This window comes from Mya arenaria, chromosome 6 (genome assembly GCF_026914265.1).
Source record: "Mya arenaria isolate MELC-2E11 chromosome 6, ASM2691426v1".
Lineage (NCBI taxonomy): Eukaryota > Metazoa > Mollusca > Bivalvia > Myida > Myidae > Mya > Mya arenaria.
This window is the reverse complement of record NC_069127.1, coordinates 36929180-37073358: the sequence shown is the minus strand read 5'-3', so window position 1 is coordinate 37073358 and position 144179 is coordinate 36929180. Positions and strand designations below refer to the sequence as shown.

Genomic DNA, 144179 nt, shown 5'->3' with positions numbered 1-144179 from the left:
ATCTTAAGGGCTTTAATGTTTAGCTTAAAGGCACTGCAGTTTCGCTCAGCTTTGTGCAATGCCCTACTGGCATACGCGATTACCTTCTTCCTGTCGTCCTCAAGCTGTAATAAGACTGCTATTTATACCTTTGTCGACTCGTCGGTATAAAATTCAAAATGATGGGTAAATTCTGATTATGCAGGTATTGGTGGTGACATACTTTTGACCTCATTTAATACCTTTTGATCGTCTTCATTCCACTTATATTCGACAATGCTCTTTTTGATTCTCTTCTTCGTTGATTTAGGTTGTAGCGATTCCGAAAGTAGTCTTAAAATTTAATTATAATCTTTAATAACTCGCAAAAGCTAAAAGAAATCTCAGTTCGCCTGAATTGGATGGTTCTAGCCAGTTCTTCACCATTGCAGTCTTGTCAGTTTCTAGCTTAATGCTACAACATGTCCAAGAAACTGAATGTTTTGTCTAAAGAAGTGGCATTATCAGGAACTAGTACCATATTGAAGGCATTAAATTTTTCCAAATACAAGATCTAATCGTTCAAGATGCAATCTAAATGGCGTACAGTTATATTCAAAGGAGCCAATTGATCCTGCGGTTAATGCTGTGCGTTGTTTAGGAATTTATTATTGTTCTAGTTGATGATACCTAGACTTCATATCTAGACTTGTTAAATAGTTTGCTTCATAAAAGCCCTCTAGTATTTCCTCGATGCGTGGCAGTGCAAAAAAATAGGGATGCAAACGAATGGCAAAATTGATATTTGAATATTCGGTAATTCTTTCGATCGAATATTCGAATATTCGAATACCAAAATGAATGTAAAAGAATTGTAGTAAACTATTATTCACTAACGTTATAGCAGAGGCCCTGTTACCCTTCTTTGTCGTATCCGATATACGCGACGGACACTTATTGTTCCACAAATTAGCCTCTGAATTTCCCCATTTTCAGAATATATCCCAAGAAAAAGCGATATATTTTAGACAAAAAAAGCGAATTGTATCAATTCCTCTGCGTTCATAGTTGTAAACAATGCAAAATAAGTTCGGGAAATTTCGTATTTTCCCGGTTAAATGACGATATGCGCCAGCGTGGGACTTGCAGCCTCGTTCTGGGATAGATGTTTACGAAATATATTTATAGAAAACGACACCATGGCCAACCGTCGATTTGGACTTATATATGTATTGTACAACAATACAGGACAAATATCCTTAAACGCTAAACCATACAGTTACTTTTCAAGGCAAAAGCGTTATATCGAAACATGGAAAACAGTTTAAAGCACAAAACTAGCACATGTCCTTCATATCATCAAGGCGAATTGAGCAATATCGCTAAGCTTGATTAGCAGTGAACACAACATATTGGTATAAAGGTCTATCTCTTAAACCCTTAATTGGCATAGTCGTTTAAATGTACCCAAAATAATTGGAATGTCTTTAAGTCACTTGTTTAACAGCCAGTTAATGCAAAATTACGGGGACTGTTTATAGTACCGAAGATATATCCGACATGACGCGTGTATAGTGTAATCAAGTTCACACCTCTGACATTAGGGGCAAATCGTTGTAAAACAAGACAGACGAAGAACACAGTTGTAGGCAAAAAGTTTATAAATTTATTAATTCAACAAAAACATCGAATATTCGAATACCGATTTTGACATTCGAATGCCAAACGTTCGATCGAATATTCGAATATTCGTTTGCATCCCTAAGTTACAATTCATTGACTGTGCGCTCGTTCAGCAATCGATAGGCTCCGTAGAGACGTTATTTGCCAATTTTGCTCTCTAACAAGAACAACGTCTGCTGTCCATGGTGATTTTGAAGGTCCGATCACTCCACATGACAGTAAATTTTCAAGTTGTTGTCTGACGTGGTATGTGCATATGCATCTGTTTGAATGGGATGTCATTTACCAAGTCTATCCCATGCTTGGCTATAATGCAAATACCAACGTCAGTATTATCTACAGAACTAAATCCTTATGCTTCAACAAAAGCTCTTTTTAAATGTCTCTTCTATTCTGTATGCTGAGTGTCAAATTCCACCCATGATATTTTTTTTCTCTTCATCTACTAGCTTATCATATACTTTTGCGGCAATAGATACAGTCAATTTTTCACAAAGAATTGATTTAGGGGATACATGTATATTGACAGTATTGGTTGTGACATTAATGAGGCTGACTAAAATTTCAGCATTGTTCCTGTATTTGTAATGTACTACAGCTGGAGTAACATCAACATATGGATAAAAACTACTTTCTTCTATATCCTTAAGCAGTCGTGGTTTGGTAATCCATCCCCTTCTCAGTAACTTAAGCTAAGATACTTCAACTGTTTGTCTATTAAATGGTAATCTTATATAGTGATGCACTCTTCATTTCAGCTTTACCTCCTTTTTCATGCTTTACCTTATTGCAACTTATGTCAATGTTTCTAAAGCTCAAGGACCATGGGCTATATAAGCCAGCATTCTGACTATATTGTTTGCCAAAGTTCTCTTTGCATTCTTTCAATAGCTCATTTGAAATATTTGTACCATTAATGACTCAGTTGGTGGCAGACAACTGAGTATCTCGTGAAACTAAAAACAGCAATGAGTAAAGTAGATTAAGGTTACCCTTGCTCTGTACTCGTATTTACTTCGATGTAACCGAGATACGGCAAAATATTTCCATCTCACACTCAATATTTACGATATTATGAAGAGGTTGAATACCAATTGCAATTAATTGATCTTTATGATAATTTTTATGCATTAGAGAGACACAAATAGTGACCATATTAGATTCACCGACTAACTTTGGACCTGAATAATTCGATATCACAGTCTGGGCACTTATTCTTTTGGACAATGTGTCCCTTCTCCTTGCATTGTGTGCAAACCACCTGTGCCAGAATGGTTGGGCAGTTGCGTTTAACATGGCACTTCTCATTGCATTTGAAGCACGTTGGCAAAAAAGGTTTGGCCTTCTATACGTCCTTGTGGCTTGTACATCCCTCTTCCTACTCCTCTGTATCCTCTTGGGTAATAACCTTTACCCCTGTTGCCTCTTTTCATACCTATTCCTCCATGCCGTGTCCTTCCACCTTCATATAGCTGTTTTATCATGTTCTTCATTTCACTCATCTCTAGTGTCTCCCTTTCTTTCTTTGCTGTATGAATAATTGGCTTGCTGTGCTGTTTGTGGAGATTTGTGCTGTTGTTCCATGTTTCTAGTTTATGATTTTTTGTTTTTGTGTTATATGTATTTGGCGTTTACCCTGTGCCGTTAAACAGGGTTTATGTATAAACTTTTGGCTACTGTTTTTCGGTATTTCATGTTTTTTTTTCTGCTCTTGGCTGCAATTGGAGTTCATGTCTGCCTCTATTTGACTTATCACTCTTTTAAAAACTACATGAGGCTGCTAACATTATATCAAAGCTCTTGGACATGCAGAGAATGAACCTTTCAAAGATTGTACTTATTATACAACTAGTGACGCCTGGGATGTGGCCACTTTTGTCCCCAGTGTCTATGTGAACAATCTCGTTATCGGACCACTACCTGAGTCTTCATACCAAATTTCATCGTTCTCGTACATATAAGGTTTCAAATAGAAGATGTTTAAAGTTGTTAAATGTTGACCCTAGAGAACGGACGCCGGAAAAGGCCACATTGCAAAAATCTGATTAAAGTTCAAGTATACTCTAGATGAAAGGGCAGAAATTCTATACATGTATCAGCATTCCAGAACAAGATGGGGCCAGTTTAACCCCCCATAAGTGACTAGTTTTTCACACTGAGCTGATAATTTGTATATGCTTGACCAATATCTGGGAGAACATTCTGAAAATCAGAGTAACTCTACATTGTGCAGTTTAAATTAGTTTTTTGTGAACACACTAAATAAAAAATTCCGTTTAATGAGTAAATGTATGGGGAAAACATCATGCATAAATGTAAGACTCCGTTATAAATTGCATTATACAATCACACTGTCTATCACAATTTATCGTGCATTGTGGAAATTATCAACATTTTTTTTCTGCAATTTATGAACTTGCCCTTAGGTTTAACTTTATCTTTGACAATCAAATATTGTCGGACGCCGTCTTATGACCTACTATGTACATGCAAATTGGGTGTAATACCCAACAAATGTTGAGCAGTATTTTTCCTCACATATTTAGATTAGTGTTTCAGGGCCATCTCGTTTATGAACCTAAGAATTATTTTGAAATCTGGCCAGTAGTTTATTATTTTTTCCATAAAGTCTTATTGTGAAAACTAGCGCCGCCCCTGTCAGCCAAGTGTTTAACGTACCAACATGGCTTTTTAATTTGATAAAAAGACCCACTTTATGAAAAATTCTGAGATTATTTTTAGATAGAGTTAACGGTGACTGAGGAGAGATATTCAAAGTTTTCCATATAGTCAATTAGCCACGCCCCCTGTCGGCCAAATTGTTTATGATTCAACCTGGCTTGAAATAATTTGATAACGGGTATCATAAGGAGCATAACTGTGAAAGTATTTTGAAATCTGGCCAACACATTCTGAGGAGGGGATTTGCATTTTGTCCACATAGTCATTTAGTAAAAATAAGCCCCACCCCTTGTTGGCAAAGACCAACATGGCTTGAAGAAATTTGATAAAGAACGACGTGAAATTATTTTTGAAATATAACCAACGTTTTCTGATGAGAGATATTCAGGGTTTTCCATACAGACATACTGGGAAAACTAGTCCAACTGTGGGCCAGGTTTTTTACAATCCAATATGGCTTGAAGGAATTTGATAAAGCATTACCTTAGGAACAATTCTGTGAAATTGAGCCAGTAGTTACTGCGGAGAAGATTTTCATTTTCTTCATATTGACCCCTGAAACACTGTACATATCCGTATTGCTGTGTTTACATGTATATTGATATGCCTCGTCATTGCTATTAAGTTATGCAGTGCTTTCCCAAGGCGCAACCGGGACGTCTGTTTTTCAAACTTCGAATCGCCGGATTGGTTGAAAATGGTACTGCGTTAATATCAAGCCCCCAATGGCGCTTGTATTTATTTACGTTTAAAACTCAACTAGCGTGAAAAGGGTCCTCTATGATCATACTCTCGGAGCACATGCATTTTTGTGCCAAACATGGGTATTACCTTATTTTGAATGGCCGGATGTTGTTTTAGCAGCTTATTGTTATCAGATTAATGATTCTCTTAACGACGTTTGCCGATCAGTAATTGGTGAAGGAATTCTAATATCTGTATCCGAAAATTGATAATCGAATTTAGGACAGTGGAGGAAAACAAACCTGGAACCTATCTGGGAATATTTTTTACAAATTGTGATTAGGATGTTACCTTTTATTTTATTGGCGGCGTCAGTTTTCAGTTGCATGCTCTGTAATTTGTTTTATTTGGCCAAAAGAGTTAACTTTTGATATCCCGATAGTTATCATGAAGTCACAATCATTTATAGTAACTCTTGTTCTGAGTTTATAACATCATCACGATCATTTGTTCAAAACTTCATGGTTTATTTTTGCAAAACATTTAATTGAATTCTTTCAGTCTTTTTGTGCTAAAAACCCGGTAATGTTTTTGACATTTTTTCACAGAACGATTATCAACTTGCACTGGTTCCAAAGCTTATTGCACTTACACAGAAAACGAATGGAAATTTTGCAAGGGTCACATATTTTCATTATAGTTCCGTGTTTAAGTCGCAATTTTATATATGAAACGTGGGTAAATAGGCTACAGTACAGTTTTACCTTTCACCAGATACGTTTCTCGATCAATCAAATTAATCATTGATAGTGCGTAGAATTTAGCATGTCTTAAGTTTTATTTATAATTCACCTTGGTTTACAAATAAAACATTGTTTCAATCCAGCTTAATGCCTTAAAACCCACTTCGGAAATTTGACGGTCATTTATCGATTCGTCCACCATCTTGAATATTGTTCAAATCTTTGTGACCTTAGGTCGGCTCATTAACTCATCGTGTGTTAATGTTTCTACATAAAGCGTCTTTTATATAAGATCGTTTTCACAAACATCAATATTATTTAGTATCGGAAACACGTACTTCAGTACTCAGATTGAAATATTTTTTTATTAAGAACACCTGCTATGGTGCATGGACCATTTTCCAGAGAGGTATTTCGCCTCAAATTAGTGAACTCGAGTGCAATCTTTGCGCAATAATAATACTATTAATATGCAATTGGAGTAGCAAATTGTCCATAAATTATTAGTTGGCTACCTTCTTTACTTCTGTTTAAAAGCATTTGAAATTCTGCAGCAGAAACTATTTCATGCGGGCTGAATTGGTGTAATTTGTTCTGTGCTTTGGACGGCTGATATGCCCTGAGGGGCACCGTCCAAAAACTGAGTGGAGTTAACACGTCTGGTCTTCGGGAAGGCGTACTTTGAATATAATTACATGTACCCCAACCAACCCCAGACCCACAATTAGCGTTACATACCACCACCATTTGGAAACAACCTTCAAAAGAGTAAGATACCTCCTTTAAAAAGGACCCTGCGGCCCCAAGTACACGAAATCAAGCAAGAAAATTGCAAACACACTCAAATCTAATTGATATCTTTAAAATTAATAATTGTCAAAAAGACAATACCTGATGTAAAACACGTGGGTGCGTTATCTTAAGTGTAAAACCAAGCTCCACAATCAAACTTTTACTTAAACAAATGTGCTTTAGTTTTAATACAGAATAAATGCAATCTAAGAGTGCCTTCTGAATATAAATGTAAACCAAGATCTCAAATAGCACACAATTCACGCACTGGCTTACCATTTTTGAAAAAAATAGGTATAAATGAACCTCACACCATGTTCAGCACATAAATCCTTCAAACAAGAATTTCACTTTCATAATCCAAAGGAAGGGGCAAGATCATAGAGGATATTTGTTGATTTCAGTATAATATCGGATTTTGTTCTACGAGTTTCAAAGATAAAAAATAGTTGCATTAGTATTCTTCTAAACACGCCATCTTTCGAAAAGAGTGTTTTGTTCGACGCCTTTCGTGGAACGCCCCTCATGCAAAATTTTAACTAATGACGTAGCTGTCAATTTTCTATTTCCGGCTTGTTGAGAGAAAGTTCTCCGATATTTTTCAGTTAGTTTAGTTTATTAATTACTCGTTTTTTTTAATGCAAACATTTTATGAACATTAATCAATGAAATAATGCATCTATGATCCAAATAATACCAGTTAATGCAGAAAAGCACACTGTGACACTCTTATTCAAAATCAATACATATACACTTGTATCACAAACATTAACTTGACTGATAGACCTTTAACTACTTACTAAATAATGCATATATGGAAACTATTAACTATTGATAACAAGATTGTAACCGTGTATTTAATAGCAGAAAGCGCAAAATATTAAATGATTGGTGAATAATAAAAGATTTACTGTGGTCTACTACAGTCTCATAAGGTAGAAATACCGTGTTTTACGCTCATTTCTTTCAAATTAAACTCGGTATCCTTCATAAGGACCTTTGTTTTTGACATTTATTCATTCTTTTTGGAACATTAAAACAATGTTATTAATTGTGGTTAATCTTATTTGGGAGTAAGAGTGCATCTTTAAAATTAAACAAGTCATGAAAACATGACCAAATTACTACACCGCCATTTATTGAATGAACTTTTGAAAGGTCGAACGGGTTAGCAAAACAGATAACAAAGTGAAAGAAATCAATTATATCTTCAAAATAAGAGGGCCATGATTGCTCTTAATCGCTAACCTAAGTGAAAGTCAAACCTTGATTTTGTGCGGGTAATCACTGGAAAAAACATTTTTCTTAGTTTTAGAGTTTGTTTCATGATGCATGGTTATTCATTCATCCCTCACTGTCAGAGATCAGCCTGATTTGCTTAAAGAAAGGTCATTTTCCAGGTAAAGATGAAAATCACGCTAGGTTGTTGACAAATTAGGAGACTTGGATGGGGTTAACAAATCATAAGTTAACCTGTTTATTGTTGTGTGATTTTTCCGGGATGTTCGTATTGCGTTTTACAATGACAAACAGTTCAACAATATATTTTAGCGATAATATAACATCGTATTTATTTTAGCAGTTGTTTTCGTCTGTATTTGTTTTGTATGAAAGCAAATGTTCGAACATTCGGCTTCAAAGTTCAATTGGCAAAATTCTGATTCAAAGTGACGTGTTTAGTTATGATCAAGGGGAAGTATTTAAATGGATTTTAAAAGAAGTTCTTATAAATGATATTTTCACTCCTTAGTTTGCAGTGAAAATATAAAATTGATATGTTCACTCTTCACTTGTAATGTCACTTATAAAACTCGATTTACCATCGAAAAGCATGACAGAAACTATAAAAAAACACAAAGAGGTAGGAGAAATTCGACGATTCACTGTCATTACAGTGTTATATACACTGATAATCTCCAACACTGGCCAGTTGTTGATGACATTAGTACCTTCAGGATTGTTGGGGTAAGAATGAGGTTGTGCCACGCAAACTGGTCCCCCCCCCCAGTAAATTTACATTTTACTGGCCGATCCAAGGCGGTACCTAACAGTCCTTGATAAACACCTAGTTTTTTGTATAATTTATATGCACTGTTTTGTTTGTGGAGTTTTGTGCTGTTGTTCCATGTTTCTTGTTTGTGATGTTTGTTTTTGTGTTCTATGTCTTTGGCGTTTACTCGCTGCCATCAAACGGGGTTTATGTTTTAACTTATGCCTACTGAGCTTGTTTACCGTGTCAGAATTGCACAATATGTATTGCATACCTTGTATTAAGTTGTATTTTTATTATTAAATCCCTGTGATCATTTCATTTGTTTTCCAGATCTACAGAAACCGAGGTCAACTGTAAAATTGGTCTAGCACTGTGAAAAGTAAATAGCCCAGCCATGAGTGAAAAAAACATAACTATATTGTTTGTGTTTGGATTAATTATTCTGATATATCCTATTTGGATAGCTATAAGTAATACATCACGAAAAGTAGAGCAAGACATAGTGAAAAATGCCACTCGAGTAACAGCTTCCATCGACGTACACGCATATATTACGGAGTTGAAGCTAGAATATCCGACATACGAATGTAATGAAGGAATTGAAATTGATGACTTAACCTTGGAAACAACTTCTTCAAAAGAGCCGTCCTCGTTACACGTTTTTCATTCAAATGTGGAGTGCAAATACAGCAGTTTCCAAGGCAATGGCCTTAGTTATAGGAAATTTGGCTTCCAAGATTTGATAGAGGATGAGAACAAATCACTAGGAGATCTGTTTGGTTTGCGAATTCCTAACACCGCCATTTATGATTCCTCTAGTTCCTTTGTTTACCCGGTTTCTCAGGATTTATCTTTCTCCGAAAGTGTGGATATTCAAGAATCTTACACTGAAATGGATGAAGATATTATAAATCCAGACAATGCTGCATCTGGAGCCGGACTACCTGTGCAAGCCACTGATGCAACTGAAAATGATGTATACATCCATCCAGTACTGGCAGACAGAGAAGGCCAAAATCGTCTACACGTTGAGCTAGACGCAGAAGGTGCTGTCGGTGGTGATGTTGAGTCAGCAAACTCGGGTATTTATGTTATATGTACTGAACCTAAGTTTTAAATGGTAATATCTGCAGTTATCGCATAAAGTACTTTTTAGGTCGAACTAATTGTTTATTTGACTAATTGATAGTTCAAACGGTCATTGTTTTATACGATGTCGTTACTATATATTGATAAAAACATGTTGATATGCATGCTATATTTTTGGCATCCACTTGCGCTTGTTTCAGATTCATCGTTCGAGAATATCTCATTAAACTGGGGTGATTTTCCTGGCAACGCTGTAGATCCAGCAAACATCTATCAACAAAATCCGCAGTTTCCAAGGTATGGGTCTTATCAAGACCGCCAACTGACATTCGCCAACCAGCTTGCCACTAATGACTTTAGAGATACACAAGCCCTTGCAGACGCTGGAATCTTCTTCACTGGTAAGGAGTCCAGTTTATTTAATAAGAAAACAATAGTTAAACACTTTCATTATTGACAATGGGAAAGAAGTGCTATCCAAATGCATTACTGTACAAGTAACTTTTGGGAGAAAATATGCCTGCATTGTGTATTCATGGAGTGCTTTTATGCCCATGAAAGTGGGCTCGTTAAAATCCCACCGTCTGTCTGTCATTCAGGGAGGGATTTTAAAACTTGGCACATGTGTTCCGTACAAAAAGAAGAGGTTTCACGTGTTAGACCATTGTCCCTACCCCAAAGGTCAAGGTTGCACTTACAGATTTACCATTATGGAATGTTGCATATATTAGTATATACATATACAGAATAGTTGGTCATGTCTCGGATTCACGAAGGGTTTTAAAATTAATTGGCGGCTGTGTCGGGTACAAGACCTTCGTCCCTAGCGTTTACTGCATCACTTTACTCCACACTTGGCGGCAACCATAATGGGACCAGGCATATGCTTATAGTTTATGGTAGCTCTTCCCGAATGTAGGCATACTGGTAATTGCATAATCTATTGAATTGTGTGGTACTTCGGGAGCAGTTGCCACTTCTTGTGACAACTCTTGTAACTTCCTATTGTGCAAGATATTTGGGCCATTCAGGGCCTGATGATATGACGAAGCCCCATTTTAAAAAGTAAACATATTCTCCTCAAGTCCCTTCCTCCCAAATTGAACTTAAGTGTAGAAACGTTTTAATAAAATAATGATAGCGTTAAAGACGTTGAAAGTTTGTAAGCGCAACAAGCGTGATTTTACGGTAGTACATCCCTGTTCAAAGGCAATAAAAATCAAATCCAATTCTTCAAGCGGCTACAAACTGTAACCCTGTCATTTCTAGGTTATATCAGGTGGTTATATTTTTATACAATTATCTAGTTTCATAACAGTAACTGATCAACCTATATGTACTATGATATGAACATTGCATCATCTCGCAAGTGTATTGCTACTGCTAAGTTCATAAAATGAAAGTCGATATTGGCTGAGGATGTTTTGTCTATTTGTAATAGGTAAAGTAGCATTTTAGTGAACACATTTTCATTTTCAGCGTTATTATTTATAATTATCTATTCCCCCTTGGCTCCTCACCAAGAGCTATCTAAGAATCTTCAACTTGCTTTTAGATTCACATTAACGTTGGTATCTTATGAATGTATTTGTATTACATGGTCTTTTAATTCGGACAATTTTAAAACCGCATACCTCCATACGTTCCATTTTGTAGTCCAAGCGCATAAATTCTTATATTGTGACATGGAAAAAAAAGATCTGACAATACCTGATTTCAATTTGTTGTACTAAAGTCTGTAGGTCTGCTGGCTTCAACCTTAGGCCACACCAAATTATGTTTCATTCCTCGGATTTTTGCCCCAAAAATGGAGTGAGCGAGCGAAAAAAATCAGTGCTCTTAAAACCCTAAGCGAGCAGTGAGCGAAAAATATTTTTATCCTTCAAACCAATATAAATAAGAAAGATTGTTCAATATAATTGCCCTTAAACCCATTTAAATGCAATATTGAACTGAACCTCTAATGGACATTGGGAAAATGTCCGAATGCATACTATTTATTCATCCCTTTTAGTACACACATTATATGGATAAATCATATTTATAATATAATTAGAACATATTTTAAGTATGATAAACATAATAAACAATAACCCTGCTGTTAGGAAATGTTTGAAACGACTTGTATAAATCTACCTGAAGCACTTTTTAAATAACATCATTTGCAAAGTCTGTATTTAGACATTCATTAGGATTGATGTCGGATGTTTTAAAAAAAATAAGACTCCATATACATTTAAATTTCTTGACTTAGTTTCGTTTTTATTATCACAGTAAATAGAATGATATGCGCTTATTGAAATGAAAAGCACAAGGGTATGTTCAGAGTACTTTTATGACCAGTGAGATGTTTTTATAATCCCGGAGTATGCTGCAAAAGAAAACAGAATTTAAGGGGATAAACTTAGGGTTGGCTTACCTATTTTTTGGTCTATCCGGACCAGTGTTTATACGCTAATTGTGAAAAGATATTTGTTTGAAACTGTTGTTTTGTCAGAATTTGGTAAATAATTACATTGATACATCAATTTGGACGAAACAATCAACCTTGTTCCTGTGTTAAATTAAGCTGTCATCTTCAGAATCGACGTCATTTAAGGTAAAATTCTGGTCACTTCTTTTTGACTTAAATAAAATAATGCTTAGTTGAGTAATTGTTCATCATTCCGATTTCCATCCAAAAAGAATCACTAACAAGTACCAGTATCAGATACGCATGTTTCATTGCATAATTATTGATTCAGTTAATGATCCTTTAATGCATGAGACGATGATCATGACTTTAAGCATGGCCAAAACAAATTTATTGTAAAAAATACGATTTAATTTTCAAAATTCGAGCCAGTGTTGATACAGGAGGCCGCCATTTTGATTGAATTTATTGAAGCAAATGCTAAAACGATATACAGTATGAAACACCACGCATCGGTAATTTCGCTTTACAAAAACACTTAAACTAGCGTAGAAAAAAATGTTACCAGAAAAAATCTGGTTGGCGATCAAAATATAGGTGCTTTTACATTTTTTTACATTTTCAAAAAGATAGGAGCGGTAAATCCGCGGAACGAAACATCAATTTGGTGTGGCCGAAAAACTAGATAATTTATTCAATATCAACTGAATGTGTTCTATATCCCACTAGGCCATAACTATTGTGGAATACGCTTGCATAACTGGCAAGGTCAGGATAACCCAGATGATATTCACCGGCAGTTTTCACCACACTGCGACTTTTTACTTGAAGGACACGGTGCTGCTTATGCGACACAGGTTGAGATTTGAAATCAATTTAAGTAATATTTAATGCACAAATGTATAAGTTCAGTCTAGAGGGTGTTTGTGACGTGACTGTTTCGTACTATGATGTCAATGACGAGCAATATAAGTGAATATCATTGTAATTTACCCGGATGCTAAATACTAAATGGGTAAGCTCCATCGACTTGTTACCGTTCGGTATATGATAGGTCATCTTTATAATACAACCTACATTTACAGCCAATGGAACTGCAGATAGGCAATCATTTAGTATTAGGTTTAACCATTAAGATTTTCAACTTTCGTAATTCATGTCATCTAGTTATTACGTAGACGGAAACGTGATACAATATCTCAAAACTTGATTTAGTGTTCATTGAATTATTGATTTTTTTTAGGAATATGGAATCAAACTTTTCAGTAACAACAATTTAACGATTGCCTCAGACTGTTAGTGAATTTATGAAAATGTTTACATCTTTTTATTGTTTTGCAGGGAATACCATGTTTGGAAATGCCTTTTGTAGATTTGCACAGTCCCAGGATCACTAGAAGTACGTACATAAGCATTTAACATCTTTCATTTGAATACAGATTAACATTTTATAGGAACACCCTTTTGAAAGGAGCGCTTCAGAGAATTGCATCCGGTCCGCCAAAGTTAAACATTTGCCATTCACCACATAGTTAAAAGTCATTAGCTTCGCAGGATTTTGGTATATATATAACCCTCCATATAGTGAGTGTTACATTTATGCTTTTGAAAACAGTATATTATTATATACCGTGTATCTTGTGCTACCTGTGAAAGGAAATAAATCTATATAATGTTTTGTATAAACATTAATAACTAATCAATTTCAGCATGACCTTTCCTTCGTTTCTTTTATTTATTCGCTTTAGCCCTTTACCAACATGTTCTGTTGGAGGTTCGTCGTCTTGGATATGAATGGGACGATGTCCATAAAGCGTTGCTGGAACATGTGCGCAGAGGTATATATATGTTTTGTGTTGTCGATATACATAATGAAGTATTGTGTTCGGATCCAATCTATTTCCGCTATTGATTATTGTATCTAAGTGATGTTACTGGTACGTTTTAATGATAATAATGTTTTCCACATTACGTCAATGATTGTGCACAGCAATACCATGCTAGATCGGCTAATTTTTAAAAATATACTTTATTGTGCAGAAATGTTTTTTACTAAAGGAAGAAACACAGAGAACATTTGGTTGTTTCCCTTATCTATTTGGGCCTTGTTTATTTGCATTTTGACGGCTTATATGATATGTAGAGAGATATTAGGACTGGTTTGAGAGAGAGAGAAGGAGTTACATTTGGCTACCTTTGATTTTTTGGTACAATTCACTGTATTCTAATGGATGTTGCCCTTTGCGAAAACGTATCCATATTCCCCTAAAAATCATAGTACTAACCAATTCGGTGAACACAGTCTACGTGAATGAATATAAAAAGCAATGTTTTTCGTGAAAAAGTAAACAAGATCAAGGTCAACTCTTATACAGTAAAGTGTATGCATAAAAAGCCAAAGCATGCATATTTGCTATCAAAAATAGTAGCAATGATGAAGGTCACTGCCTGCTTTAGACTATCGAAACTATGTATGTCAAAGTTTCTTATTGAACTAATTACATACGGTCGCATTACAGTGTTTTAATTTTCAACATGAGCCCAAGGCTGCTTAAAATCACAATGTCATTTTGATTTGTCTCTTCAGGTCTGTCCCTTGATGATTTGGGCACGGATCACCTACAAAGTATCCTGGTGGAATGGGGCACACCTCTGAGCCCAGAAGGTATATAGGAGTCAAATATGCGGTTTTAGTTTTAGCAATATTAATTTAATCATAATAGTACACATATGCAAATAACTACAATACGATCTTAACCAATCATTATATTTAAATGTATTATAAGATAAGGTAGTTACATGCACTACGTTTTTTTCGATTATACAAATTTGAGAGTTAAACGAGCTTTGGAAAACAATAATTGTTGTTAATTGGTTTTCAAAGAAAAAAAAGGAATTATTATAAACTCAAATGTTTTCGTTGTTTGCTGCATATGGTTGTTTTCATAACTCGATTGCTATATTAACTTAAAGAAACACAATAAAAATTTTATTCGAAAATACGAAATCTTCGATACGACAATACTCTGTTACAAATGTAACAGCACATGCCATATCTAGCCTCTCGCTTACATGCTTGTCATGCATTTGAAGAACTAAATACGAAAAAGAAAAATGTTGGCCACCACTGTCCTGTGTTCTTACTCGTTACTGGCTGAGTACCTAAATCGGAACACTTTCGGCACTTTTTTGAAATATTTTGAGTTAGATTTGCACCACAGCTACAAAATTTTCCATCAGCATACTAGGATTCAAGACCCATTGGTTGAAATAAATGGTGTTTTTCAAGATACTTCCAATCTGCATGAAAAGTACTTTATTAACCGCACAGTCAAGGACTGCCATTTTTGTCCCTTGAGTACCTAAATATGGAACAGTTTTAATTCGTTATTTATTTTTGTGTTTCCTTTTGAAATTATTGCTACATGTTTGTTTAAGTAAACTAATAATTTATTGTATTCCCAGCTTGTCTTTTTGCCATTTTTGTCAGTAAAATTTGATGATTTAAGTAAAAAAATACAGACTGTGCCAGTATGCTGTAATTTTGGCAAGCTAAAGTCATCCCCCCAAGTGCCCACAGGCATCTGAATCATTGTTTGTCACTAAAATATTGTTTAAAACCATTTTGGGTACATACAAGGAGATAAACAACACATCTGAAGATATTTAGTGTCTTTCATATCGCACACCATTTTAAAGGTAATTGACTCTTCTTTCCATGTCACTTATTTAAAAATGGATTGTTTATATGTTGGTTGAGAAATTTACATAAAACTGGACTCTACCGTGAAATCGGGTAAGTTTGAGTTACATACCTTGTTTCTTTTTTGTATATCAAAGACACTAAATATCTTCAGATGTGTTGTTTATCTCATTGTATGTACCCAAAATGGCGGCGCATGATTAAGTCAAAAATATTGCTCCGCATTTCATGTGTGTTTGTGCAATACTTTTGGAGCTACATGCAACACATTATTTTTGTCCTGTTTTCAGCTCTTCTTGAGGAAAACAACAGATTACGTCGAAGAAGAGCCGCTTAAGATCTTATTCCTGCCTAGTGGCGTGTGAAGCATGCGCTCCAAATTGTACCCACTGTCCTCTTTGTAAAGGACATATTACACACATGGTCCAAGTGTTCAAATGAAGATAATAATTTTGATTTTATCAGACGGTTGCGTTTAAATAAGCAGCAATAAAAAACCCAGCAGTATTCATTCAACAAATGACTAGTCCCTATCTGTGGTGCATCATTATAGTGAAATTAAGGATCCGAAGGTCTCAAGATCTCATTTGTAATGCTTTAGTACATACATAATATAGTAAATATTTGTCTGATTCGGATTTGTTAGAGAAATGTATTTATGAAGGATGAATTAATTATTATTGGCAGAGAACAAACGTGTGATGGTAAAGTGTTTGGATTTGATTCAATTAAAAATGGTTGGTTAATTTTCATTGCTTTGTGCAAATGTTTTTTGCTTGTATTTAATAGTGCAGGTCTGTTTAAAGGCAGCCAAGAACTGATGCTTCAACAAAGCTAATAAAATACTCATTTGAAACACACTTCTACTGTACATTTGATAACATAATTGGTGATGTCGTAAAAATAGTGCAACAAAATTTGAAAACTGTTTCTGCGGAATGCCCAGTTCTATTTTTAGAATGAAAATACTACATAAACTGTATAAACTAGTACCAGATACATATAAAAATAGATCATTTCGATACATTTCTTACCGTAAACTTGAACATCCCATTTATCCACTTGTTTTATTGGTGTTATTTTGGACGATTTCAAATTTAAGTTTTGTTATACATGTACTTCTTATCGCATAATTGTATTTTTTATCTCCTTTTTTTTTAAATCATCTTGGCTGCCTTTAATAACATGTGTAAACATCGAATTTCTTAGATAACTGAAATTTGGTTATGACGAAATTAACCATTTTAACGAATTCTACGTTTTGTGCCATATCATCGAATAATACTCATATTCTGTGATGCAGTAAGTTGAAAACTAGTTGTTTTAATTGTATGTGTGTTATTATTATTATTAGTAGTAGTAGTAGTATTATTATTAGTAGTAGTAGTATAAGTATTATTATTATATGAGAACCTGTGATAAAATAAACATGTATTTTACAATGAAGGCCTGAATAATGACATTCTGCATTCCGATGCCGTGTTTTTTTAATCTTTGTATTACATGTATATTTTTCAGAGTTAATTGTTAATTGGGTATTGAATTGTTAATTTGGTATGAGGTTTAGTCAGATTTATTGTTCTTCCATCATTTGCCAAAAATATTTTTTGTGATACTTTTAAAGAATCTGATTTTCTAAAAACATTAAAGAGTAATATGACCATCATTATCTGTGATATTTTCTGTGTGATCTTAATATTTATGCAAACTACCAAATGCAGATTCAAATGCAAATTTAAGTTTTGTGATACTTCATACATTTTCATCGCATAAGTGTATTTTTGATTTCTTTTTTAAATCATCTTGGCTGCCTTTAATAACATGTATAAACATCGAATTTCTCATATAACTGAAAAATGGTTATGACGAAATGAACCGTTTTAACGAATTCTACGTTTTGTGCCATATCATCTAATAATACTCATATTCTGTGATGCAGTAAGTTGAAAACTCGTTCTTTCAATTGTTTGTGTGTTATTATTATTATTATTATTATTATTATTATTATTATTATTATTATATGAGGTTTAGTCAGATTTATTGTTCTTCCATCATTTGCCAAAAATAATTTTTGTGATACTTTTAAAGAATCTGATTTTCTAAAAGCATTAAGGAGTAATATGACCATCATTAACTGTGATATTTCCTGTATGATCTTAATCATTATGTAAACTACCAAATGCAGATTCAAATGCAAATTTAAGTTTTGTGATACTTTATACGTTTTCATCGCATAAGTGTTCTTTTGATCTCTTTTTTTAAAAATAATCTTGCCAGCCTTTAATTACAAGTGTAAACATTTAATTTCTTATATAACTGAAATTTGGTAATTACGAAATCAACCATTTCAACGAATTCTACGTTTTGTGCCACATCATCTTATAATACTCATATTCTGTGATGCAGTATGTTGAAAACTAGTTGTTTTAATTGTCTGTGTGTTATTATTATTATATGAGAACCTGTGATAAAACAAACATGTATTTTACAATGAAGGCCTGAATAATGACATTCTGCATTCCGATGCCATGATTTTTAATGTTTGCATTACATGTATATTTTTCAGAGGCCTGAATTGTTAATTGGGTATTGAATTCTTAATTTGGTATGAGGTTTAGTCAGATTTATTGTTCTTCCATCATTTGCCAAAAATGTTTTTGTGATACTTTTAAAGAATCTGATTATCTAAAAACATTAAAGAGTAATATGACCATCATTAACTGTGATATTTCCTGTATGATCTTAATATTTATGCAAACTACCAAAGGCAGATTCAAGTGCAGTAGTTTTCAATCACTGACATCAATGGAATACTTATATTAGTAAATGTGCATTACTTTCTTTACTTTAACAGTGTTGTATCTAACCTTTCGTCGACGTGAAAATGAGTTTACATAATAACAACACTAATTTTATCTTGAAAATATAGATTTCTTTCATTAATAAGTTAGAATTGTTTTTAAACATACCTAATTTTCTATATAGTATATATTGATCGGTTGTTTTGGAGTTTTGTGCTGTTGTTACATGTTTCTTGTTTGTGATTTTTGTTTATGTGCTCTATGTCTTTGGCGTTTACCCTGTGCCATTCAACGGGCTTTATGTGTTTTTTTTAACTTTTTGGCTACTGAGCTTGTTTCTGTATTTTTTTGATATAAATATCTATAAACACAAGCATTTGTAGAAAAATGTGTTTTTAAACAGTTCAATCAAATTAACAACTTTGATGTCAATAATCACTCAAAATTATATAATATTACTAATGGTTGTTGTACACATGCAGTTAGACTGCATGGATTCAGTGAAATGTGTCGTAAGGATAAGAATAAAATTGAATGTGGCCCCTGTTTAAACTGTGTAGAATATTTGTGTGTGATTTTTTTATATATATAATAATTTATTATTCCTTCAAAGGTTGTAAAATATGTTTATACAAAATATATAATGAGGAATTATTTATTCCTTAAAAGGTTGTCAAATATGTTTATACAAAATATGTGCAATATATAATAGGGTAATATTTTAAATGCGGACATGAAATTGAATTTGATTCAGGTTTGTTTTTGTTTGCATGTATAAATGTCTAGATCTTGCTCATCTCAGGAATATATTGAATAAATTTCTCGGTATCATCATTGTTATAAGGCTGTTTCTACCATTTCGTGGTATCATTATTGTTAGAGGCCGTATCAAAATAGTATGTGCATTACTCAGACGTAAACAAAATATCGGTCTGAAGCAGCATTCTCAATCTTAATATAGAGAGTTCATCCTGGACCACATCATGACACTTGACATCCTATATGTAAACCGGTCCTTGCATTTTGTTTTATCAAAAACACCTTCGATTAGTCCTAGTGCCATTAAACCGGGTTTATGTTTAAACTTTTTGCTACCGAGCTTGTTTCTGTAGTTTTTCGCATAAGTATCTACATACATAAATACACCCAAAAATATTTCAAACTGATAGTCTGTGTCAGGTTTTCCGATTTCACTGTATGTCATCCATGCGTCTGTGCGTCTGTAACTTTAAGGCATTTTGGCCAAAAATGCTAATGTAAACAAAATGGCGACCCGGGACGAAAGCAAACAACTTCGAAATAAAAATCTTAAATGGGTCAATTATAGCCATTCTTAAGTCCTGAATTTACCCGGGCGACTGACTGGAATCACCCCAGTAAAATCTTTGACATCTGTTGTGAAGTCCTGTGCTCGTCCGGGCTCACAACTGCAAAGGTGCCTGAAGTCTCGGCTTAAGCCTTGTAACCAGATAACAAGTTTGGAGATGCTTTGGCAGGAATATTGAAAATAGATTGTTGTCTTAAATAAACGATTATACACAAATATGGGATCCGGACAAAACCGCCCATATCTTAATTATTGACAATGTGGCCAAAACATCCCAGATCTTACCAATTATTTCAACTACTTTATTATTATTTTGACTACATAAAATACACAAGCACACGCCTACGCACGCACGCACACACACACAATGTATATCGTCATTACAGTGCAGCTAAAAATGTGAACCACTATTATAATATATATAAACAGTTTTTGCGCCGTGGTCCTTTTAGTAGCACCCTCCTGTCCTCATGGAGACCATCATTGGCAACCTTCTACCTTCATTATCAAGGCATTTCAGCAGCAGCATTTCGCGTAAATGCTTCAAGCTAATTTATTATAATTTATAAAAGACAGACATACAATTTGAAACAATCATGTCTTAGAATGACAGCACAATGCCTCCATTATTCTAGTAGAAGACGACATTTTTATTTATAGTTTTTTTCGAAACCAGTGTCTTTAAGGTTTTAAAGGATTTTTTTTCATTAAGGAAGCTTCTCTTTAAAAAGATAAATAAGCCCAGTAAGCATGTCAACAATTGCTACAGTCTTGATTAAAAAGTAATATGATTATTTATATAAACAAAATTTACATGTATGGCAGTTGAAAGTTTGAAACCTAGTATTACTTCAATAAAACACATATCCTAATAATTCTTTATCAAACTCATAATGTTCAAATCATTCACATCCCTATACAACGTGACCTTTTTACCTAAGCAACCTGTCCTTTATCGCAGCATCCTGACTGTTTTTAAAACTTGATTTAACACAACACGACATAACACAACAGAAAGTTTTGACCCCAAGGGCACGATTTAAACCAACTTGATAGTGGACAACTATTTGATAGTACCTACAAAATATGAAGAAGATTTTTCTATATCAAGGAAGTCAAGTCAGGGAAACTTGTGACACCCGGGGTTGGGCCTGTTTTGACACCAGCGGCAAATTTTAACGAACTTGGTAGAGGACCACAAAACAATGTAACACACTTAATGGTATTTGTCAAGAATGTTATTACTTTCGGTTGCCATGGCAACCAAAGTTCTGCATGGAATTCATTTCTTTAAACAAATTTGAAAAGGGCACCATCCAAGGAAAATCCTTATGAAGTTTCATCTTTTAATTGGTCAGCTGGTTAAAGGGAAGATATCGTTCGAAGCAATTGTAAACAGACAACAGGCGATGGGTGACAGGAAAGCTCTGTGCACGTGGTCAGGTAAGCTAAAATGGATAATATGTAAGATGACTATCCTGAAGTTAATGTTATAAAACTAATTTGAATTAAAATAATCAGCGAAATCCACTTGCAACTTCATGGATTTCTGGCTTTATTGTTTATAATATTTCTAGGCATATTTATTGTGATTGATTTCAAGATATATCTACGCATTGCGCTGCAATAAACGCACTGCGGCCACTATAGCATGAATGCAGTAAAGAACAACCTGACACTGCTAAAATTGGTATAGGTCAATATTATAAAATCAAATTAAAACATTTTTAACCGATAATGGTTTTGAAAAAACACTTAGAAGAAGGTTTGGGCCTGACAGTGACTATGCCAGTCCAAGTAGTCAGCATGATGGTATCTCGGACGTCTATGGTGGTTGCAAAGGTGGAAAAAGATCCTTTACAGTGATCAGTGTAAAGTACATGAAATATGCAAATGCGAACAACTGGTCAGTGAGCAGTGCAAGGATAATTTGTGTTTGTGTCTCCAAGGACGCGCCAGTAAATTGTATGCTGCACTTCATGAGCAAGAGCACCAATTGGATTTTTTATGATCTTATGGCCAGGTTTGAAAAGAAGATCGATTGAAAGAGTTTCATGAGACGGCTGCGCTCAGATTTTAGACTACAAAGCAGAATTCAGACGCACCCCTTGATAATTGGGCTGATCGTATTATGAACCTGGCGGGCAGAGGTCTTACCGAGGATTATACATGTATGTATGTATGTACCATCAGGCGGTCAATGCTTGTCTTGCAACTATGTATGGAGCTGTGGACAGAGTGCGACTATTCATAATGCCATGTTCGGGAGAGTAAGTAGAGAAGTGAAGGAAGCGGGCTAAATGATGAACCAGTATGGTTAATGCTGATTGGTAGAAATCTCAAATTCTTTGAACAGAGAGTAATTGCTCTGGAAAAAAACGTGAATGGAATGAAGGCCTTAATGCACTATGATTTTGAGAAGTCACGGCAATATATGCGACCGCTCAATAATGCAAGACAGATGTTGTCTCCGTTGGGCCTAACCTCGACCCTAGAATGTTTTGAGGCCAAGCCAATAAAACATATTGAGAGTGGGGAAGCTTCAGAACAGGAGAGGAATCGGTTGGCATGTGGCCCTCAAGCCCTGAACGAAGATGGTTCCATTATAAACCTGATTGAGAGAGAGGAGGAAGCATTTACAGCGTGTACAAAAGATGTTGAGCGTTTCATGGGACTGGTGAACTATCATCGAATGTTTATAGCAGACGCTTTAACTGGGATACATCATTTCTGTTGAGGAGACAACCAGGAGGAAGCTGTAATAACTTAAAGCAAAAACACTGATAAACCCACCCATCGTGGGTCTACCAAACTGTCGAGACCCGTTTGTCCTGCATACGGATACATCATATGTGTGTTGGGGAGGGGAGGGGGGGGGGGGGCTGTGCTGAGTCCGATACAGGAAGGAGAAGGGAGGGTGATATCATATGCATCCTTCAGCTTGACGCCAGAACAGCAAAACTATTGCACAACACGCAAGGCATTTTCTCTTATTGGAAGATCTTTCACATTAAGGACCGATCATAGCAGTTTAACTTGGTTGTTGAAGTTAAAAGGGCCCAAGGTCAACTCGCTCGTTGGCTGGATGAGCAATTTTAAATAAAAGTGGTTCAGCGTCCAGGCTTCTTGCCAATGCCGATGCAATGTCTACCGTTCCATCTGACCACACCCTTGAGTTTCTGGTAGAAAGTGATGATGAAGGGACAGGAGGGAGTTCAGTGGTCAAGATTTCAAACCTTTACTTTCAGAAGTCCCAATGATGAAATCTCAGAAAGCGATTAGAGCTTCGACCAATAATCTTTCTTCGGCTGGAGACCCCAAACCCAACCATAATGACTCGAATCAGATTTATAGCAAGCCAACTCTATGTACAAGACGAAGCGGGTATCCTGTTCCATTACTAGGTTTTAGGCCGAGTGGGTATCCTGCCTTCGATAGTTATTTTAATGTAGAGCGAGGGTGATCTTACTTCCACTTACAAGAGGTGTATCTGGGGACATTGTCGGCGGATTAATCAAACAATTTTCAAACTTGAATAGCTAGCTGTAAAATAATGATTCTTGACTTGGGTTACTTGCATAGCTAACTGTAAACTAATGGCTTCATGACTTATGATGTGTCCATCTACCATATGACATTTGATGGACTTTTAATAAATCTCTTCTCTGCTCTTGTTTAAATGGCATTCAACTCTAATATTGCAACATTCATTGTTATCTTATTATCCGCTAGGTGGCTGGCGGTATGGACATAGGTCCAGACATTGTGAATGTCTTAGTGTAGGTGTACGTTATCATGCAAAATTTAAAACACGTCCTTTAGATCTTTATTTCGATTATTCTACAGCATGGAATTATATTCGAGTTTGTGGACATGCTTTGTACCTTTACACATTTATTTAGTTATGAAGGCTGATCCAACTTTTCAGAGACTCTTTTTACGGATCATTTAAGAAACCGATTGTGTATAAGTAATCTATGAAGCTGGATTGTCATGCATTGTGTGTTAAACCATTAATAATATAAAACAAAAACATATCTGAAGAATAAAAAGTTTAATAGAAATTGCAATAGACTTAGAAACATAACAAAAGAATAACAAATGTATAAAACAGTATTTCGAAAAAGAATTCTGCTATTTCTAAATAGACAATGGCTCAACGAACAAAATACATGTTAACAATATTGTTCAATAGGAATAGCAATAGTGCCGCAGAGCAACTACCAACGCTTGACTGTTGTGTTTCATTTGAAAAAAGGGGAATAAATCACCACTTATCGAAGCTAGAGTTTTGAGCTTGCTGTGCATGCATGTACTTTCCCTGGAAACATATGTACATGTACCATGTTTCATTCGAATATCTCGAATGCATCTTTAGTTATGACTTAGGCTTACATTTCAGCAATCAGACGATGATACCAATGCCATGACAATACCTAGACTTTTCTTTGGAAAACAGACAAGCTAACAATGGAAGACTTAAACTACTTAAGCCGACAGCAGCCAATTGTATAAAACTTTGATATATGTCCACAGGTTATAGCTTTGCTGGTTGACTCAATAAAACAATTTCATTGGTTAGTAGTTATCATTGGATAAATATTGACCAATCAATAAACATTTTGGATAACTATGAGCACATCAAAAACTTAACTGATGTTATGCAATTGGCGGCAGTGGAATAAATTGTTAAGGTGAATTATGCTAACAGTAATTATGCTTACAGTTAACAGGTAAAAAAGAAAAGTATTCTGATGACAAGGCAGCGTCTGTGTTTTTATACTTACAATAAACATAATACATTTGAAAGAATATACCAATGAAATAAGATTGTTAATGTATTTCTTCCAACAGGAAATATATAATGGATGTCAAAAGGAAAACAAATGACATAGAAAATGTAACAGTACAGTTAGCCAACAGTAAACAAGTTAATGAATTACAAAAATCATACCAAAGATGTTAAGGTACATTTTGCCAACAGTAAACCAAAAAATACACTTCAAAAGTATACCATTAATGTTATGGTACATTTTGCAAACAGTAAACAAATAAATGGATTCCAAAAAGTAAACCATTCATGTAAAGGTACAATTAGCAAACAGTAAACAAATAAATGGATATCAAAAAGTATACCAACTATGTTTAGGTATATTTAGCCAACAACCGTAAACTGGCAATTATTTTTAGGCCTAAGAGTAAGCACATAAATGGATTTCAAAACCAGCATCAGGCAGTTATGGTAAGTTATCCTAACAAAACACATAAATGGATTTCAAAACCAGAATCAGGCAATTACAGTTAGTTATGCTAACAATGCACACATAAAGATGGATTTCAAAACCAGAATCAGGCAATTACAGTTAGTTATGCTAACAATGCACACATAAAGATGGATTTCAAAACCAGAATCAGGCAATTACAGTTAGTTATGCTAACAATGCACACATAAAGATGGATTTCAAAACCAGCATAAGATAGTTTCAGTGAGTTATACTAACAATACACACATCAGTGGAATTCAAAACCAGCATAAGGCAGCTACAGTAAGTTCTGCTAACAATACACATATAAAAGGATGTCAAAACCAGCATAAAGTAGTTACAGTAAGTTATGCTAACAATGCACATATAAATGGATCTCAAAATTAAGTGATTTTCACAAAGAAGTAAAACATATTTCTGTCAACTTTTAAGGAAATAATTAACACTAGTTCTATTTTGAATTTTTGATGTTCTTATATCATTTAAACAAAAATTGTGTTCACTTTTCACACACCATAAATATTTCGATGTTGAACCTTATAAAACGTGAGCAAGTTCCTTTAAGTATAGCCATGCAGTTTGAAACATACGGTAAGAAAAAATGCTCAAAATGTATAAAAGTATAAAAGCAAGTCATAATATCAGTTATCGTGAGAATTAATAACGTTAAGCTGGTGAACAAAACAAATAAACTATACAGAATACAAAAACCCATCACCTTTTAAATATACAAAAACAGTTTTTTTTTATCAAAAAATATTTATCTATTGGTGTTGTCGGGGGGGGGGGGGGGGGGGCTATCAAATTTGAGATATCTTTATGTCAATAAATTCTCTTCTCCTATAATCAAGGCAATAAAGTTGTCATCAAATTGAAATGAATTGAAGTAAAATGAATTGAACTTAAAGTATTTAAGCAGGGAATTATTAAGAAGATTGTAGATGCTTGACATAAGTGGGAAGCACAAATGATTATTTGAGCATGGTTTATACATATTTTCATCAAACCATGACTGAGATTCTGTTTGAGACCTGGCCATTGTATTTATCTTAAATAAACACATTGGTAACTTATTTCTTTTTTAAATATTTCTCTATTTCCTCAATTAGGTCAACCATTTTAGCTTCTTTTTCAATCTCTGTAGCCTCCTCTTCTAATTCCCTATTGGTCATATCACCCAGCTTATTCTTCAATAAAACTTCTAATATTTCTCTTTTTATATTATCCTCCATACGTCCATTCATATCACGGTAGTCATTATCATTACCCTTAAGATCAATAGCCCTGTTATCAAAGTTATTCAGTTTTTGTTTCTCTTCAATATATTTACCCTGTAGAAACTCTGTAATTACACTGAGTATTGAATCACTATCACCATTGAAAACTCGTTTTATTTTCTCCTCATCGATTTTTGAATGAACTTGACCTTCGACCTTGCTATCGCGACCTTGACCTTGATCGACACTTCTCAAGCTGACAGACCTGGATTCCCTGAATTCTCGATTCATAATTTTCTGCAGTTCTTCTTTACTAGGCTTCCTGGCTTTTTGGGAGACAGACTTACGTTTGTCGTTGTCATGGTAACCATAGGCTGTCATCTGCCATCTACAATATATCAAGAATGAAATGAGACTAACAAATTTGTCAATAAATAGGAAATATAATCACAATCGGCTGGTCTTTGGGTTTCTTTCAGATCTGAAAGAAGTCCAACCTCTGAACCTCAAAAACTGCAATCATGTGACAGATCACATGATCGAAATGGCAGGAAAACTATAATCCTATGCCAACATGGTCATGGTCAGAGGACAGGTAATTGAAAATACAATGGTCACAGTGAATGAACTAAAATAACATGAAAAGATTACACACAACCATATTTATGCTAAAAAGCTACATATCGCACGAGACTCAAGGTCGAGTGCAATCTTTTTTCTCAAACAATCAGTAGTGACACTATTACTAGCTTATCCATGGGGGCAGAGGCGGTGGCGTACCCGGCAAGCGCCAAAACCTCCTTCCTAATATCGTGCAAGATTTTGTGTCAATATCGGAGGAAAAAGTAATAAAATACGCTCAAAATGCACCATGTTGGACTAGAAAGTGTTAAAATTATCTTGCTAAAACCGAAATAACCAAGATTCAGCCATTACGAAATGAAAATGTTACGAAATGACCAGATCCCGCCCCTGACCATCCCCGGACCAAACGACGTACATAGTGTTTCTTTCATTGCATACCAAAATATTTTTAAAATTAAGATTTTATTAAGATTCCTAAACAAAAGCATCGGTATGTGACAAACAACATGTATTTTGTTCTGTAGAATAACGGGGGTGCTTTGGGTACGCACACCAGGTTACTGTGTGAAAATGGAAAGCTTCCAAAGTGTCTGTTTTCGTTTCATTACAATATCATCAAAGTTTGAATGCAAACGTTGTCCCTAAAATATAGTTCATGCACAATGTTGACAACGACTCTTTTAATAACAAAGACACCAAGTCCATGGCTATAAAATTTACTTTGACTCTACAGGAATAACAGACAAGCAAAAACAATCAACCAGAACCATATCCAAGTTACCTCTTAAACTTGATATTCCTTGGTTCTTTTTCCTTATCATCATCGGGTTTGTAGCAGACCTCGACGCTCCAATTGCCGTCAGGGTCTTCCATCCAGCTGTGAACAGTCATGAACGTGAAATCGATCGACTCGTCGCTGCCATCGTTTGGACGGCGGGTGAGAAGAGCAGACCTATGAGGAGAAAACATATAACAGACATCGTGTTTATCATTGTTTTCAATTGTGTTCAGACGTCTGAGTTGTTTTTAAACATATAAATAAATTCTTGCGTTATCATTTTAAAGGGATATGCATATTTCTGTAAATTAAATAACACTTCCAAGGTTGACCTGGACAACGTTCTCATGACTTAACATTCATTTAGCTCTCAGTTTAAACATTTCATATTTTACAACGATTATGAATGAAATTATGATAACTTATACTAAGTCACTCTCGTTGGCACGATGTTGCGCGAGAGTTTGGTCTCGTATTGTACGAGGAAACCGGAGTGCCCGGAGGAAACCCACTTATTCGGCTTAGTGACCACTAACCAATCTCACATGCGCCAAGGCCGGGAATCGAACCAGACCCGCCTTAGTGAAAAGCGAGTGCGCTAACCACGGTGCTAACCAACACCAGTTTAGCCCTTACAGTTTTTTATATTCATAATACAAATGAAATGGAACGCCCAATGGTCAAAGAATTGAAATAAATACAAAGTTTAGAGGTAGATTCATGTCCGTTAAATTTAATTACCTAGTTCCTGCAGGAGACGTGATGTAGATTTGTACATCACCACGCCTGACGACATCAACAAGCACGGTGAGTTGCACGTGCTCCAAGTTGGTGATGCTGCGCTCGCTGTCACCACGACAACCGTCAAACTGGAACTCGACCGTGCCACAGTCACCTGCTGAAATTTCGCTGTAATACAATATATAATTCAGATTAGCCAAACGTACCCGGTACATTGTTTATGTAATACGTATGGTAGTCGTTATAGTGCATTTTTTGGCATAAATTATCATGTTAATCTTTTAGACATAATCCTACATTAAGAACTCCATCGAGAACAACTTCCGAATGCACAATCCTACTCACATGCTGACATCTTTTTTATCCGTTACACACGTATGCTGCTCCGGCATGTTGACCCAGTTCTGTGCGAGGTCAACCATGCGTGTCGCGTCCATCATACCGAAGCCAAATTGTGGATTCAAGTGATGGTTGGCACCGTTAATCCACCATTCGTCGTCGTCTGTGGTGACGCGGGCCGCCTTCACCGTGATGTGCTGCACGTCCCGCCATGTGAGGCGCGGGCTGGAGAAAAAGGGTTGGAGAGGGGGTCATTAATTAGGTTTCCAATATGCAAAATAGCTTGTCATTTCATTCTGCCATATTTATCAATGGCGATTATGTTTAATTGTGTTTCCTCGTGTACTTATATAACTATTTAGTAACAAAACCACCACAGATGAGGGTTGTTAATAAAATTAAAAGCTCTGCAACTATTTTAGATAAGTTTGTCTGTATTTCATTTGTTTGGAAGAAATGGCCGGCAATATCTGTATCATATGTTCCTTCAGTTTTGCAAAGAGGCAAAATTTGCACAACAAGCAAAATAGCTTACTTGGCCTGAAGAACAAGGGCGTACACACCGGAAGCCAGTGGCGCGGCGCTCGATGTGCCCTCAAAGTTCTCCACACATCCGCCATCTATATCCGTCGTCACCTTGTTAATACATACACACATTTTGTTTTAAAACTATAATTTAGCGAACCGGATGTCTTGCTTTTTAGAAGCGTTCGTTATATTTCTAGCAAAGGTAACCATGACCTTGACCTTTAATCCGAAAATCTAGATGAGTCATCTTTTGACCATGAACAATGTGCACACCAAGTTTGAATGCTACACCAAGTTTTTAACAGCTAATATTTATCGGACACCAAAATGTGACACCGATGTCGCAGACGATCACACAGAAAATGTCACTGGCGACAAAGTTACCCCTATGTGACTGCCATTCCTAGCAGGCAAGCCAAACATGTGTGCTAAGTATGAAAAGGTCAAGGTCTGATAATAAAGATAAAAGTTTAAAGCTGGCATCACAGACGATCGAACGGACAACACCGCCCTAATCCCTATGTGACTGCGATACTTGGCAGGCGACACAAACATATATAAAAATAATGGAAAGGTCAAGGTCTGATTATAAAGATCAAAGTTTAATGTCACACAGTTGTGTTTCTTAAGTCAAAAAAATTACCATGTTATGGGGATGTTAGGTCTTCTCTCTTTCTTACTTGAAATGGAAGGTAACAGAGCGAAAAGGTGAATGATGAAATTATAAATATTGTCTTAATGTTTTAATTGAATAAAAAAAGCTTAGTCTTAACTAGAAATTTTGTTTCAATAAATGTTTTAAAATGTGAAGAATTTTCTACATACCACTTTGATCTTGTAAGTGGCTTTCATTTCCTCCGTCTTGGTGTGCTCTCCCCCGGAAGGGACGGAGATCATGGTGGACGAGCAGCTCTCTCCAAAGAAAGGCCGTGTGCCCTGGTCCGACAGTGACTGCACGGAGATGCTCTCGATGCTCGACACGTAGCCGTCCGCCCCGCACATGTCACCTGACCCACCGCCATTTCCGGTCGCCCAGATGAACAGACTTCCAAGCCCGCCCCGACCCTTGAGTGATAAACAGTAGAGGTGTATTTATAAAATGATGTATTCATGACAATTAAAGAAATGAAGACGAAAAACAGTGGAAGTGTCCCACCTCGACTTGGAAAGAGATAGGTTGACGTTTTAATGACAAGTTGCCGTCTGGATTACAAACTGATACACTTTTTTTGGACTTTCAACTTTGACTTTTCTAGCCAAACATTGACGATATGCTTTGCCAGAAGGAGATGGGGCACACCCAGGGGATTTAGAAGAAATGCAGATTTTACCAAAATCCCAACCCTCGAGTTTTAAACAGGTCAAAATCCCTGTTGTTAAAAAACCTTTTGCAAATAAATCTTGCTAGTCTATTTCCGGCTGGCGGTATCACCGGACCTTGGACAATTGTCGTCTATCGGGAATCTTTTGCTGTCTTAAGTCCCATATATGTCTAACGTCGAAATTTAACATCGTTGTATAGAATTATACGACCAATTACATGTTGTACTCTTTAATCAGACAATGCTCAAAGGTAGATCAATCTTACAGGTTTAGCAGATAATGGATTATAACTTTTGGAGTTGTCTTTTTCAAGTGTGGGCGCAGCCATGTTGAAACTCTACACCTCTTTATTCGGCTGGCATGTAATCACTTTAACTTAACAAACCATTCGAAAATCATTTTTGCGTCATGAATGGAGGAAGTTCTATACATGAGAATACAGGTTGATTTGGTCGTGTGAATAGATAATTCATATACTAATATGACATTACTCTAATACAAGCTTTCTGCAATGATTAAAAGGGGGTGGCAAAAGTACCTTTGTATTTAATAATCATACTGTAGCTGTCAGTCATACGCATTTATACAGTACTACGCATTTATACATGCATACGCATTTATACAGTCGTACGCATTTATACAGTCGTACGCAATTATTCAGTCGTTCGCATTTATACAGTACTACGAAGTTATACAGTCCTACGCATTGATGCAGTCATACGCATTTATACACTCATACGCATTTAAACAGTCGTACGGATTTATACAGTCCGACACATTTATACAGTGAGTCCTACGCATTTATACAGTCCTTCGCATTTATTCATATTCAGTCCTACGCAGTTATTCAATCATACACATTTATACAGTCGTACGCATTTATTCATATTCTGTCGTACGCATTTATTTAATCATGCGCATTTATACAGTCGTACGCATTTATTCATATTCAGACCTACGTATTTATTCAATCATACGCATTTATACAGTCGTACGCATTTATACAGTCCTACGCATTTATTCAATCATACGCATTTATACAGTCCGACGCATTTATACAGTCATACGCATTTATACAGCCCGACGCATTTATACAGCCCGACGCAGTTATACAGTCCTATGCATTTATACAGCCCGACGCATTTATTAAGTCATACGCATTTATACAGTCATACGCATATATATGCAAGGAACCTGCGAAATTCAGAAAGGGCATATCCGCATTGCAAATCATTATTAGTGTATATAACTGTAAAAACATGTACTGACAGGCTTTGGGCTCAGAAACTTGACCATCACACATTAGGGTCATTGTTGGTCTTATCTTGTTTCAGCCACTTTTTTCAGCAATCGGGAACACAGTTTTGTGTTGTTATATTTTAGAACATATCATTAAAGCTGCACTCTACAGATTGACAATTTTGACATTTTTTTTATTTTTTTTGTCTCAGAACCAAACTTCAATTAAGTCATTTAAGATAGAACAGTATAACAGATCTAAATTGTTTGAATAACTGCTGAAAATTGCAATTTTCTTAAAGCATAAGTAACGCTTTTAGCAACGTATACGTTTCCAAATGTAGATTTAAAAAACGATTTGATCTTTTGTCAGCAGTATTATATCACTGTTTTATATTTCTCTTGTTTAATTTTAAAGAAAAAATACTTCCAAAACAAACTTTTTTGTTGGATTCTAGAGTACATTACTCCCTTTCAAAATCAACGTTCAAGTCAGTTTTAATTTAAATCCATCAAAAGGTTTACAAAACGTTCAAAAGATTAAACAGATTTGTTAGCATGTACTCTGAAACATAATATATCATCTCTGTCACGGAAACCATTTTTTTTGCTTTATGAATAAAGGAAGTTCTTTACATAAGAAGACAGATTTGTGTTGGACATGTAAAAAAATATTCATATGCTGTATAACATGACTTTATACAATCAATATGTATCTATTGGCATATGACGTAAATCAAGTATTTACATCTAGAAATAAATTAAGATGACAATGTGAAATTGTGCACAGTACTAGCATCATAACTCTTGGTCACATCTTTTCTCCTCAATGGTGAACAGGGTATTACTGATGTTCCTTTGTATCCAATCATCATACTGCAGCTGTAGACTCCGTTCTGTACCCCGCGTCTGATTGAGGGCGTCCGTAACGCCTTTCAAGGCGCACCCATCATTGTGCCATCAGCGGACAGCACACACCCCGCTTACCACTCACTCAGGACGCAAATCTCTACCCTCTCAGACCCAGGATGAGCCGTACTCACTATACTGACTCACCTTTTGTACGCCCTGCCTAAGAGCATCCACACACGCCTTTCCGGGCGCCTCCATCGTGGAGCCGTCATCGTGCGGCCCCCAGGATGCGCTGTAAATGTGTATGTGCTGGTTGTGGTAGATTAGGGCTTTAGCCTCCAGCTGGTCCGTGATCGCTCCGTCCAACAGACGAATACCTGTGAGTGAAAAATGTCAATGAATCCTGATTAATGTTTGAGTTTAAGTAAATGTGGAAATAAAAAATGGAGCAAGAAGAACGACGAAACGAAAACGTACATAATTCGGAACTCGAGCGCAGATGAGAGAACACCAAACGCTCATCTCCTTATTTGTTTTCAAAAAGGACTAAATTCAAGTCAGAACCTTTGACCTTGCTATACATATGCGTTTTCTCGTTATCAACATATGTACCATGTTTCATTTCAAGAAATTGAAAGGTTCTTGAGTTTTGGTCAAGGTAAAAAAAAACCTGCACTGCTTCATCGCCGCCGACGACGACGACACCAATGCTAACACAATGCCACGAACTTTTTGAAAAACAGATAAACTGGAAAGAGTAAACTGAAAATGGGTCCAAAGTAGGTCGAAACCAAGCGGGACACACCCAGAAGCCAAACAATAAAGAAGGTTAAGCCTTTAAATGACACATTCATTAATTTATCAATTTATTCTATATCGTGAAAATACAGCAACCGCAGTACGATTCTTTTCTATTCTTTCTTAAATAGTATGTGAATAATCAGGCACGTGCTGGATTCTTTTTTCATATTCGTTTGCGTCATGATTTTAAATATTGTCTCTTCGAAGTTTCACAACAACCAGAACTGCCACCTATTATCCCTTTTAGCTGTTTTTTTAGTTTAACCTTGCTTGTGAAACCCCTGTTATGACTAGTCTAAAATAATAGACGTGTTATACGGGATTCTTCCAATCCCTAACGTCTAAACGGGAATGTGCAAAAAACGGGGGTGTTTTAAAAATATTGAAATTGTTTTAAGTGAAGTATTTTATTGTTGAAATTGATCATAAAGAGTAATATTCATATTTTACCATGTAAGTGAAATGTTATTTTGCCATATCAAAAATCTAAAAAAAAATCCGTCAACGTACAATTATTTGGACTATGTTATGACATACCGTTGTATAACGAAAAGATGGATATACTTCGGTGGGATCCTAAATTTGTTTCTTTTTTTTTTGTCAGCTAAATAATAAACTGTGTGTGTGTGTTTCACGCATTGCGTTTGGTATTTAATAGTCCAAATACTTGTACGTTGACGGATTTTTTTTTAGATTTTTGATATGGCAAATCCTTCACGTACAAATTGTTTAGTATCAAAAGTGGGTAGTTGTTCCGATCAGGATTCCGGGTTAAAGCATATAGCCTCTATAAAATATCATAAAAACAAGAAATATTACCAGATAATGTTATTTTATATTTAGTTCCGTACACAAAAAATAAATATCCAACTTCTAATTATGAGTTTGACGGCTTTTCTTCATTTCATTCTGTCAAAACATAACGATATATACATGAAGGGCACCTACAAGGCTTCAGAGCACAGTTTTAAATCGCTCGGAACATTTCGGCCATGGCCGAGTTGTTACGATTGTATAACGAGGTCTATCTCGAAGCTTTGTCGGAGGAGGCCGGGTTATTACGATTGTATCGAGTTGTTCCCCTTCGCATAATTGTTGTTTGTGTCAGTCAGCTTTCGTTTTATTGGAAAGGTAAACAACTTGTTTTTATGCATTAAATGCTTGTTTAGTGCAAAACAACATTTCACTTACATGGTAAAACATGAATATTACTCTTTATGATCAATTTCAACAATAAAATACTTCACTTAAAACAATTTCAATATTTTTAAAACACCCCCCCCCCCCTTTTGCACATTCCCGTTTAGACGTTAGGGATTGGAAGAATCCCGTATAACACGTCTATTATTTTAGACTAGGTATTTAACTGCTTAAACTGTTTGTGATACATCTACTGGAATTAAAAAGGATTTGATATCATAAGACTAAAAACAAACTTGAATATGCCCAGAACTGCAGCCTATTACCCCTTTTAGGTGTGTTTTTTTAGTTTAAACTTGCTTGAGAAACTCCTGTTATGACATGCCATTGCATAACGAAAAGATGGATATACTCCGGTGGGATCCTAAATTCTGTTTTTCGTGATCAGCTATAAATTACAATTAACTGTGTGTGCGTTTCACTCATTGCATTACACTGTGTAGGTATTTAACTACTAAAATTGTGTGTGATACATCTACTGGAATTAAAAAGGATCTGAATGTTTTTAATTAACAAAAAGATGTTCTAATGAAAGATATGTACATTGTAGTTTAAAATGTTAGTGTTGTTTTCATAAGACTTATAAAATGCCTCAACGTGAATGATAGATATTTGAACAAACGAGATTGTCAGAAAACATTCGACAGTGATACCTCCAATAGAAGCTCCGTAAGCTACGCCAACACCGCACACTCCATTGCCGGCTGCCGCTGCAATCTCTCCCGCACACCGTGTCCCGTGACTGCAGGAAAGAAAGCATGTAAGTTCATTCAAATGAATTATTGTCATATATATATATATATATATATATATATATATATATATATATTGTATCGAGCCACTGTTTTCGACATGTTCAATTTGTTTACCACATAGCTGCTTCAACAATTTATAGTATTAACTATTAACTCTTAATACTTGTTATACAATATAAGAAAGAAAAAAGTTCGTATGTTCAATGGAAAGAGAGACTTTACAGTTTGTGACGGGAAAAATCCCCCGGTCCTTTGATTGGACTTTGTTTGGTATGTTTAATATGTACGTCTTTATGGGACGTGTACCTATTATTTCAGCTCATAAGTTCAATAATGTAATGATACAATTATATTTTCAATCCAATAGTTGTTCAGTTTTTCTTGTTTCGTTAACATTTGAGAGCGAAATTATCAACCGAAGTATTGTCTATATAACATGTTTTTGAATTATGCCCCAGTCAATTGTAACCAGTGATTCAAACAGATTATCCATAGAGTTTTTCGAGAGAGACAAGTTTTGTAGTTCCAATAATAATTCTGAGGTTTTCGAGTCGGACTTAAATATTACTTACATGTATGAACATGGATTGAAAATGTATTGATTCTGTCGCTTAAATACACGTGCACACTCGACACAAAATCACAATTAAACAACACTGAACAATCAAAAGTGTAACCTGGAACGCAAGCAACGAAAACACATATTGGCAATTCTTCCATATCATTACATATAGCATCGAAAGCTTGCTGTTTAAAAGGTGTGCAAAAACACAAAGGCAGCATTAGTGAAGAAATATTATTTGTAGGCATATAGTTGAACTATATGACTAATTAATGCAACAATTCTCCTTAATTTTATTATTCATTAACTCGAAACTAAATCCTACTACCTTTAAAATATAATTCAAAGCACCCCCGATATAATTACATTAAATAAGAAAGCACAATGACCATGCATTAATGCACCCCCCCCCCCTCAACACACACACAAACACGCACCAACACAGCAAAACCCCTCAACACACACACACAAACACAACAAAACCCCTCAACACACGCACAAACACAACAAAACCCCTCAACACACATACAAAAACAACAAAACCCCTCAACACACACACAAACACAACAAAACCCCTCAACACACATACAAACACAACAAACGCACAAACACAACAAAACCCCTCAACACACACACAAACACAACAAAACCCCTCAACACACATACAAAAACAACAAAACCCCTCAACACACACACAAACACAACAAAACCCCTCAACACACACACAAACACAACAAAACCCCTCAACACACATACAAAAACAACAAAAACCCTCAACACACATACAAAAACAACGGAACCCCTCAACACACGCACAAACACAAAACAAAACCTCAGCAAACGCACAAACAAAATACAACCCCTCAACACACGCACAAACACAACAAAACCCCTCAACACACGCACAAACACAACAAATCCCTTCAAAACACGCACAAACACAACAAATCCCCTTAACACACACACAAACACAACAAAACCCCTCAATACACACAAAAACACAACAAAACCCCTCAACACACACGCACAACACACACCAAAACCATGTTAACGAGTGGAAGAACATGTAGGTTGTATTCGCTTACCGTTCAAACATTCTGCTGTCTAAAATCAACGATATACTAGTACTTAGTAACATGATACCTAAAATTGGCAAGAAAGTTAACGCACAGTCGAAACCCGTTTGCTCGAACTCGCTTGTCTCGAAATCCTTGTTTGCTCGAATTTAATGTTTAAGACCGATTTCTTTGAACTGAAAGTAAACGTTCCCGCTTGGCTCGAATTTTCCGAGACCCAAGGTATTTTCGCCGGTCCCTGGGAGTTCGAGCGAACGGTGTTCGACTGTATTTAAATATTTAAATCCCGGATTGTTGAATTTGATCTCTAAACTAAAAGAAAACAGTCAATGCATTTATAAGGAAGTTGCAAATTTACTGACGTTCCCGCTTGAAATAAATCCCAACAAAAATACCATCAGACAAAATTATGTGTCATGTGGTCATTCTGGAACCTTTGTTGCGTTATTCTGGTGCCTTAATATCGTCATTCTGGTGCCCTTATTTCGTCATTCTGGCGCCCCCATTTCGTCATTCTGGCGCCCTTATTTCGTAGTTCTGGTGCCCTTATTTCGTAGTTCTGGTGCCCCTATTTCGTCATTTTGGCGCCCCCATTTCGTCATTCTGGCGCCCTTATTTCGTTGTTCTGGTGCCCTTATTTCGTAGTTCTGGTACCTCTATTTCGTCATTCTGGTGCCCTTATTTCGTAGTTCTGGCGCCCTAATTTCGTAGTTCTGGCGCCCTTATTTCGTTGTTCTGGTGCCCTTATTTCGTAGTTCTGGCGCCCTAATTTCGTAGTTCTGGCGCCCTAATTTCGTAGTTCTGGTGCCCTTATTTCGTAGTTCTGGCGCCCTAATTTCGTAGTTCTGGTACCTCTATTTCGTCATTCTGGCGCCCCCATTTCGTCATTCTGGCGCCCTTATTTCGTAGTTCTGGTACCTCTATTTCGTCATTCTGGCGTCCCTATTTCGTCATTCTGGCGCCCTTATTTCGTAGTTCTGGTACCTCTATTTCGTCATTCTGGCGCCCCTATTTCGTCATTTGGTCGCCCTTATTTTTTCATTTTGACGACCCTATTTCGTCGTTCTGGCGTCCCTATTTCGTCATTTTGGCATCCTTATTTTGTCAATTTCGCGCCCTTATTTCGTTATTTTGGCACCCATATACGTCATTATGGCGCCCTTATTTCGCCATTCTGGCGCCCTTATTTCGCCATTCTGGCGCCCTTATTTCGCCATTCTGGCGCCCATATTTCGTCATTATGGTGCCCTAATTTGTCATTCTGGCATGTTTGCGAGGCGGCAACATGTAAATTTGAAAGACAAATGTGAATTTGGCGTATTGACGGAAAAGCGGGGGGCCAAAACGTCAACTCGCCAACTAGCCAGTCCAACAAAGCATTGCCTTATCGTGTTGGACACCATCATATCAAACATATATGTATATCTTCAACATACCTGTTAGCAGGGTTGGTTTTGTCCGGAGTAGGATCATTTCCTCTGTCAGATTTGTCATTGAAATCAGCGCTGGCTTCCGGGTCCTGCCAGAGAGAAACAGACATGTACACATCAAAATACTAGGAACAATTACAATCATCCTGATGGTATTCAAACATTAATACATGAAAAACATATATTGGTATACAATACAATAAAGTGCATTTTTCAGATAGTATTGATAATAAAACATGAGCTTATCCATAAAAACGTGGAAGAAAAAAACACCTAAGTTATAAGTATAATGAAAGTTTGGAAACAAAATAAAACAGACATTGTTGCTATATTGACATGATGATCACCATAATGAAAGCGCTGTATATTGAAACAACATCTATATAAGACAATTATTCTTTTAGCTTATTTTTGGAATGTTGAGAAATAGAAATTCAAACTGTCAATTAGTTTAGTTTTAGACCGTTGAGAAATAGAAATTTCCATTTCATCATCATCATCATCATCATCATCATCATCATCATCATCATCATCATCATCATCATCATCATAATATTCATCATCATCATCATCATCATCATCATCATCATCATCATCATCATCATCATCATCATCATCAAAACATCATCATCATCATCATCATCATCATCATCATCATCATCATCATCATCATCATCATCAACAACAATTCAACAACAACAACAATAAACTAACGTAGTTATTGCGGAGGTCCGGGTGCTCGTGATCCACGCCGTCATCCAGGGTGGTGACGACCACGCCCTCTCCGTGGAACCCCTGCTGCCAGACTGGTAGTACGTCTAGGTCGATGTCCCGCTTACCGCCTGTCTGATGGTGGTTGGACTGAAAATAGTGCGCATATAAAAGAGTGCCACCTTACAGTTCGGTTGCTGTATTTATACTCAAGTTTCCTGACATTAAAGGAGCAATATTATACGTTACGGGGCTATTGAAGCTGACCAAATACGCGAACAACATATACGTGGAAAAACGTGAGAACCCATGCAATTTAAACTTTCATTATACATGTGTTTGATATATATGATTCGACGATACAAGTATATATAAACCGTTAATCGTTTAACTCGATTTTCGTGTTTCAACATCTCCCTGGTTTTAAGAAGTTCTGTCCACAGTTACCTGGTATTTGGACTGCAGTTGTGGCCAGTCGAGCTATTTAGAGTACACGAACACATATTTTATCATTCTCAGACCAAGAGATCACCCAAGGGACCGAATCGCCCAATCAGATAGCTCGACTGGACACAACTGGAGTCCAAATACCAGGTAGCTGTGGTTCTGCATTGACTTCGTAGGTCGTTATAAAAATATTAATATATATTATATATAGTGTTTGAAAATCGGACTCCATTTGCTATCGATAATCGAATCGATCGGACCAAGTATTTCGATTTACTATCGGACAATAATCAAAAGCTTATAATATCATTTAGGAATATATTCTTTATAGTATAGCCATGATCATTTAAATGGTTTAACCTGTAATCAGCAGGTGTGATGCTATAATCATGCTTTTTGCAACAGTAAGCATAACCTTTTTCTGTCTTTAATAGCGTAATGAAAAAAACATAACAACAAAACACATATGTACGTGTACTTAATAATTGCACATCAATTGCAAAATGATGCTCACCGCATCAAGTAAGTTATCTTAGCATTTTATCCATGTAAAAGCATATTAATTATTTGTTAACCAACTTATCGTCCAATAACCGGTAATATTAAAGATTTTATTAAATATCCTAATTTCATAAAACTTTCACAAAAAAATAAATTTGTTAATAACAAGCGATACAAAAAAGGTTTCAAAAACAGAATGCATCGAGCCGGGATCCCCGGTATTGCAGGTAAGACCGGACCCACTACACCATAGCGATGGATTATTGAGGTTTTATGAAATATATAAACAATTAAATTAAAAACAATTTGTAATTTAGGGAGAGTTTGTCATTTTTAAAGTATTTACATTCACCGCACTCTTCTTTTACGCATAAAAAATACGTAGTTACCGGAAGTTACATTAGCGACATCGATTTCGGACAATCACTATCGATTGTCGCCGACATAGCATTGTCAGCGACTATTTATCGATTGTACTCGATAATCGTTTCATCACTAATTATATATGTTTAAAAATGTGTGCAGCATCAGTGTGTATACCATTTTATAGCTGCATTAAACACTAATCTATTCTACGTCGTTCGAAAAAAAAACTCACAATAATAAATTATTTCAAAAGCGTATGGAGCTAAGGGGAGCTAATATTTGTGGTAGCTCTTACCAGATACCATTGGTCGTCAAAGAACTCGTCGTTATACAGCAGACCATCCCGGGTGTCAAACTGGTCGGGTTCTCGATAGAAGAGATGGTTGTCTTTCACTTCCCGGATGGGGAATTCCAGCTGCTTATCATGGAGTATCTTGTGCGTCCGTCGCACACGTTTAAGGGTTTTCTGCTGCTCGACAAATCGCACCTGTTGTTGTGATTAAGTGCAGGTTAAGTTTAAGGTTTGAGAGATAAAACACATATCACTAGCGGATTTAGAGGGGGGGGGGGGGGGCGCGACCGGCGCGCGTCCCCTCTAACGTCTAAGTTTACTTTTTATGTCAATATTGAAGAGAACAAATAATGAAATACGCACATAATGCATCATTTCCGACTACAAATTCTTAAAATGTTCTTGATTGAGTAACCCCAAAACCACATGCAAACAGTGTATGCCATACATTTTCGGTTCAGAGGGAGGGGTGCATGTCAAAAAAGTTGCGCCCCTAAGTTACGCCCCCTCTTAGGTCAATTCCTGGGTACGCCCCTGCATATAATGTATTAATTAATATGCAGCGTTTTAATGGTAAAAAATGAGTCGCGAGGTTTCGGAACAAAAACAAAACTCAATATTTTGAAAAAAAACGCGCTCCTGAGTATGTTTGTATTTTGTTTTTAATAATGTATTTTGTGTTTTGTTTCCCGCTGTTTGTGGTTTTGTGCTGTTCTTCCATGTTTCTTGTCTTGTCTTTGGCGTTTACCCAGTGCCATTTAACCGGGTTTATGTTTATACGTTTTGCTACTGAGCTTGTTTCTGTAGCTTTTCGTATAAATATCGCTTATACAAATGTACATAATCCCTCATTTTCCGTACCATTAACAGGCAGAAAAATAAAGGCATTTCGTTATTCACTATTAAAGGGGATTCAAGTTGCAAGCTGTTATGAAAATTGCAGTATTAGTGTAACAATCACGTTGATAAGATTGCAGTTGATAATAGAATGACTAGTTATAAACATACATTTGAGATAGGCCATTAGATAAACCATACGAGAAAACACTTCTCGAGATCTTCTTAAAGGGACTCGCTCATGGTTTGTAAAACGCACTTTTTATTACTAATTAAGGGTTTGAAATCATGAGGAGGGTTAAAAATAAGATACTGACAGCTTGGACCATTCAGCATTTATTGATATTTGCCTGAGTTAATATGAAACTTCGCGTACCCGTTGGTCCTGTTTGAGCATATCCACGTGGCTCTCCGCGCTCCGCTTGGACCGGCCCTCCACTTCCGGGTGCCTTAGCACGTACAGGCCAAGTTCCGAGATCTGCCAAAGGGAAAGAATGGGGTGTTGATATAACTTTTTAAAACTATTAGACATAAACGATTAAAAAATAAAGTATTTGTTTAAATCAAGTATTGCAGCGCATCTATCGTCATGAATATTCACAACGCAATCGTTACAACTCGGTCATCTCCGGAAAGCTTCGGGATTGATTATGTTGGATAATGGCCGAGGTGTTCCGATTGATTCAAAACGGTGCTTTTTATTCATGTTCCTTATTATTATTGTCAACAAAGTTTTAAACTTCAAAAAACGTTTAAAGGTGTGGTTCAATAAATTATCAACTAAAGTTCATGCAAATGCTTATCGGTTTATTTAAAGGGAAACATCCCCGTTGTTTCAAGAAATGAGGACATGCTCGTGGATGAGCTGCATTTTTTTCCATTCGGAACACCTCGGCCAATTTCTACGCAAACAACCTCGGATGTATATGGACGATTTACAATGTCAGAATCGGTACACTTTAACAACCTGCAAGAAGATCGCGTAGTAATTTCAATTTAGCAGTTTAACTTAATGATTTTCTTTCTGTGAATCTTAATTATGATTTCAATTAAACACTTTACTGGCAACCAGTTTTAACTAAGATATACAAATAGCAGCTAAAACACAACATTTAATTAATAACATAATTTAAAATTTTACGAACTACTTCTACCGAAACACCGGCATACATCCGAGGTTGTTTTCGTAGAAAATGACCGAGCAGTTCCGAATGACTTTCCGGCCAATCGGAACTCCTCGGCCATTTTTCCTACGAAACAAGCTATTGCAACTTAGATTAACTACTCACGTTGGCACGATGTTGCGAGAGAGTGTGGTATTGTGCTCTGGGGGAAACCGGAGAAAACCCACTTGTCCGACTTGGTGACCACAAACCGATCTCACATGCGCCCAGGCCGGGAAACGAACTCGGGTCGCCTAGGTGGGAAGCGAGTGCGCTAGCCACTGCGCTAACCGGACAACCAATTTTATATTCCTTTAAATCATAGTTAAAGCATAAAACAAAAATCCCCACCTGGCTGTCCAACTGAAAACCGTTGTCCCTCGCCACTCGTTCGGCCGTCTGACTGTCCGCCACTTCTATCAGGAACAAGTTGAGAAAGTGACCGGGATCCTGGGGGTCAAATTCCATAGTAGGGAGGGCAGGGGCCACAGACAGACATACGATAAGTGTCGCCGCGCCTACCGTAAGCAACCACATTCTGTTTCCGTTTTTTTTTCTGGGGTTTAAGAAAATGCAGTGAATTGTTAAATGTTGTTAAATAACTTCTAAAGCTAGAGGCGTTTTAAGCATTAACTACAAAGTTGATACTTATTAAAGCTGCACTTTCACAGATTAACCATTTTTACAACTTTTTTTATTTTTTGTCTTGGAAAGAGGAAATTTTTGCGTATATATCTGCAAACCAATGGTACAAGATTGCAGACAAAAAATCAGAGCGTAGATTTTCATATTTCCGTTCGAAAATTAATGTTTTATAGCTTAAACCGTTACTAACAGTTTGAGAAAAATGCATAAAACATCAATTTTTGAACTTAAATATAAAAATCTGCGATCTGATTTTTGTCAGCAGTCTTATATAACTGGTTTGCATGGATTTTCGCAAAAAAATGGACCGTTCCAAGACAAAAAATAAAAGTTGTCAACACGTTCAATCTGTGAGAGTGCAGCTTTAACAAAACAAATTATAGTCTATGCTTCTATTTCTATTATCAAAATTTAAAGACTATTGCTATTCCCTGAAACAAAATAAAAACATAACATGACAGCTTATAATTGTATTTATATGGTAATCCCTACAAAATCAGTGGCGTAGCTGCATATAGGCCTTGTAGGCCGGTGGCTACAACTTTTTGATAAAATTTAAATTACCGAAAAATTGCAATAGAAACGAAAAGCTACCCAAACACTTTGAACAAAAGTTTGTTATATTTTTACCCTGGCAAGTTTGATGTTTATTCAAACTAAGTACAGAGTGTATTACTTGGTTTTATTGTAATAATTGCAAATATAATTGAGTGTGTGTAATATGCATATCAAAGTCCCAAAAGTCGCACAGAATCATCAGGCCTACAAGTATTTTAGGCCCTAGCTACGACCCTGCAAGGATACAATATCATTTATCTGAAATTACAAACCACTACAACCCGCTATAGTGACGCACGCAAAACTCATTTACCTAAGATACAGCGCCCCGAGAAAGAAATGCAAACAGGATGTGTTAAAAGTTGAAATTATATAAATTACTTATGCTATATATGCCCATGTACCTATTTGTGGGCTTTTTCCATTAATTGGAAAACAGTACTTGGCAAGATCCAGGGCAAACTGAACCAATTCGGAAGTGTCAACAAAGTGAGCGTGTTTATCTCCTTTTTAAGGAATGTTTGCCATGATAATCCCCTGCTGTGCATCTCCTGTTAATTGCACTGGTGTCACAGTAGGGGCCAATTTCCCGTGTATTCGTTTATTGGCTCAGGGGCATTTAGGGTCCGTTTTCATAATAAATTATCGAAAATTGCTCAGCAGGATACTCAGATTGGAGATCTGATAAGACAATTAGGCAATAAGATTAAGATCAATTAACAGAGTTGTGTACAAATACACGTTTTTTTTTTGTTTTTTTTTTTTGGGGGGGGGGACACTTATAGAAGGCTTAAACAAGGCCTTTAAGCAAATGACAGTGAATCAAAGCATTGTTTTACCATCTCAGACTAGTTGCTACCTTCCATCTGTTTTACTTTTGAAGTTAATGGTTTGTGATTAAAAAACCGCACCTTAAATAAACATGCTGGATCTACTTGATCGTCGTTTTGTTGACATTTCACCGCATTGCCGATACTCCTACAAGAATGTTACTTTTTTTCCTACGTTGTCGAATGTTTAGTACCAATGTGGAGCTTTGTTTCTATATATAGCGTTGAAGGTGCCGTGAAACACTCAAGTGACACTCTTATTCAAAATCGATACATACAAATGTATAACAAACATAAATTTTGATTGATAAACCTTTAACTATTTACTAAATGATGCAATTATGGAAAATATTAATTCACTGATAACGAGATTGTAACTGTGTATTTAATAGCAGAAAGCGCAAAAATATTAAATGATTGGTGAATCCTAAAATATTTACTATAGTCTCATAAGGTAGGAATACCGTGTTTTATTCTCATTTATTTCAAACTCAACTCGGAAGCCTTCGTAAGACCCATGGTTTTCGACATTAATTCACTTATTGGAACATTAAAACAATATTATTAATTATTGTTAATCTTATTTGGGAGTAAGAGTGCATCTTGAACAATCAGTGCTAGTTCGCGTGCATAGTCAAATTTGTTTGGTAGTCTCTAACATCAAATAAACTGATCAATAAAACTCCTTAGTTCGTACGAAACGTGTGTTGGTTATGCACCAGTCAATTGTAACCACGCCCCCCCCCCCCCCCCTCGTCCGGAAAATAGCTGGGACTTTGACTTTCTGGCCAGCCAAGCCCGGGTAAAATCCCCGCCCTGAAGGAACGAACTACTGGTAAAATCCCCCCAAATGCCCCCGCACCCCAGGGACCCTAGGAAGGGCCCATTCCCCGCTATTTTTGGTGCGAGGACAAAACCATCGCATTCAGCCGGCACTGCACTTGGATGGTCAAAACACGGCCCATTTCCCCGGCTAACCCCGGTATACCCCCGGACCTGGGGGGGGGGGGGCGTGGTTACAATTGACTGTTGCGTTAGACGGCGCTATAGTGTAAATACATAGAGAACAATTGTTTGTTTCAATGTAAGGTCGTAATATATTACACCGAGTCAGCACCGAAAGATATATTTCACGAGTGGAGCGCAAAACTTGATGCGAACGTATTTGTTCGTCGTTGATTTTGTATCTATGTGGGCTGACGTTTGCTTTTGAATTGGGGGCGAGCTTGCAATATCAAATTGACATTTTCACTGTTTGAAACCGTGTAATACTAATTCTATTTCACTGATAAATCTCTTTAAACGACCGGTAAGCATATATAAAAATGTTATAATTGTATTCACGTTCGTCTTCGTCGTAAATTAGATAAGATTACAGTTGAAATGTGTGCACAAGTTTACTTTTGAAAGCAAATGAGCGAAACTTTTATAATAAGATGCTTCACCCTATATAAAAACAACTATAACACGCCCCACAAATATTTCTTTTTTTCATTGACATACCATACAGGCAAAATTATCATTTTTATGAGTCTGTCCCATGTGTTCTTCAGATAAGACCGACGGACGCACAAACAACGAACCGATCATGATGTACGATAAATTGAATTGAAAACAATAACAACGAGGACAACAACAACAACAACAAGATTTACAAAAACAAACGAGTGGGAGGCTCATCTAAAACACGAGGGAAGAAATGACAGAATTGTTAAACATTTACAAAGCCTACAGTTATATGCAGATATCCAACCATAATTGGTATAATTTTCTAGCCGCCGGGAATTGCTCATGATTTGTATACAATTTGCTGTACAAGTAGTTAATGAATACAACATGATGGCGTAATACAGACGACAATATGTTGATGTTCTTTTTTTACAGACGACATAATGTTGATGTACTTTTTTTTACAGACGACATAATGTTGATGTACTTTTTTTACAGACGACATAATGTTGATGTACTTTTTTTACAGACGATATAATGTTGATGTACTTTTTTACAGACGACATAATGTTGATGTACTTTTTTTACAGACGACATAATGTTGATGTACTTTTTTTACAGACGACATAATGTTGATGTATATTTACAATTCGCCATCAACAATTCGATAATATTTTTTTAAAGTATATGAAATAAACATGGGGGGGGGGAGGGGTATATTTTGACGTAGAAACTACAGCTGTTTGAAGTTTCAGTGTTGAGAGACCAAACAAAAAACGTTTTATTCGATAGGAATACATACAGTTTATTTAAAAAACAAAACAAGTCATAATGTTTTAGAGTCGAAACTCGCTATGTCGAAGTCGTTATAACCTCGTGAAATACTTGGAGATAACGAACATTCGATATAAACGATAAAATAATAATAGGCCTAATAGAATAAGATAAAATAAAAATAAAACATAAAGATATTTCAACCCAACAAATTCATAAATAAATAAGACAAAATTAGATAAAACTAGGTGTAATTGGAATTAGATAAAACTAGGTGTAATTGGAATTAGATAAAACTAGGTGTAATTGGAATTAGATAAAATTAGGTGTAATTGGAATTAGATAAAACTAGGTGTAATTGGAATTAGATAAAACTAGGTGTAATTGGAATTAGATAAAACTAGGTGTAATTGGAATTAGATAAAACTAGGTGTAATTGGAATTAGATAAAACTAGGTGTAATTGGAATTAGATAAAACTAGGTGTAATTGGAATTAGATAAAACTAGGTGTAATTGGAATTAGATAAAAATAGGTGTAATTGGAATTAGATAAAACTAGGTGTAATTGGAATTAGATAAAACTAGGTGTAATTGGAATTAGATAAAAATAGGTGTAATTGGAATTAGATAAAACTAGGTGTAATTGGAATTAGATAAAACTAGGTGTAATTGGAAACAAAGAACTGTTTTCTTGCCCTTAATACGACATAATATTAATCTGATACCGTTTATTTTATCAGTGTAAAGGCTCGTGTTTAACGATTGTTTTTTGTACATGTATTAGAAACAAAAGTATTCTTTTGTCATGTTTTATATGTAAACAGATAAAAGGAAAGAAGACACGCTCATTAGTTAAAGACTGGTTGGAGAGTATATATAGTAAAAAAAACACGACAAAGTTTAAAAAGAAAGTTCTTACTTGTAGTGTCAAATAATCCAGTCCATCTTAAATATGTCAACCTGTATTTGGAAGAGTTGAATATCCAAACCAAACACCCACACAAAACTGAATAAACCTACGGATTAACAATAACCTTTGTACATAATCAATTGTTAAAGGTTTATTTTCTCCCATAAATATCCTACGTCAACTACTTTGATCGAGTAGTGAAATCGTGACACGGTATGTTTGATAGTGTATAAATTGGAAGGATTGCGGATATATTTAGGTCTCGGTTGACGTATTTCATAGATACCCGAATTTAAAGGCGAAATCTAGCTCGGCTATATTATTTATTTCTAACAGCAATTACGCTACTGATTGAAAGCATATTTAAAGTGACTCGCTCATGTTTTGCAAAATGCATTTTTTTTTATCAATTTACGAAATAAAGTGTGTCAACTCATAAGGAGTGTTAAACAGAAAACTGGACCTACAATGGCAAGCTTTTTGACGTCGTGAATGATTTTAACTATTTAGGAACTGTTTTAATTACTCTGGTAATTATGGTTAAAACCAGGAACATTTAAAGCTGCACTCTCACAGATTTACGGTTTTTACAACTTTTTTTGTCTCGGAAAGAGAAAATGTTTGCGTTAATATCTGCAAACCAATGATAAAAGACGGCTGACAAAAGATCAGCTCGCAGCTTTACATATTTACAATCGAAAATTAATGTTTTATGGCTTAAACCGTTACTTACGGTTTAAGAAAAATGCATAAAACATCAATTTTTGAACCTGAATATACAAGTCTGCGATCTATTTTTTTGTCAGCAGTCTTATATAAGTGGTTTCCATGTATTTTCGCAAAAATTGGCTCGTTCCAAAACAAAAATAAAAAAGCAACGGTCCGCTGTGGGCGACCGATGTGCAGTCATAGTCACAGTGTATAAAGGAGACTGTATGCATCCGGATATTGCGAGGTGATTTCAATGGCGGATACGTTTACGCTTTACATGACTTTCAAAAAAGTATAATTGTTTATCTTTTCATAACAATAAGATGGTACTCATCCAGTAGATAATATTCAACAGTAAATAAAGCGTGTTGTGTAAGTTATTTTGCATTGTAAACGTTAAACGAAGAAATAAATAAGCCATTTCTCACCGACGAGAGGGCATATTTTTCGCGACCTCATTTTAAAACTTGCAAAGAAATGTAGTTAAAATCATTTATGATTACTCTTTATGCGTTTAACATTAGGTTATGAATTCGCACTTTCACACAGTCAAAGATTTTTTGTCGTGAATTAGTTTTGCAACATGAACATTCATGCTTAATTACACACATATGACTATCGTACTGTATCATATAATGCAAGAACACAGCAAATCATTTATATGATTATAGTAAACTTTATGTACCCTTTATTGCGAATTTTTCAGCGTGATTTCGAATATTAAAACAATCAGGTTGCATTCTCAATTGGTTTAATATCAGCTTAACTGAATAATAATGACCCATGTCAGTGTTTTCAAAAAATAGATCAGTCTTGCGGCGATCGTGTTGGGTCAATGTCAGTGTTGATGTGTAGAGATTGTGGGCCTCCGTTGGGTCAATGTCAGTGTTGATGTGTAGAGATTGTCTGTGGGCCTTCGTTATCCAATAAATCAACATCGCCATACTGTTTGTTTTGTCTTCCTATGTTAATCCTCTTACCATCTACACACAATTTAAATGTCTTCAATTGGCCAGTATCATCTTCAAGGATTAACTTTACCATATGTTTAAACACACCGGGACGACTCTCTTTTATTTTTTTAGCAAGATATGATTCTTCAAGACACTGTCTGGATGGCACTGCAAAGTTAACGGTTGAATCATAAGGTTAAAACGCACCCTTTCTGTCTTGACCCTGATTTTTCCATCCAGACATGAACCTGAGAAATTTCCCCTTAAAAAGTATAATCCCTATCCGCCAAAATCGCTTCACATCATCAGAATAACGCATATCTCGAGTGCTGTCTAAAGAAAACCATTCAACAACATCAACAAACAGTAAATACGCAAATATTATTAGACAATGGCAACTTTATCTCCGCTAAAAGAGTTGTGAATTTGACATACATTTCAATTCGATTATCTGATTTAAGATAATCTAACATAGATGGAATGTTCTGGATTATATCTTAAATTGTTCAATATCCGTTTCCTAAAAGGTATCGGCCTTAATCACGAAACATGGTTCCGTTTGAACTGCAGTTGATGTTTCCAACAGGGACATGTCTTCAAAGTTAACCCTCAAATCATCGTCGATTTCAATTTAACTGATTTGTTCAATTACCCTATGTACACCCTTAACAGGGGTTGTTGCTTTGGGGATCTTTTTTCAATGGAGAAAGGTGTTCAAAGTTTCGAAACTTTTACAGTTTTTGTCTCATTATTTATTATTCGAGTATTTGCATATTTTAATCTTCAGATTTCTGTCTTTTTGTTGTGATGTATAGTGAGTTATGATTTGGCCGAACTCCGTGAATGGAAATTGCAGTAATTTATGCATACAAATTCTTCCATTTTTACCTAAAAAAGCCAAAATGCAAGGTAAAATCAAACATATTTTATCACAATATATGATACAATTTATTACAAATCACTATTAAAAACTCGCAATAAATCATACGTGTTGATAATGTGTACTCGCTGTACACTACCAATACAATATATGATACAGTCATTACGTTACATCAGCCAGTAAATTATAAGCAAAATCTAAATAGATGACAATTGTTCGATAGAAATTTGCTTATAGTACTTAAATATGCCTTATTTGCAGCATATTGAATACAAGTTTCATATCAAAAACGGCATAATTCGGATGAAAATTGAATATTTAGACATGTACCTGGAGTTGAATATCAGTGTCCCCTAGTGAGTTTCAAAGTTTTCATTCATAACACTTAGTTTATGACTAAAACAGTGCATACACAAGATAAATTGATTCTTTATCATATTACTTATGTATAGTTTTTTTTCACTGATTAAAATGTGCTTAAACTCCCATGTAAATATCGTGTATCGGCCATTGAAATCACCTCGCAATATCCGGATGCATACAGTCTACTTTATACACTGTGATAGTATAACATTCCGTTATGGACGGAAGTTACGTTCATAGAACGTATGTTTACTTGGTTGGTAATATGCAAATTAGCAAGGCCCGGGCTCCGTGTAGATTGAGAACTTACTGTATATAAACACCAGTGGACCCCTTTTGGGTCGTGCGTGCTTTTCTCTGAAGGGATCTGTTGGGCTTGTTTGATGTTGCACGTTGTATTTCCTTTGTTGCCCCCGTTTTGAATTATTCTTCCGAATATTGGGGCTTTATTAAGTCTAAGGAAACTGAAAGAATCCATTTGAAGTTTTGTAAACGTTTGTTAAACGTTAGAAAAAAAATACAGATACAGCAAGTGTGTACGGGGAGTCTGGTAGATACCATCTTTATGTACATAGATATGTTAGAATTATACAATATTGGTTAAAGGTTGCAAATAGCGATAACATTATAATAAGTAATGCATTTAAGTATGCATTATCTGACTGCGATAATAGAAAAAATAACTGGGCATCAAATGTTAAAAAGCTTTTGAGCCAGTATGGTTTTGCATCCGTATAAAATAATCTTAATATGATAAATGTAAAGAATTGTTTATCTGAATTTAAAACAAGAATAATTGAGTGTTTTAAGTAAGAATGGTATAGATCCCGTGATAGTCCAGTTTTATTTTTGTATACGGAATGAAAATGCCTAGTTTAAGGAATGTTTGGCATGATAATCCCCTGCTGTGCATCTCCTGCTTATTGCACTGGTGTCAAAGAAGGGGCCAATTTCTTGTGTATTCGTTTATTGGCTAAGTTTATGGACCGTTTCTATAAAAAAATATTCAAGATTGCACAGCAGGATATTCAGATCGGAGATCTGATATGAGGAATCAAGACAAATAGATTAAGATCAATACACAGAGAATGTGTACTGTACACAGATTGGGGAGGGGGGGGGGGTCTCCTTAAGATAAAGAAAGGTTCTATAAGTCCCCCCCCCCCAAAAAAAAAATAAAAAAAATAATAATAATAAAAATAATAAAAAATAACAATAAAATTCAATACTTTCGAATGAAGGTTATTAGGATGCATTACCTAAAAGCTTACGACTTTTTTTCTGTAGACATTCTGCACACCCGTTAAGGATTCAAACGGGTAGATTATTATAATCGTAATCGTATTCAACGTGAAGAAATATATTGTTCATGCTGTAATTGAAGAGATATAGAAGATGAATTTTATTTTATTTGTATTTGTACAAGTTTTAAAAGAAATATATAAAACGGTATTATTAACTACGTCCGTCTGTTTTTAAGTTCATTGAACTGTTAAACACAAGAAATAACAAGAACTTATAAAACTATCTTTATTTGTCAAACAAGCTCTGAGTATTAGACAGACAGACAGACATAATATTAGAAGATCAACTTTAAATATTGATTAAAAATTATAATAGTTTTGTTCATCCTCACCTGATTTGAATATATACTTTTGAATATATTTATGATTATATTTCATATAATGTATAACCTATGCCATACCATGTGTTTGTTTATTTATAATTCATTTGTAGTTACAGTGTGTGTATACCACGTGATAAATTGTGTCATAAATCCCACGACGGAAGGCAAACTTTTGCTTCGGATAAAGGCTTACCCTGAATACCATTCTATAACCTCCCATAGAAAACAACAAAATCAATACTTTTCAATGGTATTATTTTGGAAGTCACAGTGAGTGAAGCACTTGGGAAACCGATTAACATATACAGCATGAACTTGCAACATGAGCAAAGTATATCTTATTAACAACATGCTTGACAAAAATGGAGCTTACAGACGTGGTCGACTGGCCGAGGAAAAACTGAGATAAAACCCTCCTTCTGGGGAAAACTCAGAAACCTCTGCCCGTTTGTCATCCAGATTTACAGGATTTGTCTTGTACCACTAGATGTCGGGCCTCATCACCCATAAGCTCCTTAACAAAGATGTACAGAAAACATAATTTTATGATTCATATATACGTACTTTATCAAGTTATGCAAATGTACATTACATGATTATGTTCTTTGAAGAAAATTGAAAAACATATTTATTATTCATATGATGAAATTGCATAGTAACTGAAAACCTTTCACAATAAACATTTTCTTGTAAAATTTAACAATCAATTGAATCGATGTGAACGGATCGGTTCCCCAAAGTATAATCAGTATATATTTCGAATAAAATCATCCTTAATTTCAAATCAATTGAATCCTTTTTCATCAGTTGAAATTGACACAAGCTGGAATGAGTTCTAGCTATGTTAATTATCGAACTGTCTCTTATGGGTTTACTATATAGATTTATACCAAACACATATCATTCATGAATACTGTACTTGAACCAATACAGTTTCAAGAGCGAAAGTCGCAAAACACTTTAGGCACTTTAACCTTATAAAAATGAATATATTGTAATAGTAAAAACTTTAGCAGGCAAAATATCCCTTCTCCCTAAACCGTAAATTGATTCCTACCTTTCCAACTGAATGAATAACTTTCGTTCGAGAATAATACTTTTGGCAATCCACTTCTTTAGCAGTTCCGGGAGAAGATCCATCTTGTCCGCCAAGCCTTCTGGTAAACCATCTGGTAAAATGCCATCCTTATGCATCTGCAAAAATAGACGTTTACACGAAAAAAATTCTGCGGCTTAGCTCAGCGAAGCCGCTTTTGTACATTTATGCAAAGGGAGGTTATAACAATCCATATTAGTTTTCATCTACAGAATACTCTCCCTTAAAATCAATTAACAACGCTTACATTCTAAATTTAAGATCTGCATTCCCAATTATGCCCTTTCTGTTCTTACGTGCTACATAGAAATATCGTTGTGTTGGCAAATCAATCATATCAACAATATTTGATATGAATATCCCATTTGGACACAATAATGGCCAAAACATTGCTTACTTCCAATAAAGAACTACCAAAACTCCCTTTACTCGATCAATTTCTAGTTTGCCTATGACTCTAAAAAAGGCATCCGTTCCTGTTGAAGACGGATTCCAAAACCTAGAGAAAAATACTGTCAATTTAGCATTGTGTTCTGATGCAAACCAGTCTACATCTTATATGCCAAAACTCTGAATAACTATGTCCAAAATTTCAAACGAGATACCCCATTCATAATAATCCACTATTCTAGATAAGAAGTCTGCCCTTTCATTTTGGGATCTCGGTATCTATTCTAACTCAAGCGAGATTGAATTTTTCATACAAACTTTGAAGATACTAATAGCTATATCCTGGAGAATTATTACATTCACATAAATCCACAAAACATCAACATTTACATATAAACTAGTACTGGTGATACCACCGTGTACTATAATCATTCATTTCTGACGATCCCGCCATGAATCAGTGGATGTCGTTTTAAATAGTTTCATATATATAATAACAGTATCTATATATTGTAACGTGACGGGGCTAACTTTCAAATTTTGTATATAAGATTTTCCTCTTTGGCTAGTTTGCCAAATAATTTGCACTAATGATTATTTAAAATGATTGGATATGGAAAACAATTATCGTTCAATCAATGATAAATCAACAAAGATTGGGATATTTACAGTTTTCATAGACGCACATATTAAATAATTTAACGTTTTCGATTTGCCCATCTTTCTATTTAAAAACTGTTCTAATAGTATTATGTCAATGTACGGTTAGGACTTTTGAGTTTACTTTCATGACTTCTATTGTTAAGGAGGCGCTTTTCTATTTAATACTCTCGGGTTTACAGTTTATACCATACTTATATCTATATTAATATAGATAGTTCGGTATAAACCCCTAGGAATTAACATGTATATTTGCCGCTAGGTCAAATAGTGTTTAACCCAACGCCGTAGCCACACTGAGGCACACCGAGGCAGCTGCCTCGGTTAAAATTTGCAGAGCAAAAATAAAAAAGAATACATAAAAGGGCAATGAAAAATAATAAAATCTGCATCTGAATTCGATACACCACTACAATATAACAGAACTATGTACAATTTATTATGCAAAATGTTGTAGCAACAGACGCTGAGGCAAGTTGAGGCATCATCCTCGCTGTAATTGAGCTCTGTCGGGTCGGACTCTGTTCAATGTATTAAACTGTACGGCAATGATTTTTGCTCGCGCGCTATTGTTCAAACGATTCCGCATGAAATTAAGCATACAATTATAGACATTGCTTCATACAGGGCAAGAATCGGTTGTTTCTCGATCGCTTCTGGGTTTTTGATAGACCTGGGCACATTTCGAGTGGTATGCTCCTCTTCATTGCGGGGGTTGACGGTCAATGTACGCAAGGGTTACAAAATCATTACATTACGACTTAAGGTCTGACAACGATTCATTGTGGAGAACTTTATTTAACTAGTATTACTTATATATAAAACGTCTTTATTATAAAAACTAGTCGTTGTGATGCCACATTTAAAGTCGAAAGCAGACAGCAGCGGTATTTATCACCTCATGTCGTAACTACTTTGCATGCTCCAGTGTTTTACTCCATACAGGTGTTTGTCCGGATTTAGCAATTTTGGTTTCACGTCGTAGACAGTTGTCGGATAAAGAGATATTCAACATTCTTAACTTTAATGTTAGTAAACTATCCAAGTTTCCTGCAATTAAACAGAGAAAGTTCAACAATACTGAGACGCAGTTTAACTGGCTACGGTATTCCGGTCACAGTAGTGAAGATGGTGCTTATTGTACACCTTGTTTTGTGTTTGCACAAACATATGTTAGACACACAGAATTTACTTGTACACCATTTAAACATTGGACAAATGATGTTGAGGCTAAAGGTTCAAACATTGGACAAATGATGTTGGGGCTAAAGCGGTATCTTACCAAGTCACAACTGTTCTAAAACACATTGATGTGGTAACCGCTAATGTGATGTTTATACAGTTTATACAGGAAAAACGGAATCAATGAATGTTTCGTTGAGCACAGCTTATTCCGATAAAATAATCGAAATAAGACATGCTCTTACGTATGGCAATAGTTGAAGTTATTATAAAACTTTCACCACGAGGAATTCCTCTTAGAGGGAGGTGGTTAAAAGATCAAAACCGCGAGGCTTGCAATTTTAACTTCTTAAAATGGACTGGATAAGCACCAGAGCACATATGATGAAAAACTTTCCAACCAAAAAACTATTGTAGTGCCAGGGAAACCACGGATCGTTGGTAGACGAAACCAACGGAAAAATTCCGGTAAAAAATCAGTGTTGGACCATTATAAGCATAATCACTTCTATCCATTTTATACCACGTAATTCAACACCTTACTTCTCGTTTTCCTGAATAATTGGATGACGTTTAATATGGAAAATATGACCACCTTACGTGTAGCATTGAAGACAAAAGCAAACACACAATTTCGAACGATCTTCCTATGACAAGCAAATTTGCAACCAAAATTATCAGATGGAAACACTCAAATGAAAACATTAAAAAACATGTGTCTCAAAGAAGGATTTAAAATGTGCGACGAAAACTATTTGCCCAACATCAATGCATTTTTCAGCTAATTTTACCTGTGGGTTCCTGTTTGAACGCAGTTTCAGTGCTTTAAGAAGACTCAAATCATGGACACGATCAACCATGATAGGCAGTCGACTCGATGGGTTGGCTTTAATGTTTATTCAAAAAAACATAACAGTAGACCGCACGGATATTTTGCGATTGTGGGATTCTCCCAGACATAGAAGAATTATTTGCAAAGTGCCAATAATATTATTTGTTTTATGGCCGAAAGTGTCGCCCAGGACCACGGGCCTATTAACCATGTGTCCATGCCAGGACGCACTATTCGGCATACCTATCAAGACTGGCTACGGCACTGTCAATCATACAATATTCATACAATTTAATGAACATTTTGATAAAATAATTGACTGAAACTGAACAGAAAACATCCCAGAGCACACCACAGATGATCTAGGAACCAACACATTTTCGGACCTACTCCCCCCCCCCCCGAATATTTTCTGCCTCGGTTAAAATACGCCTATAGCTACGGCACTGTAACCCCTATTAGAGATAATAAACATATTACACCTTGTCTTATCAAGTTGTTGCTCTCGCAGAAGCCAGCACAAGAATCAATAAAACCCGCTGGTTTGCTGTATTTTTACTCACAATACCACGTGACCACATTGGACGGTCCTTACCAGTTGGAATTGTCGATTTTCAACGTTAAGTCTTTTTTCGTAGGGGTTTCGCCTTATATTTTTATATTTTCAGAAAACAACATCATTGTTATAAATCACTGTACGCGTCATTATTATTTTTATTCAACCGTCTTATTTCACTTTTCAATCATGTTGTATCATTTACTGTTGTTTTTATTGAGAAATTCACTCTCTATACTAATTTCATATCCCATATTAAAAGTTTAGCATTGAGCACATAAGAAAGATATCCGAATAGTAATCCAAAGAATAGTTGATAATGAATACTTACTTTTTACTATTTCCTCTTGTTCTTTTAAAGAATAATTGCTACAAAAATATATTGCTTTTAAGACAATTCAAAAACAGCTGTTTTCTAACTATTCAAAACAAAAGTGAAAGTGTACAATAGCAAAATCCTATGCCTTACTGTAAAAGCAGCAGACAACAGTTTAACAACGAATCGCTCGGCCAAAAATCGCTACATTACCCACGCCTCCGATTACCACGCGTCTCGCGGGGATAAACCTATTTTTTTTTTTACTTGAACCGAAAAATCCAAACAAATTTAAGCTTAACACAGTTTAATGAGAATTACAAAAACGACATTTACAACAGGACGATATTATGAGTTTGATCCACAATACACTCAGTTTTCAGGTTCAAATCTCACTTGATGTATCCCGTCCTCAAATCAACCTAATTTTCAACATTTATCTTTTTTTTACACACTTTTCTCCTTCATCGCTATAATCATGTTCAATTCCAGGATCACAATCCCATCCTTCATCACCAGCTTCCAATTTTTTAATGTCAATCTTACTACACCCAGGTTTAACTTTGTCCTTAGCCCTATCACATTTCTCAGTGGTCTTATTACCATGCACAATCTGCTTATGTTTCATCAAGAATGAAAACCTTTTAAAAATCTTCCCACATTCATTACAACTTGCTTGTTGAGCTAACATGAGCTTTTTCTTCTCTTCGGTACACTGAATAAGATGATGCTCAAACTTCTCGTTGGGTGGTACTCTCTTTTTGCATTGCAGGCATATAGGCTGCATCGACTTTTGTGCTGTAACCTTTTTCTTGGCCATCTTAGACCTTTTTGTTCCAAGATAATTTACTCTTCCGGTATCAATCGTTTTTAATCTTGCGAGAATATCACCCTTTTTCATCAACCATACGCGGTAACAATTAACCTAATTTCCCAACGCTTTCAAAAGCAATTTTCTGCCCATTGATTGTCAATGTATCCTGTATGAACAGTATGCACTTTAAAATAATCAAGTCCTAGTACGACATCAACATCCATGTCTACTACTACAACTTCAATCGAACAACTTGTTTTACCAAGCTGTATTACAAGCTCCGTGCTACCGATTATAACCATGTTACTTCAAGAAGCCGTTATAATTGGAGCTTCATATGTCGAAAGGATGTGGTAACCTTTAATCATTTCCCATATTTTACTGGAAATTAATGTTAGCGTAGCTCCTGTATCTATAAGGCAGGCGACGTCTATACTCCATATTTTAGCTGACACAAATAAACCAGCCGATGTTTGGATATGAGCTTGTTTTAAGCTTTGCTTCTGTTGTTGTTTATTAATTTCCTCCTTTCTGTCATAAGGTTTACTTTTGATATTTGGACAATCCCACCTTAAATGTTGTTCTGACACACACTCAAAACATGCTTTCTTTTTGTCAAATTTTCTTTCATTCTGTTTACCAAATAATCTGTTTTCAGTATAAAACTGTTTCTTGTACGGTGTTTGCTGATAACTTCTACTACCACTCCCATTTTTACTGAACGATTTTTTTTGTGTTTGAGCGTTCAGCTTTGCACGGAGATGTCGAGATTTCTTCCTGATTTGAGACATGGTCTCCCGTAAGTGTTTGTCTTCATCATTGGTGGTAGCCCGTACCATTCCTTTATGCCGTTTCCCTGCACGGTAAAGGGACTCTAGTTCAACAGTATGCCGAACAACACCATTTAAATCAACAGGCCTAGCCTGTTTTACTTTCAATCGCATATCTGCATTTATCAATGAATCGATAAATTGCTCTTTTGCGAGCGTTTCTCGCACATTATTTGGTGCGCTTGGATATGCCAAATTTATGAGACGGCGAATATCCTGGCCTAGCTCTGACATTGTCTCAGTAGCTCTTTGTTGCCGGTCCCTTAACTGTACCCGGTACAATTAAGTTTGATTTAAAGGCGCAAATCGATCCTCCAAAGCACTCACTAACTTCTTGTAGTCGGTAGTGTTATTTGCAAGGTTTCCGAATACACCTTGCGCCTGTCCCCTCAATGAAATAGACAGATACAGGCCTTTTTGATGGTCATCATAACCATTCAATGAAGCACATGCTTCGAAATGGGCTTTATAGTCCGCCCAGGCACTAGTCCCATCATAAGTCGCGGGCTTCATTGTTAAACCCCGACCAACTGTGCCCCCATTATTGCATACCTTCTTCGTATCTTCTAAAGGGCACAGTTTCTGAACAATGTGCCTTCTTCCTTCGTTCAGTAACGAATTTATCTGGCCTGTCATTATCCATGCACTCCGTCTGGCATGCTATGTTCGTAAAGGAAATACTTGATTTATTTGGCGTTTCAGGCAACAACCGTCTTGGTCTTGTCAATTTTGAATGAAAAGCTGGGGTGGTTTCAATCAGTTCTCTTTTAACAATTGAACTTTTAATTTCCATTCTACCACGCGGTATATTTTCTCTGACTGGCGTAGAAGCATTTATTTTATATGAAGTTATGTCAATCTCCCGTTGCATTGCGTCAATTTCTTGTTGTAACTTCATTATATGGAGCTGTCGCCTTAAATCATCTATCTCTTGCTCCATATGACGTTCACGATCATTTCTTCCGGCCATTGTCGTAGGTTTGTGAATATATATGAGAAACCAAATAGTCCCTCGTTGGGCGCCAAATTTTGTAACGTGCTGGGGCTAACTTTCATATTTTATATATAAGATTTTCCTCTTTGGCTAGTTTGCCAAATAATTTGCACCAATGATTATCTAAAATGATTGGATAGGGAAAACAATTATCGTTCAATCAATTGAAAAACAGCGGTTTTCTAACTATTCAAAACGAAAGTGAAAGTGTACAATAGCAAAATTCTATGCCTTACTGTAAAAGCAGCAGACAACAGTTTAACAATGAATCGCTCGGCCCAAATTCGCTACATTATAAACTAGTACTGGTGATTCCACCGTGTACTAAAATGATTCATCTCTGGCGATTCCGCCATGAATCAGCGATGCCGCCCTATTATAACTGCATATGTTTCACATCCGGCCATTCTGCCGTTAAATCATCAATGTTGCTTTTATAACTTTATAACAATATTTACATAAAAACTATTAGTGGTAAAACCACCGTACACTATAACGGGTAAGCTCTTTCGATTCCTCCATGAATCATAAATGTTGATTTTACACACTTTAAACAATATTTACATTTATATACTATATCTAGTATTACCACCGTGTTCTAAAACGAATCATCTTTTTGACGATTCCGTAATGACTCTTCAATATCGTTTGTTAAAAACTTTATAACAATAATTACATATAAACTATTACTGGTGATGCCACCGTGTACTATAACAAAACATCTCTGACGATGCTTCCGTGAATCAGCATGCTGGGTTTTATAAGTTTATAACAATATTTGCATATTAACAAGTACCATAACTGGTGATGCCACCGTAAATTATTATTAGAATGCAGCCTTTATTTTCACTGAACAAACCTGCAGAAAAGCTATCATTAAGTGCTAAACTTTCAACTTATGCTCTTGTCATATATTTCGCCTTCTTTCACTCGTTCTGTACACAATCCCTGCGCCATTGACAATGCGTCAAAATTTTATGTATTCATCTTTGGCGTTTCGCCTTGAATCAGCGATATCGCCTTTTATTACATCTTTATAACAAATGTATTGTCTTGGTGGTGCTGCCATTGAATCTACGATGCTGTTAAACTTTAATCTTAGGTAAGAAAAGCAACAACAGACAAACTCATATTATTATTATTATTATTATTATTATTATTATTATTATTATTATTATTATTATTATTATTATTATTATTATTAAAATGCTGTATCATCACAACAGCCACTCCAGACAAAGTACCCCATTCATCATGCATGTGTTCTCCATACAATTAAGTATAACACTATCTTTCAAAACCTAAAACTTTTGTAAACAATGTATTTGTTTTACGAAAACATATGAAATCTGAACATACCAAATTAGCCCATGCAATCTTTCATGACATTTTTGCGAGCAGTTTTATTTAAAAACTTACTACTTTTGATAAGCCTTGCATGCGTATAACATAGAAATGCCTTTCCCATCGAATTTGAAATATTGTGAAAATGAATGTATATACACTTTTAGAAACAGTATGTACTTTAATATGTCGGTAGTTTCACACCATTGACAAACTGAATATTGAATAATATGTATATGAATTCTTTTTATACCGAACACATTTTACTGACATACACACGGACAGACTCCATAACGTTCCATACGCCTCTTCATTGAACTTAAAGCCATTGGCTCTGTCAAAATTAGCATAATTTGTAATGCTTTGCAGATTTAACAGCATTGCTTAAAATCTTTCTTTTTCTCTTTCAATTCAATGATGATTGAATTTCATTTATAAATTATAATACTTATCTTTTTATGTTGCCTGTATGGCCACAACTATGGGTGACGCTGTCTGATGATATTATAAAAAAACAAACCAACAGTCGAGGGAAATACACCGGAAGCGTGGCACGTGAACTGGCGATGACATCAACCCAAAAAAGGTGTCACGAGATGACCAGCTTGACCAGCTCATGCGTTCACACCCACGTAGTTGAACCGCGGAATCCTGTAGCCCCGACTTCATTGTTTTGCATCTTTCTCCAACGTGTAGAAACAGAACTAAAAATGTCACCTAAATATTCTTTCAAAATATGTCAACGAAAAACACTCTTTATAAGTAAAACTCGAATCACTAAATATGAAAATAGCGGAAATATTTTCTCTAGCACAAATGTATCGATGCCTTTAAAAACAAAAGAACATTTTCTCACTAGTAATACAGTACATATGAAACTGAATAAACACATCATTTCTGAATTTTTCACTTTTCCACTACGCATATTGAATAATTATGATCATACATGTAATTCGTCATGTCATATAAATCCAACAAATATATTTTCAATACGACTTAACCTCTGCACGAGGATTTAAACCATGCTTTATACGGCCTATTCAGTAAACACGGACTACTGCATACTGCCCGGTCCAACCTCAAATTTTACAATCAATTGAATCGATGTGAACGGATCGGTTCCCCAAACCTGAATGCCTTTACATTCATATTCGCACGAATTCCTCGTGCTTATCAATCGCCACCTGGCGGTTATTACATTATAAACAAGGGAAATTAATTTCCTTCTAATTCGTTTTACTCAAACGTAGGAAATTATGTAACCTAGAGCTGAATTATAGAACCGCCCTTCTATCGTTAATTTACGTGTTATGAAAAGTACGACCCCTTAAGCCGAAGAATGTAATTAGAAAGTCATTCGAGTCATGGCAGGCATGCCAACCTGTACGTATAAACCATCCATTCCATTGATATCTGCACTTAACTTTAAAAAGAACACTTATCAAGTGTGGGCGAATATTTGTTTACCACAAGAAATCAAGTCGTATACGAAAATATGTATTTTAATCTGTATACTTAACATGAGTAGTCTTCATGCATCCCGATTTTACCGCGCCCAGTACAACCAATTGTGGATCGGTATTTGAAACACGTGACCCGATATATGCGACTGAATGTGACTCAACCAGTGGAGAGCTTATATACTGGTGAAACTGTTCAAGGATCTTAAAGTCGTGTTTTTCTGTTAACTTGTGAATTTTAAGCAGTTTCATTGTATTACCTTGTGATCTCAGGATAAGTCAGGATTTGCCGCCGAGGCCCAGGCTAAGGTGAGTTTCATCTGTTAATGCTGATTTTGTTCTATTATAAAAGTAACATGTAGTTTCATAAATTATAACTTCATTAAGTCAGCGCATGAGCGAGACAGTGTTTACATGTTTTAAATGTCTTAATAACATTACTAGGCGACTTAATTTAAGGTTATAATCTAGATTAATATAAGTTTATAAGATAGATTTCTATAATTATTTAAATTATAGTCCATAATAAGACGAGATTCAGCCGGTTTGTAACGTTAGCTGATAAGGACAGTAACATTTATTATACATTTATACTCCTCATCCGGCTGTTAGGCAGGTTCTAAAACCTGGTCCGGCCTGTCCGGCCTGTCCAGGCCATATTTTATACATATTGACATTACACGCTCTGAATATACTGAAACACAATGATTTACCTTTCTTTAGAAATTAAACTACATGGAAGGAACATCCGAGGAAATTATTATCCGATTTTGTTTGATTTACTATACAGATCGAAAGTCAGAACAACTAATGGCTGCTCGAGTCCGTCTCCTGTTAGCCTTTATAACACACGTGAATTGGGAATCGAGCCAAGAACATCTTATGTCAGAGTCACTACCATCTCGACATTCATTTGGCTTAAAATACCTGTTTTATGATTTATTCAGACATTTAAACCAGCTCAAAGTGGTTTAAAAATTCAAATGTTACACACTGGTGCACATGTGTTATGTAAGGCGTCGGTAACAAAACTGTTCACGCTAGATCGCCCAACCGTGGACCAATATGTTGTATCTCGATAAAAGGATATTTGGTCAATGTTTTACATTCATACTTGAACAATTTGTTTGTGTTTGTGTGTGTGATTTTTCCGCTATACTTTAAAGTGCAGTCATTTGCAACCAATTTCATTATGTTCTTCAATATTTGGATGTTTTTATCTGATTTTAGATTATCATCCACTAAAGGAGGACCTCAACAGATGGTTAAACCACAGAAGAGCCAAGAGAGAAAACCCCCAACATGTTTCTCTACGCATGTGAGTCGGTTCTGAGAATTTAGGGGCTTCATCGAGTTCAATGACATTGAAAAGGAATTAGATTATAGCGTATCTTGACAAAATTACCAATTATTTGTTAATGAGTCATGTTATTGTTAAATGTTTTTCTTGGTGCCACATTGCCAATGATCATCTGCTTCAAAAACAAGAATGCTCCAGGGCTTTTCACCTTCGTTGCAAGGGGATGAAATTCGGCTACATCACAATTGCGAGAAATGGCATTTTTCCCCAATTTCCAGAATTTTTTTTTCTCCCAAAAATGAAATTCTACCTTCACAAATTTACCACAAAAATATAGCCTATTTGCGCAAATTTTGTTTGTTTATTTATGAGGGTTACATAAGAAGCATGCCGTAAGGTTTTCGGCCATTTCCGATAGTTCTGTTCCAATGTCCCCGGGTAGCGTTTGTTTATATTTGGCCTCGCGGAAAAAGTCGGAAATTGTCAACTTTCACCCTTTGTAATTTTACCGTGTTTAAGAGGATCTGCCCTTTGATGATGTTACGTGAGTATCGCCGACAACAGAGTGCGAGTTGATGGTGGAATGCGATATAAAGTACAGAAAAGATTTGATGTATTTTGAAATATATGGACTTGTTGAAGTAGAAAACGTTTCTTGTTTAAATTTACTAAAATAGGCACATATCTTCAATGTGATTTGTTGTTTTTCTTCAGGTTTCCCTTGTGGTTACAATCAAACAGAATCTGCTGTGTTCCTGACAGCCATGCAATGTGCTGTGATGAAATACCTGTCAAATGACTGACATTGAAGCGTTAAGGACCCGAAGTATTGCTGCTGAAATGATTCATGAGGAAATAGCAAATGATAATTTAAAAACTCCAACACGTGAATTAATTGTCACCTTCAGTTGCATCAATCAGATTGTGATTTGTACTTCATTAACTCTATGGAAAAAAATAATCTCTTTCTCTCTCTTGCCATTACGTTATGTTAAAAAGAGAATCCACATACATGATTTCTCCCTCAATAAGATCTACATGTGTATTTATTTGAAGTCGATACATTATAGACTTTACAAGTTAGGCCTTGTGGAATGTTCGTGCACTTCAAATCAAACAGATCTTAATTGATAAAAAAAAACATCAGCAAGAAGTATACCCACATGTAAGATAAGAGCATGTTTTCTTGTAACATGAGTTCCAAGTTTCATATGGATATCTTGACCTGTGTTCAATAGTTGTCTTTGAGGTGTCGATGCGCTTTAATTTCCCAATTTGCAGACTTTCACGCGTAAAAATTTTCCAAAATGAAAATGTTAGGCCTCTTCACAATGTCACAGGATGTGTATTGATTGTATTGAATAAATAAATAAAATATATTAAATTTGCATTAAGTCAGGAGTCTTTGTATTTATTACATCCATGATATTCATGCTATTCTTAATTCCTATATTTCTACTTTTGTCCTAACCTTGATCCAACTTAACTCCGCCCACGTTGGGCGCAAATGTCGACGTAGCCCAGTCGGCATATATTTTTAATAAGGATCCGTTTGTGTAGAGTAACCACTGTAACAAATCAAAATTCCTAGATGTTTTATTGTATAAATAATGTGACTGGTCACTATAAAATAATTATTCTTATTTCCTATATTTCTACTTATGTCCTAACCTTGATCCAACTTAACTCCGCCCTAGGTGTCCTGTGATAATTATTTTACACTACCATTGTTTATACTAACCTTTCATGCGTGACTGGTCATCAGGTGTCGAGTATGTTAATCTTTGTCCTTGCCATCCTGATTTTATAGTGACCAGTCACATAATTAATACAATAAAATATCTAGGATATTTTGATTTGTTACAGGTTAGTACATTTTTGGTATTTAATAATCATAGAATATGTGTTGAAATATATCTTATCTGATGTAATTATGTATTTACATTAGTATTAGACCTATATACGTATATAGCCTGAATCTCGTTTGTATTAATATCTACATGTTTATTATTTGTATTTGTATTGTGCATTTGTAAATCGGCACTTGCCATCCTGATTTTATAGTGACCAGTCACATAATTAATACAATAAAATATCTAGAATATTTTGAATCCACAGAGCGAGCCTTTTTTAGCGATTATTTTATGAGATCGTACTGGTGACGGAAATGATTCATTTTAGCCTTTCGATTGTAAGTGTTTGCACAGAAAAGTGTTGTTAAAAATTAAAAATTAGAGAATGAAACTATTTTGACTACTGGTAGAGTGGTTTCGATTTAAATTTTGTAAAAAATGTTTTTCTTTTACCTAATTGGCGAAAGGTGCAAAGAAATAATGTAATTTTGTCGATTTCGAGGCGTATAATCAAAGGCCCCGAGGTCAATAACTCCTTTCAATTTTTGAGCATGCGCAAAGAATGGTTGGGTATAAAAGACTGGCCGGACCGGACCAAATCCGACCAACAGAAATCTCCGAACTGTTACGGTAATCGTTCGGAATTTTCCTAATTTTGTGTTGGTATAAAAAGACTGGCCGGACCGGACCAAATAAAAATACGCATAGCTATGTTTTATAGATATCATATCTATTATAAAATATATTTTTATTATGTCTGTCTGTGCGTCTGTTTGTGCGTCTCTCTGTATGTATGTATGTCTATATGTGCATCTGTACATGCATCTGTATGTGCGTCCGTATGCATGTATGTCCGTATGTTTGATTGTCTGTGAAACTGTCTGCGCGTCTGTATGAATGTCTGTCTGTATGTATGAATGTCTGTCTGTTTGTGCGTCTGTCTGTCTGTATTATTATTAATATTATTATTATTATTATTATTATTATTATTATTACTATTATTATTATTATTATTATTATTATTATTATTATTATTATTATTATTATTATTGTAAAGTTACATAATAAAATATATTAATCAATAAATAAATTATATATGAAACATAGCAATGCGTATTTTAATTTGGTCCGGAAATTAGGTAAATTTGGAAACGATTTCCGTAACAGTTCGGAGATTTCATTTTGTCCGGATTTTACATTCTGGTTGAAGAAGCTGAAACGAAGACGGGTATGTATAAATTAATGCTTTCTTTTACGGACTGAGCTATTGCGTTGTTTCGTTTATTTGTTGTAAACTGACGGCATGCGAGTACTGAACGTTCACCAGGTCTGACAAGTGGCTTTCCTCCTGGCTCTCCATTTTATTCCCTCTACAATTGCAGCTGCTAATCTACGGCCAATTCCGTTCCCACCGACAACAAGCCCTTTCGCCTGAATGGTATAAATAGACAATAAGTTAACATTCATGTATCCCATTTTAAACTATTCATTCAAGATAGATAAGTTTGCTATTTCTCAGTTTTTTTTATTAGAACCCGTATATGTTATCACACTGTGTATAACATATGTTGCATATTTCATACTTGAAGGACACAAGTGTGTTTCAATATCATATATTGTTAATTGCATTCTGAATATAACGTCACACTCATTTCTGGTCACTTTTTTAACTGTCAGTTATATTGTTTCAATTTCAGATTTTGAATAAATGTGCCACCTTTTATTTCTCAGTTTATTTCGCCCCATTTTACATTGTGTCCTGACTAACATGACAAGAAGAAATTGCCTTATACACTGTAGTCATTTATAGTGCCTATTCGTTCTAATTTCAGCACTTCAAAATGCAGCTTTTTATTTTTTCAAACACAGTTCTCATTACAAATCGTTTCAGTTTATATTACTCAAAATCTGTCTTTAAGTAAAATAAAGCTTGAAAGATGTGCTGCATTATTTGAATACTCATTCATGTTTGCATTATATATTTGTAATAGTAGAAACCTAGGCTGATTCAAATTTCCATGTGTCAGTACTGAAACTGCCCATTTCGCCCCCTCACACAACACTAACTGTACATTGCTATGGATCGATTTAGAGCGAGCCTTTTTGCTATGTTGTACTTGTTTGTTACAGTGGTTACTCGGCAAAAATGGATCATAATTAAAAATTTATGCCGACTGGGCTACGTCGACAACAATTTTTGGTGAAAAAGCCCCAAGTGTCTTGCCTTATTTGTATAATACATATATATCAATTATTTTTCAACTTGATTAATGTCCAATGGGCAAAATCTGGGAATTATAGGTGACCACTTCGCCCAAGTAGCCCCCCTCGCAAGAGCCCTGGCTTTTATGGTGTAGCCCAAAACATTCTACAAAGGACTAAATAACCAAGCCAAAGTTCTATTTAAGGATTTTGTTAGACAATAATAAAGCTCAGACTAATGTGTTTAAATTCTGTTTTTAACAAAATACCATAAGGGATAGGATTTGACTACCCTGTAGCTACTCCACAACAATGCCCGTATAGGGAACATTTGGATATTCATTTTGTTCCCTAAATGCCACAAGTCCAATAAATCATACCAATGTAAAATATATTCTTCAAATGTAGCTCCACAATATTTAACACTGTATTGTTAATTAGAAGCACAAAAGCTACACGTAAATTATTTTTAGCCAATACCTTTCTCTTATTACAATTAAGTGTTTCAAATCAATCAGTCAACAAAGCATCTCCATTTTGTATCAATCTAGCAGGTGCCTGTTATCTTCCGCTCAGTATACTTAGCGCTGGGATCTGTCAGACCCTGAAGTGTCTATTTATACAGACTACTCCAGATAAGCAGCGACTACAGAGTCTTTGACAATTTTTGTTTGGCGAAGGAAGCATAATGAATGTCCAAATATTACTAAAGTTCCCCTAACCAGTCTTTCCAAAATGTGCTGGTCTGCATCTAGCAACTTTTATACTGGTCTGGCAGCTCTTTCGTGAATGACAGTCTTATTGACTGACAAATTGAGGCAATTAATTAGCGCAAAAGGTACCTAAAAGCAAAATGTATGCAAAACTTTTGTCTTTTTACTTATTATTAGCCAAAGTGGTAGAATATCACTACAGTGATATTTCAATTTGACGTTACAAAATAACGCAAACAGTCTGGGATTTCAGGTATGGATCATGATGTTGATTGCTCAAGATAAACAAGTTAATACGATATATCTGTACCGGCATTTTATTACAACTGTTTTGATAGTTTTTTGGTTTGTAACAAGGCACAATCAAAAGCTTCAGCACTCAATATTCTTCGGGTTAAGTGCCATGATTGTTCGGAAAGGCAAATACTGCCACACATTTTTATGGCTACCCAGCATACTATCCAGTATACTGTACAGTATCTCAGAGGATCGAGTGGCTTCATTCATTACAGATATTAATAATTCAAAAAGATTAGTCCCAAACATTTTAATGTTAAAATGGTAAAACATGTCTTAAGATATATAACCATACTACAATGAAGATCAACCTCAGAAACATGATACTGCTATTAGTTCAATAAGGGCACTTGAGAAGATAATAATGATTATTATAAAAAATCACTATCATATTTCAATGTTGCTTGTTTAGAAAATGTGCTTTTTGTTAAATTAAACTTAACTATCAATTCATTTATTTATTTATTTTTACATTTTTTAACTCGACTATTCGAAGAACAAGGAGGGCTATACTACTCGTTTAAGTTTAAGGGTAAGTTGGGATTTTTACTTATAAGTCCAATACCCTAATTGATTCAATTGACTTAATTCTTCATACAGTTGTTCAGGACCATCACATAATTAGGTTAGATAACTCCATATTATCCTTTATTCAAATTATGGCCCTTGATTGACTTTGGAACTAAGGTTAAAGTTTTAGGTCAGGAATCCTAGGGTATAGCAGTTATTAATAAATATCACATCCTGACCATTCTTTAATTGAATTAATTCTTCACACAGTTGTTCAGGACCATCACACAATGAGGTTACATAACTCCATATTATCCTTAATACGAGTTATGGCCTCTGATTGACCTACGTTAAAGTTTTAGGGCAGGTTAAAGTTTTAGGGCAAGTTGGGATTTTAATAAAAAAAACCTTCTATACCCTTGATTAAATGCACTTAATACTTCGCATAATTATTGACAACCATCTTACTACAAGGAACATAACTCGATTTTAACCCTACACACAAATTATGTCCCTTGAATTATTATTTTTGGATTTCTTTTGAAGGCACATTTCTATATTCTTAACCGCATTTTCATAAAGGGAAAACAAGTTATTTGGATGACTTGCATCATTGTTTGGGCGGGCTGGTGGGAGGGCAGCATCAAAGTCACCTTATGTAGCGAATAATTTTAGCTAGGTTTGACATAAAGAGACCAAACTTGGTATATACGAAGAGTTTATGGAGACCTTTTATTGGAAGGCGTTTGAGACCCCTAGGATCAAGGTCAAGGTTACTAAAAATGGAAAAGGGTTGTTATTGAATAACTTAAGTAAGGGTCTACATATTGTGACAAAACTTGGTTTATAGGAAGAGTTTATAGAGACCTTTCCTGAGATTGTGTTTTGAGCCCCGAGAGTTATTGCCAAGGTCACTGTTGTTAAGAATAGAAATATGGTTAGTACTGAATAACTTAAGTAAGGGTTGACATAGTGTGACCAAACTTTGTATTTAGGACAAGTTTATGCAGATCTTTTATGGATTGCCTTTTGGTCCCCTAGGGTCAAGGTCACTGTTTTTAAAAATAGATTACTGTGTCAGTTATGGTTGACATACTGTGACCAAATTTGATATGTAAGAAGAGTTAATTGAGGACTTCTATGGGATTATTTTTGTGGCCCTTACGATCAAGGTCACTGTTATAAAAAATAGAAGAAAGCAGTTGAAACTAAATCTCTTCTACCAATCATTAAAAACGTGGTTTTGTCACATCACAATTCTTGTTCACTTTTTATTTTGATTGAGCTATTGCTTTTGAAAGGCACATATTAAATCGTTATTGTATTCACTTCTATAGTCAAGTGCGCTGTCTTACGACAGTCCAGTCATTCTGTAATGGTCTGTGGTGCCTCCATGGTGGTATAGGGTTAATCTGTGTTCATTCTAAATGTGATCGGGCATGTCATGTTGGACACTAATCACCTCGGGTTGGGTGGTCCAGAGTTGTTACACCGCGTTAGTTGGGGTCATTCCTGCACTGTGGTACGGGAGTAATCTGTGTTGGCTCCCTTTCGATCCATGTTCATTGGTTGTGGTGCAATGTTTGATCCAGGCTTGTTTGATGCTTTGCAGCCGTGGAGGAACCATTTACTCAATTTCGGTCAGGACCCTCCTGCATCAATCTCTTGATCCAGGGTGATCTGTGATGTTAGTGTAGGGTGGTCTGTGTTGGTTCTGGCTTCGCTCTGTCAGTAGGTTAAGGTTAATAAGGTAAACTGATTGCCAAGCAGCCACAATGTCGCAAACAGTCTCTTTTCAGCAGTCTTGAATCCTTCCTTACCACATTAAGTGGTGATACAGTTTTACATATATCATTAAAATGTAAATCTTATGTAGAAGATGTGTTTTAAACAACATAGAAGCCACCATTTTTAATTATCTGTGTTTTGATCTTAAAGGAAGCAAATAAATGTTATAAATCATTTAAATTTTCATTTTAAGATAAACAATATTTTGCCATGGTAATGAGCATTAAAAGTTAATATTTCACCTGTAAGACTTTAATAAAGAAATATAAGAGTCGGTTAGGCCGTACAACATTTGAGTTAGGGACAACTGTCTCATAAATGCTTGGTAGGGAAGGGTCAAATTTATCTTTGTTTTGTTTTAAGTCCTGTTGTAACAGCAATGCAAGTCGGGAATGCTTACATGTCCCTCAACAGTTCTGTATATTGTGTTTTAAGTAAAAAAAATTTTTATTCTTATCAACAAAGATGGAAAATTTGATTTTTTAGACCTCAGTTAGTATGGTTTTGCCCTTAACACAGATTTTTAAGGCTTAACTGTGCATGCAAAGATATTTCTAAAATCATACTAAAACTGTAGGTGCATTTACAATATAGTGGTTGTGAATAGAAGTGTTTTCAGGACACACAATTAATTTATATTTTCATTTTGAACATTCTGTGTTGTTTTCATTTTGTTCTTCTATTTTAAATCTGCAGAAACCAAGATCAACTAAAGTGCAGCAATGTGTCAAATAAACTAACTCCCAGCCATGGACGGAAATAACATATCTCTACTACATCATTGGAGCAAATTACTTATAGTTTTCCTGTATATATGTTTTATATTGATTGCATCTAAATTACAACACAAAGAGCAAGACAAATTGAACCTTCTCACAGAAACCCAGGTTAAGGTCTGGTATAGCGTGTTGACGCGAAAAGTTTCAATCACATACAATTTTGAAAGGGATGAAGCAAATAACATTTATTCTATATCCTTGGAGAAAACTTTTTTTAAAGGGCCATTACCATTGGATGTTTTTCCGTCAAATTTGCTTTCCAAATCTGCCATTTCCCCTGGCAATGGCTGTAGTCCCAGAAAGGATGCCCTCCAAGATGTCTTCAAGAAAAAGACAACATCACTTAGAGATCTGTTTTGTTGGCGAATACCTAACACCACAATTAACGACTCCTCTCCTGCCTTTGTGTATCCGGTTTTAGCTGACACCGAAAGTGTGGGTATTCAAGAATCTCACAATGAAAACCCAGACAATGTTGCAGCGGAAGCAGAGCAACATGGTCCTGTGCAAGCTACTGATGCCACGGAGTATGATGTTTATACACATCCAGCACTTGCAGACAGGCAAAATGAACATAATGATGTTATGCTACATGCAGAAGGCGCTGTTGGTGGTGATGATGCTGTCTCGGCAAACTATGGTATAACTTTGTCTTACCTGCACTAAAGCTATTGAGATTACAGCTGCACCCCTTTGGCTCGAACTCCCAGGGACTAGCGAATATATATCTAAGCTCAGAAAATTTAAACCAAGTTTTGTTCAAAGTTTATCTTAAGTATAAAGAAATCGGCTCTTTTCATCATGTTCAAGCCAACAAGGAATTTGAGCCAAAGGAGTTTGAGCCAACAGGGTTTGTTGACTGTATTGTACATATGCATTCCATAATTTATGGCTTACATATATGCATTTGTTTCAGGCACATCAAAGGAGTCAAACCCAAATAATACGCACAATGAAAGGACAAGCAGAAGTACATAAACTTTAAAAATCTTTCATTTCAGTATAAATTAAAACATACATTTATAGGGTTAGAGGATCTTTGCTAGGCCTTAAAAAATACAACTGGTTCAGGTAATCCCAATCTACCTACAAAACAGGTGCTGACCCTACCGTTTTTATTGTCAATAAATAAAAAAAACTTAAATGTATTTTATTCACTTTAGATCATTACGAAAATGTTGTGGTGGACGTACACGGTCTAGGATATCCTAGGGATGCAAGCCAAATTGCGCGCCAGGAATATTTGCAAACAGGTATTAACATGAACTCTGTTGTCAATATATATCCATTATTTCATCCCAACTGATAATTGAGTATGAGTGATATAACTGGAACCTTTTAATGATTATAATGACTCCCTGATTACATCAATGATTGTGCATAATTTTAATAGTATTTATAACTTTTAAAGGGAGAGTATATAGTTGTTGCACTGTCTGTCAGTCTTTCGTCCATCCGTCTGTAAAAACGCTTGTCCGGATTATATATTCATAAATGGTGAGTATAAAAATGAATATTCTTGGTCTAAAGATTGATCCCAATAAAGATAGTGCAGTGCATAGGAGCCAAAACCCTATCATACATAATCTATTAAGAAGTATCCCTTCCTTTTGACCAACTTTTTATTTTTAAAGCTACAAAAATGAAATTTAGACCATGAGAACTGTTTTGAATAGGTCAAATTCAAAACTTCGGAATTTAAATTAAATAAATCATGTAAAACAGCACATTTTTTTATTTTCTATAAATTCAATACACATTCCTAAATATCAGAGCTTAAACATTGTTTTAAGCAAATTATCTCACAATAAAAAATGATGAAAAAACCTCTATTTTTAAGAAATTTTAAAAATGCCATATATTTTGAAGAATGAGCTAGCAATAAGGAAAAAATCGAAGAACACTTACATTATTCAATTCACTGCTTGACAGTTGCATTTTTAGAATTAATAGTATTATGAATAGGAAGATGAAAGGCAAACAAAAACTTAGTTGCCATGGTAACCATTCAATAAAAATACAAAAATGCTTGGAAACATCGCTTTTTGTTAAAAAGGAAAAACATGTATATCTTGCATTGATTTCCCTGACAATTGTAAATAAAGGTGAATTTAACCAATCTAGCAATTCTGAATAATTTAATATAAGTATGAGATTGTCAGCAATTTTCAAGGTTAAATTTTATAATTGTTTACAAAGTATGACCAAATGAATAAACAATAACAGAAATATTTCATTAACTGAAGCGGACATGCTAAAAAAATATCACATTGAAAATACTAAGGTTTTTAGATAACATTTACAGTTTCCTAAGAAAACTAGACTCTAGTTTCCATGGCAACTGTTTAAAGTGACACACTTATTCAATATCAATGTATACACATGTATAACAAACATATACTTTGACTCCTTACCCTTTAACTACTTACTTAATAATTCATTTATGGAAAATATTTAATACTGATAACAATATTGTAACCGTGTATTTAATAGCTGAAAACGCAAAACTATTAAATAATTGGTGAATGCTTAAAGATTTACTGTGATCTACTATGATCTCAAATGGTAAAAATAGTGTGTTTTATGCACATTTCCTTCAAGTTACAATAGGTGTCCTTCATAAGAACCATTGTTTTCAACAGTAATTTATTGGAATAATCAAACAATTGTATTAATTGTGTTAAATCTTAAGTGGGAGTAAGAGTGCATCTTTAAAAGAACTGACTTTTTTAAATTGACATGGAAACTTATAAGCACGAATACTACCACTTACTTTTAAGAAACAAACAAAAGGACAATATTTCTGTTTCAAACCAAATTTAAAATACCTTTGTGGTTAATTATTGGAATCAAAATGTCCATGCGTATATTTGTAACCATTCACAACATGTGAAGTTTTACACTTAAAAAGACAACATTTTATATGGAAACATTTTCATTCTATAATCACTCAAACAAGAGGCCCAAAAGGGCCTATGCTCTACTGGCTGGGTTTGTGTGGTCAACATCACTGTTTTCGAAAAGAACCAACCTTTTATGAATATCTGAATACTGTACATTGCGTTTCATCGAGATACATTCAAAACTGAAGACTGAAGACTGAAGACTGTATCATGTTCGCAAGCATTTTTTACACAATAGTCTTTTTTATACTATCAAGGCCCAAAATTATTTCAATTCCCCTAATCTAGGCATGCATGGGCAGATCTAGATGGTTTTCGAAAGGAACAGCTCTAATGGATACCAAATACTGTACAAGTTTCATCGAGATACAATCAAAACTGAAGATTGTAGCGTTTTATCAAGCAATTGTTTACAGGCGCACTGATTTTTTATAATATATAGGCCCATAATCTAGGCATGCATGGGCGGATCTGGCTGGGTACCAAGCTCTAATGGATATCTAGATACTGTACAAGTTTCATCAAGATACGATTAAAACTGAAGGCTTTATCGTCTTAACAAGGAATTGTTTTCAGACGCACGGGCGCACGGACGCACAGACACACATACTACGTACACAATTCCTACGTACCTTTGGCCAGTAGAGCTAAGAAAGAAGGAACTGATCATGCTGTACCCGGGTATTTGGAAGTGCAGTTACTTCTTATTACAAGAAAATTAATCCTCTTTGCACTGCACTGTAATCTTGGATATTCTGTAAGACACTTCTTGGTATGACTGTTGCATGATAAAACCACTGTCAAATACTGAAAAATACTGTCAAATTACACCAAGCTGATTTTTTTCAGAAACCATCATGAGCCTGAAAATATAACAAAGGAATGTGTTGAATTCAATACATATGTAAACAAAAAAGCTACATGCATTCAATTTATATGGCATAATACATATACAGATGTAAACATACAGTGTAAAAAGGTTTTATCACAATTAATTAAGGGAATACATTATATTACCAGATATTATCTTAATAAAGTTGGCATACATATAGAGAGAAGTAAGGATTTTCTAATTTAAAACTTCATACTGTTCAACTTTTTTGTCCACATTACGTACATAGCAAATTACTTTTTCTTTATAATAATTTATTTTTCATTTCCAAATTATTCCTCAAAAAGGGCCAACATTATAGTTTTAACAGAGCAAAAAAATACAATTTGACAACAAAGTACATACAATTAGGTTACTGAATCTGCATCAGTCAGGTGAGAGTGAAACTGAAAGTAAACTGAAACATATTCAAGATAATTATGTATTATTCAGAGATGGAAAACTATGTATGTATATATATTATGTGTGTGTAATAAGGTTTGATGTCTATACACAGTTTGGTATTTATCAGAATCAATTTAAGAATCAATTCAACTTCACAGCTCAGAAAAATGTCAAAAGCATTTATTTTACAAATAATAAAATGTGTCATCATAAAAAATGTCACAGTTTATAAGAAGTTCTTAATAATTTACAATGAGGTAAATTTCCAAAGAAAATTAAGCAAATGGCATGTTCATGAGATATTCTCTGGTAAACATTCATCCTAGTTCTAAGTTACCTCAGTTCTGCAATCCTTTTCAGAGTGGCTGAATATGAGTGGCATGGATGTATTCTATGGCTTTATATCTCACTGAAAGGAAGAAAAAATTAAATAAAAAAGGAAAAAAAGACCAATAAATGGCAAAACTGATCATCCATGAATTGGCAGACTTATTAATGTGTAAAAAATACTCCCAATATTTAGACAAAAAGTAAGAACAGTCATTTATGGAATGTGAAGTTTAAAATCATTTTAAATGAATAATTACAAGACTGAGTTGAAAATTTATAACAGCAATTGAAATCCTATCAGAACAGGAATTCCAATAAATTTAAAGACTAATAATGTTTTTTACAGAGAGTGATTTTATAATCCAAGTAACTATACAGATAATAAAAATGTTTCCTGAAATTTACACCTTAAAACATTGATATGTTGAAATTTGAAACTTTCCCATTGCTATTTAAGTATGAGTTACTTAGTGATTATGTATATGTATTATCTATAAACAATTAAAATATAAAACACTTAATGGAAACTTGGCGTTGTAATTTGATTTATTGATTTTTGGTTGTCGAGCTCCTTTAAGTTATTAAATATGAATTTGTCAGGCAATGCCATTGGCAGAAACATGCGCATAAACGATAACAAACTTCAGCTTGACAGATTTTTAATCAATAATTTAGAATATAGGCTTTAATAAAAAATAAACGCCAATTCTCCATTAGTTTATTTACTTGTTTTTAAACCGAAAGTGACCAGATCCCTAAAGAACCTGGTCTGTTGATTTCATTAAAAATTGATCACAATATCCAAAAAATCCCTCAAATAGTCTTAACTATTTAAATTATAAAACACAAGTATTTTATAATTAGGAGTTTATTTTGAAAGAAGGTTTAACCATATGAGATAATAGTACAGTTAAAGATGCACTCTTACTCCCAAATAAGAGTGAACAACAATTAATTATATTGTTTTAATATTCCTTAAAGGATAAATAATTATCGAAAAGAATGGTTCTTATCATCGACTTCATTCATTTATTATTTTTGCGCTTTCTGCTGAAAAATACACGGTTGCACTCTTGTTTTCAATAATAAATATTCTCCATAATTGCATTATTAAGTAAGTAGTTAGGTTTATCGCTCAAAAATAATGTTTGTTATACATAGTATCTATTGATTTTGAATTCAACTTTCAATGTTTTTGACAAACCGGCATATAACAATTCCTTTTGCCATTAAAAATATAAAATATTTAACATTTTACAGACGGCCGAATGATATTTTTGTACAACACAATTACATATCTAGTATAGTTATATAAGGAGTACATGTTGTAAAAGATCATATAGACAGATATTAAGCAAAAGTGAAGTTGCAGGTGTATTATTGTTCTTGTCCATAAATCTTATAATAAAATTAAACGTGATAAACTTTAATTGATAAAAAACACTTTCAGAAGTGTATAGTATTCAGTTGTTGTTGTCTTTTTAACTTATAAGTTCAACATACGCTTAAACAAATATGTTTTAAGACATCCTTCTTATAATATGTTAACTGTGTTTCTCCATGGCCTTCTGCGTATATGTTAACTGCGTTTCTTAAAACCCTTCTCTGTCTATATTTTATGAGGAGAGTTCTCTGTCAGAAGAGGTTGTTTCCTCAAAGGTCTGTGTGGGAGTCTTTAACACTAATTATAATTCAAGGAAGTCCTTGTTCACCGTTTCTCAAGTTTTATTCATAAGCTGGATAACCAACATTTATATACAACACAAAATTGATTGTCAATAAATATTACGTAAACACAATTCTCTTAGGAGGTCCTAACGATACGGCTGTCAATTCTAGACTGATAAAAAACAAGTAACAAGTAAAAGAAGAAAGCTATAGAACAAACAAGGGATTACCAAAGTGCATATTTCTGTGACAACATATTCTTAGACAATTTCAAGGTGTATGCATAAGAGTAAATGATGTCAATTCAAAAGGAATCCGACATTAAATTTCGTAAAGGATTAAAGAAAGATTAAGCAGGAAGGCTTGATAACAAAGGTGATTGGGATCAAATGAAGCCAAATATGAAACAACAAGATTATCACAAACCGTTATGAATTATTCAACAAACATCTTAATGAAAAGAGTCTAGAAACAGATTATTATATAATAAATAATAAAATATGCATATTGCATTTTATTCACATGTCAAAGATAAAACAATTTTTAGCTCGACTATTCGAAGAATACGGAGAGCTATTCTACTCACCCAAGTGTCGGCGTCGGTGTCGGTGTCGGGGTCTGGGTCTGCGTCTGCGTCGGCGTTACCCTTGGTTAAGGTTTTGCATGCAAGCACACATAGGTTAATATCTCAGCAACTACTTGAGGTATTGCATTGAGACTTGATACAATGGTACTCAACCATCCATCCAACTCAATTAATCAAGTTAGATAACTCTAGATTGCATTTAATGCAAATAATAGGCCTTTATTATTTGACTTGGAAATTCTGGTTAAGGTTTTGCGTGCAAGCACACATAGGTTAATATCTCAGCAACTACATGAGGTATTGCATTGACTTTTAATGCAAATAATAGGCCTTTATCATTTGCCTTAGAAATTCTGGTTAAGATTTTGCGTGCAAGCACACATACGTTAATATCTCAGCAACTGCTTGAGGTATTGCATTGAGACTTGATACAATGGTACTCAACATCCAACCTACTTAATTTTCAAAGTTAGATAACTCTAGTTTGCATTTAATGCAAATTATGGGCCTTTATTATTAAACTCAGAAATTCTGGTTAAGGTTTTGCATGTAAGCACACATAGGTTAATATCTCAGCAACTACTGGATGAAATGCATTGAGACTTTATAAAATGGTATTTAAGCACCCAACCTAATTGAATAATCAAGTGAGATAACTGTGTTTTGCAAATAATGGCCCCCTGTTATTACACTTAAAAAATCTGGTTAAAATTTTGCATGTAACCACATTTATGTTAATATCTACGCACATCATGTATTGCATTGAAATCTATTCTAACAGTGATCCATGCATGTCTCGCCAAAACTTTTCAATCCTCACACTGAAAAGCGGCGGAATAGTCGAGCGCGCTGTCTCTGTGACAGCTCTTGTTCTTAAATTAGTTCCTCAGTGTGTTTTGTCAAAGTTACATCATAATATATATTAACTGCGTAACTGCTTGTGAAATTTTTGCTCGTTTTATTTTATTTCACATAATTAGATAAAACCAGTGATTTTATGTTCATATACAAGCTAAGGAGATAATTCCATTACATTTCAACTTAACAAAGTCGTAAACGAAAACCTGCTGAAACCATTTTGTTTCTTGCACTTTTCTTCGCCAAAACAGTGACTCATGCGTATTTGTTTGAGTTTTCCATGACAAAATTCGACTCGTGTCGTTAACCACATGAAGTGAAAAAAACGGATACCACATTATGATTAACTGAACATTTCCTGAAAATACAAACCAACAATTCCTACGCACAAAAGCACTGCTTTTACTGCATAATGATCATTCGACATTCCACACCTTACACTCACCTCGGACACTTGTGGTTAAACCTAAAGACTGGGGGATTCCACCAGTCTAAAAATAATTATCCTGTTTTTTTCAAACGTTTCCTTGATATTGAAGCTGAATGTTCGAACATTTGCTTTAATACCAAACAAATTACAGTCGAAAACAACTGCTCGAGCAAAAAATTTTTATATCGTTGTTCTAATGTATTTTGAACTGTTTGTCATTGTAATACGAAAAACGAACTTCCCGGGAAATCCACACAACAAAACAGATTAGTTGTCATTTTCACTCCAAAACTAAGAAAAGTGTTGATTATCCGCATTGTTTTACTAACACGTTTGACCTTTCAAATTTCCGTTCAATAAATGGCGGCGTAATAAGTTTGGTTATGTTTTCATGCCCTGTTGAATATAAAAGTGCTTTCGTTATTTTTTAGAACATAGATGCACTAATACAACTTCATTGATTACTGTTCATAAAATAATTGAACTAAAATGAGCGAATAATAAACTATCAAAAAGAATATCAGAGAGGTTTTTCTCGACAAACCGAAAATAGAAAATTGATAGCTACGTCATCAGCTATAATTTTGCGTAGGGTACTGTCGTAAATGACACACTTTTCAAAAAGGGAGTAATTAAGAAAATAAATAAAAATGATGATAAAACTCCGAAAATAAGAATGAAATAAACAGAAAAATTGTCTATTTCAGTGTAAAATCGTATTTTATTACACTCGTGATCATGGAAAAAAAAGTTTCCAACACTGTATTAAGATAAAATCTTCTTTACATTTAAGGGTGGGTGGGGTACATATATCTGGAACTATACATATTTTATTTTATGCAAAACATGTATTAAAATTCCATTTCCCATTCATGTATCTGACCTATAGAAAGCCCTGTAAAAGTGATTATTGATCTTATAGATCCCATGCAGAGAACGTTAGAGTTTACGGCAGATGAGCCCGTCAAAATACTAGTTGGCCGAAAGGAGAGAGAAGAGCCGATACCGGACAACGATACTGACCCAGTAGCACAAGGCAAGTCTCTCCTGACCTTAACACAATATAGTAATTAAATATTCTTTAAACCATCTTTATACTTTCTTTGGTCTGGCAAAAAACTTTGATTAAACAACAACAACAACAACAACAATAACGACAACAACAACATTATTTCCGAAACAAGAGTTATGACCCTTTAATCAGAAAAATAGTGTGCTGCATGTAGCTCCACAATCAACATACATACATACATACATACATTAAAAAGCAAAATAAGTCAGCATAGGAATTGGTTCACCTGCGATTTTTGAAAGTTTTCACTCTGTCTAACAATGGTTACTATGTCCTATGGTGATGGTGTTCCATGTAGCTCCAAAGTAATGCGTGTACATACATTTAACTTCATAGTAATGTTGGCCAGCATGGGATATTGCGCACCTGCGTTTGCTGTGACATTTCACTATGTCTAACAACAGTCTCATTAATCACACAAAAAATCTGAATTGTCGTTTTGTCATACAAAAGTTATGGTCCAGCATGGGAAAATTGTACATCTGCATTTTGTGTGACTATTAACTTCATATTACAAGAGTTATGGCAGTCGACTAAATAAATAAATGTCTCGAAAATCTACACACATTAAACTGCATTGAAATCTTGGTCAGCATAAAAATTGTGCTTGGGCAATTTGTGTTACATTTCACTTCATCTTTCAAGCGTTATGGTTCTTGACATAGAAAAACAGGTTCCGAAAAATATGAGTTAAGCTGATTTAATTAACAGTAGAAAATGGTGATTAGTTTTATAAATAAATGCACATGATCATGTTCTTTATTCCAAAAATCTAACTTGGCCATGCAAAGCCATATTTGTACAATGTCGCATCTAAACTCGGCATCAAATTTGAAATACAGTATAGGCAGCCATTTTGTTTGGATTTCAGCCGAAACAGTTGGATGGTGTTAAATGAATTAATAAATTTACACAAATAACAGCCATTGATAATAAAAGGGATGAATGAGATACATTTATGATTTAACCATTATTAGATCTGATCTGATCAGGTGAACATGCACTATGATTTCGAATATGGCAATCCAATCATTTGATGTTTTGTAAAAGGTGACATGGAATACTGGAGTTTTGATATGTTTCCTTAAGTACAGGGCATTTTCACCAAAAATTGTGAAGAGGCCTAACCTATCCATTTTGGGAAATTTAAACGCGTGAAATTCTGCATATTAGGAAATTAAATTGCGTAAACATCTCAAATTACGAAATTCCACATATGAGGATTGAAGACACCTTTTAAACCCTGGTCAAAGTATCCAAATGAAACTTGGAAATCATGTTACAAAAAATAGGCTCATATCTTACATGTGAGTCTACTTCTAGCCGATTTTTTTTTCAATCATGACCTTTTATATAAAAAGTGTACAAACACTCCACAGGCCCAAGCTTGAAAAGTCTAAAATGTATGGACAAATCTTTACATATATACATGTGTAGATCTTATCAGGGGAGAAATCATGTCTGTGTCTCTCCTTTTTTATCATGACGCAATGACAAAGAGGGAGAGAGATTAGTTTTTGTTTTCATGGAGAATATTCTAAATCGAGGGAAGCAATTGATAACAATATATGGATTAGATGGTCCTCGAAAAATGTTTTAATCATACCGCATTTCTTATGTTAACTTAAAATCTAAACAGAATAACTTGCGCAAACAACATAATATTTTATTGTAAATTTTTGAAGTAAGATCTTCCTTTTTCGGAAAAATATCTGGGAATTGGACAAAAATATCTGGAAATTGGGAAAATATGCCATTTTTCCCAATTGTGAAGTAGCCGTACTTCGGCCCGAAGCAAAGAAGGTGAAAACGCCCTGAAATATTATTTAGTTTAGTTGATTATCTGTTAGTTAATAATCTGGTGACTATTTAAAAAAAACTATGACACTCTTGTACATGTTGGACTTTTGTTTCAAAATGATATCCAGTTCATTAAAATGACAATGAAGTGTATTAGATGATGTTTTAAAACTCATTGATTTCTTATTTTATCCTATATATGAATTGATTGAAATATCTATCAAGATATGCTTGCAGAATGATTTTCCATTCAATCATAATACAATTTAAGATAAGAATCAGTATTGTTTTCCTAGAAAAAATAAAACTGGGCTAATACTGAAAAAAAAAATTCTAGGAAAAAGCACAGTGCTTCCTAACAGCTGCGGGTTTTTTGGTCAAAAACGCACAAGGCTTCGCTAAAGCTGCGTTTTTCTAGTAAATAGGGCAGTGCTGCTTTTCTGCCCAAAACACAAAAAAACTTTGAAAACATTGCGCTTTTCTAGTAAAAAGCGAAGCTTTTCGCAAAAGCTGCGCTTTTTGCCAGTTCCACACAAAGCTTCGCAAAAGCTGCGTTTTGTGCTCTGGTGAACTATTAAGATGGTCTTTGTCCGGCGTCCGTCCTTCTGTCCGTGTTTACGAGAGGGTATTAGTTGGGTACCAAGTAAGTACAGAAGGACATTGTTTGGTATACCCAACTGCTCAACCACTACGATTATAATAGTCCAAATATTGGTGGGTATTTGACAAAGCATACATAGTAAACGTCTGGACTGAGATTTGGCCGTCTATAGTGTCCATCACCCAAACTCCCCACAAAGCGACAATTTAAATTTTCCGTTATCGGGAAATTTCCGGCGTTACGGAAATAGCCGAGATTAATTTCCGCCACCTACGAAATTGTGTGTGCGCATGCGCATATCAGAATATGTGTCTGTCCGTCCTTGCGTCCGTCAGTCAGTCCATCAAGAATTGCTTAAAAACTTATCCTCTGAAACTACCTAGCCAAATTCAATTAAAATTCACAGGAAACTTCCTTTGATGACCCTCTACAAAAATACAACAAGGGGTTACGATTGATCAACAAAAACAACAACAGCAACAACAACAAAATGGCCAACTTCCTTTTTTGCTTTAAAAAAACCTCCATCTCCACTAAAACTACCAGTCAAAATCCAATTAAACAACAACAACAAACACAAAATGGCCAAAATGTTAAAATCTGGTAGTTATGTAAAGTTTACTCTTGAAACAAGGGCAGCAGGTCTTGCTATATGGTCTCCCTTTTTGTTGAAGATTTCACTACTTTCTACTTTAAGTAACAAGGGAATAAATTTTAAATCTTATTAAGTCTTCAGCATAGTCACTTAAAGGTAATTATTGTTCTGTTTTTAGGTTCATAGATTCAAATAATTATTACACACTTTATTGTTTAGAAGAAATTTCCTTTTTACTTATGATTAATTTAAAAATCAGACTTTTCCATTGAACTTCATGTAGATCATTCAAAGCTACAATCTTATCTTTTGTGTGGATAGCTAAAAAGGCTTTATTTCTTTTAAGAAGAATTTGAACATATGATGGAATGTGATGTTGACCGAGATGGCAGAAGCAATGCTATTAGTGGAAAGTGCTGGATGAGTTCTGATACTTGATTTTTAGAGCTTAGGGCGGTTTATTGATTTAATTGGATGGTGCACTGTTTCTTGTATGTGTATCTATACTAAAAGTTCTTTCAGTGTGCAAGCAATCTGACATAGTTTTGTCAGTGTGCAGGCAATTGATCAAAGTCCTGCGTGTGCAGGTAATTGAATTAAGTCCTATCAGTGTGCAGGCAACTGAAAAAGTCATGTCAGTGTGCAGGTATCTGTACCAAGTGCTGTCAGTGTGCAGTCAAATATCGAGTCCTGTCAGTGTGAAGGCAACTGAACAAAATTCTGTCAGTGTTCAGTTATGAGAATTAAATTCTGTCAGTGTGCAGTCAATCATCAAGTCCTGTCAGTTTGCAGGCAACTGAACAAAATCCTGTCAGGGTGCAGGAAACGGTGACAAGTCCTGTCAGCGTGCAGGCAACTGTGACAAGTCCTGTCAGTAATTATCCAGGCAACATGTTTGATCAGTATGTTTTTCAATATTCTTTGAGAACAAATATGAAGCTATATTGATAACAAAGGTTAAACTCTTTTACTCAGGTGAGCGATTTAGGGCCATTTTGGCCCTCTTGTTTATATATTAACACTATTAAATGAATGAATAATGTGTGTTTTCAGGCCGAGAGGACCTTGTTCGATGTTATCATTGCGGAATTGGTCTTAAGGACTGGAGTGATGGGGACGAGCCATTGTTTGAACACACCAGACATTCTCCTAACTGTCTGTTCCTGAAGGAGTTGTTAAGAGAACAGCTTCTCAACACAAACAGGGTAAGTAGGAAGACTTATCACACATTCTCCTAACTGTCTGTTCCTGAGAGAGTTGTTAGAAGAACTAGTTAATACTTGCGAAATATTTTCGGTAATATAAATATCATAAGACTAAAGTGCCCAAAGTTGCCACCTGTTACCCTTTTTTAGCCGTAAAACATGAACAGGTTAACTGGTAATGGGTTGCAAGTTCCACTTAATAAGTTACATAATAACGGGTTAATTAGATAGGATTCGTGTTACCACTTATCTATAAATGCATTTTTGGCTTTTAACAGTAATTGGTTATCTAGTTATGATTTGAAAATTCCAAAAGTTTAGGAAGTAAAATACTTACTGGTTAACTAGATAAGATTCGTGACTTCCAATATTTCCAGGAAAATCTTGAAGAGGCTCAAAGGCCAATTGAACTTGCCAGCTCACAAGGTTTGTACAGTCTGTATGTATGCATAAATCTCGGCTTGGGCTAAGAAAATTTACATGCAAGCAAAATATGCAAAAGATACTCATCCGCCCCCTCCACACACATTAATTTGTCTTAATCCAGCCCCTACCAATGGTAACCTGTTTAAGAGTTTTAGCAAATACTGGTTGCTGTAGGTCGCAGGCTATGGGTGTTTTTTTGCTTAAATGATCTTAACCTTCCTGAAAACTTAAGTAACTACTGAGTTTGTTCCATTTATTAAATCAAAATTTGACCAAATTACAAATGGTTAATAATTATGTTTTTACACAATTAAAATAATCTTCATTCACATGTTGTTGATATTCACTTCTTTAAAACTATCCGATTTTTTATGATTTATAATATTCAAAAATGAGTTTAAATTGTAAAGTTGTGTTATGGAATTAAGTTTGCTCTTTTAAACTTTTAATATTGTACCACTTATTTCATGTTTTAGGGAGCGAGACTCGGCCAACCCAGCAGCGCGCAAGAAGAGTATGGCACCCTGGAATGACCACCCTGGACCAGCGGTCGGGTACATTTAAAGAATGGCCGAGTTCCAACGGTCAGCAACCAGAAACACTTGCAAATGCTGGCTTTTTCTTCACAGGTTTGTATTTTTATTATTTTGTGCTTGATTTTTTAAAGAATTCATTACATGTTGCAGTTTTTAAGGCCCCTGACCATCTGTTATCATAGGGATATTAATGGCCGGGGTAATAGTTTAAAAGACAGACATTCAGAAAAACGGCCATTTCATTTGACCTCACAGAGCTGTCTGCTAGTACAGAAGGCTAGTACATTTTTTTCCAATGTACAAATAATTTACACACATAAATTGCTTAAATCTGTCATATGGTTTATTTAATGTATCATAAACATATCTAGTAGAGCAAGTTTCTTAAACAGTTATAAAATATACTTCTTTCAAATATATTTTTATAACTGTATAAACAAATTCGAATTTCCCAGCATTGTTGATTGACAGAAATTTAAAAAAAAAGATTTTGAACATGTGATTGAAGGTGATGGTTATCTAGATGGAAGAAGCAATGATATTAGTGGAAGGTGCTGAATGAGTTGATATTTGATTTTTAGAGCTTAAGGCACTTTATAGATTTTATTGGATGGTGCACTGTTTGTTGTTTGTGTATCTATACTAAAAGTTCTTTCAGTGTGCAAGTAATCTGACATAGTTTTGTCAGTGTGCAGGCAATTAAACGAAGTCCTGTGTGTGTGTGTGCAGGCAATTGAACTAAGTCCTGTTAGTGTGCGGGCAACTGAAAAAGTCCTGTCAGTGTGCAGGTATCTGTACCAAGTGCTGTCAGTGTGCAGTCAATTATCGAGTCCTGTCAGTTTGGTGCGCAGGCAACTGAACAAAATCCTGTCAGTGTGTAGGCAACTGAAAAGGTCCTGTCAGTGTGCAGGTATCTGTACCAAGTGCTGTCAGTGTGCAGTCGATTATCGAGTTCTGTCAGTGTGCAGGCAACTGAACAAAATCCTGTCAGTGTGCAGTTTTGAGAATAACATTATGTCAGTGTGCAGTCGATCATCAAGTCATGTCAGTGTGCAGGCAACTGTGACAAGTCCTGTCAGTGTGCAGGCAACTGTGACAAGTCCTGTCAGTGATTATCCAGGCAACATGTTTGATCAGTATGTTATTCAATATTCTTTGAGAACAAATATGAAGCTATATTGATAACAAAGGTTAAACTCTTTTACTCAGGTGAGCGATTTATGGCTCTTGTTTATATATTAACACTATTAAATGAATAAATAATGTGTGTTTTCAGGCCGAGAAGACCTTGTTCGATGTTATCTTTGCGGAATTGGTCTTAAGGACTGGAGTGATGGGGACGGGCCATTGTTTGAACACACCAGACATTCTCCTAACTGTCTGTTCCTGAAGGATATGTTAGGAGAACAGCTTCTCAACACAAACAGGGTGAGTAGGAAGACTGATCACACATTCTCTTAACTGTCTGTTCCTGAGAGAGTTGTTAGAAGAACTAGTTAATACTTGCGAAACTTTTTCGGTAAGATAAATATCATAAGATGTAAGTGCCCCAAAATGCCACCTGTTACCCTTTTTTAGCCGTACAGCATTAACAGATGAACTAGAATAACGGATTAACTAGATACGTGTTACCACTTATCTATAAATGCATTTTTTGCTTTTAACAGTAATTGGTTATCTAGTTATGATTTGCAAATTCCACATAGGAAGTAACTCACTAACTGGTTAACTAGATAAGATTCGTGACTTCCTATATTTCCAGGAAAATCAAAGGCCAAATGAAACTGCCAGATCACAAGGTTTGTACAGTCTGAATGTATACATGAGTTTCGGCTGGTGCAAGCAAAATATGCAAAAGATACTCCCCCGCCCCCTCCACACACATAATTTGGTCTTAATTCGGCCACTGACCAATGGCAACATATTAAAGATTTCTAGCAAATACTGGTTGCTGTAGGTCGTAGGCTATGGGTTTTTTTTTACTTAAATGATCTTAACCTGCCTGAAAACTTAAGTACCGGTAACTACTGAGTTTGTTCCATTTATCAAATCAAAATTTGACCAAATTACAATAATTAACAATTAAAATAATTTTCATTCACATGTTGTTGATATTCACTTCTTTAAAACTATCCGATTTCTAATGATGTTAAATATTCATCAGGAATGATTCTTCAAACAAAGCAGATTTTTAGGCTGCCCTGTCTAACCGTCTGATTGAAAGGAGTCTAGAAGGAGTTCTGGATCCAGGTTGACTAAAGACTTAGCCATAAAAGGTCTCATCATGAAACACTATGGCTAAAATTTACATTTGAAATATCCAGAATTATCGCTAAAATTTTAAGTTGGTCATATTAGTGTTTGCAACAAATTCTCAATACACTTTTGATCTGGATTCTGTCAGATTAATTCTGGGTAATCAGGTTCATCAAAAAGATGCAAAATGCAAGCTAACAGGGTCACATTGTAGAGCATTTTACTTAATGAATTCAGGTCAGTTGTATGGAATCATTATTGACCCCTTGTTATATATATATATATATATATATATATATATATATATATATATATATATATATATATATATATATATATATATATATATATATATATATATATATATATATATATATATATATATATATATATATATGCAACAGATTTAGAGAAATATGTAGGAAATACATTGTGTTATTATATGGTTGTTCGATATTCAAAATGAGTTTGAATTGTACTGTTGTGTTATGGGATTTAGTTTGTTCTCAAGATAATAACTTAATAATGTACCACTAATGTTTGTTTTAGGGTCCGAGCCTTGCCCAGCACAGCAGCTAAACAGGCAAGTACTGCACCCTGGAATGACTACCCTGGCCCAGCGGTTGGGTACATTTAATGAATGGCCGCAGTCCACTGGTCAGCAACCAGAAGCACTTGCAGAAGCAGGCCTGTTCTTCACCGGTAAGTATTTTTATTAATTGTTTGCTTGATTATTCAAAGAATTCATTACATATTGCAGTTTTTAAGGTCCTTCACTGTCTGCTATTATAGATAAATTAAAGGCCGGGGTAATAGTTTAAAATTCAGACAGTAAACAAATTTGACCTCACAGAGCTGTCTGCTGGTACAGAATGCCAGAACAAGTTTTCAAATAAGCAAATAATTAACAAGCATAAATTGCTAAAAAAATTGTCATATGGTTTGTTTAATGTATCATAAACATATCTAGTAAAGTTCAAGTTTCTCAAACAGTTATAAATACTACTTTCAAATATTTGTTATAACTGTCAAACAAATTCAAATTTCCCAGCCATGTTGATTGACAGTTCTTTAAAGTTCATGACCGTCTAACAGCCAACGGAATTTCACTACCATTTTCTGTTTACTACATGTTTACTATCAGCGTATGAGGTTTTAATGGAAATATGCCGGGAAACATCCGTTATCTGGGCTGATACATACGATCAAATGGCTTATCATAACATTATTACTTGTGGAAGTATTGGTCATGGTATATGTAACTTATTTATTTTTTCTCAAATGAGAAACCAATGGACAAATTTTTCTGTACCACCCTATCACTAGCATATAACACCAAAAGCCTAACTGCTGACCAGAGCTGTCCGGTAGGATATTTCGGGTCATGCACCCCGGCCTTTAAGGAAGTTGTTTTTTAACATTGATAGCATATTTGGTATTGATATTCGGTTCTTATTTTCAGTATGGTTTGCAAAAAGGATTTCAGTAGGGTTTTTTCATTATCATTGTGCAGAACTTGAATGATGGTCATTTAAATAAAACTTGGTACTCATGTTCACATTTACAATTATTTATGCGCATAATTCTTTTCACCCTAATGGACGAACGTTGCCATATTGACTTGGTGTGGCGTAATGTTCGGTATGAAAACCCTGTGTGATGATCTCTTTTCATGGTTTAAAGCATCAATGACTGGCGTAAGATGACTTCTTTTCGTGGTTAAAAGCATCAATGACTGGCGTAAGATGATTTCTTTTCATGGTTAAAAGCATCAATGACTGGTGTAAGATGACTTCTTTTCATGGTTAAAAGCATCAATAACTTGTGTAAAATGACTTCTTTTCATGGTTAAAAGCATCAATGACTGGCGTAGGATGACTTCTTTTCATGGTTAAAAGCATCAATGACTTGCGTAAGAGAACTTCTTTTCGTGGTTAAAAACATCAATGACTTGCGTAAGATGACTTCATTTCGTGGTTAAAAGCATCAATGACTTGTGTACTATGTCTTCTTTTCGTGTTTAAAAGCATCAATGACTGGTGTCGGTGCAGCGCTGGGAGGATGAAGACTGCTAAATTACTTCAGAATGCCTTTACCTATGCCTCTGAGGCCATATTACAGAAGCATCTTAAGTTAAAATTTAAAATTTTCCTGAAATTCAACAATTTCCTTAACTGATTTTTTTTTATTTAAAAAAAGAGTAATGCTAATTGAACATTCTTCAATTAAAATATGGACACTCAAATTTTTAAAAATGAAAACCTCGATTTTAAAGAACTATTATTTTAAGCAATATATCAATTCTAAATTTTACACTTAAGCCAAAATGTGTTAAACAATTCTTAAGATGTTTCTGTAATACAGACCCAGGAATTTGTATTGGGACTTCTTATTGTTCTTTTGGTCAAACGTCTTTGACAAGGGGGCATACTGTTTTACTTATACCTTGGTGTGTCATTGTTTGAGGTAATCTGTGCTGATGTTTTATATGTGACGGTGGTCTTCAACATTGGAAGGGGTAAAAACGACCAGTAGCTGGAACCATTTGCTGGTTACCCCACTGCAGCTACGTATGGAAGATGAAGGGATCTTTGAATGTTGCTAACATTTCATGTGTTACGGTTTCAGGCATCAATGACTTGTGTCGGTGTTTCACCTGTGACGGTGGCCTTCAGCGTTGGGATAGAGAGGACGACCCGGGGGTTGAACATGCCCGCAGTTCTCCAGACTGCAGATATGTGCGCGAGATGAAGGGGCAGAGGTATATCAACATGGTGCATCCCGCAGCCCAGCGGGAACAACTTGAGGTAAAAAACGATTAATATGTTCAACTCATCTATATTTTTCATAGGAAAAAATGGCCTCATTGCGTTTTAATTGAAGCCGCATCAACCTTCTCATGTGGTGCAAGTTCCATCTCTTAAGCTGGACTGTATTTTGAGTTACGGCCTTGAGCAACTAAAATAACAGATAAGTGTTGGCCTTGACATGCAATGCTCTTTGTTAATACAAGAATTACATTGACATTTTATCTATCACAATAACAAATCCAGACTGATATTATCAATAGTCCTATTGGTGAATTTGATAAAACCAGTGAGTTTTGTCCCATGTGTGTCTGTGCTCAACATCAGGTAATTTAAACACCAAGAGGTTTTTTTAAAAGAGCTAGGGAATCATATTTGGAACTCCATTTAACATCCATATTGCGGAAGTCAATCAAAAGTCATCATCCTTTGATTATATAAATTACCTAAAATCCGACTTTTTTATCAATAACTTTTGAAGCCTAATTTGTCAGAATGTGTATGGGCATACTATCTCAGACAAATTGATGACTTTTAAGTAGGCAAAAACTATTTTTACAGTTCCCATTCACTAACTTTGGCTTAACATACAACCACTTATTACCAAAATTTGTGTCCTATATCAGATCAGGTGTATTTGGTGACAGTTGGCACTTTGGCATTCGATTTGGTTGTGTTTACATACAACTGGCAATTCTATCTCATGTACATAACCACATTTCGAACCCTTTAAAGGTTTGATAGCATATTGGCAGAGTTAATTATTAGTTCAGCAAAATTATGCACAGGCAAACCTTCATTAATTCTATGAAACAAATCATCAACAACTCATCTAATCAATTTGACTGATGGATGCTCATAGATACTATATCAGTGACAGAAACCTACTGATTATAAATCCACAATCTGTTGAAGACATGAATCGTTATTAATTATGAAATGCAAGCTAATTTCCACCACTAGTTGCTACGCAAAATATTTTTTTGGCTAAATTTTTCTCTTTTACTTTTTTATCTCATTCAATGTTCAGCGTAAATATCCCCTTTTAGGCTTCAAAATTCATCGTAAAACTGCACAGGGAATTGGTAAGGTCAGGGCATAGTGCATGGTCAGGCTAGGCGCAGATGGACCTTAAAACATCATAATACCATCTTGTCTGAGTGTAACACAATTAATGATTTCCAAGTTTTGAAAATTGGTCGATAATTTCTGTGCTCAAGTACAGTAATATTAACCGGATGTATTTAGCTTGGATCAGGGCGTCCTGCAAGCTTCGTTTGGTCTTAATATAACAGTCAGATTTATAAGAAAAGATCTAATGGCAGTTTTCATGTTTCCATTACGTTGAATGTTAATGTTTTATGGCTAAAAGTGTTACAAACACTTTAAGAAATAAGAATTTTTTGGCATATTAGATTTTGAACGTAAATACGAAAACTCATACCAAGGCAAAAAAGTTCAGCTTATAGAAAAAATAATTCATAATTTTGCAATTGTAATTGCATATTATTTTTTGCATCTTGCACTTGCATTTATTTTGTCTTACAGGATTGTATAGATATACAAGGACAACATTCTAGTGGTGGCATAAGTAAGTACAGGTTTATCTATTATTCATAATTAAGAATGTTTAGAAGAACATTTTAGTTTAGTTTAAACTTATTCATTCTACAATTGTGAATCAAGATATTACAACATTATATTAATCACTGGCACGACATATGATGTTCCACGAGTGTGTGGTCTTGTGTTGTTGGGGAAACCATAGTTCCCTGAGGAAACACATTTTTTCAGCTTTGTGATCTCTAACCAAACTCACATGCACACAGGCCAGGAATCAAATCTGGGTTGCCTTGGTGAGGAGGGAGTGTGTTAACCAGATGTCCTAAATATATATAAGTGAACTGTATTATAAATAATACTTAGTACAGGTTAACTTATAATGATTGTCAACATTAAAGTTTTTAAGAGCTTTTGTAACCTGTTTATCATTGTGACATAAAATTATCTAACTTTTTATGTCAGCATTGAGTACTAACTTAGTTTGAGCTTAACCTTGCTTATCATTTTCCTTTTATTTAGCCAAGTACAAAAGCGCCATTATCAATGTACACCGTCGTGGATATGCCTGGGACAGAGCCCATAAAGCAGCCATGGAGTATATGAGAAGAGGTATATTTATGTAGTCATGTAGTCAATCTAATGCAGATCTGTGCTAGCCAATCTTCTTCAAGCAGTGTCATGTTTAATTGCCTAATTTTCAAAAACAGTCTGTATTTTGCAGAAATGTTTATGCAATGGAAGAGTACATGCTTCGAAAATTCAACTGTGTTTCTCATCAAAGATGACCACAATATTTATTGGCCTTGTTTTGTTTTATTTTGACCCTTTATGATAAGTAGAGTGATGTCTGAATAGAGAGTGAGGTATATTTGTCTACTGTTGCCATTAAATAGTTTTGACAAGGTAATCCTCAAAGTAAAATCAAAGTCAAGGTCGCTGTAATTAATAGTAAAATAATAGTTTCCTCAAAATATATTTTGTAAGAATTGGCGTTTGGTGATAAAAGAGTTGTGTAGGAAGCCAATGTTAAGACATAGCTTGGAAATGCATCTTTGGTTGGTGGGGTCAAGGTCGCTGTTACTAAAAATAGAAAAAAATAGTTTCTTCTAAATAACTGAAGTTATTGAAAATTGTATAAAGCTAGCATAAGTAGACATACATTTGGAATGCATTTGCTATTTGGAGTCTGCAGGATCATGGTAAAGGTGGCTATAACTGAAAAAAAAATGGATTCCAGTTCAATAATGGTTTTTAGAGTGACATATGATTATGAAACGAATGGGGTAGGAAGTATTTGTAAAGACATACATTGATATTGCTTCTGGAGTCAGTAGGGTTAAGGGCACTGTTACTAAATGAACTTAAAACTAAAGATATAATTGAACTATTGTGATGCAATTTGTTCTGTTGGACCATTATTTGAAGATGTTCCTTGAGATTGCTGTTTTCAGTCGGTGGGATCAAGGTAGCAATTAAGTCCATTATGGTTTCTACTCAAAAACTTAATTAAGATTGATGGAAAGTGGATAAATTTGTTGTCCTGTAATCTTATGTGAGGACATAACTTGCCTGTAAAAGGTATCTGTAACCAAAACTAAAAATTAAATCCGTTCACATTAAATTATTGGAATAACATTTGGTATATACTAAACCATTATGAAGTTGCACCTTGACCTCTAACAAAATGACCTCAAACTCAACACCTTTTGAGGTCATTTTGGTCGAGGTCAAGGTCATTGAAAATTTTCGGGCACGTCCTATATGTTTTCAGCAGTATAACTTGAGAAGCCAAATTTGATCAGAATGTGTATCAGCATAATATCTTGGACAAGTGTGATAACCAGCCATAATATTTAAGTACATGTAATTACATAACCAAAATTTGGTCTTGTTCGATCAATTTCTTTAGAAGCCTGTTTCAGTCATTGGTCAGAACGTGTTAAAGCAGAATATCTTGGTCAAGATTAAAAACCAGCTGTGTTGCCTCAGTCACTCTAGATTTATAACCCTGAAATTAGCAAAATCTGTATTCAATGTGTGCTCTTGAAATTTGGTTTAATGTACAAACATTTATCATCAACTTTGTGGGACAGGTGTATTTTGTGACAGTTGGTACTGTTTGTTAGTTCTGCTTACTAGGCATGAGCCGAAGAATGCTTAAAATCACAAATGACATTTCCATTTGTTTATTCAGGCCGGTCCCTCAACAATCTGGTAGCAGATGACCTTCAAGCGATCCTGGAGGAGAGGGACACACCTCTGAGCCAAGAAGGTATATTAAAGTCAAATTGGCTGTTTTCGTTTGATGGACAACATGTTTTAAATCTTTTGATTATATAACAAAAACGTGCGCGAATAAATACAACATGATCTGAAACAATCATTGCATTACTAAAGCAAAATTACACATGTTAGTGACTTGCATAAATTTGTTTTTTGATTTACAAAATTGAGAATTAAGTAAAATTGCTTATATATATATATATATATATATATATATATATATATATATATATATATATATATATATATATATATATATATATATATTATCAAGTACCTCTATTTTGTTCACCCAGTGTATTGTTTGGCTATATTTACACTTAGTTTAAGGTATTTATAGTCATTTTAGATTAAGTCCATAGCTTTGAAAAAAAATGTTGTTAGTTAGTTTTCAAAGAAAGAATTAAGAAGTTTTATTATATACTAAGTTGTTGTCATCGTATGCAGCGTGGGTTGTTGTCATGCTATAACTTGAATTATAACCATATAAACCTTTTAAAGATTTCGATCAAAGGTCTTGTTTCTGTAGTTTTATACAATAACAAATTGCTTATGTGCTCTCTTACATGTATCATTTGTAAAAAATATTTTAGTCACAAAATAATGCTCCTTTGAATATTGAACATATTATTTCCCTGTTTTTAGTTCTTCTGGAGGAAAATGAGAGGTTGAAGAGAAGATTAAAGTGTAGCATCTGCCACAGGAATCAGGTCAAGGTTCTCTTCCTGCCGTGTGGTCACCTGGTGGCGTGTGAAAATTGTGCTCCAATATGTACGCATTGTCCTCGATGTCAAACTCGAATTACACACACATTCCGAGTGTTCATGAGTTAACTTTGACTAATAAATTTTCATTGTTTATTCTATGTATTATAAAGCATTTTTGTGTCAAAATGTCTTCCTAATATTTGTTAACTTTTATTTGATATTTCTTAATGGTTCTGTCCCATTTTTCAGATGTATATATTATATCTTTCGTTGTTCAGATGTAAATCCTAAATTGATATGAAATATATAATATTTGGTATGAATTAATTTTTAGAAATTCATTAATATTTTTTATTATATTATACCTTTAAATTACATGCAATATTTGATACATTTTTAAAGGCTTTCTTGACTCCACATTTTTCATATGATTTTAGCACCTTCATTTTTTATGTTCTAGATATTTTTTAAGCAACAGACAAATTTGGATAATAATTTGCATCGGAACTATGTCTGTACATATATTGGAGAAAATAAAATATCTATCTATCTCATAATTAGTTTACATAACACTGACTCAAGTTTGAGGGCACACTGTGTCTGGTTCAAGTTCAAGGGCAAGTTGGGATCAACATCTAACAAGTTCAGCGGTAGCCCCCGTTCAAACTGAATATGAATACGTCAATACTATTAAGGGCTGGTTCACTCAGCTTCACTGGTACCAGATAAAGCTATGTACAAGGTTAGGTGTTGCATTTACAAATGATAGAAACAAATGCATAGAATTAAACTACAAATGTAAAATTGAAAAACGTTATTCAACTTAGAGAAGATTGAAAATCATGGTTTTTGACTGATTGGTAAAATAACGGCTATGAAAACATTTGCAGTTCAAAATTTTCTATTAGCAGTTATTGAACACCAACCAGAACAAATTAGTAAAGAAATTGCACCTTTACAATTTTTTATCCGATGGAAAGCCAGAAAAAATATCAAGAAACATTATAACAAAGGATTATAAACATAGGGGATTAAAAATTATTCATATCAACAATAAAAACAAGCTGGACGAAAGAATGTTTAACGGTTCCAACAATGGTGGATGGAAAGTACTATTTCTAAAGGAATAACATAAATTTGGTCGTAAAATATTACTTGATGAAATTTATGCTTTCAAGTTAAACTTTACTTAGGAAATCGAACATATTCAAATGCAAATAATTTGATATAATTGATGAATATATAACACATATTAACACATGTACCGTAAACACCTATTATTTTACAAAGAATGGTACATACATGGCATCATATTCATGAACCAATTATTTGATAATACACAAAACAGTTCTACACATTCGAAGACACTAACTTCAAGCATCCTAGATAAATGGAAACATACGTTAAAAACCCCTATACAAACATGAGTCAGAAAAATGTATTTATCAACAAAATATTAGGAATAAAATAACAAAAAATGTGTATAGGAAAATTATATGAAACAAACAATGAAAGAAGGGGAAAATAGACCTCAAAATAAATGGAATTATATTTTTGAGTACTACACTGGAAATCCAACATATTCAAATCCCATTAACTGTACGACACAAAGCTTTAGAGCGTTTCAATATAAGTATATCAATAGATTACTGCCGACTAGCGCATACATGTTCAAATGTAGGATAGTTTAGTCTAGCCTTTGTGATATGTGTACAGTAACATACAATAACATACATATCGGAACAATAAAGCACTTGTCAGTTTATTTGGTCAAACATCAAAAACATTATCAGTAAAAACAATGTCCCAGAACTAATTGGTTATAAAACAATATCATTTGGTGTACAACTCAAAACAGACCATTCAGCAATAACTAACTCAATTATATTGCTAGCAGAATACTATATTCACAAATGTGAACTAATCTCAACTTAAATAAGAATATTTTATTAATTTCCTAAAAATAATAATGGAAGTACATATAGCCTTAACTAAGAAAAACTCAACATATAAAATAGAAATTTGAATTGACTTGATTCTGTCTCTTACTTTTATTATAAAAGCATATACATGTACATAGCTGTTCTACTTACAAAGCAGACTATGTTACCTTTTGTGCAGTTTCACCCGGAACCAAACTATCTTTTTCACTCCTTTCTTTTTTCTATAATTAACTTACCTTTATACTCTTAACACTTTTCAACAGCTTTAAATATTGATAACATAATCTGTACAATTTTATCTACATGTATATTACTGATCTATCACCTGTTCAACAGTATTATGAGTATACTATTTACTGATGTAAAAATGTATACAAAAGTTAAATAAAAAAAAATATATGTATAAGATGTCAGTGAAAATATTTGATTACCTGTAAAAGCTACAGCATATGAATCTGCCTTTGGTAGTTTGCATACGGTAATTATAAAGATAGTACAAGAAATATCACAGTTCATAATGGTAATGTTTTTAGTAAATCAGTATCTTTAAACAGTTTCTTAAAAGAAAACACTTTTGCATCACTGATATAAGAATAAGAAATCTGAAAACACCTTATACCTAATTAACAATTAAGGCCTTTGATAACGTATTTAGGCCTCAGAATGCAGAATTTAATATTTAAGGCATTGCTTCTTTATGTTTTCATAAATAATTAAAAAACCCTGACAAACCCTTTAAACTTATTGCATCATAGAGTATGGTTACTAATAATCATAGTATTGCACAAATCAATAGAAACCCTTACAACATAACATTTTAGTGTGACCTTGGTCAGATTGATAGCTTGCATAATATAATATGCTGCTTTAGCCAAATAATTGGATACAAGATTTCACTATTATGCATCAAAGGTAGTGAATGAATATCACTGTAAATTATTGCTGTAATTGATTTCTCTTCTTGAATGTCTGAAGCTAATAAACCAAATTTGGGCTTATATTAACATCAGAGTACATTGTACATTGCTCTCATGATATGCTGTTGAATTAGATAGGTTATATCAATAAGTAATATTTACTCAAAAACACTTGATGTACACAATAGTGATTTCAGCTTTACATATATTATGACGTGAATGTGTGGATACAGTCCTGATGCAACTCAGGATGAATGTTTTTAAAGGTTCTATGATATAAACACAACTATAATGAAACACCGGTAGATATTATTCATACATGTCATAAAAATACTGTAAATATCATATATTTGTAACACAATTTTAATGTCTTATTTAACTTTTCCTTATGAATATCATTGCAACACAATTTAATTCAATGTCTTAACTATTCCTTGTTAATATATTTGTAATATAAATTATATGTCTTAACTTTGGTAACACTCAAAATCTTTAAAAAAATTGTAATGGAGCACCTTACAGTTCGGAGTCTAGAATATGTGTGTATGTAAGCTTATTCATACTTGCACTCAGGCCTTGCCCATTTGGCGAGTGCTCCGACAAGATTGTTAGTCATTTTATTTTTGGAGTATAGTGCACAGACAGAATGTAACCCTGGTTTAGTTTAGAGATATCCTGGTTCTTAAAAGTGCACCAGTGTATTGTACCCCCATTAACGTCCCTCCCGGAAGACAATTAGTATTCTTCTAGCGGTGCAGCAGGGAATCAAACCTGTGACTTCCGGATTGACAGTCAAGTGTGTTACAACTAGAGCATGGATCCGCCTCATCTAGAATCCAACTTTTCATCACACTTAAGTTATAAATCAAACATTTAACATGTTTTTCATTAATATAATTATGAAAACATCACAAAACATCACAAAAAGAAATGTTATCTACACATTAGTGCAAACCTAGCCCGAAAATGAAGTAACTAGGTATGCAAACTGTAGTGTTGATAAATGCAACATAATGGCTTTCTAATTTAGACTTAACAATGCTTGCACATGCTGTACATAATCTTTGCAAAATATACATCACTTTGTACATTTGCTGAAGGTGTTAACAATTGTACACGTTGATTGGCCGGAATCTAATAAATGTTCTAGTGTTATATTTTGACATTATATAGTCCCACATTTTAATCACATTTTAATCCTTAATATGGTTAAGCAAAAACACAGTCTATGCATATCAAGTCTTTCATTTACTGAATAACATTTACAACAATGCTGTTTAAAGTGATTGGACAGTAATGTGCACACCAAGCACATTAGCATGCGACACAAGGGAGATAATTGTGGTTGCCTTCTGGGAAATTCCCACAGGGTTGACCCAGTTTTCTCCCTTAAAACACTTTGGACAGACGGCCGGCAATATGTTTGACTAAGTTTTTGAAATTGACATTGAAATACTGGGGCCTTAATGTATCACTCCAAAATCGCCTTCCACGTATACGTTGGTGGAAATGTCCCAGTCTGTACATAATTGAACAGGAATATCCAGCAGGCCATATTTTGACAATAGCCTATACATATCTGGAATAGTTCCACTGGACTGTTTATCATAGCCAATAAATCTGCATGGCCTACTATTAAATTATTGTTTGGCAAGATATTTATTTGGTAACCGACACAATTGTCCAAAAAATTGCAGATTCCTCACATCAATGTAATTTTCAATGGGAGCAATCCCTATTGCACAAAGTGACCAGTATGTACTGCTGTATCTAGGTAGAGACTGCATATACTTCACACAAAACCTGTGCGCTCTTTCCAACTTAAGCAGCTCTGAGGGTGAAATATTTGACCACAACTCGCAGCGATACAAACACTTCGGGATAACAACATACGTGTATATTGTTTTTGACGTCAATGGATTTAATGTACCTGGGTGAACACCACTATTACAAATGCTTATAAACGTACCACGCATTTAAACACACGCGTCGTCGATGGTGTCAGAAGTATTGAGGTATGCGTCACAATTAATTCCCAGATGGGTGTAGTTTTTTGCCTCATTGATGATTTTACTTCCCAGTTTGAAGGTTCGTGCGCTGCGCACGTTCGGGTTTTCGTTAAATACAACAAACGAGCATTTGTTAGCATTGTAAGTATATCTCCAGCGTCCTATAAAGTTTTCGCAAATGTCAAGCATTTTATTAAGTCCATTAACGGAAAAGCAAATGAGGACCATGTCGTCTGCCACGGTGGGTGTTTCAAGTTTCATGTCATACATACACAATCCTTGTCCACTAGTTTCTAGTAAGTTTAGAAGCTCATTGATATAAAGGAGGTATATAATCGGCGACGACTTGTTCCCCCCCCCCCCGTCTGGTGCCCTGTCGAACTGAGAACCACTCTGATATATGTCCGTGTAAACGTACGCAGCTTGTCATATCGGTGTACATCGCCGAATAACATAGTAACGAAGTTGGGTCTGGATAACGAAGTTGGGTCTGGATCACACTCCTTTTTCAGTTTGTATATGATACCTGAGTGCCAATCAGTGTCGAAGGCCTACAAAGGCCAGCCTTTTGACGTCGTGAATGATTTTAACTATTTTGGAAAGGTTTTAAATTACACTGGTAACTATTCTTTAAACCAGGAACATTAAAATGGCAAAGCTTTAAAAAATTAAATGTGTTGTTGTGTAAATGTAAGGAGTATGGCCTGAAACCAAAGATTCGGACCGATGTGCGGTCATAGTATAACAATCCGTTATAGACGGAAATTACGTTCATAGTACGTATGTTTACGTGGTTGGTAATATGCAAATTAACAAAGCCTGGGCTCCGTGTAGATTTGTATTTACATTATATAAAGACCAGTGGACCCATTCCGGGTCGAGCATGCTTTTCTCTGAAGGGATCTGTTGGGCTTGTTTGAAGTCGAACGTTGCATTGCTTTTGCTGCCCCCGTTTTGAATTATTCTTCTGAAATTTGGGGCTTTCATCAGTCTAAGGAAACTGAAGAATCCATTTGAAGTTTTGTATACGTTTGTTAAACGTTAAAAAATGTACAGCAAGTGTGTATGGGGAGTCTGGTAGATACCCTCTTTTTGTACATAGATATGTAAGAATTATACAATATTGGTTAAAGGCTAAAAAAAGCGATAACGTTATATAAAGTATCTTATATAAGTGTGCATTATCTGACTGTAATCATAGAAAAAATAACTGGGTATCAAATGTTAAAAAGCTTTTGCCATCCTCGCACCCCAGGGTATCATAACATATATGTATATAGGTTATGATACGCTGGGGTGCCGAGGATGGGTTTTGCTTGTTTATACGTGTTCAATAGTCCTAATATGATGAATGAAAAGTAGTTTTTATCTGAAATTAAAACAATAATAAGTGACTGTTTTAAGCGAAAATGGTAATTTAAAAGATCCCTTGATAGTTCAGTTTTATTTTTGCATAAGGAGGACTACTTTTTAAGACTTCCTTTGTGTATGAAGATAATTTTGATTTATTACCTAAAAGCTTACGACTATTTTTTTCAAAAGTTGTCAAAATTGTATATATGTGAGAGTGCAGCTTTAAGTTAGCACACACCTAATGGGCATCATTTAAAACTATGATCAGCTTGATAATTTCAAAATGTATATCATTTCCTATTTTCAAAAACAAAATTTTAAAAACAAATTGCCGTCAGATAACAATTTTATCAAAATTTGAATTACCCCCACCCTTTAGAATTGTTTAAAGCGACATCACCATAGACATGAAAAATCCTTTTTTCACTTATTTATTTTTCAACAAGAATATATTTGCTTTCAGAAATAATACATTATTGATCATATCATCAGCAAACGTAATCAAACTATACTGAAATAGCCACATGGTAATGCAATTTCAACACACTTAAAATTATGGCGCATAAAAATCGGTACCTTGACGTATAGAAGCATTCTAAACACAACTATATAGCCTCTACGAATTAACAAAGCACGGAATTCAATATAACGAAAGTTGCAAACATTTAATTGTGAATTGTGATTAAGGGTATAAACTGATTTAATTATTTATTTTGTCTATAATTTTCAATATCTTGTTACAGTTAAGAATGTTATAGGAAGCTTACAAGGTATCTTATTTACTAGATCTATGTTATTATTGTTTTCATAAAAAAAATGTAAACTGGCCAGAGCTGAGAATACCAGTTTATACGTATTTTAACAAGATCATTTCCGACTTGGTGTACTTTGCCCTTGCAACTGTAACCACGCCCCCCCCCCCACCCTCTGCCGGTCAGGGAAATAGTGGGATCTTTGACTTTCGGTCCAGCTAAGCGGCCGGGGACAAACTGATTGTAAAATCCCCACCAAATGCCCCGCATCCCGAGATACCTAAGTAACGCCCATTCCCCGCTATTTCCGGAGCCAAAACAAAACCACCGCATTCACTCGGCACTGTGAGGCACCTGAAAGCAGTGTGTGTATACCACGTGATAAATTGCGTCATAAATGCTACGTCGGGAGGCAATATTTTGATTTGAAAAAAGACTTTAAACAAAGATAACTTCACTATTTCTTCACCATTTTAAATGAAACAAAGCGCAGTCTACGCCACTTACGGAGCCCTGCCTTCGGCCTTTTACCAGAGTTTGATTGCGAGTTTAATTTCTTTAAACACTTCGACAAACCTTTTCACAAAACGGCCGTCTGACGGAGCACTGTCAAAACATGATTTTGGAAACAGGTTTTGTTTGATGAAACTAATGACTTTATCAAACTTCGGTAATAAAACAAATGCGGGGCTCTTCAAGCGGCACAAACTGCCTTTTGTTTTATTTAAAATGGTGGTGTAAAAGAAAAGTTATCTTTGATTTAAGTGTTCATTTTAAGATAAATTATTCCTTCCGACATAGCATATATGACGTAATTTATCACGTGGTAATACACACACTGTGAAAGGTAAAAACACGCCCATTTCCCTCACTATCCCAGGGATACCCACGGACCTGGGGGGGGGGGCGTGTACCACCGGACCTGGGGGCGGTTACAATTGATGTTGCATAACCAACACCACTATGTATTCACAAATTGCCAAGTTACACAATCTTGCGTAGGGGTACAAACATAACAGCTGTAAGTTTTATTCATCTTATGGCCAACAATAATCATAATGCAAAGAAGAGATACTTTTGTATTCAGGTGATTTTTGCATGACTTCGATTAGCACGTATATTGTATTGATTTCGTTTCATTCGACATTCTTGATTAAACCATGTCTTATGACGGTTGGTTTAAGTTAAATATTTCTGATCACTTGTGATCACATTCGAACTGAAGTTATTTACAACTTGATTTATACGATCAGAAACAGTCAAATCCTTATTAGTATTTATTACTCAAGAAATAATGCATTCGTAATGAAAACCTTTACCAAATTCAACAGGTACACTATTATGTACATCAGAAAACAGGATAGTATTTTCACAGGTTAAAGCCCAAGTGGCACTTAAAATTAAATAATTAAAGAGAAATATAAAAGTGATTTTTTATCTATAATGATAGAGTCTCATCTAATGTCTGATCAATTCCCGAGGTCCACACGATGCTTTAGTAAAAAGAAATGTTTGGGAATTACCAACGAAATTCCAAACTAGATCACTGACTCGTTAGTAGCATAGCGCTTTAAAAACAATACATGAGCAGTTGCCGGAATAGACTGGAGAAATAACTAGAGAATATTTCGACATTCTCAAATGAAAAGAAGAAGAAATTAAGCGACTGTTTCTAAAATAAAATGTGATGCAAATATTTTCGAATGAAAAATTATCAATGTTGTTTAGTGAAAACTCGCAGAAAGGTATTCACTCATGTTTTTGTAAAATGCATTTTTTTTGTGTATGACGTAATAAAGTGTTGCAAATCATTAGGAGTGTTAATTCTAAGATATCAAAAGTTGGAACCCTCAAGCAAAGGTTGATGTTTGCTCAAAAATCGTTTTTGAAGACCACAATTTTCATATTTAAAAGCGTATGCGTTAATGGTTGATTGACATTTTCACGTGATGTTATCAATGTATGGGAAATATCATATTCAGTTTCTAGGCGGCTTTTTGCACATATTGGAAATCTTAGCATCGAAGTTTAATAATCTATCTACCGCAAAATGAACGTTTATCTTGCTCTTCACAAACAATAGTGTGACTGGTTTAGTGTATTGAATGTTTTTATTTGTAAAACAGACATATGGAGCACACTGAAATTGCTTGAATTTTGTAAAGTAAGCCTGCATTGAATTTGAAGTCAACAAGTTTATCAAAGTATTACTTTCTCATTCAAGAGTTGTCTAAACATGTAAGAATTTTTTTATCGAGCACAGAAATAAAATTGTCACCTATCTACCTATACAAGGCTGCCTTATTAATAAAGTAGAAGATGTCATTAAAGAAAGATGTCCGGAATACTATAGGATCTTATATTGATCCTTGTAGCACGTCTTTCAGGATGGAGTCCCATTCATTGATAATTTGACCAAGTTTGACCCATTGTTTTCTATCTTAGTACGGCCATGCATTAGTTTACATGCTGGGACTAATAGACCTTATGCATGAAGTTTGTCTAAGATGAGATCATGGAGCAGGCAGAAGAATGCTTTTGAGAGGTTCATTAGGACTGCACCGATACATATTTGTTCTCAACAATGGCTTTCTTCCAGCCTTCCACAGGGTAGTTTGACATGTTGTTCTGAAAGCTTCAAGGAAAGGATGATTTTTTTATCAAAATGACTAATCATTTTGAGAATTTCATATAATTTGGACATGTATAGATGGTAAAATATTGATTGGTATATATAGTTCTTTTGCATAAAGGTGCCATCCTTTTAGGGGTAACTTGTGCTAGCTTAAGACTATTAGGAAATTATACTTGGCTTATAATATCATTGGCCCACTTTCGGATGGTTTCCAGCAATGATGATTTTGAGAGGAATCGGATCTATTCTAGTTGCTTTTTTGGAATTAACCTATCAATACATTTTCCAATATAGTTATCGGTGAACGTGGTGGAATGACAATCAGGTAGTATAGGCAACGTTCCTGTATTTTGACAGTATTAGGGTATTCATCTTTTAGCTGAGCACAAGATATTTCAACAGTTTCCACTCAAATAGGGCCAGGTGTTATCCGCTTATTTTTTTATTCTGAGCATTTGTACTTTGTATAAACATAAGTCAAAATAATAAAAAAATGACTCACTTTAACCATATTAATATTGAGGCCAGTGCAAAACCTGTCGTATAGTTTTGACAAATATTTTTACAGAACAGTTAACCACAGTAAAAAATCAAATAAGCTAGACATCAGTTTGAAACATTTACTATCATTATGTACTAAGATAAGCAATTTTATATAGTCCTTATCGTATCAGTTGTTTTCATTGTACTATTTCTGCATGAAATTCGGAAAGTTTTAAAAGCACAATTTCCAAAATAAAGGCATATGAAAGTTTACGCGATGATTTTTTATTAATGTAAAACGAAATATGAACGAGCCCCTTTAATACAGCTATTTAAATCATATATTGATAATACCATATCAGACACGTGTTTATTTTATAATGCCGACACATGACAGAGATGTTTTATAATGCCGACAAACGTACAGAAGTATCTTTTATGACCACACAGCATGCGCTAGGGGCCGACCGTCAGTCGTAAGTATTTGAAATGTTATGGTAATGTCCATGACAACAGCTTTGATGATACCTCGTATTGTTTAGCATCATATATGTTTAAAATCTAAAATTAAAGATAATAGGGGTTACCATTATTGGAAATCTTGCTGTTTGTGGTTCGGATGGCTGCCTTATATAGCTAAATCTCGAAGAAAGAATTGGTAACGTAGTTACACGACGAAGAAGAAGGCAACTTCTTGCAGCTACTAAAACTGCACGGCCAAGCGGACCCTACCATCCTGTTATGGATCGAGAAGAAATCGGACAAATATACTTCGCCGCCAATCCAGAATGAGATTATTCAGATCATGGTACTTGATATACTCCGGAAGGTCGCAAAGAGTGTGCTTGAAGATGCGTTCTTCACGATCATGGTGGATGAAACTACAGACGTATCCAATCGAGAGCAAGTTGTGCTAGTACTGAGACATGTAGACAGTGAGCTAAATGTGCAGGAAGATTTCATCGGACTGTATGTTGTTCCATCCATCGATGCTCAAACCATCGCCAATGTAATTAAGGACACTATACTACGCCTGAGACGGCAACTATCCAAGTGCCGTGGGCAGTGCTACGGCGGAGCCAGTAATATGTCAGGTGCAAAGCGTGGGGTCGCCGCAAACATCACCACAGAAGAACCAAGGGCCATCTATACACACTGCTATGGACATGCTCTCAACTTGGACGTTGGTGATACAATACGAGGCAGTAAAGTTTTACGGGACACACTGGACGCAGTACGTGAGATTTCTAAGCTTGTGAAGTTCTCACCCAAACGTGACAGGCGGTTTGAAGAACTGAGAAAGGAGATGAGACCCGACACACCTGCATTTAGAGTGTTGTGCCCGACTAGATGGACTGTTAGGGCAGAGTGTTTGAAAAGTGTCTTAGACAATTATTCCGTTCTCCAGAAATTGTGGGATACCACCTATGAGACCACAAAAGACACTGAGACCAGAGCGCGCATTCTTGGTGTGAAGCGTCAGATGGCCTCATTTGACTTTCTTTATGGTGTGACACTTAGGTATAAATTGTAAAAGCACGGCGACAACCTAAGCAAGGCTCTTCAACAAAAAGACATGTCAGCTTCCGAAGGTCACGATCTTGCCCACGTATCTACATTGAGCAAACTACGCACCGGTCACGCATATGATCAGGTCTGGAGATCAACTGACACCAAACTCGACAACGTTGATGTCAACGAACCAACGCCACCCCGTAGACGTAAAATGCCAACACGTTACGAAACGGGCGACGCCGACTACGAGTATCCGATTTTACCAAAGGACCTATATCGCCAGCAGTACTTTGAGGCGTTGGACATGGCGATTAACTGCATCCAAGATCGGTTCGACCCACCAGGATTCCGGCTATATGGACGCCTACAATACTCACTTCTGAAGAGCGTTGTAGAGGACCCTACCGCAGCTGACGACATCAAGCATGTCATGGACGTACAAGGGCGACATCAACGAGGTAGTGTTTGGAGCCCAGGTAGATTCGCTCCGCACTCTCCTACAGCGCAGATACACAACCTCAATTCAGTGACATTGTGTGACATTGTAAAGGTGTTTCAGGACATGGAGCCTGCATCACGGTTGTTGTTTACGGAAATAGTGACTGTCCTTAAGCTTGTACTTGTGATGCCATCAACGAATGCTACCAGCGAACGGTCATTCTAGGCACTTCGGCGGCTAAAAACCTACCTGCGCTCAACAATGACTCAGGAAAGACTGAACCATTTCATGATCCTGCATGTCCACAAGGAGACCACTGACATTATGAATTTAGAGACTGTGGCAAATGAGTTTGTCAGTGGTATGGAATACCGAGTTTCCATTTTCGGCAAGTTCTGAATGATAGTGCTTTGATTATTCGACAAAGTGTCCATATCCATGTATTAAATGTGTTTGAATTACTGTGACAATTTATAACTGTATTTGGTACAGAAATAGTAAATATTAAATAAATGTAATAGTGAATAAATGTCACTTAACGATAATAGTTTTATATCTATTAACTATTTCAACCGAAAAAGGTTTAGATAAAAACATGAAAATAAAACCAGAACTCCCTGCAAATCGAGTCTTTCAATGCTTAAAATAGAAAAAAAAATGTCGGAGTCAGAGGTTCACCCCTCCCGAGCCCACCTCTTCCGCGGTCCCAATGTCAATATCCTTCCTACGCGCCTGAACTAAAAAACTTTGTAGATATTAAAATGCATTGAACCCGTTAAAGAACTCGAATTGAGACAATGATCTTCCATTGAATATATATATATATATACAAAACAATTTCTGTTTTTTTAATATAGTATCTATTTAACAGTTTTAACAAAATACATGTCTACAGGGCGGGGGCCGATTTAGTGAGGGAACGAAAAGGTTACCGTTTTAACTGGGGCCGATTTGGGAAGTGGCCAATTTGTCGGGTAGCCGGAACTCGGCCCATTCTAGACTGGTACCCTACATTACTTTTTGGTAAAAATCTAACGACAGGTATGCGCGAATCCGGATCAGCAGGTGCTCGTCAATTGTCAATGTCAACAAAATGGCGTCACTTGCACCAAAGCAATGAGACGAAAGGATTTCTTTTCGAGAAATAACTCTTTGCTGATTGATTTATTTAACCAGATGACCACTATGTTCGTTTATCTCAGTCAAGGTCCTTAAGCCCAATTGGTTGATCGTCTTGGCTCGCAAATGATGTGTTATATGTGTCGGAATTACTGAATTTAGCTGTCAGTGGGACCGCATAACAAGTTTATTGAGATGCTATGGAATCATTTAAAAGTGTCATAATAATACATCTGTGCAGATGAAGTCAAGTTTATCAACCCATATTTATTAGCTTGATTATATCCAACTATAATTATGGCGTTACACCTGCACTGATAATCAAACAAAAATAAGTGGATTGATGTTTTGAAGGTAAGATTATATCCAGTAAACAATTATTAAAGTAAGTTTATCTCATATATTCATTAAAGCAAAGCAAAATATTTTCATTCGTCTACAACCCAAAAGGCACATGGTCTCAGTTTCAGTTTTTGGTTCAAGCATTGTGAATTAGCTATATATATATATATATATATATATATATAGGGGCATATTGTATCATACACACGGTAGGCCCCTATATATATACAATTTTATAAACAGATTGCAATTCAACAATTCTTCAAAAATCTTCATGTAAATTCACAGACAGCTGGCTTTATACTTTCTAAGCATATTTGTAAGTGTATCTTTGTTAATTGCTTGGCATCAAATTTTTGGACATGCCCTGCTATATAAAATACAGAATTTTAGCAAGCCGGGAAGACATTTTACCAGTGCAGGGCTAAGGGCTTGTGTTAATTTCGACCACTTGCACATAAGCCATTTTAAGCACTGATATAGTTAAGAAGTTCTTAAATTGGAATGAAACTTTAAATAAACCTCTTGAAATGTTTGTAATATTTACTGATACTGTATATATATGATCAATATTATAATACTTAATGTGTTTATGAAATTTTCTAAAATAAAATAAAATATATCAATATAATATTGATTTGCATGTAATTCAAACTCAAGACCAGTCAGTCTATTTTATATACATATAGGCTTAAATAAACAAAACTAATTTGTTTCTGGCCCCTGTGACAGCAGCATAGAGCAGTGTATCGTAAATATATTATTTCTAACCAGAATAATTACAAAAATCATTAATAATTGTACAGTAATGAAGAGTGCTCATCCAGTCATTTCATTAACAACCTATGCAGTGATCAAGCAGATTTGAGTTTAAATGCAATCACATACCTATCATCATAAGAACTGATGAAAGGTGACAGCAGTGATTAAATTAACACTACCCTGTTCCCTATCCCCCCAAAAAACAGAAGTAACCACTGTATTGAGTTTGTTGTAAACAGGTTTTTGCTAAAAAGTTATGGAAAGTTGATGTGTCTGTCCTTTTTTCAGCGTCCTAACGATGAAGAGCAAAAAATGTGCACCCTTCTGTCTTCATGGAAGTTAATGATTATAAGATTATCAAATCTTCCTTTTGTTGTTTTCATTAAAGAATAAAACCTTTTACTCTGGCAGTTGAAACTTAACATTTAATACTTAAACTAAACTATCACTTCAACAAAATTCCTAACATTTTCAATGTGGTCCTTTTTGGAGAAAAGAGAATGGGGGTACCAGTCTGTTGCGTTATTGGTTTATTTCTTGTGACAACATGTGGAATGGGTTAGATTCATAAGATCTCAAATGGAGTTACATGTTTATTCATTCATACCCAAGCATCAAGTGAAATACAATACTACAGGCATAGCTATATATGAAACATAGCATTCAGTATGAATAACTACAATAGAGAAATATGCTGTAGTATATAAAGATTTGGCCAGTCATATTAGATTTTGAGGTCAAACAAATTCCTTCAGAAACTTTTAAGAGTGCATCATGTAGGCCTTAACTTCTTTGAACAAAATAAAGTAAATCCCCAAAAATCCCAGTTTGCGTTTTTTCGAAATGTAAATGTTTAAAGTCCCCCTAATCTTATTAATACACAATGACCGCAACGTTACACCATACATCGCGTTTGCGATTAACACGGCAATGTTTAGCCGGTGCATATGTAAACAACACCATGGTCAAACTTATTTTCGTTTTTTTTTAAGATGAAATGGTATTTCTATGACCCAAGAAGACATTGTAAGTATAACGTGACTAATAAAGTTCGTTCATATAACACATATCTCTGCAAAATGTTATTTACATTTCAAAACTTTGAGTCATTTGCACGCACACAGCTAGCAGACGACGCATTGGCAAGTTTGCTGTTTATTGATTATTGGAGTAGGTTAAATAAATGATTTGGATTTTTTACGTTAAAAGTGTGTAAGCTGTGTATTTGGAAACTATCGATCAATTTTTAGACGGAAAATTGTGATTTTAAAAGAACTGATTTTCGCCGATTTTTTTTTACTATGGAAGCGCAGTCGGGCCATTGCGAATTATACAACAAATGTCAAAATTTGCTTTTCTTTTCTAAACTTGTCTTTGATTTAAATTTTTGGTGTTGTTTGATGTTTTCAAGTAGACATGTATTAATATTTAGATATTTACCTCTCTCTATAAAAATAAATAAGCAATTTATCACTTAGTAAGACCAGTATTTTTTTCAACAGATTAAATTGTCTACTGTGTTTTAATATGTTTACAGTTCTTAAATTTATATTTTAGGAAATCTTGATGCCCCATGATAAGTAAAATGTTCCAAGCTTGGAAAAGGTTTTCCTGCCTACCATGATAAACAGATGATCTACATGTATAAATCAGCTAACTGATGACATGAAGTAAATGAGTGTAATGTTGTGTTTTATATATACGTTTAAGTACATAATCATTTTAAAAGAGTTGAATTCCATATATTTTATAATGTTCATGGACGGAATACAGGTACTGAAAATTTTATTATATATATGTATAAAAAAATAATATTTATATCATTGTTGGAACTTGACAGTTCATGCTGTTTTAATTGCAGTGTGGCAGTGTGTGTGTTTGCAAGTGGGGCTAACATGAAAAACCAGTTTTTATCGATGTATTCTCTGCAGACGTCAGACAACAACCAATATGAACAATATATGATTTTACAGGAACAGAAAATGAGGTAACAACATATCTCAAAAAATCTTCTTACTATCATTGCCTTGATATGCCTTCAATATATATTTATGAAATAGACAAATACTTCATACTCCAATGCAATATAAACACTATTAAGTAAATTATATAGGCTCATGGCTCATTCTGTAAATAACTTACTTCTTTATACGTAAAGAAGCTTTTGAAACCATTCTCAGAATGAAAGCAATATTTTTTAACAATGAATTGAAAGTGTTACCCGTGCCCCGTCTCTTAGTATTTATAAGGAAGATTACGGTTTCAGATTTACACTTTATTTAAACTCCAAAGGTTTGACTTTGACAAAATCCTAAAATATACAAAATAATCCAATTAACTTCTTAATACCGGAAAGGTAATAAATTACACAATACAGATAATATAAATAATTATCTAATACATCAAGCACGAGATAAATTCAAATGCAATTACAATACATCTCCAATAAAACAAAGTACTGTAAAGTAACAACTTACCGGGCAGTGGAATAAAATATGGAAAAGTTATCTTTTGAGATGTTGACACCTCAAAACCTGACTCGAAAGTGATTTGTGAAAATAAGAGCGGGAAATATGCAAAAATGTATGTGTCTATTAATAAAAATAAATAAGTTGAAAAACCAGTTCTTGTAAACACATACCCATGAAGACAGTGGACATCACAATACATATATAACACAACTGACCAATCAGTCACACTCGAGTTCACATGTTAAATAAACCTGCTCTTTTCCTTAAGGGATTAACTTAATAAAATGTGAATATGAAACCTGGGTAATATACTCCCTCCCAAAGGAAAAAAATGACTCCTGGCATTTCAAAAAACAAACAAAAAATAAAAAAAATAGGAAATGTACAATTTCCATAGAACATTGAAATCTGAGCTCAAAATACCTAAACATGACATTATACACAATGAGGTACAAAAGGTACATAATGAGCAAAAAGCAAAAAAAAAACACACACAAAAAAAATGTCAAAGTAAAACCCAATGCATTATCTGCAAAACAGATTCCTATTCAGTTTAGACAAAAAAAACTGTAGGAGTCTCAGCTGCTACCTGATAAACCCACTTCCCATATCGTTCCGGTGGTTTACGGACTCTAGTTGGCCTGTTTGGGGGTACCTCAGCTAGACTATTAGGGAGTATATCAACTGAAATGTTAGGGACTACCTCTCCTGGTTGTTCTGAAACAAATGGAAAACTAGAACTTCCTATTGCTGGCGTGGAATCGTATAGCGCTATGTCAGTCTGCTGCGACTGTTGTTCAGCTAGATCACGAGATGGAGTTCCATTGAGTTGAGTAGTGTCTTCGGCCTGAAAATCACCTATGGTATTAGTACTAACAGTAGATTTCAAACTATTGTTATACCGGATAGGCCTTCTCCTTTGAGGTATGACATAACGCTCAGAGGACTCAGAACTCGCGTCAGACTCAGACTCAGGCTGTTGAAGTACCATACACTTGGACTTAGTTGTTCTTTTAGCTCTCTGCGGACATTGGACATCAGACTCCCTAGGTAGACAACTAAATTGCAGTAACATATTACGAGTACGTGTCCTACCCTGACCATCTTCACGCCTCACTTCATACACTGGGATATCCTCATTAGGGATGCCCACTACAATGTAAGGATGTTCCTCCCATCGGTCAGCTAACTTGTGTTTACCCTGATGACCTACTGACAAAACAAGAATTCTATCTCCTACTTCAAATTTGGAAGCCTTAGCTTTCCTATCATAATAGCGTTTACCCTTTGCGCCCTGTTTGGCGGCCTCATTTGAAGCTAGTTTGTATGCAAACTCCAGTCTCTCCCGCAATTTTGCAACATAAGTCTGACGATCAGCAGATCCTCCTTTGGACCCAGTACCTAAATAAACATCAATGGCTAATCTTGGGTGCCACCCAAACATTAGAAAATGAGGAGAAAAACCAGTTGAATCACACTTTGTAGCATTGTATGCCTGAACAATAGGCGCCAAGTATGTCTTCCAATCAACTTTCTGCTCTGCTTCTAAAGTACCTAGCATTTTGATAAGAATCTGATTAAACCGTTCTGAAGGGTTTGATTGCGCATGATAGGGTGTCGTGCGATTTTTTTTTTCGTACCAACGAGTTTGCACAATTCCTTTATAACATTACTCTCAAAATTGCGGCCCTGGTCACTATGGAGCTTCTCTGAAAATGAGTAAAATCTGAAAAAAATGTCATAAAGAGCTTTGGCTGTTGTCTGTGCTGTCTGGTTGTGACATGGCACTGCTTGCGCATACCTGGTAAAATGATCTGTTATTACTAAAACATGCTCATAACCTCCCTTTGACATTTCTAAAGTTAAAAAATCTGTACATACAAGTTCCATAGGCCTAGTGGTTGTAATGTTTACTAACTCAGCTCTAGGGATAGGGGACTTCCTGCGTATACAGCGTCCACAATTTTCTACCAAGAAATTAACATCTTTTTCAAGTCCTGGCCAGTAAAATCGTTGCCTAGCTAACCACAAGGTTTTCTCTTTACCGGGATGCCCTACATCATCATGTATACCTTGGAGAGCTCTGTTCCTGTAACAAATTGGTAAAACTAACTGTGTACATGGCTGACTGTCTTGTGTAGTGGTTCTATACAAAACCCCATTTTCTAAAATGAGATGGTTCCATTCCCTAAGGAGATGCTGCACTTGCGGTGACTGATTCTGGTACACCTCCTCCCTAGGGCGAGAACCACTGCGCAACAGATCAACCACCCTAGAAATTATTGGATCTTTTGCCTGTTCTACCTTCCAGTCGATTTTCTGCAAACTGTTATTATAGTCATCTTCTTCACTGTCTACTGGAGATTCAGAACCTGTAGAAATACAAGAAACAAGTGGTACATCTGTTATAGCAGCTCCGCAGACAGCTTGGACAACATGAGAAAATACTTCAGGAATTCTTGAAAGTCCATCAGCAGGAATTCTTGAAAGTCCATCAGCGTCAGCATTTAACTTGCCTGGCCTGTAACGCAATGAAAAGGTGAAATTTGCTAAAGCCGCGACCCAACGGTGACTGGCTGCATCCAACTTTGCTGTAGTGAGTACATATGTCAAGGGATTATTATCAGTCACTACTTCAAAAGTATTGCCCCACAGATAATCATTGAACTTTTCTGTCACAGCCCATTTTAAAGCAAGAAATTCAAGTTTGTGCGCAGGATATCGCAACTCAGTTGACTTCAAACCTCGACTAGTGTAGGCTATGACATGCTCTGTACCATCATCTTGTTTTTGGTATAAGACAGCACCTAAACCAGATCCTGAACTGTCGGTATGCAGGATAAATGGCTTGGAATAATCTGCAAAGGCCAGTACAGGAGCAGTTATCAACTTATTAACAAGCGTGTCAAAAGCTAACTGGTGTTCCTTTCCCCAGTTCCAAACTACAGGACTATTTGTGCCTTTTACTTCTCTTGTCGTTAAGACTGTAACCTTTAAGCAATGCATTTAAAGGATTAACAATCGAGGCGAAGTTAGGAACAAACCTTCGGTAATACCCTGCAAAGCCTAGAAATTGCCTCAACTCTTTCACATTCCTTGGAATCGGCCACTTTTCAACAACTGCAGTCTTCTCTGGATCAGTATGAACTCCTTCGGCAGAAATGGTGTGTCCTAAATAAGAAATTTTAGACATGAAAAGTTCACATTTGGAGGGTTTTAACTTTAATCCGTTGTCTGATAACCTTGATAATACTGCCTCCAAACGCTTCACATGCTCATCAAAGTTCCTGGAAAAAATCAGAATATCATCTATGAAAACTAAACATTCTCTAAGGTGTAATTCTCCCATAGTTTTCTCACAAAGACGCTGAAATGTTGCACATGCATTGGTCAAACCAAAACCCATTCTATTCCACTCATAAAATCCAAGATTTCCAACAGAAAAAGCTGTGTACTGCTTGCTATCTTCTTCCATTTCAACATTCCAGTACCCCGATCTCAAATCAAGTTTTGAAAACATGGTAGCACCTACTAATGTATCAACTATATCATCAAATCTTGGTAACATATAAGCATCTTTCCTAGTTTTAGAGTTCAAAAAGCGCCAATCTATGCAAAATCTGAGACTACCATCTATCTTTCTAACTAAGACCACATTGCTTGAATAAGGACTATCTGATTCCTTTATGACCCCTGCCTCTAACATCTCCTTAACATGCTGACGAACCTCTTCATACATTCCAGGGGGTATCTTCCTGTACGGTTGCTTGAATGGCTTAGCATCTTCAAGCACAATCTTATGCTTAAGACGCTTAGCGCAACCAATGTCTGTTGGCCCAGTGGAAAACACATGTTTCCAGTTACCCAATACCTCATGGACTCTTAGGAGTTGCTCTGGTGTCAAATTATCAGCATTGATTTTAACACCAAGATTTGTTGCTGTTTCTTCATGAGTCGGGGAACTGGGTAACTCAGAGGCCAAATTGTCAACAACATCTACTTCGGTTATCTGGCAAACTGTTACTTTAGGTTTAATGAGTATAGACTTTGCAGACATATTACATACTTTGACAGCAATTCTAGCAAATGACCCTGACTGCTTCATCTTAACAAGCCTTGGACAGACAGTATAACCTGGATTACCATAGTTTGGATTTTCTGTCACTACTTTTGTTATCTTGTGATCAACATTTCTTGCAACACATGTTAGAGTTGAAGTTTGATAAGATGCTAATCTGACAGACTTTTTGCCATGCAACTTAACATCATATGAAGAGTATCTCAAACTGTCTACTGCCAACTGCCATGCCTCGGGTAATTCATCAGATGAGCTATCACGAAACAACCGAATCACATTAGTACCAAGAATAATGGGACAAGAATTACTGAACTTGTTATCGGGGACTACCAACAATGGTACATACAAAGGAGCACTCTGAAAATCAACAGATAAAGTACATTCAATGTAACCTAAATAGTCATTTTTTGCACCATTTGCTGCCGAAATCTCCAATCCAAGACTATCGAACGGTTTCATAACTGGTTTGGTTGGCATTTCATCAAGTGAATTCTGTGAAATCAAAGAGATATTGGCACCTGTATCAATCAAACATTCCAACATGACCCCATTAATCATAACCACAGTGTGATTTGATTCTCCTACCAGACGTGAAAACAAAGTATCAGGACCCTTACTTTCACCAGCCCCTGTATGGCCCACAACAGAAGAGGTTACTCTTTTGACTGATCCTGTCCAGAGCCTCTGCCTCTACCCCGATATTGTCCATATCCGCCCCTTCTGTTGTTCTGAAAATCGTTAGAGAAAGATTGAGTAGAAGGTGGGTTACCTATCTGTTGACCTTGTGTTTTGGGTCCTAATCGTCTCAATATTTCGTCAAGCTTCGACTCATATTTAATCTCCATTCTAGTTTCTACTTTAGAAATTTCATCTTTCAAATTTTTTTCTAACTGGTTAAATCTATCATCTTAACTATTTATGGATGCTAAAGCATGTGCATGGGCTTGAGTCTTCTTCGGTGCTGCTACCGACAGTGAAATCTCTTTCTCAACAGTGCGGATTTCCCTAAACAAAGAATTAAAATCAGAAAGAGTGTCATATTTGTGCCTGGTTTGACCTTTCAACGTTTCACTATTCAGAGAAGTCCAAAATTTGTGTCGTAACAGATCATTTTTTGATTGTGGAGACATATGTCCATTTTCAATTGCAGTTTGTAATAATGTTTCTAACCTGCATGCAAAGGATGTGACATTTTCATCAACCCTTTGTATGGCATTGAAAAATTCCTGCATAATCATTCCATGAGTGGATACATCCCCAAACATGGCATCTAACTTCTCTAAAATATCTGTCACTGTCGCATTCTCACCAAGCGGTATTAATAATCTTCTAGCAGTACCTCGTACCGACCGTCTGATAGCCTGTAACAAATAATGTTCATGAATATCCGGTTCTGAAATCAAACACTTAACTTCATAGCGCCATTCCACAAAAGTACATTCTGTTTTTGGTACTGGTTCATCACCTGAAAAGAAAGGGAGTTTAGGTATAAACGGTGACATATTGACAACCTGTGTGGAATTTCCTGGTCTAGTTTCAGACAACATCTGCAACACTCCACCTCGTCCTTTGGGAAACTGACTTTCACCTATGAAACTTCTCAGGGGTGTGGACTTTGGTCGTGCTGAAACATCAAAATCATAACCACCCCCTTCAGCTTCAGCCATATTTCTACACACTGAAATAATACAGTCAAGAATATTTTGAGCTCACTAATAAATGAATAACCATCTACGGCAGACTTTACTCAATATAAGCTAGTGTCAATATTACCCTCTAAATGCCTTTCTAATAACCAAAAACACCCTAAGCATGTAGAACCCAATGATATTGTGACTGAATTTTCTTTACACTGAAAACACACATAAGACAAACAAACAGAAAATTACTTCATTCACATACCTCAGAATTAATTGGCAAATACTAATGTTAATCGAACATTAACAGTAAACACCTTAAATTTTCAAAAAAACACAAATAAAAATTAGAAAACAAAAAAAACAAAAAACAAAAAACTTTTTACTATTGTTCAAAATCTTCACTGCCACAGCATTATCCTATGTTTATTTTTAATATAACACAAAACGAGAGCAAATTTTCATGCAAACATGCATTACACAAACAATTTTAACTTCATCAAAAGCATAAAGGTTTAACCATCAAATATGCAAACAAATGCAACAATTAATACTTATCTATTCTGGGAAAACAACAACAATCTTAAAAACACTCAACAAAAATTTAACTCTATCATTATGCTCAGAATAGCATCCATCTGTGAACATCAAAACGAAAGTAGAATTGGCCTACATTTTTCTTATTGTAACTAAGTCAACAACCAAAGAAAATTACAATAATCCTCAAAATGAGACGAATTATATTACTATCACAAGGGATTTCAGTCAACTTGCCTTTACTTAATTTTTCAACAGCATAGAATTTACAACAAAATTTAACTTACTCACTTTAACAAAAATTGTTATATTTTTTTATATAAACAATAGAAACCTCTATGTAAATATAACAATGAAAATAGTGAAAATTAACACACAAAAAACAACAGCACAAAAGTATTCAATACTCACAGTTGATCCAACAAAATTTCACAAAAACACTAAAAAAAAAATCCTAGTCCGTGAATTTTATAAGATCACTTCTCCAGCTCTTTATTGATCCTAACTGTTCCCAGGATTCTGCACGTCCAACTTATAATCGCACACGAAAATTACGTCCCCTCAATCGACCACTCGAAACGTTCCCAGAATGACCACTCGAAACGACCAAAACGACCACGCCAAGGTCCGTGTCCCCTCAACCACTCGAAACGACCAACAGCTCCTGATAAGGACTTTTACAAGTCGATACGTTAAACCATGATCTTGACTTGACCACAAATGTATCATTCATGTGCACACAAGAATGTTCAAATAATATATGTTTCAGTCACGACCAACAGCTCCTGATAAGGACTTTTACAAGTCGATACGTTAAACCATGATCTTGACTTGACCACAAATGTATCATTCATGTGCACACAAGAATGTTCAAATAATATATGTTTCAGTCAACATATAAGCATGTAGCAAATATCTCTCTGCAGATACTCTTTTGCAGATGTATTTTACAAGTTATTTTTTTTAAATATCTCCTGCATTCATACATTTCCTTCCTCGCAGAAATACACTGCTGTTCAACAAAGTTCAGTTGAAACAACTTCAGAAATAAAGTTTAGAATGATGGGTAGGGCTTGCCCTCACCATGCCACGCCCGGTTGACTATAAGTGTACCAGAATGGAGTTTAAAGGTCCTGCCGGGATCGCCATTGTTACCCGTGGTTCCCAAGCGGGGAATCGAACCCCGGTCTCCCGCGTGACAGGCGGGGATACTTACCACTATACTGCCGGGATCGCCATTGTTACCCGTGCCCCGTCTCTTAGTATTTATAAGGAAGATTACGGTTTCAGGTTTACACTTTATTTAAACTCCAAAGGTTTGACTTTGACAAAATCCTAAAATATACAAAATAATCCAATTAACTTCTTAATACCGGAAAGGTAATAAATTACACAATACAGATAATATAAATAATTATCAAATACATCAAGCACGAGATAAATTCAAATGCAATTACAATACATCTCCAATAAAACAAAGTACTGTAAAGTAACAACTTACCGGGCAGTGGAATAAAATATGGAAAAGTTATCTTTTGAGATGTTGACACCTCAAAACCTGACTCGAAAGTGATTTGTGAAAATAAGAGCAGGAAATATGCAAAAATGTAAGTGTCTATTAATAAAAATAAATAAGTTGAAAAACCAGTTCTTGTAAACACATACCCATGAAGACAGTGGACAGCACAATACATATATAACACAACTGACCAATATATAACACAACTGACCAATCAGTCACACTCGAGTTCACATGTTAAATAAACCTGCTCTTTTCCTTAAGGGATTAACTTAATAAAATGTGAATATGAAACCTGGGTAACAAAAGCAAAAATCTTCTATGGTGTCATATGCTTTTGAGTTAACCATGGCTTGATTTATATATGACCTTAATATATTAATATTACTGATTTTCTGTTACAGTGAGAGCGCCTTCATAAGTGTGTGTGTGTGTGTGTGTTATGTGGGGTAACAGATGACAAACCAGTTGCAGTTCTTGGAGAGAAGGGATGTCAAGGTCTTATACAAACAAGCAAGTTGAAAGGTACTGAATGGGTTGAGTTCTAAATTTATCGTGGATATTTGCTTGAATTAATGAGGAATTAAATGTTTAGAATGTATAGAATTAAAAGGTTTTAATGTAGAGTAAATACATTATATATGGGTCAGAAATAACATGCTGAGTTTCATTATTTTAACCATTTCAGGTGAAGACCTACATGTAGCACCTGGGCAGATAGTACATACAGAGTGTAGGAAACGTTACAGCCGGCATGTAGTAAGACTTCAACAGAAAACAGAAGATGTCACCAGCCCAAGAACAAGAAAATCCTCTGAAGAAAAAATTGACTTTCAAACAAAATGTTTGTTTTGTGGAACAAACGCTAAATTTTCTAACAAGAAAAGAGGTTTTAATGTTCAGCCTGTTAGGGTACGAACTCTAGAATTTCAAAATTCCATAAGATCTGTGTGTAAATCTAGGGGTGATGAATGGGGAAACATTGTTTTAGGCCGCCTTGAATGTGTATTTGATTTTCCAGCTGCTGATGCTCAATACCATCAAACATGCTGTTCAAATTTCAGGTCAGGGTATCAGATACCAAAACAGTTTCAGGTTGAAGAACATGAAATGGAAGTGAAAAGAGGGCGTCCATCTAGTATAAGTGCTGACAGAGCTTTCCAGACGGTTTTGCAACACTTTGAAAGTAATGATACTGAACAGCTGACAAAAAATGACTTGGTTGTACAAATGGAACTGTTATGTGGCGAAGATGCATACAGCAGTGTTTATATGAAGAAAAAGATTCTTGATTATTTTGGCGGAAGTGTGATAATCACTGAGCTAAATGGCAAAGCCAATGTTGTTACTTATAAAAGTGAAGCACATTCTAAACTGCATAACTTTTACAAGAGAAGAGAACATGGTGACAGTGAGTCCGAAAAAAATGCTATCATAAAAACTGCAGCAAAACTCATTATGAACGACATTAGATCTATGAAGTGTGACAAAACTGAGTATCCTTCATCAGCGCACATAATGTCAATTGACGGCAATAGGAAATTTGTGCCAGACAGTCTACAGGTCTTCTTGAAGCAGTTGATTGATAACAAGAACTCCGAAAGGCTCATAACATCTTTAGGAAAAGCTATTGTTCAGGCTGCTTTGCCGAGAAGTGCTATTTGTCCTCTTCAGCTAGGTTTGGGAGTTCAGTTGCACCATCAGTATGGTTCAAGGTTTTTGATTGAAACTCTTAATAGTCTAGGGTTTTGTTCATCATATTATTTCAAAGGCTGGTCACAGTTTCGGACAATACATTGGATGATACGGAAGATATTTTCCGGTATGAATTGTGTGCATACCCATCAGCTCTTTTTGATGCATCTGGACTGCTGAGGGAAGCACAAAAATCACAACTTGCTCATGCCATATGGGATAAGGGTAAATGTGGCACAGACAACATTCCAAGTGGAATTTCTACAGTCTTAGATGGAGGCTCACTTCTACAAAGATTGCCTTGGGAAAATGGTGCTTCATATAAGTCCATATGTGAACGATACACAAAGTTTGTGCGGGAAAATTACCGGGGTGCCCATGTGGTTTTTGATGGGTACAGAAGTGGACCGTCTACAAAGGACACCACCCACGATAGAAGAACTAAAGGTCAGATAGGTGCAAGAGTTTGCTTTAATGCCAATACGCCATGTAAGACAAAAAAAGGAGGTATTTTTGTCAAATCCAGAAAACAAACAGGATTTTATCGATATACTAGGGCAGAATTTGACTGCAGACGGATTTTCCGTGTGTCACGCAGAAGGGGATGCCGACTTCCTTATTGTCAAGACCGCCATCACACTTGCCGAACAATATGAAACGGTGGTTATTGGAGAAGACACAGACCTATTAGTGTTTAAAGTCTACCGTCTACACAGTCAGCTGCAAAATATCACAGTTTTAGAGCTTACACACAGATTCAGGTATGGATCGGCAAAGAAGGTGTACCATTGGAATGGGGCTGGTGTCGGAAAGACAACAAATTTGTTCCAGTGAAATGTGATTTACCTGCGGCACCAGAAAGACTGCTGAAAATCTTTCGATGTAGCTGCAAAGGAAACTGTGACACCAGACGCTGTACTTGTCGGAGGCACGGGTTGATGTGCTCAATGGGCTGCGGTGAATGTAAAGGTGTCAGCTGCAGTAATTCTGGGACTATTGCAGACGACGAAGAGGTGGGAAATGCATAAAGCCGTCGATTTCTGAGTGATATGGAAATATGTGAATTACATATACATGTATAGGTTTTCTTTTGTTTTTATTGTCCTGGTGTATTTTTGCTTAAGATTGATATTTTGGAAAAGTTAAAATCTATGTCTGAATCTTATACTGGTCTTATACTGCTGCATTCCATTGAACATAATTATATGATATCCACATTAAGAAGAATGAAATTTGTTCATTTTGCTACTATTTAAATCTATGTTGTTTCATTCAATGTAAGCAAATAATATCACGTGACATGTCCATGGTAATACAATTAAACATATGTCTATGATAGTGTAACATAGTGGAATGTAACCTTACCATTTGCTGTGATGTAACCGATTTCACATTCTATTGACAGGAATATGATTTAATACATTTGGTTCTTGTTTATAATGCCGCTTTTTCATTAATAATGGAATGGAAATATTAGCTTTGATAACCTATTTGTTTCTAACACAATTGTAAAATCTATGGGTGGGGAAATGACATTCAGTGTATTGTTTGATAGTTAAATTGACTATTTTTGACATAAATTTCAGGCTTAAAATCATTGTGTACTTTTTTTGTTGTGCCATTATTAAAATGAATATTGAGATATATCACTCTTGTAATAAGGTTGAATGCACTTTACGTATGCGTCAACTGAAACTGAATGTTTTTTTCCCCTACAACTCAATGTTGTAGACGATTGTAAATTCTATTTAAAGAAGTAACATCACACTTATTAAGCACTGATATACCTAGTAAGTATAATGGTTATTGAAATCGTACATGAAATATGTATTGACAATTAGTAAATTGGTGAAAAGAAATAAAATGTAAAATTATTGTAAAAAAATATTGTTTTATTTGCATTTTAATATAGTAGAATGTAACCTCAGAAATGTCCGTGTTCCGCAACTAGTTTTGATGGGGATTTTTATCACAATGTCTATACATATTGTTTAACATCATGACACTTTAGTTTTTTTTCTGAAGGAATTTGTGTGAGGTTTGCTGGGTATTAAAGCTAAAATGACTGGCTATTAGAAACATTAAGATTAAAAATGCAACATAGTCTCCTCGGTTGGGTATAAAAGACTGGCCGGACCGGACCAAATCCGTACCAACGGAAATCACCGAACTGTTACGGAATGTATGAATGTCTGTCTTTATGTATGTACGTCTGTCTGTTTGTGCGTCTGTATGTATGTCTGTTTGTATGTCTGTGTGTCTGTATGTATGTCTGTCTGTATGTCTGTGTGTCTGTATGTGCGTTTGTATGTATCATTTTCTAAGATTAAATTAACTTATGTATGTATTTAAAAATATTACAGTATGTAATAAGCTGTTAATTTTTGTTTTTATAATAATTATTAATAATTTTATTATTATTATTTTATTATAATTATAATTATTATTATTATTATTATTATTAGTATTAATTTTATTGTAACTTTTCATCATAAAATATATAAATTAATGACTAAAATATCTATGAAACATATTATGCGTATTCTAATTTGGTCCGGAAATTAGGTAAACTTCCGAACGATTTCCGTAACAGTTCGGAGATTTCAGTTGGTCCATATTTGGTAGTGGTGTTTGTAGTTTATATTCCGGGTCCCGGCGTGAGCACATTGAAGGGTCCCAGAGTGACAGTTCAACCACCGCACACCTATCCTGGGCGGTGAACCAGTACTAGATGCCTTCACTTCTGCAAGGAACTGACAACTTCTGTACATACCAGGGGCAGTGGTACAGTGCGAATGGTCTTAGAAAGTATTTCATAACCAATCACAACAGAAGTGACCTGGTCCGCCCGGGAATCGAACCCTGGTTGTCCGATTAACAGTCCAACGCTCTACCGACTGAGCTAACCGGGCGGACTAACATTTTGTTCCGGTCCGGCCAGTATTTTATACCCAACCGTCTACTCGCGCATGCGTATGTCATTACGGAGGTTCCGGTTGCGGTTGCGGAAATGTCACATTTTGTTTATAAACAAAAATTGTAAATCGTTAGCACGGCCTAGTTGGATTTCGTTGGACTTTCAGCTTGCAGGTATCGTGTTAGATTTATGGTGTATGTTAGGCACACGTGTTTATTTGATGGTGTCACAGCCGGATAATACATATTTTAGTGTGGAATTTTAAAGTTTTCCAATAGGGCGCCACTTAGTCCAAATAATTGTACGTTGACGGATTTTTTTTAGATTTTTGATATGGCAAATCCTTCACATACAAATTGTTTAGTATCAAAAGTGGGTAGTTGTTCCGATCAGGATTCCGGGTTAAAGCATATAGCGTCTATAAAATATCATAAAAACAAGAAATATTACCAGATAATGTTATTTTATATTAGTTCCGTACACAAAAAAATAAATATCCAACTTATAATTATGAGTTTGACGGCTTTTTTTTCATTTCATTCTGTCAAAACATAACGATATATACATGGATTTATTTGGACTAATTTGCGTGAAATATCCCGGAACAACCTATTTTCGACCACAACTGCCTCCTGAAAATGGGTAAAGCACTTCTATTTTGCGTCACTTCCGGTAAAAATAAGCTCCAATTGTTGACCATAATAGTAGAATGGTCAGAAAATTCAATTGAAAAAGAATGGGAATGGTAGTGTTAAAAAAACTTAAGTTATACTTGAAACAACACCAATTTGTCATTTTTGATTAATGCCAAATTAGACCCTTCGTTTAAAATGATTTCACATGTAAAATACTTCTTTAAAATCGCTTTGTTTTTGTTTGCCAGATCTTACATATCTACCACAGCCTAAAACCTATGCCCTATTGTTTTCTTAGTATAGTGCACAACATTTAAAGTGCATCAAAATATGGTATGTTGCTTATTCTAAAATTAATGAAATTTATCTACAGGTAACTATATTGAATTGCATTTGGGCGCTCAGTTACCATAAAATTACATATTGCAGCCTAGGCAGGTCATATGAGGCTCATTCAGAGTTGGACCAGTGATAACAGGGTTCATGATGGGTGAATTTATCCTTTTGTACCCATGTTAAAGCCATTAGAAGGGGTGATGCATTCCTTTGCCTCTCTTGTGGTGATAAGTAGCTAAAAAGTGACTGTATGGCAAATATGTAAATATTTTTTAAAAATAAAATACATTAAACAGTTTAAACAAGTTATACAAATTAAAATAAAAAATATTGTGCACAAACTTTTGTTGAGAAGTATAATTAAAGGTCATGGTCGAAAGCATGTTGTATCTAGGTCAAATACAACATGTGACAGCCGCAATTTTGGATTCAAAATGTAAACAACAGACGATCGAAACAGATTTTATTTTTTTGTTTTTTGAAAGATGAATGATTGCTTTAAATGGTACACACAAACATTTTTTTTTATAATCACTTATTTATGATTATAATGTAAATAATCCTTAGGCGGTCGAAAACCCGTTGTTCCGGTATACCTAATATTAGTCTGAAATTTGAAGTATTCCAAAATTTGCGTGAAATTAGTGGATAGCGAAATTAACTCTGTTAGTACATACAGATCTTTTAACAGCTACATGAGTATAGAAGTGCAGGTTCTTCCCCAGGCCATTTATGCACCAGTCAGTTGTAACCACGGGCCCCCCAGGTCCAGGGAATAGCTAGTCCACCTAAATGGCCGTCAAGGAGTCTTTTGACGTTTTTTTTACTATGGCATACTTCTGATGTCCACCATCCCAGCAAAAAGTAGCGAACAGTTCTCGGCAGAAAATCTATGCGGCAAACTTTTTGAAATTATCTCCGTTAAAAATTCTCTCTAAAAAATGTCAAAAAAGTTCCCTTAACACACATTACTATGGCTACCCTGCAACTAAATCCTGATGTGTATATTATCTCGGAGAATTGAGTGGCCTCATTCATAACCGATATTAAAAATTTAGATAGATAACTTAAGTCCTGAACATTTTTACACTAGTGTGGTAAAAAACTTCATCAAGATCAAAAACATGATAATTATATTTAAATGTATATTCTCTGCAATTTAACTGTTTATGAACACATAGGCATTCTGAACAGACCCTGGCCATCCAGTGTTCATATCATGTAAAGCCCCTGTTTATGGGTCCCTTTGGACTGTCCCAGAATGAAATTGGCCAAACCGAGATCAGATCCCAGTGCGAGCGGGATGTTTCTGGATGGTCTAGAATACCACCATCAATTTTAAACAGTTTCAAACTGCCTTGGTCATCTGAGGGTAGTCATAGACGGTCTGTGTAGTGACTGTTTGCTCCCGGAAGGTCTGAAGTGGCACACGGTTGATTCTGAGTGATCCGGCATGTCGTGTTGGACACTGATCACCTCAGTGCAGTCTGTTTTGACCAGGACAGTCTGGGATGTCATCCGTGTTGACACTGTCTTAGTCCAGTCATTCCGTGATGGCTGTGGCGCCACCGTGGTGGTACTGGGTTAATTGTGTTGATCCTTTGTGATCAGGCATGTCATGTTGGACACGGATCACCTCAGTGCAGTTGATACCGGGACAGTCTGGGATGTCATCCGTGTTGACACCATCTTAGTCCATTCATTCCATGATGGTCTGTGGCGCCTCCCTGGTGGTACTAGGTTAATCTGTGTTGATCAGGCATGTCATGTTAGACACTGATCACCCCGGGCTTGTGTTGACTCCAAGTCAACTGATCCAGACTGGTCTAGGGTTGTAACACTGTGTTGGTCCGAGTCATTCCTGCGCTGCTTTGGTGGTACCGGAGTAATCTGTGTAGGCACCCTTTTGATCCATATTCATTGGTTGTGATGCAATGTTGGATCCGGGCTTGTTTGATGTTTTGCAACCATGGTGGGACCATTTACTCAATTTCAGTCAGGACCCTCCCGCATCAAGATATCTCTTGATCCAGGGTGTTCTGTGATGTTAGTCCAGGGTGGTCTGTGTTGGGTCTGGCTTCGCTCTGTCAGTAGGTTAAGGTTAATTCTGAATATTCAATACCTTCTCTAAAACCAAATCTGTCATGGACACATTATCGACACTCCTGTACGATTTCTGATTGCCGAGCAGCCACAATGTCCCCAACAGTCTTTTTTCAGCAATCTCTGATCCTTCCTTACCATTAGTGGTGATACAGTTTTACATAGATCCTAAAAAGTAAATCTTATGTAGAATATGTGTTTAAAACAACATAGATGCCACCATTTTTAATAATCTGGGTAGTGATCTTGATAGAAGGAAACAAATAAAGGCCATAAAATTAAGATCATTTAATTTTTCATTTTAAGATATTAAAAAATATTTTGTCAAGGTCATGGGCATTAAAAGTAAATCTTTCACACGTAAGACTTAAAAAAAGAAATATAAGAGGTGGTAAGGCCTTAAAACATTAAGGTTCAGGACAACTGTCTCATAAATGCTAGGTAGGGAAGGGACATATTTGTCTTCGTTTTAAGTCCTGTTGAAACAGCAATGCAAGTCGCGAATGCGTACATGTCCCTCAACATTTCTGTATATTGTGTATAAAATAATTAATACTTTATGTTTTTAATTCTTTTCAACACAGATGGAAAATCTGATTTTTTTATACCTGCGTAGCCTCATGTCGCCTGGTTCGCCCTAAACCTAGATTTTTATTTGAGGCTAAACTGTGCATGCAAAGATATTGTCAAATTTACTAAAACTTGAAGGATACATTTACAATGGTGCTTGTGATTAGAAATAGTCTTGATGTTTTCAGGACACATTATTAATTCATAATTTCATGTTGAAAATTCTGTGTAGTTTTCATTTTGTTCTTCTATTTTAGATCTACCGCAACCAAGGTCAACTAAGGTGCAGCAATGTATAAAAAAACCCAACTTCCTGCCAAGAATGGAAAAAACAGTTCTGCACTTTTGCGCATATTACAAATAGTTTTCCTGATATCAAATGTATGTTTTATATGGACAGTTGTTAATATTGCATCTAAATTACAACACATAGAGCCAGAAAAATTGAACATTGACACCAGAGTATCAGAAAACCAGGTGAATGTAATTAAAAGAGTGTTGACACAAAATGTTTCAACAATTAAATGGGATGAAGAAAATAACATTGATTCTTTATCCTTGGGAAAAACTTTATCATTGCATGTTCTTCCGTCAAATTTTCTTTGCAAATCTGGCAGTTCCCGTGGCCAAGGCTGTAGTCCCAGGAAGGATGACCTCCAAGATTTATTCAAGGAAAAGACAACATCACTTGGAGATCTGTTTTATTGGCGAATTCCTAACTCCACAATTTATGACTCCTCTTGTGCCTTTGTGTACCCAGTTACTCAGGGTTTAACTGACACCGAAAGTGCTCTTACCCAAGAATCTCACACTGATAACCCAGACAATGTTGCATCAGAAGCAGAGCTACATGTACCTGTACAAGCCACTGATGCAACTGAGAATGATGTGTACATCCACCCAGGACTTGCAGACAGGCAAAATCAGCATAATGAAGATGTTGAACTAGATGCAGAAGGCGCTGTCGGTGGTGATGGTATTTGTCTTACTGTATTTTCACTGCACTAAAGTTATTGAAATTACAGTCAAACCTTGTTGGCTCTAACTCCCAGGGACCGGCGAAAATAAATTGAGTCTCAGAAAATTGGAGCCAAGTTTTAATGTTTACCTTCAGTATAAAGAATTCGTCTCTTTTCATCATGTTCAAGCCAACGAGGAATTCGAGTCAAGTGAGTTCAAGCCAACAGGGTTTGTTGACTGTATACCGGTACACAATTATTCTTTTGAGTTGTCTTTAATATTGAAAATTTTGAAATTATTATTTATTTGACACATTTATAAGGGGCAATCTAAGGGTTGTTGTTTGACTACATCATAACAATATATTGATCACAGGGACATGAAGATATGCACATGCATGCCATGTTTTTTGGCTTACACATGCATTTGTTTAAGGTATATCAGTGGAGTTAAACCCAAATAACATGCAAGGTCAAAGGACCAGTGGAAGTAAGTACTTCAACATGTAACAGCTTTCATTTGAGTATAAATCAAAACATACATATATATATATATATATCAGGTTAGAGGATCTTTGCTGGGCCTGAAAAAGCCATTTGGTTCGGGTTACCTGACCCTACCGACTTCACACAATTGTTCAGGACCATCACACAATAAGGTTACCTTTTACATACAAAGGTTGTCATAGCATGTCCAAGTGATAACTCAACATTGCCTGGACCTATGGTCATCAAACTTGACATGGAGGCTGGGCCTGAGTAGTAATTGATTGATTTTAGGGGTACCGGTAATCAGGTCAAAGGTAATGGTCACAGTGAAAAGCTTGTCTGTGTAATAACTCGACAATGCCTGCACCCATTTCCCTCAAACTTGACATTTAGGTTGGGGGTGACCAGTAGATGACCTCCTTGGATTTTAAGGTCAAAGAGTGAAAGGTCAAGGTCACAAATCATATTGGTCATTGAAATTGACGTCATATTTACTTATTCCCTGCTGCTATGAGGATATTTGTTTATCTGCAAAAATCAGTCATCATCCAAACATGATTAAAAACTGTACCTACTATTTTCACACTTTGAATGGTCATAATCTTATGTTGCAACAGGAGCAGAGCTACATGTACCTATGCAAGCCACTGATGCAACTGAGAATGATGTGTACATCCACCCAGGACTTGCAGACAGGCATAATGAAGATGTTGAACTAGATGCAGAAGGTGCTGTCGGTGGTGATGCTGTATCAGCCAACTATGGTAATGTCTTAACGTATTTTCACTGTACCAAAGTTATTTAAATTACGGTCCAAACTCGTTTGCTCGAACTACAATGGACTGGCGAAAATACGTTGAGCCTCAGAAAATTTGAACCAAGTTGTATTAAATGTCTTCAGAAATCACCTCTTTTTATCATGTTCAAGTCAACGAGGAATTGGAGTCAAGTGAGTTCGAGCCAAGGGGATTTAACAGTATATAAACTTATTCTCTTCTGTTGAGCTGTATTTAAATGGTATCAACATAAAACACATTAATTACCTTTAATATTGAACATTTTGAAATTATTGTTTATTTGACACATTAAGTGGCCATCAAAAGGTTGTTGTTTGACTACTAGTACATCAAAACAATATATTGATCACAGGGACATGAAGATATATATGCCATATGTTTTTGACTTATATATGCCATTATTTCAGGTGCATCAAACACAAATAACATGCACAGTCTCAGGACCAGTAGAGGTAAGTACCAGTACAACAACATGTAACATCTTTGATTTGATTATAAATTTAAACATAAAAATATAACTCTAGAGGATCTTTGTTAGGCCTAAAAAAAACATTTGGTTCGGGTAACACTACTCTTCCTATGAAATAGGCCCCGACCCTACCATTTTTAGCTTGACCATTCGAAGAATTAGAAGGGCTTTACTACTCGCCCCGGCGTCCGCAGCTGGTTAAAGTTTTAGTGCAAGTTGGGATTTTTACTTATAACTTAATTCATTTCACTTAATACATCACACAGATGTTCAGGACCATCACACAATGAGGTTACATAACTCCATATAGTTTCCTTAGTACAAGTTATGGCCCCTGATTGACTTAGGTTAAAGTTTTAGGGCAGGTTAAAGTTTTGGGGTATTTTGGGATTTTAATAAAAAAAACCTTCATTCAATTGACTAAATTCTTCACACAATTAAACGACTATCTTACAATAAGGTCACATAACTCCATTTTAACCTTAATACAAATTATGGCCCTTGACTTATTTTTTGTTTGTTTTTATTTCTATTGACAGGCACATTTTTATATTCTTAACCAGGTTTTCATAAAGGAAAAAAAAGTTATTAGAATGACTTGCGTCCTTGTTCGGGCGGGCTGATGGGAGGGCAGCGTCAAAGTCACCTTATGTATCGAATAATTTTAGTAAGGTTTGACATATAGTGACCAAACTTGGTACATAGGAAGAGTTTATGGAGTCCTTTCATGGGAATGCGTTTGAGACCCCTAGGATCAAGCTCAAGGTCAAAGTTACTATTAATAGAAAAATGGTTGGTATTGAATAACTTAAGTAAGGGTTGACATATTGTGACCAAACTTTGTATATAGGAAGAGTTTATAGAGACCTTTCCTGAGATTGTGTTTTGGGCCCTGAGAGTTATGGTCTAGGTCAAGGTCACTGTTGCTATAAGTAGAAATATTGTTAGTACTGAATAACTTAAGGTTGACAAAGTGTTACAAACTTGGTATATAGGACAAGTTTATGGAGAGCTTTCATTGGATTGCCTTTTGGCCCCCTAGGGTCAAGGTCACTGTTACTAAAAATAGCTTACTGATTGGTACTGAATAACTTTAGTTATGGTTGACATACTGTGACCTAACTTGAAACAGGGCTTCTTTTAAAGGAAGTTTGGAAGTATATTACTCCCTTAAAATGGGTTAAAACTTCCAAAATTGATTCTTTGGAAGTACAAAAACTTCCGTAATGTTGAAGAAAACTTCTATAATTGAAAGCTTGGAAGTTCAAAATATCAAAACCTTTTGTCAATGTTACTTTTATGATCACAATTTCAATTAGTTTAACTGTTTTTAAATAAAAAGTAATTATTATAATATAAGTCTGTCAATTTGGAAAGTTAAAGTTGCAAATTATTTGATTTTTAGCTCACCTGTCACGTAGTGACAAGGTGAGCTTTTGTGATCACTCTTCGTCCGTCGTCCGTCCGTCCGTCCGTCCGTTCACAATTGCTTGTGAACACAATAGAGGTCACAATTTTGACCTAATCTTTATGAAACTTGGTCAGACTGATCATCTCTATAAAATCTAGGTCAAGTTCGATATTGGGTCATCTGGGGTCAATAACTAGGTCACTAGGTCAATTAGTAGAAAAACCTTGTGAACACAATAGAGGTCACAATTTTAGCCTAATCTCAATGCAACTTGGTCAGAATGGTCATCTCTATAAAATCTAGGTCAAGTTCGATATTGGGTCATCCGCGGTCAATAATTAGGTCACTAGGTCAATTAGTAGAAAAACCTTGTGAACACAATAGAGGTCACAATTTTAGCCTAATCTCAATGCAACTTGGTAAGAATGATCATCTCTATAAAATGTAGGTCAAGTTCGATATTGGGTCATCCGCGGTCAACAACTAGGTCACTAGGTCAATTAGTACAAAAACCTTGTGAACACAATAGAGGTCACAATTTTAGCCTAATCTCAATGCAAGTTGGTCAGAATAATCATCTCTATAAAATCTAGGTCAAGTTCGATATTGGGTCATCCGCAGTCAATAACTAGGTCACTAGGTCAATTATTAGAAAAACCTTGTGAACACAACAGAGGTCACAATTTTGACCTAATCTTTATGAAACTTGGTCAGACTGATCATCTCTATGAAATCTAGGTCAAGTTCGATATTGGGTCATCTGGGGTCAAAAACTAGGTCAGTAGGTCAATTAGTAGAAATACCTTGTGAACACATTAGAGGTCACAATTTTAGCCTAATCTCAATGCAACTTGGTCAGAATGATCATCTCTATAAAATCTAGGTCAAGTTCGATATTGGGTCATCCGCGGTCAATAACTAGGTCACTAGGTCAATTAGTAGAAAAACCTTGTGAACACAATAGAGGTCACAATTTTAGCCTAATCTCAATGCAAATTGGTCAGAATGATCATCGCTGTAAAATGTAGGTCAAGTTTGATATTGGGTCATTCATGGTCAATAACTTGGTCACTAGGTCAATTAGTACAAAAACCTTGTGAACACAATAGAGGTCACAATTTTAGCCTAATCTCAATGCAACTTGGTCAGAATGATCATCTCTATAAAATCTAGGTCAAGTTCGATATTGGGTCATCCGCGGTCAATAACTAGGTCACTAGGTCAATTAGTACAAAAACCTTGTGAACACAATAGAGGTCACAATTTTAGGCTAATCTTAATGCAACTTGGTCAGAATGATCATCTCTATAAAATCTGGGTCAAGTTCGATATTGGGTCATACGCAGTCAATAACTAGGTCACTAGGTCAATTATTAGAAAAACCTTGTGAACAAAATAGAGGTCACAATTTTAGCCTTATCTTAATGAAACTTGGTCAGAATGATCATCTTAACATAAGCTAGGTCAAGTTCCATATTGGGTCAACCCAGGTCAAAAACTAGGTCACTAGGTCAATTAGTAGAAAAACCTTGTGAACACAATAGAGGTCACAATTTTAGCCTAATCTCAATGCAACTTGGTCAGAATGATCATCTCTATAAAATGTAGGTCAAGTTCGATATTGGGTCATCCGCGGTCAACAACTAGGTCACTAGGTCAATTAGTACAAAAACCTTGTGAACACAATAGAGGTCACAATTTTAGCCTAATCTCAATGCAAGTTGGTCAGAATAATCATCTCTATAAAATCTAGGTCAAGTTCGATATTGGGTCATCCGCGGTCAATAACTAGGTCACTAGGTCAATTATAAGAAAAACCTTGTGAACACAACAGAGGTCACAATTTTGACCTAATCTTTATGAAACTTGGTCAGACTGATCATCTCTATGAAATCTAGGTCAAGTTCGATATTGGGTCATCTGGGGTCAAAAACTAGGTCAGTAGGTCAATTAGTAGAAATACCTTGTGAACACATTAGAGGTCACAATTTTAGCCTAATCTCAATATAACTTGGTCAGAATGATAATCTCTATAAAATCTAGGTCAAGTTCGATATTGGGTCATCCGCGGTCAATAACTAGGTCACTAGGTCAGTTAGTAGAAAAACCTTGTGAACACAATAGAGGTCACAATTTTAGCCTAATCTCAATGCAAATTGGTCAGAATGATCATCGCTGTAAAATGTAGGTCAAGTTTGATATTGGGTCATTCACGGTCAATAACTAGGTCACTAGGTCAATTAGTACAAAAACCTTGTGAACACAATAGAGGTCACAATTTTAGCCTAATCTCAATGCAACTTGGTCAGAATGATCATCTCTATAAAATCTAGGTCAAGTTCGATATTGGGTCATCCGCGGTCAATAACTAGGTCACTAGGTCAATTAGTACAAAAACCTTGTGAACACAATAGAGGTCACAATTTTAGCCTAATCTCAATGCAACTTGGTCAGAATGATCATCTCTATAAAATCTAGGTCAAGTTCGATATTGGGTCATCCGCGGTCAATAACTAGGTCACTAGGTCAATTAGTACAAAAACCTTGTGAACACAATAGAGGTCACAATTTTAGGCTAATCTTAATGCAACTTGGTCAGAATGATCATCTCTATAAAATCTGGGTCAAGTTCGATATTGGGTCATACGCAGTCAATAACTAGGTCACTATGTCAATTATTAGAAAAACCTTGTGAACAAAATAGAGGTCACAATTTTAGCCTTATCTTAATGAAACTTGGTCAGAATGATCATCTTAACATAAGCTAGGTCAAGTTCCATATTGGGTCAACCCAGGTCAAAAACTAGGTCACTAGGTCAATTAGTAGAAAAACCTTGTGAACACAATAGAGGTCACAATTTTAGCCTAATCTCAATGCAACTTGGTCAGAATGATCATCTCTATAAAATGTAGGTCAAGTTCGATATTGGGTCATCCGCGGTCAACAACTAGGTCACTAGGTCAATTAGTACAAAAACCTTGTGAACACAATAGAGGTCACAATTTTAGCCTAATCTCAATGCAAGTTGGTCAGAATAATCATCTCTATAAAATCTAGGTCAAGTTCGATATTGGGTCATCCGCGGTCAATAACTAGGTCACTAGGTCAATTATAAGAAAAACCTTGTGAACACAACAGAGGTCACAATTTTGACCTAATCTTTATGAAACTTGGTCAGACTGATCATCTCTATGAAATCTAGGTCAAGTTCGATATTGGGTCATCTGGGGTCAAAAACTAGGTCAGTAGGTCAATTAGTAGAAATACCTTGTGAACACATTAAAGGTCACAATTTTAGCCTAATCTCAATATAACTTGGTCAGAATGATAATCTCTATAAAATCTAGGTCAAGTTCGATATTGGGTCATCCGCGGTCAATAACTAGGTCACTAGGTCAATTAGTACAAAAACCTTGTGAACACAATAGAGGTCACAATTTTAGCCTAATCTCAATGCAAATTGGTCAGAATGATCATCGCTGTAAAATGTAGGTCAAGTTTGATATTGGGTCATTCACGGTCAATAACTAGGTCACTAGGTCAATTAGTACAAAAACCTTGTGAACACAATAGAGGTCACAATTTTAGCCTAATCTCAATGCAACTTGGTCAGAATGATCATCTCTATAAAATCTAGGTCAAGTTCGATATTGGGTCATCCGCGGTCAATAACTAGGTCACTAGGTCAATTAGTACAAAAACCTTGTGAACACAATAGAGGTCACAATATTAGGCAAATCTTAATGCAACTTGGTCAGAATGATCATCTCTATAAAATCTGGGTCAAGTTCGATATTGGGTCATACGCAGTCAATAACTAGGTCACTAGGTCAATTATTAGAAAAACCTTGTGAACAAAATAGAGGTCACAATTTTAGCCTTATCTTAATGAAACTTGGTCAGAATGATCATCTTAACATAAGCTAGGTCAAGTTCCATATTGGGTCATCCGCGGTCAACAACTAGGTCACTAGGTCAATTAGTACAAAAACCTTGTGAACACAATAGATGTCACAATTTTAGCCTAATCTCAATGCAAGTTGGTCAGAATAATCATCTCTATAAAATCTAGGTCAAGTTCGATATTGGGTCATCCGCAGTCAATAACTAGGTCACTAGGTCAATTATTAGAAAAACCTTGTGAACACAACAGAGGTCACAATTTTGACCTAATCTTTATGAAACTTGGTCAGACTGATCATCTCTATGAAATCTAGGTCAAGATCGATATTGGGTCATCTGGGGTCAAAAACTAGGTCAGTAGGTCAATTAGTAGAAATACCTTGTGAACACAACGAGGTCACAATTTTAGCCTAATCTCAATGCAACTTGGTCAGAATGATCATCTCTATAAAATTTAGGTCAAGTTCGATATTGGGTCATCCGCGGTCAATAACTAGGTCACTAGGTCAATTAGTAGAAAAACCTTGTGAACACAATAGAGGTCACAATTTTAGCCTAATCTCAATGCAACTTGGTCAGAATGATCATCGCTATAAAATGTAGGTCAAGTTTGATATTGGGTCATTCACGGTCAATAACTAGGTCACTAGGTCAATTAGTACAAAAACCTTGTGAACACAATAGAGGTCACAATTTTAGCCTAATCTCAATGCAACTATAAGGAAAGTGTTTAAAAATCTTCTTGTCTGAAAATGCAAGGCCTACGCATTCAATATTTGGTATGTATCATAACCAAGTGGTCCTCTACCAAGATTGTTCAATTTATGCCCCTGGGGAGAAGAGGCCCTATCCTGGGGGGAGTCACAAGTTTTGCATAGGCTTATATAGAACAAAAAACTTCTTGTCTAAACCAACAAGACATTGGCATTTTATATGTGGCATAACCTAGTGGCCCGCTACCAAGATTGTTCAATTTGTGCACCTGTGGTGAAAAGAGGCCTCACCCTGGGTGTCACAAGTTTTACATAGGCTTATATAGGAAAAAACTTCTCTTTTTCTTGTCTGAAGCCACAAGGACTAGGTCTTAAATATTTGGTTTGAAGCATTGCCTACTGATAGGGTCATGTGGGGTAAAAAACTAGGTCAGTGGGACAAATAAAAGAGTGGCCTCTAGGGGCCATACTTTTCATTGGATCTTTATGATAATAGGTCAGAATGTTCACATTATTTAGCAAAGCTACAGGTGAGCAATACAGGGCCATCATGGCCCTCTTGTTAATATACTTGTTGAAAAATAGTTGAAAAAGGTATTGTATTCTGGTGACTAAAACTTCCACATTTCAGTGAAAAACTTGATTGACAGGAAGTTCATACTTCCAGTTTCAAATTCTTAATGAAAGCCCTGCTCGATATGTATGAAGAGTTTATGGAGGACTTCCATGGGATTGTGTTTGGGGCCCCTAGGATCAAGGTCACTGCTACAAAAAAATAGGAAAAAGCAGATGAAACTGAATCTCTTCTGCCAATCATTATTAAAAACCTGGTTTTGTCAAATCGCAAATCTTGTTTACTTTTTAATTTGATTTTTTATTGCTTTTGGCAAGCACATATTACATAATTATTGTATTCACTTCTAAGTCAAAGCAGTGTAGTCGAGCGCGCTGTCTTATGATAGCTCTTGAAATAGTTGTAAAAAATTTAAAAAAATATTTCTTTCATGTGTTTTATTCATTTTAGGCCATTACCAAAACATTCTGGCGGATGTACATGGTCTAGGATATGCCTGGGGTGATGTCCATAAGGCGGTCCTGGAGTATTTGCGAATAGGTATAAATATGAACTGTGTTGTCAATACATGTAATGAAATCTTTTCCTAGTTCCAATCTTTCATCTGATCTGATAATTGAATACGAGCGATATTACTAAAACCTTTTAATTATTATAATGACTCCCACATTACATCAATTATAACCAGTATGCACATTTCTATTATTATGCCCCCCTTCAAAGAAGAGGGGGATATTGCTTTGCACATGTCAGTCGGTCGGTCGGTCGGTCGGTTTGTCCGTCGGTAGACCAAAGCTTGTCAGAGTGATAACTCAACAATTCCTAGATGTATGATCATTAAACTTGACATGAACGTAGGGCCTGACCAGTAGATGACCCCTATCGATTTAAGAAGTCATCAAGTCAAAGGTCATTTTCACAGTGACCTTGAATGCGAAAATGTTGTTAGAGTGATAACTCGACAATACCTGCACCCATGGCCCTCAAACATGTTTTAGGGGTTGGGCCTGACCTGTAGATGACGCCTTTTGATTTTAGAGGTCATCTGGTCAAAGGTCAAGGTCACAGTGACCTTGAACGCAAACACAACAATTCCTTGACCTATGGTCATCAAACTTGACATGAAGGTTGGGCCTGACCAGTAGATGACCCCTATTGTTTTTGGGTGTCATCAGGTCAAAGGTCACAGTGACCTTTAACACGAAAAATTTAACTAAGCTTCTCACAGTGATATCTCAACAAAGCCTGGACCTATGATCATCAAACTTGACAAAGGGGCTGGGCCTGACCAGTAGATGACCCCTATAAATTTTCGGAGTCAACTGGTCAAAGGCCAATGTTACAGTGACCTTGAATGCGAAAATGTTGTTTGAGTGATAACTCGACAATGCCTGCACCCATGGCCCTCAAACTCGTTTTGGGGGTTGGGCCTGACCTGTAGATGACCCCTTTTGATTTAAGGGGTCAAAGTCACAGTGACCTTGAATGCAAAAAGCTTGTCTGTGTGATAACTTTACAATGCCTGCACCCATGGCCCTCAAACTTGACATTTAGGTTGGGGGTGACCAGTTCATGACCCCTTTGGATTTTGAGGAAATATAGTCCATGGTCATGTTCATAACTCATTTTCATCATTACATTTTGTCATATTTACTTATTCCCTGCTGCTAAGAGCATACATTTTTATCTGCAAATATCAGTCATCATCTGCACATGATTAAAAACTGTACCTACTATCCTCACAATTTGAATGGTCATAATCTTAAAACTGCCTCAAAGGCATCCAATGTCAATGATAAATCAGCTGTTATTTCAGTCCATGCATATTTCATTTAATTGTCCAAATAGTCCTGACAACATGGGGCTCAGGGGGGCATAATGTTTGACAAACATCTCTTGTTATTAATAAGTTTTGAAGGGAGAGCATAAAGTTGCCGTTTCGTCCTTCTGTCAGTCTGTCCGTCTGTCTGTCCATAAAACCCTTGTCCAGACTTAAGGGATAGATCCCAATAAGAGGAAGTGCAGTGCACAAGAGACATAATTCGATGATGCATATTTATTTAGAAATATCCCTTCAACTTTTTTTTCATAATCTGTGCTTGCCCGGGCCATATCATGGAACGTACTAAACGGATTGAAATAAAACTTGAAATATAGATAGTTAGCATTGAGTGGAAGTGCAGTGCATAGCAACCATAATCCTGACCTACATAAAAAAATTAATAGTTTTCTCCCTTTACCTGATGATATTCCAAACTGCCCATATCATCTATTCACCTTCTACAAGCACATTGTATTACAATTTTTGCCTTCTCATAGAAAATTGGCATTTGGGTGGCATCCATCGCTTCCAGCGATACTGACTTGTTTATTGTTCAGTAATGTTTTTACAAAGGATGATGCACTGAGAACATTCAATTGTGTTTTCCCATCAAAGCAGTCCTTGCCTTAATTTCTTTAGAGTACTAGTCCATTCAACCTTGTTACTGAGCAGATCCACTAGCAAAAATATTTACAACTTTGTCAACCAATTGAGGTATATATTTGTTCCTTTTTGGGATCAGCACCATCAATGTATTTCAGATTCATCATCTAGCGCTGAAACTTGGTACATGTATATAGCAATTTAGAGTAGACACAAATTGGGATTGCATTTGCAAAATTTACATTTGCCGATGTTTCTGATTCTACAAATACCTGGTTTGGGAAAATTGCAGCATTATAAGTTGTTTTTTAGACATGAGCCTAAGAATGCTTAGAATAACATATGTCATTTCCATTTGTCTGTTCAGCTCAGTCCCTCCATAATCTGAGAGCAGAAGACCTTCAAGCGATCCTGGATGAGTGGGACACACCTCTGAGCCCCGAAGGTATATTAGAGTCAAATAGGCTGTTTTCGTTTAATAGCAATATTTATATAATCATATGATTACCCATAAAAACATGTTTATCAAATAACAACAATACCATCTGAAACAATCTTTAAATTTTTAAAACAAAAATATATTAGGTAGATACTTGCACAATGTTTTGGGAGATTTAACAGAATTGAAAATTAAATAAAAATGCTTATTTTTATACATTATGTCTCTCTTTTGTAAAACTATTTGTGCATGGCTAAATTTAAAAGTTTTCATAATTATGTTAGATTTAGTGTCTCCATACCTTTGAAAAACAATAAGTGTTGTTCAATAGTTTTGAGAGAAAAGAAGATGTAATATTATATTATTAAAGCTTTGTGTTGATGTTGTTTGCAGCATGTGCTCGATGTCATGCTTTAATTTAAATGTTAACTAAAGAAACTTGAAACAATTGCCATGAATTCTGGTACACGTTCAATATGTCAAAAACCTATAATTAACATATGCCGTATTGATCCTCTTTACCTTTTTTTTTTAGCTCTTCTTGAGGAAAACAAGAGATTGCGGGGAAGAACAAAGTGTCACTCCTGCGACGAGAAGGAACTCAAAATCCTCTTCCTGCCATGTGGTCACCTGGTTGCGTGTGAAGTTTGTGCTGAGAAGTTTTCCCAGTGCCCTTGTTGTAAAGCTAAAATTACAGGCAGGGTCCGAGTGTACATGGGTTAACTTAGGCTTAAAAAGTTTTCCAAGTGTCCTCTCTGTTATGCTCAAATCACAGAGGACTGTAGGGTACATGGTCACAGTCTTCATTACCTAGATAACTTGCTCAATTCAGTTAAATATCATGACAACAATATACTGGTTGATGCGTATAGAAAAACTTTGTCAGATTTGTGGACATGCTGTCATGAATAGTGAATTGGTTTTTGCAAGCCAGACTGGACTACCTTGCTTTATAAGATTAGAGGAGTGTTGTTCATGAAGAGAAATGGAGTTTGTGTTTTGAGTGATAAAGCAGTGACCACATCAGAGTGTTGTGTTCAATTGAGCAGCAATAATTACCAGCAGTATTCAATCACAGAACCAAAAGACTAGTCCCCAATTGTGATAAATCAGGTGAAATCTTGGATCCTTTCCAGCTGCTGAAACACCAAGACATTTCATGTAATGTGTTAGAATTTTATGAGCAGTATTTTGCAAGCCTCAATCACAATCAGGACAAGATCTCAAATAGATGTAATCTCATACTTCCATATGTGTCAGATTCTGATTCTGATTTTCTGCTAATCCATTGGGCAATGCAACAATGTGCTTTTATTTATTGATAAATTATAATACTGTTATTGGTTAACTCATCGTGGTCAACTCATTTTTTCATTGACAACTGTGACTGGTCAATTGTTTGTGTGATATTATTTATTAAAGGCCTCTGATAGGACTTAATTATACTCCTCAAAAGAATTTAAGGACCACAAAATTAAAGGGCTATAATTTCATCAATTTAATTATTACAAAGAAAACAATTTATTATATGAACTACATGATATCTGTAGTTAACAATTAAATTTCAGTAGTGACCTCACCTTTTGATCTCATGTGTTTACCATTGTTATTCGCTATTACATACTTTAATTATAGCCTTTTAATTTAATTTAATTATTTTGAGGTGTATATTAAAATCTGCATTCCGATGCATTGGTTGTTAAATTCTGAATTTCAAGTATATTTTATCAGGGGCCTTAATTGTTAATTAGGTATTAAGTTTAAAAAGAGTTCTTGTTTATCCATCATTGGTGCCAAAATAATTTGTTATGCTGTTAAATATACCGATTTAATGAAAACATGAAAGAGTAATATTTAACCATCATGAACTCTGATATTTCTTGTATGATCTTGATACTTATGCAAACTACCAAATGCAGATGCAAATGCATAAAGCAGTAGTATTCAATCAATTATTTTTACTGACATCCATGGAATAGTTTTCTATAATAAATATATAAAATAAATGTACATTACTTTCTTTGCTTTATTGGTGATGTATCCACCTTTCAGTCATCTGAAAGTATGGTTTTAATAAAACCACCACCATTTTAGTGTCGCCTGAAAAGACGACATATAGGGGTTACTTTTGTCAGCGGCGTCCGCGTCCCATTTTCGCTTGTCCTGGGTATATCTCCTAAACTATTAGTGGTATCAACTTGCAATTTCATATGTAGATAGATCTAATTGAGGACAAGTGCAGTGCATAAAAACCGTAACTCTTGCATCTATATGTTTAGAGTTATTGCCCTTTGTTAATTTTCATGCTTAAAGTTTTGTCCGGGGCATATCTTGTACAATATAAGAGTTATCAACTTGAAACTTCATATGTAGATAGATCTCATGGAGGGCAAGTGCAGTGCACAATAACAGTAACTCTTGCTTTCTTAGTTTTAAAGTTATTGCCCTTTGTTAATTTTCATGCTTAAAGTTTTGTCCGGGGCATATCGTGAAGAATATTAGAGGTATCAACTTGAAACTTCATAGCTAGATAGATCTCATTGAGGGCAAGTGCAGTGCACAAGAACTGTTACTCTTGCTGCCATATTTTTAGAGTTATTGCCCTTTGGTAATTTTCTTGCTTAGGTTTTGTCCGTGGCATATCTCGTAGACTATAGAAGGTATCAACCTGAAACTTATTCCGTAGGTATATCTGATTGAGGGAAAGTGCAGTGCACAAAAACCGTAACTCTTGCATCTATATGTTTAGAGTTATTGCCCTTTGTTAATTTTCAAGCTTAAATTTTGTCCGGGGCATTTCTCAACTAAAAGAGTTATCAACTTGAAACTAGATAGATA

General features: G+C 35.4%; 6 protein-coding genes across 8 annotated transcripts; 4 read left to right on the top strand and 2 right to left on the bottom strand.

Annotated features, from left to right (window-relative positions):
• Nucleotides 1-23907: 23907 nt before the first annotated feature.
• Nucleotides 23908-48258, bottom strand: LOC128238214 (PC3-like endoprotease variant B). The gene is made up of 14 exons (XM_052953888.1): nucleotides 48052-48258; nucleotides 43227-43431; nucleotides 42089-42190; nucleotides 40879-41070; nucleotides 39273-39419; nucleotides 38565-38647; nucleotides 35389-35477; nucleotides 32939-33111; nucleotides 30146-30385; nucleotides 29328-29428; nucleotides 28799-29017; nucleotides 28454-28621; nucleotides 27716-27886; nucleotides 23908-26737 (listed from the first exon to the last, which is right to left on the bottom strand). The coding sequence occupies exons 2-14, from the start codon at nucleotides 43410-43412 to the stop codon at nucleotides 26203-26205; spliced, it is 2406 nt and encodes an 801-aa protein (XP_052809848.1). The 5' UTR covers nucleotides 43413-43431; nucleotides 48052-48258; the 3' UTR covers nucleotides 23908-26202.
• Nucleotides 48259-63347: 15089 nt separating this feature from the next.
• Nucleotides 63348-91856, top strand: LOC128237762 (uncharacterized). The gene is made up of 12 exons (XM_052953347.1): nucleotides 63348-63359; nucleotides 64281-64368; nucleotides 72410-73132; nucleotides 73656-73745; nucleotides 81466-81579; nucleotides 85665-85816; nucleotides 86194-86242; nucleotides 86719-86871; nucleotides 88055-88206; nucleotides 88541-88577; nucleotides 89584-89736; nucleotides 91663-91856. The coding sequence occupies exons 3-12, from the start codon at nucleotides 72463-72465 to the stop codon at nucleotides 91854-91856; spliced, it is 1764 nt and encodes a 587-aa protein (XP_052809307.1). The 5' UTR covers nucleotides 63348-63359; nucleotides 64281-64368; nucleotides 72410-72462.
• A 1537-nt stretch (nucleotides 91857-93393) lies between these two features.
• LOC128238219 (baculoviral IAP repeat-containing protein 7-B-like) lies at nucleotides 93394-96957 on the top strand. The gene is made up of 4 exons (XM_052953895.1): nucleotides 93394-93432; nucleotides 93924-94013; nucleotides 95599-95676; nucleotides 96333-96957. The coding sequence occupies exons 2-4, from the start codon at nucleotides 93995-93997 to the stop codon at nucleotides 96518-96520; spliced, it is 285 nt and encodes a 94-aa protein (XP_052809855.1). The 5' UTR covers nucleotides 93394-93432; nucleotides 93924-93994; the 3' UTR covers nucleotides 96521-96957.
• A 10334-nt stretch (nucleotides 96958-107291) lies between these two features.
• Nucleotides 107292-108020, top strand: LOC128237761 (zinc finger MYM-type protein 1-like). Its single transcript, XM_052953346.1, has one exon. It carries the CDS (start codon nucleotides 107292-107294, stop codon nucleotides 108018-108020), a length of 729 nt encoding a protein of 242 aa, XP_052809306.1.
• A 9811-nt stretch (nucleotides 108021-117831) lies between these two features.
• On the bottom strand, nucleotides 117832-118879 carry LOC128237760 (paraneoplastic antigen Ma3-like). The gene is made up of 2 exons (XM_052953345.1): nucleotides 118185-118879; nucleotides 117832-117940 (listed from the first exon to the last, which is right to left on the bottom strand). Exons 1-2 carry the CDS (start codon nucleotides 118877-118879, stop codon nucleotides 117832-117834), a joined length of 804 nt encoding a protein of 267 aa, XP_052809305.1.
• A 6685-nt stretch (nucleotides 118880-125564) lies between these two features.
• Nucleotides 125565-143345, top strand: LOC128238218 (baculoviral IAP repeat-containing protein 8-like). 3 transcript variants are annotated; one of them, XM_052953892.1, is made up of 7 exons: nucleotides 125565-125690; nucleotides 129419-130131; nucleotides 131227-131373; nucleotides 131814-131858; nucleotides 138928-139017; nucleotides 141270-141347; nucleotides 141877-143345. In XM_052953892.1, exons 2-7 carry the CDS (start codon nucleotides 129453-129455, stop codon nucleotides 142062-142064), a joined length of 1227 nt encoding a protein of 408 aa, XP_052809852.1. In that variant the 5' UTR covers nucleotides 125565-125690; nucleotides 129419-129452; the 3' UTR covers nucleotides 142065-143345. The 3 variants fall into 3 exon arrangements, with proteins under 3 accessions (XP_052809852.1, XP_052809851.1, XP_052809854.1); XM_052953891.1 differs by having other exon boundaries at nucleotides 129419-130137; XM_052953894.1 differs by lacking the exons at nucleotides 125565-125690; nucleotides 129419-130131 and adding an exon at nucleotides 130330-130610.
• Nucleotides 143346-144179: the final 834 nt, after the last annotated feature.

What these genes read in the sequence shown, in the direction of transcription:
- LOC128238214 (XM_052953888.1), bottom strand. Translation starts at nt 43,412, where the DNA reads ATGTGGTTGCTTACGGTAGGCGCGGCGACACTTATCGTATGTCTGTCT. An exon ending in GATAAAAAAGATGTCAGCAT is followed by an intron (nt 28,622 to 28,798) that starts GTGAGTAGGATT and finishes ATTGTATTACAG; the next exon opens with CGAAATTTCAGCAGGTGACT. An exon ending in ACGTCTCCTGCAGGAACTAG is followed by an intron (nt 27,887 to 28,453) that starts GTAATTAAATTT and finishes TTCTCCTCATAG; the next exon opens with GTCTGCTCTTCTCACCCGCC.
- LOC128237762 (XM_052953347.1), top strand. Translation starts at nt 72,463, where the DNA reads ATGGACGGAAATAACATATCTCTACTACATCATTGGAGCAAATTACTT. An exon ending in AGCTTCTCAACACAAACAGG is followed by an intron (nt 85,817 to 86,193) that starts GTAAGTAGGAAG and finishes CAATATTTCCAG; the next exon opens with GAAAATCTTGAAGAGGCTCA. An exon ending in AGCTTCTCAACACAAACAGG is followed by an intron (nt 88,207 to 88,540) that starts GTGAGTAGGAAG and finishes CTATATTTCCAG; the next exon opens with GAAAATCAAAGGCCAAATGA.
- LOC128238219 (XM_052953895.1), top strand. An exon ending in CACACCTCTGAGCCAAGAAG is followed by an intron (nt 95,677 to 96,332) that starts GTATATTAAAGT and finishes CCCTGTTTTTAG; the next exon opens with TTCTTCTGGAGGAAAATGAG.
- LOC128237761 (XM_052953346.1), top strand. Translation starts at nt 107,292, where the DNA reads ATGGTACTTGATATACTCCGGAAGGTCGCAAAGAGTGTGCTTGAAGAT.
- LOC128237760 (XM_052953345.1), bottom strand. Translation starts at nt 118,879, where the DNA reads ATGGCTGAAGCTGAAGGGGGTGGTTATGATTTTGATGTTTCAGCACGA. An exon ending in GTTGAGAAAGAGATTTCACT is followed by an intron (nt 117,941 to 118,184) that starts GTCGGTAGCAGC and finishes AACGATTTTCAG; the next exon opens with AACAACAGAAGGGGCGGATA.
- LOC128238218 (XM_052953891.1), top strand. Translation starts at nt 129,453, where the DNA reads ATGTATAAAAAAACCCAACTTCCTGCCAAGAATGGAAAAAACAGTTCT. An exon ending in AGGCGCTGTCGGTGGTGATG is followed by an intron (nt 130,138 to 131,226) that starts GTATTTGTCTTA and finishes ATGTTGCAACAG; the next exon opens with GAGCAGAGCTACATGTACCT. An exon ending in TGCTGTATCAGCCAACTATG is followed by an intron (nt 131,374 to 131,813) that starts GTAATGTCTTAA and finishes CCATTATTTCAG; the next exon opens with GTGCATCAAACACAAATAAC.